This window comes from Orbicella franksi, chromosome 14, assembly GCF_964199315.1.
Source record: "Orbicella franksi chromosome 14, jaOrbFran1.1, whole genome shotgun sequence".
Taxonomy (NCBI): Eukaryota; Metazoa; Cnidaria; class Anthozoa; order Scleractinia; family Merulinidae; genus Orbicella; species Orbicella franksi.
This window is the reverse complement of record NC_138158.1, coordinates 14,416,805-14,539,220: the sequence shown is the minus strand read 5'-3', so window position 1 is coordinate 14,539,220 and position 122,416 is coordinate 14,416,805. Positions and strand designations below refer to the sequence as shown.

At 40.0% G+C, this 122,416-nt stretch overlaps 5 protein-coding genes across 5 annotated transcripts; 2 read left to right on the top strand and 3 right to left on the bottom strand.

Annotated features, from left to right (window-relative positions):
- Positions 1 to 17,597: 17,597 nt before the first annotated feature.
- Positions 17,598 to 27,180, bottom strand: LOC145467246 (adhesion G protein-coupled receptor L4-like). The gene is made up of 15 exons (XM_081450797.1): positions 27,087 to 27,180; positions 25,679 to 25,786; positions 25,392 to 25,482; positions 24,902 to 24,992; positions 24,751 to 24,803; positions 24,329 to 24,458; positions 23,949 to 24,052; positions 23,053 to 23,155; positions 22,779 to 22,929; positions 22,615 to 22,696; positions 22,372 to 22,438; positions 19,844 to 19,929; positions 18,961 to 19,081; positions 18,548 to 18,595; positions 17,598 to 17,811 (listed from the first exon to the last, which is right to left on the bottom strand). The coding sequence occupies exons 1-15, from the start codon at positions 27,178 to 27,180 to the stop codon at positions 17,623 to 17,625; spliced, it is 1,518 nt and encodes a 505-aa protein (XP_081306923.1). The 3' UTR covers positions 17,598 to 17,622.
- A 934-nt stretch (positions 27,181 to 28,114) lies between these two features.
- LOC145467245 (pancreatic secretory granule membrane major glycoprotein GP2-like) lies at positions 28,115 to 30,844 on the bottom strand. Its single transcript, XM_081450796.1, has 2 exons — positions 30,469 to 30,844; positions 28,115 to 28,537 (listed from the first exon to the last, which is right to left on the bottom strand). The coding sequence occupies exons 1-2, from the start codon at positions 30,842 to 30,844 to the stop codon at positions 28,440 to 28,442; spliced, it is 474 nt and encodes a 157-aa protein (XP_081306922.1). The 3' UTR covers positions 28,115 to 28,439.
- A 216-nt stretch (positions 30,845 to 31,060) lies between these two features.
- Positions 31,061 to 83,254, bottom strand: LOC145467415 (oncoprotein-induced transcript 3 protein-like). The gene is made up of 4 exons (XM_081450972.1): positions 82,336 to 83,254; positions 73,809 to 73,856; positions 72,765 to 73,148; positions 31,061 to 31,856 (listed from the first exon to the last, which is right to left on the bottom strand). The coding sequence occupies exons 1-4, from the start codon at positions 82,370 to 82,372 to the stop codon at positions 31,411 to 31,413; spliced, it is 915 nt and encodes a 304-aa protein (XP_081307098.1). The 5' UTR covers positions 82,373 to 83,254; the 3' UTR covers positions 31,061 to 31,410.
- A 15,159-nt stretch (positions 83,255 to 98,413) lies between these two features.
- LOC145467384 (carbonic anhydrase 2-like) lies at positions 98,414 to 104,161 on the top strand. The gene is made up of 8 exons (XM_081450944.1): positions 98,414 to 98,644; positions 100,010 to 100,086; positions 100,339 to 100,377; positions 100,983 to 101,296; positions 101,804 to 101,896; positions 102,326 to 102,389; positions 102,513 to 102,673; positions 102,830 to 104,161. Exons 2-8 carry the CDS (start codon positions 100,023 to 100,025, stop codon positions 103,193 to 103,195), a joined length of 1,101 nt encoding a protein of 366 aa, XP_081307070.1. The 5' UTR covers positions 98,414 to 98,644; positions 100,010 to 100,022; the 3' UTR covers positions 103,196 to 104,161.
- A 6,365-nt stretch (positions 104,162 to 110,526) lies between these two features.
- On the top strand, positions 110,527 to 118,480 carry LOC145467385 (carbonic anhydrase 2-like). Its single transcript, XM_081450945.1, has 8 exons — positions 110,527 to 110,762; positions 113,326 to 113,402; positions 113,632 to 113,670; positions 114,432 to 114,745; positions 115,284 to 115,376; positions 116,216 to 116,279; positions 116,758 to 116,918; positions 117,093 to 118,480. Exons 2-8 carry the CDS (start codon positions 113,339 to 113,341, stop codon positions 117,456 to 117,458), a joined length of 1,101 nt encoding a protein of 366 aa, XP_081307071.1. The 5' UTR covers positions 110,527 to 110,762; positions 113,326 to 113,338; the 3' UTR covers positions 117,459 to 118,480.
- Positions 118,481 to 122,416: the final 3,936 nt, after the last annotated feature.

The window sequence follows — 122,416 nt, the reverse complement described above, 5'->3', positions numbered from 1 at the left end:
GCACATCGATTCAATTGAATTTCGTACGACTTCAAATGCAGAACATTTAACTCAATTGAAATATAGCTAGTGCTTCTCAGTATAACGACTGCCTGGGTATACGCAGCAAAGCGTCTAGTTACAAAATGCTTCCTAACTATGGAATACTCTGAAGCTTCTTGGGATTGAAGTGAAAAAAATCGTGTGCATCAGTACAAATGCGACCCAAATTGCACGTTATTTTAAATTCGAGGCCATTAAAATAACCATTATTATAATATAAGCCGAGAAATTTTAAAGATCTGATTGGTTGATATTATCACTACTTCCGCGTAATAGTGGTATAACAAGGTTACCATGACACAACTGAACGCGATTACGTTTTTACTTTTGTTTTCAAAAAAAGGCGGCAAGATTCCCGGATATTTCTGGACTGGAAATACAAAAGCTCGCCGAAAAAGCAGTAAACAGAAATACAGTCAAAACTACTAAGAAGTGGATGAATGTTTGGAAGTCGTGGAAAGAAAGCAAGGGTCTTAAGAGCAGCTTCGCCTAAATATCATCTAGACTTGGAAATAGCGAAAAAAAATCTAATTTCTTCAAGCTTGCCCAGAATGAAGCCCTATGGTCACTAGTTACAAAAATACTGTTTTAAGCTCGATGAATCAAAAATTATTTTTTAACGCAATTGTCTCTATTCGCGATCGATCTCCAAATCGGCCACAATCGATCGAAAATGAGAGGCATATTCAGAGGCTCGTAAACTGAAAAGTAAAAATCTTCATTACAAACTGATTGTACGTCGTATTCGTACTTTCTTTCTTGTATATTTAGAGCTAAGTAGATAGCGATTTGATTAGAACTAAAATATTTGATGAACTTTCTAAATTAACGACCCAAGTCAGCTTAACAAGAGGTCTACATTTAGCCTATTTTCAAATGTTGAAAAGGCGTTCTGGTACACGGATTTTCCCAAAACGACTAGTTTGGTCTGAAAGAGCATTGTTTCTTCTTCAAATTAGTGAAATAAAATTTTTGGGTGAATAAAATTGCGAGCGCTGAGGTTGCGAACTAAATGCAGCACTTCTTCTTGAAAACATGACCTTTGACCTAAGCGTAACCAAACCGATCACTGCAAGAAAAGCAAATGCTTCGTTATTTTGAAACATTTTCTAGTGATATCTCTCCGAAACCATTATTGCAAGAAACTATTTCCAAACATGAAATCTTGCAGGGTCAAAGAAGGAGCTGATTATAAAGGGCTCATTTTGCCACAATACCTTCGGTTGTTTGCTGAGAATTGAAGACAATGACGACGGTCCGTTAACGAATTCCAGTGAAATTTGCGAACCTGAAGAATGTTACCCGATACTTATACCTGAATATCTATATTTATAGAAGAATCGTCTTCCTGGATTAACCTTCAAAAGACGCTGGATTCAGATTTGGACACCTCTAAAAGAAGAAATGTTTAATGTTCCGTGACCTGCCAACTGCTATAAATTCCATGCACATGCCAAGCGCATGTTTGTCGTAAAACCAACTGAACTCCGCTAACAGTTTTCATAGGCAGCCCCAAAATAAACAATCCCCAAAAATATAAAGTGAAATTGGTTGTCTTCGTAAACAGTTAGAAGTTAGAGTCAAGCTCCATTACCTATAAAAAGTGGTTGATTTTATTTGTTTGCGTCGACTTTGTTCATTCAGTATTCCTTATTACTGTCATGTTCGAATACCGCGAATCGGTCACGCCACAACACTGCAGACCATGCAGACTACAGACACTTGTTTGCACCTTTAACTTTGACCATGGTTAAGTGTCAAAAGGTTCAATTTAAAAGTGCTGTTCATATAAATTTCATATAGTAATACAGCTGAACAATATCTCTGCCCTCTATTTCTTCACATTGCTGTCATACTTAGTTATACTTGCTTTCATACATGAAGCCTCCTGAATTTTCATGTTTACAGTTCCTTTCCCGACACACAAACCCATTTAGTCCATTAAGTCTAGGTAAACGCTGATATTTAGAAAAAATGAAGCTGGCCGATCGTCCCCACTTTCCATCGACAGAGTTGTGTGGCCCGTGCAACAGAGATTCGCACATCGTAGAGAGTTTCAGAAGTCGAGAAATATAATAGAATAAGTTGTGTACTCGGCAAGCTTCGCGTGCAACCAACAACAGTGTAGAAATCGCGTACATTAGCGATATAAATTTACGATATACCTTCGATTGGTCCGCTGTAAAAATTGATCGACGAATATTCTTCCCTCGCACTCATGTTACAGCTTGCGATTTCCTCGGCTTCGTTGAATCTTTTTCTCGGAAACTCTCCATGCACGAGGATCTTCCCGGGCCACGCAACTACCGCGATCGATGAGGAAAACCGCTTTGTATAAAAATGCGACACAGTCGCCAGGCTACACCTCCTCGCTGATTGGCCAGAAAAATATTTTTCTGGACAATCAGAGGGACGGAATTCGAACACTTCTGGAATTGGTTTGGTCAGAATAAGTGCCCAGGGGCTTGTCTGCTCTTGAGGTAAATTTCTTTGCTGAAATTCGCAAAAGCGATGGCTCGGACTTAGAGCTGGACAGCTTAATTAAGGGTTGTGTTAGCTGCCCTCGACAGACACCTCAAACAAAATGTCAGCAAAATTTCCAAAGCGAAGGACCGAGAATTCGTCAAATGCAGACAGGTCCTGGAGGGAAAACCAAGAGCTCTTCACGAAAAAGGCCACCGAAAACGACCAAACGCAACAAAAGCACTTACCGTTCAAGATGAAGAGCAGCTATGGAAAAATAGTGTACTTGGCGAACAAAATCCAAAGTGACTCCTTCATACTCTGCTCGCCCTTCATTTTGCTCTTCGAGGTTGCCAAGAGCACCATGAAATGTTTGTCGAAGATTCACCTTGAACAAGGACGATCCAGGCACAGGGTACAAAACATTCGAAGAAAACCTAACAAAGACTCGCAAGGCGGACTAGAAAAGAAACGAAGAGTTATCCAGCCAAAAAAGTTTGCCAGTGGAGGTCCCCGTTGTCCAGTCCAGTTCTTCAAAACATATCTTGCCCGCAGACCTGAAGAAATGCGAAACAATAACCTATTGCATTATTGAAAAACCAAAATCCGAAGTGTGATACAAGAAAAAGAGAATGGGTGTTAATAACATCGACTTCTTCGTGAAACATATGGCTTTGGAAGCAGAATTGGATATAGGGGGTAGAAAGTTAACCAACTATTCCGTAAAATACAAAACGCTTGTGAAGAAGCTGAAGGCTTCGAATCAGCCAAGAACAGTAGTGTAGGTGGCTCATCTGGGGCGTAACCAATCAGGAGCCAGGATTTGTACCTTGTGACCAAAAAGAACAATGGGGTTCTATTGTTCTCCAAATCCAAGATGGCCGTCTTAAATTTCAGCCAATCAGAAGCCGAATTAAGAATTCAAGATGGCGGCGCCCACGAAAAGCAGCCATGTTGGAAAACAGCCCACCAGACTAGACAGAGTACTAAGATCGGTCTCTCGGATTTCCATGGCGACACAATCGTTAGGAAATCGATAAAATACTTACAGTGTCCTGTGGCTCTAAACGACAGAAGTATGTCTGGCAAGCGGCCATGATGAAGACTGAGAGACTTGTGTCCGAGGTCTGACTAGAGGGAGGCTATCCCAAGGCATCATGGGACGATGACATCATCGGTATCCAATCAAAGGAAAGAAATCAATATGAATTAAAGTACTCACAGCTAGGATTCCCCAGTCCCCCTCTCTTAAGGAGAGCATTAAATCCTGAGATCTCTGCGTGATGTCATAACGTTCGGGATTATCGCTTACATAAAACAAAATAAATAACATTAATAATAGCTTTCAGGTGACGATAAATTACGCATCTAGCGTTGGCGTTTTCAACAAAGGAGCAGTTAAACGCTGGAAGAAGCTTATCCGTACCTTATCTTAATTTGTGGTGTCACTTCGCCGCTGCAGTGACTGCAGAAACTGCGATTGAAAATAACTTTCATTGAACTTTTTCTTGTTGTTTGGTTTCAATGGTTTGTACTGGTTTCACAAACAACCGTCCATCATTTTTTATTTCATTGACGTAAAAAGATAGTTACGAATGCAGACGCCTGTGTTTCTTTTTTCAACCAAACTCGTGCGTTACCGAAAATTTCTCTTCTTCTATTATTTAACAAACAAAAAAGCCGTGTATAGGTCTTTCCCAATTATGCTAGTAAAACTGGCATTTTATGCTCCTATAAATTTTCGTTTTACGCCAAAAAAAGTGCTCAAATTATGCTCGATTCTCAAAATAATGCTACTTTGGTTCCAGAAAATGCTTCGTTTTATTTCAAGCAAAACGTAGAAACTCAGGCATCATGTGTGTATCAGCAACTGAATAAAGTGAGAAGTGTTTAATTGTTTGTTTACAAAACTTAGCGCTTGTTGTACTGCGACATAACGCTGGCCTGGAATAGTCAACAAGAGCACAATTCTGTTGCTCGTTGAAGGACGCCTTCAGTATTGAAAATACTCTCTGTCGTAGCCGCCTGCGGCTCGTGTTTTCTGCATTTCTCGAGTGTTCTCAAATGTCCGGAGTGTTTCATCACAGTGTAATACACGGCTCAGGCTTCTTCATGTGCGTTATACATGATATAGAGATAATGTGGCGGAAAGCAATAAAACACGCTTTTTCAATATTATATACTCTGATAAAACATGGGTTTTTGATCGATCAGAGCGTGCGCAGGGTCCCATCTATATTATAAAAACAAATAATAGCGTGACCTGTACGTGGTATTTTCAATTATACCGGCTTGTAATATTTCAAAATTCTCCAAATACCACTCACCGCCTGGCGGCTATTGTAATTATTGTCAAATATAATGCCACTACAGGTCATGCTATTACCTATGCAAATACCCTGAAATAATAACAATTCTTGGCTAGGCTTTGATAAGGATATTAAAGATATTAAAGATATTAAAGATCTTTTACCCTTATTCTACAGAAGAACCTTTTCCCTGTTCACATTGTAGAAAAGGTCATCAATAGATACGTCAGTAGAGCTACAATATATCCGCCCATCAGCTACAATCCCAGACAAAAAAACTGGGACAGCAAGCGAGTTCTCCCCTCCCCTCACTTACAATGTTGATAATCGGGTGTTTTTTTCCCTTTTTGTTGGAAAAAACGCGATATTTTCCAACATTGATTAGGGGGGATGGGGGATACGTGATCTAGCTCAAGTGTCCCAACTACTTTTGGCCGGGATTGTAGGTCTCAGGTTCAGCAAGCCGTTTGAGCTTATTATTTTAAGTTACCCAATGTAGGCTCCTTTACTAGAGAAACACAGAAAAGGCTACGCAAACTCGTTCAGCGTACTAAAATCGAAATTAAGTTAGCGTTTTTCTCCTATTAAAGTTAGTAGTATGTTTAGTGTTAAGGATCCTGTTCCTCTCGATCTCCGTTCCCGTGTTGTCTACAAGTTTTCGTGTGGAGGATGCAATGCCTGTTACATCGGCGAGACTAGCCGACATCTCTTGACGCGCGTTCGTGAGCATCTGAGCAGGGACAGGAGCTCACACGTATATTAGCATTTGCAGCAATCCCAGCCATGTCGGTGTTTAGCTAATAACACCTGCTTTTCCATCGAGGATTGTGCACCCATCAAACTACAACTTAGGTTGAAGGAAGCAATGTACATCAAATGGGAGAATCCTACTTTAAGTAAGCAGCTGAAACATGCTGACTTAAAGGAGCTGGGTCACGGTCGCGCATGCGCGTGTGGTCACGAAACAGTTTGAAAGTTTTAGCCTCAAACTTTCAAAATCATCGGCGAGGATGTATTCGTAATTTTATCGGAAAATATCTTTGCCATCCTTGAGTGGTCTATTCTTTTGATAGCGGTTATAAGTCAACTGATTGTTGTAGAGTATTTCCATGTAGATTTTGGTTCGTGTTCGATGTTTTGTGAGTGAATTTTCGTGGATGTTGTAATGCAGTGTGATGTCTTCTCGAGGCGGTCGGCGATCTGCAAGTGGTCGAAAGAGGATTTACACTTCAGTTTCTGAGGGCATAACGTTTTGGTAAAAAGGCCATCGAAGGATTTTGCTAGGCTGCCGCTTTCATTCTTCGTCAGTATCTGCGATGATTTATGGCGAATATCGGAGTGATTCAGCGTTTGCTGGCCACCTTCTTTCCCTGGAACGACGAACGAAGGCATGTACCTTTCTTTTTTCTTTCACGTGCAGTTTGCCACTCTGCTTGTACCGTTTATCTGGTCATTTTACATGTTTCCTATTCTTTTGCTTCTCAAATAAAGGAAAGTAAGTCAGTAGAGGAAAATACGAGACGAGAGAAGATACGGAAAGACAGCTCTTCCGCAAAATGACGGCGCCATATCGAAGGTGAGCTGATATATACAACTGTAAACGATGCAAGTTACCACTCGCAACTTTAACTTTTATTAGAGGAGGAATAACTATGTTAGTCGTTTCGTTTAATTCATTTCGGCATTTTCTTCTTATATGTTTCCTCCGTAGTCAATACAACCTGTTTACTTACTTAATGTAGTCTAACTGGGCATATGAACTAGATTTTTCTACAAGTGAAATTCCCCCTTTCAAAACAAAAATAATTTGCCACTTACATTTAGTATGCCTTGCTATTCTGTATGGTTTACAAGTGTGTTATTTAGTGCATGATCAGGACTATTATTACTATAAACTCTTGGCTCTGTTGTTGTAAGGGTGGATGATCAGTCATGATCATAAAGGCCCTGTCAAGTAACTGATGTTTTTTTCAGTCATCCTGCCCTCCACATGTTACATTTATTATCCAAATATACACAATTCCCTTTGTGCTCTGCATCCTTGTCAGTAATGCTCAAAATTTTATTTGGCGTGACTTTGCATTTATTTTGATAGTTATATATATATATATATATATATGTGTGTGTGTGTGTGTGTGTGTATATATATATTTGTTACTGTTTTGTTTGTTGCATTCAAACATCGACTACATGCGGTTGAGCCGATAAAGTATATGTATGCATGTATGGTTAGTGTGCTCGTCCCTGGAGCGAGCGGTCCAGGTTTGAACCCTGGCCAGGGACACGGTATTATGGTCTTGGGCAAGACACTTAACTCTCACAGTGCCTCTCTCCACCCAGGAGTATAAATGGGTACTGGCGAATTGTTGGGGAAACCTACCAAATTGCGGGGGAGTGACCTGTGATGGACTAGCATCCCGTCCAGGGGTAGTAGAAATACTCCTAGGCGCTTCATGCTACAGAAACCGGGATAAACTCCAGCAGCTAGCGTTATGAGCCATCGGCTCCAAGGCTTCACTTATGCATATATGTATTGAATGTGTTGTGTTCAATGTCTTTGTTGCAGAGAAGATATTGATGTTACAGCGACTTCTACCAATGCTGATATTACAGGCATATCAGCATCTTTTATTGAAACATATAAGGAAGTCCTGTTTACAAGATATGGCCTCTTTTAGAGCATCTCCATGGGAACAGTTGTCTTTCAGTACTGTCAAATAAATTATTTTTCCAATACAGTCTAGATGCTTCAAATCCAAATTGTCCTCAAACATACAAAGTGTTTATTTTTTACAATGTGTACCAATATTCTTTCATTTCAATGACATGATCAAGCTAATTTTTACTTCTACTCCATACTAAAATAAATTGCATCTCCACTAAAGTACATGTATATAGTCAATAAAATTTATTGATTACTATTTGGTGACTGCACTGACCATGACTAGTTATTGAATACAGTATGTCCCAGGGTGTTTGATGAAAACAAAGTCTTTTGGAACTACGGGATATTATGAAACATAGTTAGCAAAAATGGAAAAATTGTATAGGTCAGGTACTAAAACCAGAAACAAAATAACCAAACCAGGGCTGCAAATAATTTTTTTTCTCTTGAAAGGACATATGTCCTATTAAAACACCATCTTGGTCAGACAAAACAAATTGTGGTTGGGCATCACCAAAAAAGTAAGATTTACTCACAGTAGATCTTTATTCACCCTTACTGTAAAGTAATTTACAATAAAAAATTGTCCAGACATTCTCCACCCACAGTTGGGATTTCGGTGGACATGAGCAAATTTGGGTCGGCCAATGACCAATGACCGACTAATTTGCAGCCCTGCAAACAAAATGAAACAACAAGATAGCACTCGGGTTAGCCCTTTAAAACTCTGGTTAGCCTGAATTAAACACTCAGGTTACAGTTGGCTGTTGACAGTTGTGAGGAGTTTCATTTCAGTGGTTTCTTTTTGAGTTTTGTCATTGCCATCAGTGGTAGGGAAATATTTTTAAAATTGCACAAAGCTGCCTTGAGATAGTGGATATCACACCCGACTAGTATGCGGGGGGACGTGGGTTCAAATCCCACTCAGGGCGAATTTTCTTTCAAACATTTATTCAGTTTTATATATATATATATATATATATATATATATATATATATATATATATATAAAAAGTTAAGATGCTTCGAGCCAACAGGGATGCCACGCGCCAGAAGGATCCAAAAGGATTCGTAGTCCAAACCTCGAGTAATGAAATTTGTAGGCAATTGTGGAAAACGAGGACGGACAACTTCGAGCGAAAAAAAAATATATATACGGTAAAAAGTCTAAGAAATCTAAAAAAAAAGTTTAAAAATTTAATAAAAATAAACGTTTCGGTCAAAGACCTTCATCAGTTGCAGTGCCTGATGAAGGTCTTTGACCGAAACGTTTATTTTTATTAAATTTTTAAACTTTTTTTTTTAGATTTCTTAGACTTTTTACCGTATATATATATTTTTTTCGCTCGAAGTTGTCCGTCCTCGTTTTCCTCAATTGCTTATATATATATATATATATATATATATATATATATATATATATATATATGTCTGGCTTTATGAAAACCGTGCTAATTTCAACACAACCACCCTGACACTTTTCCAAGAAAATACACAGGCTTTTTCACTCGATCAACCACAGGCACTCTGTCAACACACAGCCTACTCACCCACCTTGCTTGTGTCTGGCTGGCTGGCTGCCAGCCCCTAAGACTGAAGGGCATTGCCGGCCAAGGCTGTCCTGCAAAGAAAATGAGCAGTTTTAACTGAGGAATGTGCCTCTCTCTGTGACCCACCCCACCCCCCTGGGGTTAGCTCCTGGCAGCCCCGCTTGGTATCAGCGGGTAGCCAGGTCCCAGGGCTATCTTCCCCCACCCTGCTTGACGGAAGCCCCCCTGGCTTTTCAAGCACCGCAAAGGCCTCCCTGCCGGCTATCGCCGGCAGGCAGGCGCGAAAATTTTGCCCCAAATTTGACACGGTTTTCATAAATTCAGACATATATATATATATATATATATATATATATATATATATATATATTTCTATACAAGCAGACCCTCACATCTCTATTTTATTTTATCCTCTCCTGCTCTTCACTTGGCCTGTTGTCAGTCTGGTATAGCTGTGTTCTTCAGCCACAAATGAAGTTGTACTTGCACCAGCCTTGAGTCATGTCAAAGCTGTTGTACTTTGTATATGAAAAATCGAACTCTCCTAGAAACGTTCTCAGCTCAAGGGAAAGACAATTCAAACTACAAAAACTCGAAACTGTTCTATGCTCGGTGAAATGTTTGGCCTAAATGAAAAAAACATGCTGTACACATGACTATGTGTACATATGAAGACTTGAACACAAACAGAACCAAAAATAGCCAGAAATCTAGTTGTTCCATTCACGTGCAGCCTTCAATGCCTACTTGCAAACAATGTTACATCAAAACTAAGTGCATAAACAAGGAATCTCGCCGTGTTTTCGACACGGATTTGCTGTCGAACCACACGTGCACTCACTTCCACATCTTGCAAGGGCAGCCACGATTTGCATTTGTTTTCTGTTTCGTGGAACAAGCGCTTTCGCACGAACGGGAGATGCGATTTTCCTAAAAGGATAAGAACAGAAGAAAGAGAAAATGGACATTGCGTTGGAACATATTCTCAGAAACTACGAACACATTCAAATCTGTCACGTAATGGGGTCGAAGGAAACTCACCATCGTAGCCTTTCTTGCCTCTTATGCGTCCATAATTTTGCCTCTGCGATAAAATAAGTAGATCGACGAGAAGAAATCCAGACGCGCGACAAAAAGACGTAATAATTTTAACCAAGAACGGCTAAATTCGCGCAAAATTTAACAATTCCGATAAATTCAAGATGGCGGATGCATTTGAATCTCGATGAGAACGGAGCCAAATTTCGCACATGCGCGGGTCGTGACGTAGCTCCTTTAACTCTCTCGTTCTGATATTATTCTTTATGTATACACATTTATTTAGTACCGGTTTATTACCCAGGCAGTGAGGCCTGCGTTTAAATTTCGGCTCCGGTTTTTTTTTTTTTTTTTTTCCACGTTCAGCCACAAATCGCCGTCTGGTCTCTAAAGCGCATGCGCCACCTGTGCATGTGTACAGCACATGGAATTTACAGAGGTTGTCGTCGAGAAAAGTTAGCACGGATTCCATGATTTCTAGGGCGATGAAATCACATACAAACGAACACACCGTTCAAGGTAGACCAACACTAAAGGACGTTAAGCGTTTTCGGAGCGGGTCGCTGCAAGCCTTAAGAGAGATCAATTTACGAGCGAACATTTTGAGTGAATCAGGAATCATGTTATACCAAAGGAGCCATCAACCGGGGCTATCAACTCTTCAACTTGATAAAAAGCATCTTCAGAAGCGTCTTCGTATTTTGAGACGTGATCGTGAACCAAGCAGAATCCCAGCACGAGCTCAAGATCGTCTGAGCAACAAGAGCCGAAAGATTAGAAAATTTGTTTACGAATTCATCTGTTCGAGGACACCTAAGTAAAATGCTCTGAGAAACTTCGTAAAGTATAATAAAGATAAAATCTCGAACTAAACGATATTCTCTCGTTATTTGCTTGTAACAGAGTTATGTGTCTTAACAAGAGTGAAACTCATGTAGCGAATTATTGTACATTTAAGCTGAAAGAAACTAATATATGTTGACCCCAGCAAAACAATTCTTGGCTTGCACTGTCGCGCAATCCTAACGCAATAAAAAATTTATTCGAAAACCATTTAGTGGATAAAATCAAGAAATTGGGATGTTATAGGAGATTAATAAAGATGACACTCCTCGAATTTTTAAGTCTGTGCGTTTTCCCAAGCTCAGGTATTCGTCGAAATATTTTGCACAAATTTACAGAGACCAGTATGGAACCGGCATGTTGGTGTACCTCCGCGGTACGCCTACATTGCGGCCGGAAAATATTGTAAACATCTAGAACTTACTTTGGCTATCTAGGCGACTGATTATCTGCACTGAACAAACAAGCATTTACATAAGTACTTTTCCTACTACTTTAACTTCTAAATGGGCTAAAAATCACGAGATAAGTATATGATTTCGACAGCCGCGTTCATAGGTCTATGTCACGCATCGCCATGACTATGAAATTCATAATGTCTCGCTTGCTTGAGAAACGCAAATAACAACTACAAAGGCTAAGGAAAATTGACTGAAACGTTTATAGGTTGATATAAAGACCTTGACGCATCTCACACCCTAAAGACTTGCAAACGAGTAATAAGCTATTAATCGATTCCAAGAAATGCAATCAAAAGCAGAGTAGCTTAAGCACATCAATTCGATTGAATTTCGTACAGCTTCAAATGCAGAACATTTAGCTCAATTGCAATATAGCTAGTGTTTCTCAGTATAACGACTGCCTGGGTACACGCAGCAAAGCGTCTAGTTATATTTTTTTGCTCATAACATTTTGCGTTATAATCATTGTAATTATTTCTATTTTTTAATACTTTCTTCCTTGTATTAAGAGCGTAAATCCGAAAATGTCGAGAGTCGGCCGACAGAAGCGAAGTAACGAATTTTTTTTCTTATTTGGCCAAAAGAACCCATTTGGCTAACTATTTTCGGAAATGACATCAAAAGTTTCGATTTCCTCTTCCTTTCTTCGAAACTTGCAAAACTTGAAAATTCGGTCACAGGGCCTTCAGCGGCGGCCACGAGGCTTGAAATTTGGCACATGTTCAACATGCTCGTATGGACGTACCAAACGTTGTCTTAACATTTCCTTTACACAGTTTGTGGGGCATCTCTTAAACTTTCCTTGGGGATAAATTTTGTTTTAAAACGTTGCTTTTTACAAAATAGTTAACCCTCGGAAGCTGAACCATTTACGGACCTAAAGTGACAAGGCTAATATTAGCAAACTTTGAACTTGTCAAATGCTATCTGTTATATTACAGTCAAGTAAATAAATATAACCAAATAAAAGCGGGTTCTTTATTCTACTTACCTGGAAAAAAATTGCAGGTGACCCGTAAAAACTGTTCCGTTGGGAGAATTTTCCGTAAGGCCGTTTTGACGCATATCTCACTTTTAATTTTTTATTGCGCAATTGCTATTATTTCCGACTTTTTCATTTTATGCATTCCCACTAAATATTTTAAGGTAAAGAATTGAAATAAATCCAAGATAAGAAGTTCAAGCACGTTCTTACAACTCAGCTTATCAATAGACCAATTCAGTCTCTTTAATGGTTTTTCAATAGCACTGGTACTTTATTCTGAGTCACGCAAACTATTTCACACGGTAGCGAACGTGACCAGCTGGTTGAAAAAAAAAAAAGAAAAAGGCAAAAATATACATGGCTAGATTGATCCTTTTTGTCACCGATTTTATGCGGTATGACTAAAGGGTGTGTCTACTTTCCGTCTAGAAAATAACACTGGTGGCCCGTAAAAGTAGTTCCGTTGAGAGAAGTTTTCGGGAAGGCTCCTTGACAGCGCATCATATCAGAGTTCATTTACTTAAATAAATCTCCCAGTTGCGATAATAAAACGGAATTAAAATAAAATTAAACATGGAAAGAACTTAGCTGAAAGGTTTCTGAGGGTAAGTTAGTATTTCCATCTATACTCTGCCTTTAAAGGTTTACTATTAAACGGTTACTGTTTCGCTCGAAGTTGTTTACTTTACTTTACTTTACTTTACAAATATTTGTTTGTCTTTGATCATATTCCCGATCATATTGATCATATAATCGGCTAGTGTGATCTACGTTCTGGTAACACAACGTATTTATTACGGCCTCACAGCTTTACACAGCACTTCGTTTTCACGGCTTTCGACATACATCGTTTTACAACTCTTGCAAAGAAACACGAAGGAACAACGCGAGTCACGTGACGCTACAAGTACTATTGCGGGTACCCAACGGGGTACCATTACAAGTCATGTCGGTTCGGTTTCTTGCTTAGTCTACCCGTGCGGGTGTAACGGGCTGTAAAAACCTAATCTACCCACAATTCAGCAGAAATTACTTATAGGATGTACTTATGTCGTTTCCAGTTTTCCCTTATTAAATTGTCGGCGATACGGAATTACTTTAACATCGCATGGACCTGTACTAGAATGTAAGCATTCGTGTAGATGTTTACTTAGGTCTCTTTATTGGCAGTCGGTAACGCTTAACCGACAACCAAACTTTAACTCGATAAATATTTACTACTTTGAGTGGCGTTCTCAGTTTTAAACTTGATGCGTTCAACCCTGATTTGCTTTTAGTGTGTGTAACACTTCCTTTGCGTACTGCTACTTTTCTACTGAAATTGATGAGCCTATTGTAGATCTAAAACCTACATAAACGACGATTCTCATTTGAAGACGGTTTAGCTTGCTAAGTAAAGTTCTGCATTCTACAAAGCTAATGCAAAAAGGTCAACCTGTATTGTTAACCGTCAAACAGTTTTGCCATTTCAGGGTTGTTACGTGACAATAGACACGCACGTATACTCATCAACGACAGGAGACTAATAAAAGAAAATTTGAAATTGAGACCCACTAAAGCATCACTACCTATCTTATTTCCTTCGTCCTTTCTCCTAGCAAATTTTTGAGGTCACGCAAAGCAAGAGTGCCCTGTAACACAGCACACTATTTTCTCAGTACGGACGCCGTATCCTCACAAAAAACAAATATAGCGGACAGCGGCGGACTGCAGGTTAAAGGAAGGATTGAAAGAACATAAAAAATTGACATCTAATAGAATAGGCCTCTTAATATTTTAAGAGAGGCAATGACATCTCAGGCAAATCAATTGCTGATCACATTGTCACGCAACACAATTTAGGGGCGTGATTGAGGAACAAGTATGTTCACTGGCCACACAATCGTATCTTCATCAAGGTAAACTTTATGAAAAAAGTAGCAATGCGATGAAGATCCAAAGTGACCAGCCTATTGAGAATTCCAAAGCTAGGAATGAATCTGTTAATTTACGTTTTCAACGATTTCAGTTTAATTTAATAATGTCCACTCAGTTTATTCCGAAGCTCGAGTGAAATATTTAATCATAAGGTAAGAAACATAAATAACGTCTTACTAATATATATCGATTCTTGAATATACCATATCTCAACTTTTTCGTAAAAGGAAATTTTGCATATGAAAATAGTACAGCAGAGCAGGCAAGTGTTTACTAGTGGTAGTGATACTGTAAAGTTAACTCCGACGTTCTTTGTTTAATTTAATTATAGTTGTTGTCTATGTTTTAAAGATATCCCTTTGACTTTTCACGAACTTTGTATTTTCATTGCTTGAGTGGCTATCTGTACTCCTTATAACAAAAGTATTAGCTATATTGCATAAGATCCATGTCAAAAAGGATCCATCGAAGCCATAGTCAAGTTCGCTACCATGGGAAATAGTTTGCGTGACTCTTGATAAAGTACTAGTGCTATTGAAAAAACAAACAGATTGGTGTATTGATAAGCTGAGTTGTAAAAACTTGTTTGAACTTCTTTACCTTAGAAGATTTAGTGGAAATGTATAAAATGAAAAAATAGTCGGAACAATAGCAATTGCGCAATAATTAATAATTGAATAATTAAGTCAGATATGCGTCAAAGTGAGCTCACGGAAAATTCTCTCAACGGAACAGTTTTTACGGCCCACCTGTAATTTTTTCCAGGCAAGTAGAATGAAGAACCCGCTTTTATTTGGTTTTATTTGGTTTTATTTATTTACTTGACTGTAATATAACAGATAGCATTTGACAAGTTCAAAGTTTGCTAATATTAACCTTATCATTTTAGGTCCGTAAATGGTTCAGCTTCCGAGGGTTAACTATTTTGTAAAAAGCAACATTTTTAAACAAAATTTAGCCCCGAGGAAAGTTTAAGAGATGCCCCACAAACTGTGTAAAGGAAATGTTAAGACAACGTTTGGTACGTCCATACGAGCATGTTGAACATGTGCCAAATTTCAAGCCTCATGGCCGCCGCTGAAGGCCCTGTGTCCGAATTTTCAAGTTTTGCAAATTTCGAAGAAAGGAAGAGGAAATCGAATTTTTTGATGTCATTTCCGAAAATAGTTAGCCAAATGGGTTCTTTTGGCCAAATAAGAAAAAATTCGTTACTTCGCTTCTGTCGGCCGACTCTCGATATTTTCGGATTTATGCTCTTACGTGTAGTGCTCGCGCAAGTGTTATTCTGTGTCTCGCGCTTCTTAAAATTGTACGCTGATTTTTTCGAAATTTTGAATTGTATCACGTTTTACTTATACGCCATTACTTGTATTAATTCAACCGAACTTGTAAACGAATTCACCACTGAAGATGATCGTTGAACGATCGAAATATGTCTTGTTTTAAACTTAAAGTTGTTGTCCATTTCTTAGAAATAATGATTTAAATAAAATAAACATAAAGACAAAAAAAAATTGTGCACCCCACGTTTACGTTTACCTTAAACTGATAACGTGGTAAAATTTTAGTGGAAACGGTAGCCTTTGTGTCCACAACTTCGTTATTGTAATGTTGACTTTAGAGGCAGAGTGACCCCGCAACTCATCCAACCAGCCAAGAGTTGTAGGCCTAGCTAGCCAGACCGCATCTGTAGAGGTCTAGGGGCTTGTTCCCAAGCAATTTTTTTCAGATAAAAGCCTTTAAGAATGCTATCTTTGCTTTCAAATGATTTTTATTTTTGAAAACCTGACTGTTGTGAGAGAGAAATGTAATGTTTTCTCTATCCAATACAGGCGAGTGTTTCCACAGGATTTCTCGTCACTGCCAAACTTTCACTCGCGTTAATATATTTCTTAAATAATAACTTTTCTTTACCCTCGCTCCATGTTTATAGGACAAAGGATATCGAAAGCGCGCTGAGCAGCTGTAGCGTAAATTAAAAATAAAAAAAGCAAGGACTAACTCGAACTAAAAAACTCTCGACGATCTTAAGCCATATATGTAAGGTAGTTCCCAGTCCGCCAGCTAGTTTAAAACATACATTTCTAGTGAACTATACATGGCTATAAAGAACTGTTTGGAACAATTCAAGAAGTGGTCAATTAAGAATAAGCAATTTTAAAATTTAGAAGGAGTTTTAGAAAAAATATCGACAACTCAGAATATTTTTCAAAGGATGTAAAACCTTAATGTTAATGTAAAAGCCTGAGAAGCGGGGTGGCCTCATGGTTAGTGCCCTCGTCTCCGGATCGAGCGGACCGGGTACGAGCCATTGTGTTGTGTTCTGGGGCAAGACACTTTACTCTCACAGTGCCTCTCTCCACCCGGGTGTATAAATGGGTACTGGCGAACTTAATGCTGGGGGTAACCCTGCGATGGACTAGCATCCCATCCAGAGGGGAGTAGAAATTCACCTAAATGCTTCATGCGACAAAACCGGGATAAGCTCCGGCCTGGCTCGTATGTAGACTTTAATGTAAAAGACACGAAGGGCAACGTCGACCTTAATATGTGGCATTGTGCAGGTGAGTTACAGGTAACTAAGCGGGTTTACCGCTGCAAATGGCCGAACCGTTCAGTAATCAAGCTGATTCACCTTTGAGCATGGCTGATCTAATATACTACGGAACCGTTCAATTATCAAAAGCTTAATCGTAATCTATTAGCTATCAGACTAGCAGCCGCTTAAGATAAAGAGAGAAAAACCCGATTTTTTTAATTTTTTTTTTTTTTTAATTTTTCACGAGCAGCTGAACTTTGTTTCTTGGTATACCCTAGGTTAACTCCTCAGTCATGTTTGTACATATAGCCAACTGATCTGCCTTCCGCCAGTTGGGATTTTTAAGCCTATTTCGTTTACTTGATATATCTGTTTCTTTTTCTTCAGTTAAGTGGCATGTCGTTCAACTAACTAGGTCTAGCTTAGTGCACTGAGCACTAAAAGCAACAAAATTTGAAAATATGAACATTATGAAGAATGCTAGACTAGTTAAACATTCTCAAAGAACGTTGTCGGTACTACTACTATTCGTACTAAACATGGAGAACGTAAGCCGGACAGCTATAAAACTAACGCCCGTTGTAACTAACAGAGAGGGAATCCAAAACAATCTTGTATAATCTCTAAGAACAGCATAAAAGCTAGCTTCAGTTGGGCTACTGTAGCAAAGCGATAAATATATTTTGACATAACTCTACTGCTAGCGCTAGCTACGGTACTTAGGTCTTATTTATCATTTAAGATAACACAGGAAAACTCGTTCATAATCAGTTCCTAGAACAAAGTAGGTTTATTAGTCAAGAGAGAGTTCTAGGGTAACTGAAAGTTTTCTCTTCGCTGCTTCTTCAGCTCAAAAACACCGCTACATGGCTGCAATTCAATTACTTCCGCCGTGCCGACAACACTTGGATTAACCCTTGAAGTTTTCCTGGCAGGGCGTGGATCGTTTACAGCTGGAAAAATCACGCCTAGCTTTCTTTTAAACCGCTCTCTTCTGAACTGCAGATTAAACAACAACAAAAAAGAATTGATTGAGAAAAAATATCTCTTACTTGATTTATTTTTTAGCTGAACCTTTTATACAGAGAGTGGTTAGCTATCCACAAACTAGTTGGATTCGTTCTCAAGTCAAAACTGGTCTTTGACTTGCTAACCCGAGGCGAGTGCGAGTGCGGTTACAGTTGTTCACTTTATTCAGTGGCAATACTTGTGTGGAGGCATCGTGGCCGAGTGCGTAGGGCGCAGGACTTGAAATCCGGAGGTCTCGGGTTCAAGTCCCACTCCGACTACTAAGCTGAAGTTGTTTCTTAGTAGATCCTAGTTCAACTCCTCGGACACGCTTGTGAATAGCCAACTGGGCTGCTCCCAGCCAGTTGGGATTTTTAAGCATGTTATGTTCATTTGCATTATTTGTCTCATCATTTGGTTTCATTGGCGCTGGAAAGACCCCCTGAGGGCGTAATCAATTAAGACATTTATTTTTACATTACTATTATTTTTTCTAACACTGGGTGTTACCGGCGAGAGAACTTTCTTACTGAGTGGAAATAAAATGAAGTTAACTGCTAGTTTTCTCTAACCTACTTTGAGTTGGCACCGTCCAGCTCTTACCACTTCGACACTGCGCCAGAAAATTCTTTTTGATAGCGTTAGGTTCTTACTTGATAACGAATCACAGGAAACGGATTAATCAGAAGAAATTGTTTATTTGTTTCCCTGCTTGTCTTCAAAATACTCTTACCTGGTTGTTTCTTGCACAGTGCAGGAGAAAAATCAAGAATCCCTGTAAAAGAAAGCTGTTAAAAATAAGCAAATTATATACACGCATACACGGTAAGCCAAGATCAAAACCTTTTTAAGTGGTGTAGTTAACAATTTGTGTAAACAATACCTTGTTATACCCGTAATCAATTGTTATTAAATACTGACTGAAACCACTAGATCGTACCGTTATCAAATTTCATTATAATTTCTCATTTAAAAACAGCAAACACCGCATAATTACGCATATAGTTATAATTTAAAAAGATACAGGTATTCAAGTCGGAAAAGTGCTTTTTTCCATAACAAAATCTATATCAAACTATTAATAAAAACCTCTAGAGTGCAAAAGTAATCGAACGGATTGAAAAGGCACAAATAATTCACCTGAGTAGAGTTGAGGATTGTAAAAATGTACATGACAGCTTTGTGCAATGGTGTCAGAAGACCAAACAACCACGTGGTCCCAAGCAAAGGAGTCATTACCAAGCATGCTTTGATGCCAAGTCTGCAAAAAAGATAATAATGGTAATGAATTGATAGCATGTAGACGCTTCACAAATATTCGATATACTGTTATTGAATTGGAGACATAACAATGTACATAAGAACGGAAAAATATTCAAATTATATTCTGCTATATACTGTAAAATCCCTCGTTTAGGCCCCCCAGTTATAACCTCCCCCTCCCCGGTTATAAGCCCTCCAGATATAAGCCCTTCTATTTGCTAACAAAAATATTATCCCAGATATAAGCTCATGCGGATATAAGCCCATCTAATGTATAAGTGCGTTCCTTTTGCCTTTTTTTACGAACATCAAAATTTTTTTTCAGTCGAAAGTTATAGGGTAATAATAGGGTTATATCTGTAAATGTAATGGCATATTAGTTACTTCCTTTCTCGGATACGTTTTGACACTTTTTTTCTCGTTTTTCTCATTTCTCGTTCTGACACATTTTTTATTCCGCTTACATGTCCCGCCTCCCTCAGATATAAGCCCCCTTCCACCCCAACCGGTCATAAGCCCACCCAAAACCCCTTATGAAGTGATATAAGCGCAAGGCTTTGATGCGAGATTTTACGGTAACTCAACCGAGTTACTCTTTCAATAAATTACATCAGTTATTGAAAAAAAAAAACATTTCTAAATGTTTGGTGAATATCAGAGAAAGTTGACAGGAGCATGCATTGTATCAAACGTTGCTGACCTAAATATTGTTGTGAGAGTTTAGCAAACTATTTTCTTTTACGTTAAATGTTCTTCTTACCGTATCTGGTGAATATTATTAGCTCCTACTGTTGGCTGCACTTGGGTGATTTCCTTTATGACCCGAAGTAATATCAACAAGTTGAACTAAAGAAAGAAAACAGGACATCACCTGGGTGCCAGAGGGTCTTTTTTCGTAGCGAAGCTGCGATTGTGAGCAACGAAGCTGCGATCGAGATCCTGGCGAGAGAGAGAAAAAAACCCTCTGGACGCGGCAAATATAAGCCTCACTTCCGTGCGTACTTGTTTTGAATTCGGTCGTTGATTGGTCTTTGTACCTAGTGCCAGATCTTTCCGCGTGATAACGATCTAACACTGGATCTCATTGGTTAAACCACTGCAAAGCACCGCAGGAGCAGTGAAAACCGGTATTTTTGCTCGAAGAAACAATAAACAAGCAATATGGAGGCGGATATATAGTAGTGATGAATTCGAGAGAGCATTTCGAGGCGCATTTCAGTACGCATTAGATACCGGATTTACAGAAATATTGGAGTTAAAACCTGGTCAAGAAGAGGCCTTGCGTTACTTCGTCGAGCGGGAAGGTGTGTTTGCGATGCTGCCGACTGGATGCGGGAAATCTTTAATCTTCCCATTCGTGCTCAAAGTCTGTGAATATTTACACGATCAAGGTTTTGAATATCCCAGAGCTGCCATCTTAGATGTTGTTTGTCCGTTAAGCGCTCCAATTGATTCCCATATTCAAGAGCCTGAAGAAAGAAATGAACCTAAACAGTACATAAACACATGGCATTTACAGAGGTGTCAAACTCTACGAAGCGATACGCAGATAATAGCGGAAACCATGTAGACCTATGACGTATAAAAATTTGCCATAGCACGATCTAACGGCTCAACTCTACTTAAAATTCTTCCTTATTACACAACATGAAGTGCCCTTCATAAACACGAGTGAAGGGAGTTTTAGCTAAAACTGTGGGCCCCAAATAGTTATGTCACACTTAAAATATGTCACACCTTAATAATATTTTTACGCCTGTTTCCTAGACGCATTACCGAGCGGTTTGTATACGCAAATCCGCAGGTGTCGTTTTTTGCGAAATGCAGAATTGTATCTAGGTATATATACAGGTATACTTGATTGTATTGTTAAACTCCCTGAAGAAGTGTGCGCTAGTCACACGAAACGCGTAGGAGAAAATAAAAAAGTTTTACAACTCAAGTAGTTCGCAGACGTGCTGCTCACTGGTTTTACTTTAAAAAATTTTAGCTAAAACTGTGGGCCCCAAATAGTTATGTCACACTTAAAATATGTCACACCTTAATAATATTTTTACGCCTGTTTCCTAGACGCATTACCGAGCGGTTTGTACACGCAAATCCGCAGGTGTCGTTTTTTGCGAAATGCAGAATTGTATCTAGGTATATATACAGGTATACTTGATTGTATTGTTAAACTCCCTGAAGAAGTGTGCGCTAGTCACACGAAACGCGTAGGAGAAAATAAAAAAGTTTTACAACTCAAGTAGTTCGCAGACGTGCTGCTCACTGGTTTTACTTTAAAAAAAAAAAAGGTCGAGTGACCGAACAGAGAACGGCAAATGTTCAAATGTCACGAACTGTAGAAATCGTGTAGGCTGGTCATTTTACATCGACCATATTTCGCACAATTCGTGCTTCGGACTTATTTTCGATCTTTTTCCTGATGCGTTTGGATGGATAAACGAGATTGACCCGTGAGGGAAAAACCCTGCTTACTATTATTCAATGAAGTCCGTGGCTATGTTATTTTCTTTTCCGCGGAGTAAGAACCCGCTTTGAAGCCCGACACGGAAATACGTAAAAGGTGTGAAAAATCCTAGAGCAAAATTTTAGATGAAATCATGTTGTTGCGTCGAAGGAAAAACGCCGACAACAATTAACATATAGATCTTGATTGCACTGGATCGCTAGGTTTTACATACAAGAATTAAGCGATTGTCTTACCTCCATCGAAGACGTGATATTCTTCTTAGGCTTGACAGGGACCACCAAGTCGTCATGAATTTTGAAGCTCAGCTGGCGAGAAATTTTTCTTCTGGCTGATCTCGGGTGCACGCATGAACGGTTGATATTCACTGTTGACTTTTTCCTGGCAGGACTAGTTGAAGTCGGCGAACTTTTATGACGAATTTTAACGTCAATTTTGCGCCGTTTCACGCATCGTTGCGCCACGTGCAGATAAGTCAATTACAAAAACCAACAGAGCCCGCAAAAACCGGTTTGATGAGGTATTTGGTTTCAAAATCGCATGGAAGTAAGGCTTGCAACTGCCGCGTCCAGAGGGTCTTTTTTTTCTCTCTCGTCAGGATCTCGATCGCAGCTTCGCTGCTCACAATCGCAGCTTCGCTACGACAAAAGAAAAAACAAAAAAACCTCTGGCATCCAGGGTAACAGGATATGTGCTTTGAGGCCTAAAGGCATGCCATTAGTTTACGCAGAACTTCATTATCTATTAAACTTTATTGCCATTGATGACTGCATGCCTTTCAAGTCAAGAAGACTGACCGTCGCAGTCGTTTTACTTACCACTTCAATCCCCAACACGACTGTGACAAATATCCAAATTAGATTGTTATGCGAAGACATCCAGCAGCTTAAAGCAAAATCGAAAGTTTAACATAATAATAAAGAATCTCTCATTTCCAAAATTGCTAACTCTCAAAAATTACAAAATGATGGATACATGTACATTGAATCACACGTTCTGAGACCGTGACAAAAGCAGCAAATAAAAGGGAATGGGAAAAGAACCGTTGAGAAAGTGCTTACTATTCCTCATCGACAAAACTCTGTATTCCATCTTTTCCTGCAGCAATACTCAGTGACAGGGCGACAATGGCAGCGGGGAGACCTGCAGTAGAAGCATATAAAAACGCTGATAGCAAGGGTGTACCAGAACAGACACTGAAGCTAAAAGGTGCTCAAGAACTTACCCCATGACATCACGTGATACATGCGCATCTTGTTTTCGATGTTGTAAACCTTTACAACAAGCAAGTAAAGGTAGAATCCCTCGACGAGCATCCAACAGAAAGCTGCCATCAGAAAGTACTGCAGAAGAGCGGCTACTGTAACACAAGCACCCTGTGGAATAACGCAGTAAATTAATGTATAATTGATTAATTACTGATTGAGTCGTCACTTCATCATGTCTACATACTCTTCCAGATAAGCTTCCACACTCCTGATCTTGAAAAGGCTTCTTACCGCGTTTTCTGTGGCTCCAATTCCAGCAAGAAAGCTTATCTGTCCAGCTCCGAGGGATCCGGCAAGACTTATTCTGATTTGAGACAGAGGCTGATGCATATCGCTGATAAAAATAAATAAATAAATAAATAAATAAAGCAAAACAAAATGAAATGCCAATTCTAAATTACTGTTGGACGGTCACCTTGTGCGTGTGACCAAGCGATATATTCCTGTTTTTCTTTCGACACAAATAACCCAACAGGCTCGTGAGTTGGAATGAAGAGCTAACACATCTCTACCACTCTGCGAGTTTCAAATTTCCTCTTTCATCAATGTAAACCATGCTAATTACAATTGTGAAGCTATCACTGACGCCAACAATCATTCTAAAGAAAGACATTTTAAACAAGAGACCATGATCATGATCTCTTGTTTTACGCTATGTAGAAGAAACTCCCGAGTCTCCCACGTTGTTCTGGTATGTTAGATAAGCCATATTAAAGCCAGCTATGCAGGTCATAAAAAGGATTTCGGATCAAACAGGAAAAGTGGTTTATAACTCATAAGGATGCAGGTACCCGGGAGTGTTCCCATGCATAAGCTATGGGTGTATGGTAAGGGTATAGTTTTCAAGCAGTTTAGTCTCAGATAGGGACTAGTAATCAGAGAGTTTAGTATACGGTAAGGATTTCAGTGTCCCAGAGCCACACCCTCGCTCATAGATTTTCAGAGTACCCCCCAGGTGCAGGCACTATGCCATGCAGGCAGCACGAGCGGTTAACTTGTCAGAGCCTGGGTAAATCTACCCAAGTGCCTCAAATATTAAACATGTAATTCATTTTATTTGGAAAGAGACGGTACCTTTTGTAGGGAGGTGCTCTGGAGAAGTATTTTATTAGTAACTTATTACTCACGTGAGAAGTGCATATGATATTATCGTCAGAGTTATTCCTGTTATGGAGAGAGCTAATCCCACATAAGTAAGAATCCTCAATATCTTCTCATCCGCCTTTGTGAGCTGTCCGTGTTAGAAATAGTAGCATAAAACAGACAATACATGAAGGAATGAAAACCATCAATTTCTTTTTCATACGTGGTATTTCGTATGTTTAGACAACTTAAACTTAGACCAATACTGGGATTGCAAGAGGCGAGGAGACCAAAGGGCTTGCTCTTTTGAACGGGATCGAACAGTCCTAGTCAGATTACGCGAAGACTGGTGGAGGTCTCTGAATTGTATTTTGACTCTCTTTTCTCTTATAGTTCCCATATCTACTCTCTACACCCATCTTACCCTACTATTGGCATCGCTATAGTCGAATAAAACAGTGAAGTGAGTCAAATGATTGCAACTACATTCCGTCTCTTCTGCATTGCTCGTCGATTTTACGGTATGGCATCCTTCTCTAGACCATCCGTCAGGACTGCAACGAAAACGGTTAGCAAAAGATTACCAAAACATTTCAGTCCTCCGGAATGATAAAGTAAAGAGAAGAGCTTCTACTTATACTTTGAATCCTACTTAGGGCCAGGGAATAGGTGACCTTGTCGCACATGAGTGAAAACTAAGCTAGCCAGTATTGTTCTGCATCCTATGACGTATCCATCCTTACAATTTCGATAGGACTTTCGGCGGAATCTCGAAGAACGGTGTCGAGCACTAATCTGCCACAAAAGAAATATTTTCTAAAACATGAATTGTTACTTGATCCTCACTTTTTTTCGTCAACGCCACTCCAAAACACACAGAGTTTCTTGCCATCAGTAACCTCCTGAAAACAGAATTGAATCGACTCAATATTTATATATTTTTTTCAATTAAATGAATGTAAAACCGGGACCAGAACATTTTTGTTGTTGTGTTTACCTTTAGGTGCCTGAACTTCAAGCCGATGTTTTCCTTTAATTTTCCCGGCTTTGGATCTATTGCGACCGCCACTATTCTGGTACTGAGTCGCCTACACAATATGAATATGACAATGTAAGTTAATAAGTTACATGTAACTTATCGAGTTCTCATTTTTGTTGAAATAAAAGCAAATAGTTGTTCGCCCTTTCCACATATTGTATCCCAAATTCATTGCGTTAGGAGTCTATGTTGGACTGTAACGAAAGTATTTAGTAGCTGGAAATACAACAACAAAAGTGCATTTCCTGTCATTCTGTATGCGTTTTAGATCTCTAAAATTGATTCCGACCAGTTTTAGCTTTTAGCTTTTAGCTTTCCTCTCATTCCTACGCTCTTTATGAGGGGTTTAAACCAGCCTTTGCTTAAAAAAGTGCTTTAGTATGCGTACAAAGGCAAGGTCTATCATTATTTTTTTAAAGGAAGGAAATAAAGCTTTCTGACTTGTTACCTGGTGTTGTTGTTGTGTCCATTGTTATTGGAGTAATTTCCCACAATTAACTCGTGAAGTTCCTTGTACGTAATTCCAGCTACAACCGTTCCTGATCAAAATAGAGAAAACGTTACATTACAAACATAGCCGAGAATATTGAGAATAAAAATGTCATTTAAGTACCAATAGTTTAAAAAATGTGGCCTTGTAACTAATAAATTTTTGCAAAGTTGTTTTCAGGTAAAGGTAAGAAAAGAAATCAAATACCAGGAGTGGGATTTTTAAGGAAAGTTTTCTACACAAACCATTGTTGTTGAAATTAGATGAGGGAACTTTGATAGAGGCTTGTCTTCCAGCGTCCTCAAGAACAAAGTCGCTAGTACTTTGACGGGAGCCTCGCTGTATAGCCAAAGCTGTGGGGTAAGATGTACAAGAAGTTGTTCAGGGATTTTGACACTACATGCACCATTGATTACGTATAAGTGGCAGTCCTGCTGAGAAAGGTTAGGTCAACTGCGAATCAGAAAAAAGTTAACCTTTATATTTTGTGAAACTAAAGAAATTTGGTGAGTATATAATAAAACCGGAGTGTTTTGTTAAATTACTTGCTTTTCGTTTTTGCTACACGCCAAAATGACCTCAGCCATCTGAGAAAAGGTTTTAAGCCTATAATATACATGTATTTAGCCAAGCCTAAAAGCGGTGCTCCTGGGCCGCGTTGTTCAAAGCCTGATTAAGCAAACCCAAGATAAGTGACAATTTTGATTTGAGTGTTTTTCTTAACTTGGCGGTGAGGCTTTCTGCCTATATTGTTTGGCCTCTTGGTTTGAATAATCTCAAACTACACAAAACATAAGCAGAAAAATTTATACTTTGGATAGCTTTTTTTTTTCCTGGGTTAGCGTTAACCGCCTCAGTTCCGAACAACCCGGCCCGGCCCTGATTGCAGTAAGTTAACCTGGTTTGATCCGCACACTTATGGAAAAGTCGGTACTTAGTGCGCGGTTAATTTAAAATAAAAAGGTGAACTCAATGAGCTGTAAACCAATGCCACACGTACCATTAGTTCAAGTATGGCCGCCATGTTGTGTGACGTCGTCGTCGCTGTCGTCGTGCGTGGGAGTCCACGAGCAATACCGCTAGTCATTTTGACCACGAGAAAAGCGATTCACGGTTTCTATGAGTATGGGGCTCCGCTTGGTCGCCCTTCGGGCAACCGGAGCTCCCCTACTAGATACATGTGTGTTAATTCATGACATTAAACAATTTTTTTTTCTGTAAATCTTGAAATCAATGGATTACTCGATTACTCGATCATGCGATTGCTTGATTGCTTTTTCGCCTGATTGATTGATGTTTGTTCATCAATCGTGGGAGTGGCCACTGTATGCGGAACCATTTGTTTGACTATTTTTTCCTTGCCTGCGTTGCATGTAGCGGCGGTACGTAGCGTCTGCGAGGCGGGTAGTCTTATTATTATCGTTATCGTTATCGTTATCGTTATCGTTATCGTTATTTGTCATTGTCATTGTCATTGTCATTGTTATTATTACTCTTATTATTATTATTATTATTATTATTATTATTATTATTATTATTACTATTTACGTGCTGGTATTTTTCGGGGAACAACAAAAAAAAAAATACAAATAAAACTGTAAAATATCTTTCCAGGCCTGAAAACCGAACAGAAAAATTGACATGTCTACTTACCAAGGCTCTTGAAAACGATTTTTATTTGCGGCGCTGATTTGCTAAGATGGTGATGGCTATAATTAAGCAAAAATCTTTCAAGGCTAACTGTCATCCTTAAGATGGATTCCTTTCGTGTCTTTTTTTGAACTTCCTTCCTATCTATGTTTTTATAAATCTCGGTGATGTCTGTGAACAAACTGACAGCCTCCTGAAAAAAGTAGAAAATTGTTCTGGGGTATTGCTATTCCATATTAGTGGAATTCTACTAGTATAATAATGCAAATGCTGCAATCTGATTGGCTGGGCCATTGCACACTATCAGCCACTAGTGTACAGTGGCTTGATGTGGTCGACAAAATGGTAAAGCTTCCTCGTTTCTCCGAAGTTTTGAAAGAACATTTACAAACAAATGGATAATCAAATTCCTCAGAAGACTAAAAGGAGGGCATTTACGGTTTCTTGAAATAAAAAAAAGCTCGAATTTTTTGAAAAAACTGATAAGCGCGTAAGCAACTGCAAATGCCAAATCGAAAATTAATTCAGTCTGCGCGAGTTCTCTAAAGCATGGAGTTTAATACTTAGACCACAAATAATTGGAATCGTTGGTTGAAGGAAATTTCAGTTAAAATTCTACTAAAACAATTAGGTTATTCGCCCTCGATTTCAATGAGGCGATAGTTGATTCGGGCTTCGGCCTCATCAACTATCACCTCATAGAAATCTCGAGCTCATAAACTGATTGTTAATGAGAAATCATACCAACCACAATTAGCATATGAATGAATTTAATTTCCTGTGGCTGTGTTCCTAGCGCGTATTATACATACGCACTCTAAAACAATTATTTTTGCGTGGGTATCCCACATTATTATCATCGGCTCGTGTCTGTTAATGCAAATGACTTTGTATCCCACACATGTACCCTTTGGGTACCTATTTTTATATGTTGTAGCAAGCCCACGACTTTTTTTTACTTCGCAGATTGTGCGCGCGCTTTCTAGTCCATGTGTGCCATACACGAACAGTTTTTTTTTTCTGTATCGCGTGGCTCGTACATTACACATACTGCGGAAGAGCCTTTTTAGCCTCATATTTAGTTTATCGTCATAGTGTCACGCATCTAGAGCTGTTTGCTTACCTTTAATGAATTCAGTATGTTAGTCAATATGCCAGCAAATCAACGAAAATAATAGATACCTGCAAGGAAGTGTTTTGCCAGACATCTAATTTGTGCAGTGCAGAAATGAATTTCGTTTCCTGGATGAAGGAGATGGAAATTAATTCAGGTTTATGATCTTCTGTGTGAGTTTATGTATGTGAAAAACTAGGAGTGGCGTGGATCTGCTACGTAACCAACTGTCCACGCTAAAATTAACAGCTGCCCTTTATACTTACCAATGTTGCTGTTGTTGCCGCAGTTGTTGATGTTGCTGTTGTTGTTGTTGTTGTTTTTGCTGTTGCTAGTCTTGCTGTCGAGGTAATAATTAAGTCACATTACTGCCCTGTTAGTATGTTACGCAATACCTAACTACCAAAGAGAAAAAACGCAGAAGCATAGAAGAAAAAGAGGCTTGATCACCTCTATAAAACGTAAAATAGGCTGATTTTGGGGTATGAACTTTAATTCAGTCGACAGGAGGTACTGGCAAACGACAACTCAGTGAAATTGATCGTTCCTTGGCGATTTTGTAAAAACCAGGCTTCAGGACGGCGCCTACTAAATACAAAGGTTTTTGCGCTAGGCCAGGACCTGGCGGAAAAAGTAGATCTTTGCAGGGGTTATTGGAATCCACAATGAAAAAAGGGGGTAGCCACGCATTTTTCGAGATAATTAGCCTTTAATCTCAACAAAAATGCTGGCATCAGCCTTTTTTCTGAAAAAAAGAAGGAAAGGATATTTCTTCACAGATTTTCTTAGAATTTGCCTTTACATACAGAAAAGCAAACACATTTATAAGATCTTAATACTACATGGTAAATGGTAACATAAAAACCATTTTTGGTAGGTTTTTAATAACAAAATCGTTGCAACAGCGCTTTTAGTGTCTCTGACAGCCTTCCTCTGGTTCAGTTAAAAGACAGTCTAAATACCTTTTGCTCACAGCCAGAAACTAACCACGTGTTGAATAGGCTTGCCACTTCCATTTCATAACATAAAATATAGGGGTAACCACGCGATTTTTAAAGTTATTGATCTTTTTTAAAAGTTTTTTTACGTGCCCGTTACATTTTTTCCTGTCACCTTCCTAGTAAGTAAAACATTTGCGTATCTCGCACTTGTTTTGCGCGAGCTCCATGCCATCTGCAGGTTCATGATTACAGTTGGATTTCAATACAATTATCGACAGATAACAGCTAGTTTTTCAGCTGGAAGACGTTAACAGTTAGTGGTTAGCGACATGCTTCTAGTCTGGTGTGCCTGGTTTTTAAAGTACAAGTTCATTAAACTTGATTTGGTCACAGGAGGAAATATTTTCTTTCATTTCAGTCGTGTGCTTGGTAGCGTAGTTGATTGCGTCAATGTCAACCCAGTGTGCGCGGCACTTAAACCATGCCGTGCATAATGCGCAGAACGTGTGCGCACAAACAAAAGTAGGCACCGTCTTTAAATTAAGCAGTATTTTCAACTGTACAAGAAGATCTTTAACTTATCATGATGTTTATCATGTTCTTTAATGGGGCATTTTACAGTTGTCTGTTCAATGACCTGGCCCTTGAAGGACAGTGAGGTTTCATGTCACCTTGTTTTCGTAAAGACCTCACTGTTTTTGTTGTGTAAATCAACTGGTGTTCTTATGCCAAATGGTTGGCATGCAAATGAGAAAAGCAGAGAGGTTTGTATCAAAGCAAGGTCACCTCCAGCCTCGCGGAATAATGGCTATATGCAAGTGTATTTTAAACCATTGACAAATTTTATATTCGTCTTCTACAAAATAGCAATTTAAATGACCCTACCAATTAAATTTCGTGTAGTTGCGAGAACGTGAGCCACGACGGCTAATTTTTCGTATTTCTTTTAATTTGGAATTGTTCGCTGGCATCCCATAGTAGCTTTAAATTAGTTCGAGTAGGTTTTTAAACCGATCGGCTTATGGAACAGTGCTAGATAATTGCTAAATTCGAAGTAAGATATAAATCCAGTTTTACGAGGAGGTTTACTTGTCGTCGCTGTTGTCATTGCTAAAGCTTCCCAATGGTAGAGGGCAAAACCTGGTTTTGAGACTATGGTGAAGACGGAGCTCGCTAGTTTTGGCCGGTTGCCATCGATAACCTAGCCCAACCAAACCTAATGTATTCTAGCCTCATATTCTAGCCAAACGTTACTCGTAGCCTCATTACTTGATTCCTGACCAAGATATACAGCGAAGACAACCTGTCAAATAACCAGCATCGACATTACCTGAGTAGCAAAGATGGTATGTAGTGTTCTTGTGTAACTCATACACGTAATAAGAACTACAGTTCTTCACTTTGATTAGGTTCTTCCATGGGCAGCAAGATTTGTTACCACTAAAGCAGACTTGACGAGTCACTGCGCCTTCGGTGACCGTCGGGTGTGAACCACGAAGCCAACCTTGGTACTCAACACCGTAGTGTCCTTTGGAATCACATTTGTCTTTTATCCGATCCGCGACAACTCCTTGGAGACGGTACCAACCAGTTACCAGCTCCGTTCTATCGCATGTCCTGTTACTCTGCGATACGTCTCCTTGAGTGTGGCCTGCTTGACGCAAAACCGTGTAATTTGTACAGCCAGCCACTTTAAATAGAAACATAACATTTAGTATAGGTAATCATACGGTTTCGAGTTCAGTTTGGAATTAATTTGTACGAGTAAGTTTTTCAAAAAGCTGAAATTGCAGGAGCCGCTTCGGCGAGTGCAATTTCAGTTTTTTTTTAAAACTGACAAGAGCTAATTAATTTCAAATTGAACGAGAAAAACCGTATGATTACTTATTATTAACATAAACATGAAAAATTGCGTGGAGGAATTGCCGGAAGATCTTTCTTGAAGCCATTTGTTCTCATTCGAGAAAACTTTTTTCAAAGTTTCTGTACTAAATTTTCGTCATCATTTTATGTGATATCATTGGCTTAGAAAATTTCCTATTTTCTTTCAGCCAATCATAACCTAGAATTACGATGTGTAATTTGCACTGGTGTTACACATTTTGCACTGATGTTACACTTTTTGCACCGGTGTTACACTTGAACTGCACTGCTCTCAGCCAATCCGAATCGAGTAATTTTTTCATGTATATTATTATTTTAGTTAAAACTCTATATTTTTTGTTTGATGTGGATTTTGTTTTCCAAATGAGCTTTTAAAAAAACATGCTTTTTAAAACCTTTTGAAGTTTTGCAAGATATTTTTAAAGTTTACATTTCGCCTCTTATTAAATGAATACAACTTACAAGCACCAGCATTGCCGCAATAACGAAAACTGCAATAAGGCATCCTCTGTAACTCATACACGTAATAACCACTACAGTTCTTCACTTTAACCATGTTACTCCGCCAACAGCAGTTATGTATCCCGCTATAACAGACTTTACGTGTAACCACACCTTCGGTGACAGTCGGGTGTTCACTATTAAGCCAACCTGAATGTTTAGTACCGCAGTGTTCCATGAGAACACATTTGTCCGGCATCCGATCCCCAGCAGCTCCTTCGAAACGGTACCAACCAGTTACCAGGTCCCTATGGCATTTCTGATGGGGCGACGACGTGTTTCCTTGGGCGCGGTCTGCTTCACTTAAGACTGAGTAATTTTTACAACCATCCACTTAAAGAAGAAACATAAAAGGATGGTTAACCATTAATTAACCATTTTGTCGTGTTTTTTTTTTTTTCCTATTTTTATTTACTTTTTATTTAACAATATTTGTCATTACTTTCTCAAGAGCACCTAGGCTTACCAAGGGGGATTACAATGTTGCAATCTTTACTTCATTTATTCAGGCTCACACACAAACTCAAACACAAACAACACACAACAATTGTGCTGAAAACAACGAGTTAAAGTTCAATTTTATCTTAGCCTTATTATGATTCGCACTGTCATACTTATTTTTAGAGTTAAACTAAATATTTAAGCTCATCATATATTTTACATGCAAATCAGTTATACTTCCCTTCTAAGGCTAATGCATTAGTGGAACTTACAAGCTTCGGCACAGCTATACAGGGAAACCTTTATTAAGCGGTTAAGCGGACGCGAGGTCTTGAAAATGCTGCCCGAGGCCCCAGGCCTCGGACAGCATTTTCAAGCCCGAGGTCACAGTTTTTGACTATACGGACCGACCCTAAGCCGGAAAATAACATGTATTTTTCCTGCGGTAAATTGGCTTACAACTGGGTTTGTTTACGAAACTTTGTCATTAAATTGGCGTACATACCGTCTACAAACCATCGTAAAAAATCAAACGAGCGAACGAGCGAGTACCTCAGTTAGTAGACAAAGAAAGATGTATTAAAGAACAGATTAATTTCGAACTACTTTACGTTATTTGCATCTAGTTCACCAGTTAAGTTCTCCAAAATTGTTTTTCCGGCGTGAAGTTTCGTGCAAAGTTTGAAGTTGTACTGCAAAAAACAATTTCTAACAGTCGTTACGACTCAGTCGAAATCAGAATTTTCTACCGTAAATTGAGTGGCAGAAAGCAAGGAAATCCGTTAAGTGTATTCCACAGAAATTCTCTTAAATACAGCAACGATCAGAGAGGTAAATTCGACTGCAATTAACCTTTGTTTTGCTTAAAACTGATTCTAAAGATTAATGCAGCCAATCAGGAACACGAACGACAAAATTTCCCAGTGAAAAAATATCGTTCGTCCAATCAGCAACGCAAACGACGAAATTTCACTCATGATAAATGAACTTATTATATCTCTCAGTTAGTACGCGCGCTGTGATTGGTCAATTTAGCGGGCCGTGGTCTACTGTACGGCCCGCTAAAATTTAAAGCTGTTTTTGCTGCCAAAATGTTTCGTGATTTATCGCCAAGAGTTCTTAAGAGTGCCTGCCTGTCAAAAATTAGACAAATTCTTAATTTCGCGGCAAGAGTCGAAAATTCGATTTCGCTCATATTCCTATGGTAGACAGGCTAGGGCATGACAAAAACTACTGGATAGTTTTTTTTTTTTTTTTTTTGACAAAATATCCTCATATCTCAAAGAAATATGCAAATTACCAAATTCCGTTAAAATCGTCATTTGACGCACCATTTTATTAAGCAAGTTTGAAAGCCTCGCATGCAAAACCACATCATTCTTTCGTCTTTAAAACACTCAAATATTTTTGTGCAATGTTTAATTGTGTACTGGGTTGATTTTAGGGAATGTTGCGGTTTTGCTGGGTGCAAAATAATTAAATTTCGAATACATGTATTTGATTCACTTAAAAGTATTTTGTAAATATAATTGATTTTCACCATGTGCGAAACCTTCAAATGGATTAAGCTTCTGGTGATTGAATCGCAGAAGGATGGTCTACAGATTCCTGTAAAAGTTTCTTTGGGCAAATGATTGTGAGCGACGCGAGAGCTTTTCAAAATACGTTAAAAATGCAGATATTTGACCATCCGTCGTCAAATTTCAATTTACGGGTTAGACATATATTTTAGTATGCGCCACATGTCTTGAGCTATATTAAGTTGAAACAGACACAGAGCTGATAATTTCGAAATGTTCTAACCTTATTTGCTGTAAAAGGCGGGTCCAAAAGCCGATTTGACGTGTTTCTGTCACCATTCGTCGCACATAAAGCAGAAGTTTGCTTTTGTTTACACAACGTCTGATGTACATCGCTAACTGTCAACTTATTTAATGTTCGAATAACATGAATCTATGACCCTCTTTCGACACATATGATCACCACTGCATCTAAGTCAAAAACGGCTAAGTGATTTGTAGATTGTTGCTTGCTTGCACTACGCCAAAATATTACGTTTGATCATCGTTTGATCTATTGCTGCTTGAATCCTTGCTTGCAGCGGTTCCTTGTTTGTTCGTCACGCAATGCTGTCACCCCATGTTAGGGGGTAGGGGTAGGACAATTTCTATCCTAATACGTAAGGGTCCGTAACCACAGGAAGCACACAATCTTGTTGAGTAGGAAGAAATTAAATTAAGCACTGAAAAGAATGAATAGTTAACCATTGCCCGTGTTGTTTTCTTTTACTAGACCACCGCTACCTACACGCCTTGCGTAAATACTGTAACGCTAAACTCGTACCTACGTCTTTTCGCGCTGTGCAATTATTGTTGGTTTACATATAATACAGCGGGCCACCCTCGGGGAAATGGGAGGTGGCTGCTCAATAGGGGTTGGTCGCTTAATAGTGGTTGGTGTACCTTGAATATTTTTTCACTATCGGGTTGTAAATTTAGCTAAATTTCTTAGTAAACATGGTGTCAATTCAAGACAATCATTATAGACATCATCCTCGGAGGCCAGGGTCAGTTATTGGGAGCGGGCAAAAGTCTAAACGGGTGAGAGAAAAGTTCGGGCGAAGACCCTTTTAGACTTTTTGCCCGCCCCCAGTAACTGCCCCTGGGTCTCCGAGAATGCCGTCTATCATGATTGTCTTGAATTGACTCCATGTTTACTAAGAAATTTAGCTAAATTTACAACCCGATAATGGAAAAATATTCAAGGTACACCAACCACTATTAAGCGACCAACCCCTATTGAGCAGCCACCTCCCATTTCCCCGAGGGTAGCCCGCTGTATTATATGTAAACCAACAATAATTGCACAGCGCGAAAAGACCTAAGTACGAGTTTAGAGTTACAGTATTTACGCAGGGCGTGTAGGTAGCGGTGACACACATAGAGAGTACTGGTTCTGGGCCAGATGTGAACACATAACTGTTTTCAGCTGTTGAAACGACTCCCACCGTTAAAACCTCGCTTAGCAGCTTCGGATTTAACGGTGGGAGTCGTTTCAACAGCTGAAAACAGTTGTGTTCACATGCTGTGCCCAGAACCAGAGTAGTATATAGGGAGTTTAGCAAATAACGTGTTGTATCAATTAGCCTCTTTTTGCCATTTTAAGCCCCCCACCACCCTAACAACCTCACAAGCTCGGTTGTTAGGTCGCTGGGAGGGCTTAAAATGGCAAAAAGAGGCTAATTGATACAAAACATTATTTGTTAAACTCCCTATATACTACTGATACACTGCTAGAGATGGGTTTCACAATTAGACACAACGACACCAGCGTTATATCGTTCGAGCGGCGGCCATGGTTCGTGGAACAAGCAACTGTCAACTTACCGATGCCATTCAAAACCTCCCTCCAGAGCTTCGTGAGAAAATCCTGGAGGCGTATATCGCCACAAAACGTAGGCAGCGAGAGGCTTTGGACTGGGACAAGGTGCACGAGCATATTTCAAAACTGCCTTTCTGTCAATTCATGCAGCGGATTGTACCAACGATAATTTGCCTTGAATATGCGAACTGCCGTTTCGAGGGATTTTGTTTTCCCTGTTACGAAAGTGGAACTCTTCATAAAGTGTCGCTAAGCCCGCCGATGGAGTCAATACCTCTCATAGAAAACAAAATTGAGTACAATAATTTTTTAAAAATATGTTCCTGGGATGGTTATGATTGGCATGAGTGGTTCCTTTTTGGCGGTGAGCGTTAGCGAAAAAAGGCGGGCATCAAAAGGAATTCGCTTCAAACATATCCTAAACGACCTCGCGCGTAATATCGCGAGCATCTTTTTGCCACTGAGGTGTGAAATATTCGTGGGCGAGAAACGCAATCAAGTGGAAGAAGACGAGCATGTTTTTATAATATGAAAATAAAACCGTCTGTTTCTAAAAATCAGTTCAAAGTGGGGGGGCCTGTTATTTTTTTTTTATCAGTTCAGCTTCAAGTCTGCCGCGGATGTCTTTCTCCAGTTTCCGAACATCAACATCGGCAAGCTTTCTCTTTGATGGTTGGCGAAGCATCTTTGCTCGGACTTGTTCCTTCAGTGAGTTATACTGTTGAAACTCGGAAAGGATGGTGTCAAACTCGTGGGAAGACACTTCGTTGTTATTCGAAGCTTTGGAGAGCAATCTGTTGATTGTATCCCGCTTGGCAACGGCGAGCGTGGTAATTTCTTGATGTTTTTTTTATTTTCGAATCAAGTTTTTTGCTGGCGATTATTAGCCCCGAGGAAACGAGAGCGAAACACCCCCCAACGCCGCCTAAAGGAACTGTTGCCGGCAGGCCAACCACAGACAGAGCGGCGCCAAAACTAGCTCTGGAAAACGCTGCCGAGAGAACACTGGAGCCGGCAGCACTCCAATTAACGAATTTTCTTGCCCGTTTGTATTTTTTAGCAAATTTAACTCTAATTCAAAAAGAAGCGGGAAGCCCTTGAAGTCAAAGAGTTCGCCAATTTCATCTTTGACGCTAATAGTGATGCTATTTATAAAATTGTGTGTAAAGCAGTCACGCAAAACCTGTTGGGGAGAACCCTGGTAGCTTACCTTTTCAAAAGGCTTCCCTTTTATATCGAGCAGGGCTAAGACATCCGACTTTTTGCTATTGAACAGATTCTTTTCTGGGTCGATCAAATCACAATGGATAAAATATGTAGTTGGAGATGTAAGCCTTTTTACGAATGTTATAGGCGTCAACTTTCGCCCAATACCAAGCAAATTGGCTAAATCACGATCAAGTTCTATAGGTTTCAACCCAAAATTTTTGATTACAAGCTGGCCAACAGGTTGATTTATTGCTGTTTCCAACTTATAGTTATATTTTGCGAACAGCCCGTCTATTTCTTTCGCCATTCTTTCTAAACTATAATGCCCTGGGAGTAATTTAGTGATTGATAAAGCTTTGTCTTCGTCTTTATCTCCCAAGGTGGCTGAACCTTCCTTTTTCAAAGTGTCCCAGCTGTTGAATAAACTACAAGATATGAGTTTCATGAAATGTACTTTCGGTATCGCGTTTTCAAAATAGATAGTCCCTCCGTTCTCTTGGGTGACAATAGTGAGAACAACCATTTTATATTTAACAAACAAAATTGTGTTCAAATAAAATGGCGAATATGTGGAAAGATCCTGAGTTTTTGAAAAAAGCGGCAATCGCAAAGGAAAAGGGGTGGACAAATTTTTTAAACCACTTTCCAAAGGCGGATAAAAGCCGGTTCGTTTCACAAGAGAGCATCGACGAGAAAAATAACGCAACCGCAGAGGTGTTTTTCAAAGAAAGCGAAGACTCGTTACAAAGCGTCTTCGGCTCAGACAGGCGGTATTGGAGCGCGGAAATGAAACAAGCGCTTGGTTTGGGAGACAGCGGAGGTTTTCCCTACCAATTGTCGCCGATTGGTTCAAAAGTTTCCTTGCCCATCCCCGCGGAACCTTTCGACGGAAAAGCGCCAAGCTTGAAGAAAATATTCAACGCCGAAATCAAAATCTACGTCACGCCTGACCAATATTTCACGACAAAATTCAGAGAAATATTTCAAAAAACCAAACTCAGGCACACTTCTGGAGCCGAATCAAAACACTGGTTAGGAGGGCTTGACATGAAATATTGGCTGCAACAGCTCAACTTCGCCGTTTTCTGCGCGACACAGGGGTGTGGAATTTCTCGCGAAATCTTTGACAACGGAATAAATCTGCCGCCGCAGATAAGAGCTTTTTATATCTTCCACGTGTATTTCACGGTCAGGCGCATTTTGTACCAGCTGGGAGGTATTCAGAGCATGAGCGCTTTACCCGGAGATCCTCCTTTCAACCAATTCAATAATCATTATGACGTTGCTTCGTACAAAAGCTATGCAGCGAGTTCGGCATAGACCCCTCGAGCGATTTTCGCTTCACCCACGGAGCAAACCACGGTCTGGGAAGCGTTTACGTCTATGCGAGCGGCGCGTCGAAAACTGACTACCTCTACCCGGGATGGAACAAATTCAGCGATGAAGGTGGGAAAGCCATTCAAAGAAACCTGATCTATTACATCGAGCCGGGTGTCGCTTCTGATACCCAATCGGACTGGTTCGCGCCAAACACAGCATCCGGTTTGACGCAGGCGGGCTTGTCGAGAATAAATCAGTCAATCGAAGCCCTTGTTTACTGCATTCTGGGAACGCAAGTCAACGTCCGCAGCAGCATTCTCGGTTCTGGTGGCCGGGCGAAAGAAGCCCAGAGCGAGTTTCTTGTTCTCGTGGAAGACGCGATCAGACAGTCCGACCTGGCCGAGAGCGTGCAAAGGTACCAGCTCGCGGTGGATCAAGCGAAGGTTAGGCTCAATCTTGTCGTAGCCCCCATGGTCTGGCTTATGCCCGCGCAAATGATAATCAACACCGAAAGCACAGTCGGTTACAACAACAGGCTGAAACAGGCGGTATCCGGGATGAAACTAGGGGTCAACAACGAGGTAAACCCGGAGACAAAAAAAGCTGCGCTCAAACTGATGGCAGGCGGCCCGTCAAAAATTAACCCTCCCAACAGCCATCCTTCCAACCCGATACACAAAGCCGCAACAGCCGAATCAAAAAAATCAGCTTCGACCGAAATTCATCAAGCACATCCAACGGCGCCCAAGGCTCCAGATAAACCACCGCAACATGAAATAAACAAAACGTCGGTAATTGTCGGTGTAGTAGGATTAGCGGCTTTGCTGTTCATGGCCTGGCGGTAAGCTAGCGCTGCTTCTTAAAATATTTTTCGAACAAAAAGGACAGCGCGGCAAGAATGAGCAGCCAGGTGTGCTCGGCCAGAAACCCGACGACTTGGCCCGCAGCTTTGAATAGAAAATTCACAATCGATCCAATCAGCCCCGGCAGAAGAGAAGCAAGTTTCGCGCCAATATCTTTTAGGCCTTTCCCCAAAGCTTTGCCGGTGGTTTTCAAAGCGTTTGTGATTGAACCGACGACAGCCCCTATTGTGACCCCCGCGACGAGAAGAATAGCAGTGGCCGTCACTCCATATTTTTTGAAGATGTCTTTGACCCTTTCCGAGAGAGGCCGCGCCCTTTCCCTTTCCGCAATCTGAGTTTGCAAACGCGCGAGCTCCTCGTTTCTTTCTTCCACCCTCTCTCTCGCGGCTTCTATGTCGGAGGGGGAGGCGTTCTCATCTTGGATGGTAGCCTGGTCTTCCTCGTTTTGGCGCTGCAGCTCGCTTTCCCGCTCTTTTAGAGCATCCAAAGGCTTTGTGCTGTTGAGCCTTTCTTCAATAGAATTTGTGTCTTTTTTCTCTTCTGCAATACTTGCTTCAAGGCGGGCATTATTTTCATCTTGATCTTCCAGTTTTTTAAATCTTTTTTGACGTTCTTTTCTTTCTTTTATTGCGTCTTTTTAAAGTTTTTTGTAAATTTTTTGTCAGTTGTTCCTTCCTTTTAATTTCTTCTTCATATTCTGGTAGATCTTTGAGTTGAGCAATCTTGGAATTTTCTTTATTTAACCGCTCATTAATAGACAGAACCAATTCATTCTGTTTACTCAATCTTTGTTCTGCTTCTGCCTTTTTCTTTCTTAATTCCTCAAATTCTTTTTGATTTTTTAGAATAAAAGCAGTGTTTCTGCTGACAATTTCTTCAGCAGGAGCTCCCAGAGCTTTTTTGACGAAGGTTTTGTTTAAGAAGTCTTTCTGGAAACCGCTGCTATTTTCCAAACAATTTTTGTCTTCCCCAGTTTCGGACCAATGACCACCACACCCCTTTCACCTTTTTCTTCGGAGAATTCAATTCTAAGCTCATTTGGCCCCAAACCAAATTTGGCTTCCGGGTACCGAGCTTTGATAAAATTTTTGACTCTTTCGATTTCTTTTTGTTGTAAGCCGGGGGACAAATTCTTGATGCCTTCATCATTCAAGAGACCCGTGTCCCAGTCTCTCAAAGCATCCAGCCTTCTTTGAAGCTCTTCGTCTGTAACTTTTCTATATGTTCCCGCATAAGAAGTTTCAGGTAGACCTGTATGCTCGTGTTGCCACGTTTGCATTTCTATCGTCTCCCCGCCGTCGTGGTAAGGAGTGGACGCCGCGCCTGGCTGAAAAGGCTGGGTTCTTTCAGCCTCTTGTTCGTCGTCGTCTCGATCATCTATATGACCCATGAGAGTATCTTTTTTTTGACCGTAACCAAATTCGCCGCCGCCTTCCGCCATAGCAATATATTCCAATTATGTTATTTTTAAATTAGAAAAATAATCGCCGCGGTATTATACGAAATGTCAGGGCCAGAGAACCTTCGCCCAAGTTACAACGAAAAGACATTACACGCCATGAAGGCCGATCGCGAGGTCAATCGAATCACCTTTTCCCGCACTGAAGCCAACCCCGGCGATAAGCTGTATGTTACCGTGCCCAAGCTGAACGAGAACGAGGTTCTGGTGCCGGGCTCGCTAGCGCTTGTCTTTGACATCGACCTTTCTGGAGGGCACGCCAACAATTACCTTGTCCAGAACGTCACGCGGGCGCTCGTTGACAGGCTGCTCGTAAAGTTTTCAGGCGAAATCCTGCAAGACACGATTGGGTATGAGCGAGGATCTATGCAAGATCCGCTCAGACGCGGGAGACAAGAAAACCTCAGACGTCGACGCTGAAGAAAAGCTGAAAGAGGTCTACGGAAGCAAGTACCGGATCAGGCTAGACTATCAGATCATAGCTAATCACGGCGTTTTCTACCCCCAGGCCCTTTACAACGACCTCACGTTCGATGTAAAACTTGCACATGCTAAACATGTTGTCAGAGGCTCCGATACAACCAATCTGAAATACAAGCTGACCAACATCTAGCTCGAGTACGAAATGATCCGCAGCAAGACTCTGGCATACGAGACGCGCAGCGTTTACTCCAGCGGCAAAGAGTTCGCTTATGACCACGTGTTGCATGACAAAGAAGTGTCTTTCAAAAAAGACACTGACACGAAGATCAACGTCAAAGTCAACGCCCAGAGAAGGTCACTAAAAACAATCCTACTACTGTTCATTGAGCCGTATGTTTGGGGCGCCAGAGATTCAGAAAAATTTATCTTCCCGGATCTGACGAAAGTCAGCGTCACAGTCAACGGCGCGCCCAACATGCTTTACAACAACGGCATCGAAGATAAGGACATGTGGGAAGAGGCCCGCAGCTTATTTGTGAAAGAAAAAAATAAAACTGAGCACATGAATATGACAAAATTTTACACCGATGATAAGTTCGGGCTTGTGATTGATATGCGCTCCATGGCGGATCAGTCGATGCACGGCAGCGGCACGCGCATTCTGAACAGTACAGACGGTATCCAGCTGGAAATCGAGCGGAAAGCCGAAGGCTCAGGCAACGTGAAATGCCATGTATTCGTCATCTCCGACTACCAGTTCAACATTATGGACAGACAGCTTGAATCTTTGGAGTATTAATATGAACATGGACCCAAGCAAGATACCCTTCAACGCTCTCATTGTGGGGCCGACGAATTCAGGCGAATCAAGGTTTGCGGTGGACCAGATCTACGGCACTTTCCGCTTCAAGTTCGACTACATCGTGCTCATCTGCCCGACATTCGCGCACAACAAGACCTACTACCGAATTAGTGAAAATGATCCAAGAATGAATGTGATAATATGCGAGCAGCACGAGGTGGAAATGTGGTTGAAGCTCGTGAGATGGCTTTTCGTGGGAACCAACACGCTCATAATCCTCGATGACTGCGCAGCCTCCAAAGATGTGAAAGGGCGCACAGGCGAGCTGGTGAATCTCGCCTTTTCTGCTCGACATATGGGAATCAGCGTTTGGGTGCTGACTCAGAAGATGACCGGCATAACAGCTTCCTTCCGGGAGAACGTGGTGGCGATCGTTCTCTTTTACACCCCCTCGGCCAAGACCACGAAAGCCATCTTCGATGATTACGCCGGCGAACTCTCTCAAGATGAGTACAAAGGGCTGATTTCAAAGCTGAAAGAGCAAAAGTTCTCTTATCTTGTGTTCTCGCTTCGCCACTCCTACGGGTTAAGACATTTTGAATAAAAAATGAAAGCTGTATATATTGTTGCGCAATGGCTGGAGAAGAGAACGTCGTGACAGAAGATGTTTTAAAACTATTGGAAGCCGAGCTGTCGAGTGGGCCGGCTGGTGGTATTGTGCCAACCGCCTCCGGACCTGACATACCTGCTCTTCGTGAGCAGCTGGCCGTGCTGGAATCCACAGGCAAAGCCAAAGAGGTCATCGGAGTGCAGTTAACCCACGAGCGGGTGAAGCGCCTGAGCGACAAAGATGTCGAGAAATACAGCAAACGCTACGAGACATACGTGGGCTCAAAGACAACAGAAAGCCTGATCGACAGCTTTATTTTTCTTGCAACCAAAGCGGTCGGAATGAAACTTAAAATCAAAGACATCGACGCTTATCAAAAAGACCTCAGGAACGACTACATCTTAAACACAGAGCTCTCCAATCTGGCCGGTAACCTTGCTTTGAAGTGCGGCCAGTTTCTTGCTGCGGCCAACGCAGCGCTGATCACCGCAAAACATATTGATTTTAACTCACATTTGGAGAGAAAGGCCGAAGTAAAATTGGAAGAGCAATCCTCAACAACCGCTGAGCGATTGCAGACAAATCCTGAGTGAATTTGTAAGCATTATTATATTTGCTCAGCATGTCTACCGAACAATCCGAGAGCGCATCGTAGGGCGATACCCAGACATCACCTGCCGTCGATATCCCACAGCAAGCGACAACTCCAACTGAAACAACGACAACACAGCGCGTAAAAAATCCCAAGCGTGTGGCTGCTGGAAAAATGGTTGCCGAAAGAACGCGGCTGGCCCGAGAACAACAGAAAAAAGCAGCTGAGGTTTATATCGCAAACAACAAGGCGAAAGCCCCCACATCGCCCCCCCCCCCCTCCCCGCCCTGAGCCAGCCCCGACTACAGAAGGCGAAAGCCCAAAGAGCAGCCTCAGCACCACCCAATGGCTTGCTGTTGCCAGCATAGTCGTTTCACTGGTCGGGATTTATTACAAACGTAAAGAGCTCAAGGCCGCATTCGTCCAAAAAACGCCTGAGCCCGCACCTCAGGCCGCGCGTGTTGAGCCAGATGCCGTTCGCGCGACACAGCCAAAAGGTTTTTAAAAAATGATTTAAACTTTTCCAGTGGAATATATTTCAATATGCTTAAAGCTAACGTTCCCCAGATTCTCATCTCTTCAGCCGCAATTTTTGGTATCTCGTTGGTATGGGGGGACTTCAACGTAAAGGTTTTTCATACAGTCCGCGATCTTTTGAGTGCAGCATTTATTGATAAGGCCGGAGAAGAAAGAAGAATACTAGAAGAAGAAATACGAAGAATAGAAGAAGAAGAAATAAGAAGAATAGACTTAGAGGAAGAAAAAGACGATGGCGAGATACCCACGCCGAGCCCAAGGTCTCAGAATTCCATCAGCCAAGCGTGACATCATGCCCTTTGGAACCTCCCCTGCTCCATTGAACTCGCAAGACAGATCAGAATTTTGTTTTGAACTTTTGTTTTTTCCATAATAGCAAACGCGACTATGTCAGACAACAAGCTTGTTAAGACCATCACGGACGCCGCTACTATCACTGGCTTAGCCGCTGGCATCGGCTGGGCCGCAAAAAAGGTTTTGAAAGAGAATTTTACTGCTGATCCCAGCAGCAGTGCGATGAATTACGTGAAGTTCACCGCCGTCGTGGCGGGTAGCATTGCGCTCAAACAGTACCTCGAGGACCAAAAAATCCTTCCCACCAGCGTTTCAAATTAATGATTTAAAAATAAAGACTCTGATATATAACACCATGGCAAGCATCGCTCTTATGGTTGGCGGGGCTGTGTTGAACGCCAAGGCTTTTATCGGAGGCAATTATCTGGCGAAGGCGCTTGGCGGGGGCGACAAAGCTGCGCTTGAAGAAAAAAAGCGCCACGATAAAGCCCTCGAGGCGTATCAAGCGGCTTACGCCAAATACACGCGCGACTGCACAAAACTTCTCGACTGGATTGCGACCAACGCGCAAACAAAGGCGGAGACCAAGCAGAACTTCACCAACACTGACTATACCTTCAAACTCTATAACCAGGCGCATCCTGACGAACGAATGATACCCCCCAAAGAGCCCAAGTTCTCAGATTTCTATCAGCCAAGCGAGCAGCAGAAAAACGGTGAACTCATGTTCGTGGGCGCCGGGGCGCTCGCTCTGGGCTACGCAGCCTTCCGGTTCCTTTAAACTTTTTTACACCTTACTTATAGTGTAACGCTATGGACGCCAAACTCGCAAAGATATACTACAGCCCCGGGGGCTACTGGAAAGGTATTGCTGCGATCAAAAAATTAGCCGAAGCCGCCAAGGTACCTGAAGAAACCGCAAAAAAGTGGCTGATCAAGCAAGCGCTCTGGTAGATATTCCTCCCCGCGCCGAGGCGAATTCCTCGGCCGAAATTCGACGTTCCCACACCCAACGCGGTCCACCAGGTGGACCTTCTTTTTCTGCCGCACGACAAACTTCCCCGCGGCCGCAAAGTTCTCAAATACGCGCTGACTGTTGTCGACGTGGCCAGCCGCTACAAAGAGGCGAAACCCCTGACTTCGAAAAATTCTGATGAGGTCGCCCAGGGCTTTCAGAAGATTTACAAGCGCGCGCCTCTGAAATGGCCTCAAATGCTGCAGGTTGATCCCGGGCGCGAATTCATGGGCGCTGTCACAAAAGAGATGGAAAAGCACAAAACATATATCCGGTGCGGGCGCGTTGACATTCACCGCGACCCATCGCGCAGAATGCCGCGACATATCCGGGACTTAAATGTAGAGTGCGCGCGAAATTTAATTATTAATTAGGCTGCCGATGGTTAAACAATAAAGAAAATGACCAGAAAATGGCCGACTACGCATACTTGTTTAGAGTTTACGTGCTTCATACTTGTGTTTCGTAGTGGTTATCATAGGGCTTTTGTAGATGAGACATTGATGGACTAAAGGAGACATTTTTTGAAATGTTACGAAAAGTGGATTTAGTCGTTTTCTTTTCCTGAATTTGGTCCATTTGAGGGAAAATATTATATGAGGAAATATTTGGAGGGAGAATTTTACTCCTTCAAAGTGCCCTTCTTAACGGTTATCATACGGCTTTGAATGTATGTTGTTGAAGGAAGCTTTATGCCAAGTTTTAACGGAAAATGTTTCAAAGTGGTCGTTTTGCCAACTTTCGAACACTCGTAACGATCTTTCAGCCTTCGTTCGCCTCGGAGACTAGAAGAACAATAGAGCGAAACTCTTTTGAATTTCCCGGCAGAATATTAATACATGCCAAGCTCCGCCTCCACATACAATAGGACACACGCCGACGCTATAAGGCATTGAAATTGAGAGATGATAAAATGTATCACTTAACCATCGTATTTAAAGTAACGCTTTGCGCGAGTTGCAATAAACGAATTTTCAGCATGTCATCTGTGCAAGAAATGCAGCGCGTTGATCGGGAGCTCTTTTTAGAGCTCATTGAATCCCCGGTCAACCCCGGAACGTCGTTTTAACATCACTTTACATGTAATTTCATCAACATAAGAAGTGTTCGGACGGCTCCCATGTGTTTTCAGTTAAAGGATAATTCTTCCACTGAATAAAATACTCTGCCTTGCCCCCTTGGTTTCGTTGAGAGACTATGCGCTCAACTTCATAAATACCATAACAACGAGCTTTTGCTTGGGTCGGTACTTATAACTAAGGCCACGATCATAAACGTCATCAAATAGTGATGCGTAAAAGCCAAGCTGCTGTCTCGTACGCTTTGACATGTTACTCCAAAGAGGATTCTAATAACTGAATACTCGAACCTGGGCCTTTTAAATGTTTTTATCAATTAAAACGGTTCCAATTTTGAATAATTATCTCACACATGCAGTGGACAACAATGCTCACTCAGGCGTAAGACGCGCTGCGTGCCTTTGCTTTTTTGTTCGGCTCTGGATTTCAAACAAAAATGTCATTTATTTTCCTCTTCATCTTTCGAATAGATAAAGACCTGTGTTGTCTTTTAAGTCCTCGATCAACGACAGACTACGTAAACCGATCGAGTAAAAGACTACGTCTGATGAACTGCTTTGACCGGTCGAGTAAAAGATGAGAACGATAAAGTAGAAGAAAGTTTTATGCGCACCGTTCTTTCCATTTGGCAACGCCATGGAAGAAGAATTTTTTGTGGGAGAACTTTTGGCTCCCGCGCTCAAACCATTTCGAGTGTGACATGTCAACAAAAAAAGTGAGAATGTCGCTGCACACGACTTTGTTGACAAAAGTCTTTGTGAAGAGCGCAGGCCGCCTTTAAATTAGAGCGCTTTTGTTAGCTTATTACACCTTGGGATTTACTTCACACATCAGACCGTTTGATTGACAGCCGCCGATTCATTGACGAGAGCAGTCGGAATTCCGACAGCTAATATTTGTAATTATTATTCCGCGCATTGAAAAACTGAGCACTGCAAGTATATGTCGCGAAAGACAATAGAATTCTGCGCGATGCAGGCCATTGTTGAACGTTTCAACCGCACCCTGGCTGAGCGCTTGTTCGGACACCAGTACGCCGTTGAAATGCGACTCCCTGAGCGCCAGCGGTCCACTGCCTGGGTGAAAAGACTTCCAGAAGTTGTTTCGGCTTTGAACAACGAGGTAACAAGCCTTATCGGCAAGAAGCCTGCCGTTGCCATCAAAGAAAAAGCTGTTTATGCAAGGCCATCGACATCTTATTCAAGGCCTGTTGGAAAAAGCGAAAAAATACTCCCCTCTCTTGTCCAAGTTCGTTATCTCTACCAGCCCGGCGAGCTTGAAGGTGGCGTAAAAAGAGCCACAGACCCAATCTGGTCTTTGAAAGTTTACAGCATTGAAAGATCTTTCACCAAACCGGATCAAGCCGTTTTCTACTATTTGCGCGACGGCCCCAAGCGCGGCTTCGTTCGTGAAGAACTGCTGGTTGTCCCTCCAATACCGCTCTTCCTCCGGCTGACGTGAACTAAGTGTGAAATTCGATTGGTTCGGTGTGAATCCCATCGGTCAGCACCCACCGTTTGTCGTAATAAGCGCTCAGCCCCAGCTTCCGCTGCTCGTAAGTGACCATTTGCCCGTCCCGCGCCCTGAAACCTCTGTTGGTTGCCATATCCTTGCCGCCTTTCAACGTTTCAGGATAATCAAGCTTTTCAGGGGTGTCAAACCACTCGTACTGAAACCATGATTTCACGGCCTTGCATCCGTAGGCTTTCACCCATTTCTCGTAGCTGGTCCCCGGGCCAAGGTAGTTGATGATGTCAAGGAAACGGAAACCCCAAGTGAGCAAAAACATGATTTTGTTCCCCTTTTTTGCCACTCTGACTTTGCTTGTTGTGTCAGCAAGTAGGCCCGCGAAGTGGTTTTTGATCAGATTCAGATCGTAACTGCCTGAGTTGAACCCGACGACAGGAACCTGGTCGCACCATTCGTTGATTTTTTGTTTCTGAGCTTTTGGAAGCATGCCCACGCATTCTGGCAAAAACTCCGCCCTAACTTGGTCCCGAATGTTTTTTCCGCGCCTCTCCAGCTCTTCCATAAACTTTCGGACCAACTCCGCGGGGTCTCAATCGGAGATGTGTGTGGGTTTTCTTTCAAGGGTGTCACCAACGCTCACCGAAATTGGCACGTGCGCATTTTCGAGCGTGAGCATGGGTGTGAGCTCCTTCCGTTGATTATTATCTCCATACGCCTCGAAATCGTAAAAGATCACGTGCGGGTAGTTTTTTGTTTCAGCTTTCGGCAGGTCAACATCATCGATTCTCCCAACTTCGCACGCCCAAGCCTCGATGACGCTATAGCCGGCCTTTCGAAGCAATGCCGTGCGTTTCATTGTAGCTTTGAACCGGTCTTCGCGTGTTTGGTTGTTACGGTCAATGACTTTGTCACGATCGTGCGGGAAACATTTTCGGCACCCGTGCCAGTGGCAGCTGTGGTATTGAAAAACGGCCTTTGTTTCATGGTTGTACCCGTCCACAGGGGCGCGCTCAACCCAACGCTCGCCACCATGCCCGCACATTGCTTGGTGAATGTGAATTTTTCGCCGCTTGGCTTCTCGAACAAGCCACACAAGCGAGCCTTTCGAAGCTTGATCTTTTGGATAGAAAGCCTTCATGAAAGCTGTCTGCGGTTTTTCCACACTTTCACTCTGAAGAGCGATTACCGTTTTTCCTTGGCTGCAAGTTTGGGCGTGGCGTTGAAGGTTGCAAGCTTTTGTGAATCTCTGACAGCAATGTCCGCATTCATATGTTTTCGCCAGCTTTGCGATGTCTTTTATGACGAAGGCGTGCCCTTCATAAATTTCGATTGTCAGAATGTTTGTCAGCTTGGCCGGCGGGATTCTTCTGTGAGGCCATACCACTTCTCCGTCTTCTCCGCGCTCACACTCGTAGACACGTATTCCGAGCCAATCTGAGACAGCGGTGCCCTGATTTAGATGCCCTTCAACCTTGTCCAATTCATCTAGAGACGTTTTTGGGAAGTCGGGCGGTACGGCTTTGAGTTTGTAGAAACTCTTGGCGAGACTTCGGGCTTCTTTTGTGCTTCGGTGGGGGAGAGCCCCTTAGTGCACAGCGATACAGCGCCATAGGCACAGGTTGTCTTGATAGGTATCCAACGCCACCATAGACCGGCTATGTGCAAGGTTGCGCAGCCAGTCCGGTAACGGGCCTGTTTCCACCAACGGCTGCCGATCAAGCACAACCTTCACTTCAACGCTGAAAAAGCTTTCAAACACCCACTTTGTATTCGGTCTTTCAACGTTCCCGAGCTCAAGGCGTTTCGTTTCCTGCTCGCTCAGCCATTCTTCTGCCTTAGACAGTTCTTTAAACCAAGGCGATCCGTCGTTTTTGTGGTACAGAATGACAGTGCCATCTTCGATGTTGCGCAACTGATACGAGAAAATGCTTCTCACGAAAAACGACGTGCTGACGTTTTCTCGTATCTTCTCCATGAATTTTGGTGTGAGGGCTTTTTCCAGACCCCTAATGAAGCGCCATCGAATGAAACGCCTCCCTGTACTCTCTTCCCCCTCAAACGTTACCTCACCGTACAGGTCCAGAAGCTGGCTCTGGTAGTCTGCCACATTTCGGATGTTCCCTCGAGGAGGGGCCTCAAACTCTCTCAGAAGTTCTTGCATTTTTCTCGACTTTCTTTGCCTGGGAGGCGGTTTTGACTGGGAAGGTTCAGCTGGTTTAGGAAGTAAAGGTTTTTGTAAACTCTCCGCAGTTTCTCGGGGCATGGGTTCATCCAGAACACTCTGAACAGTCTTTCGAACAGCGGGCGCTTTTTCTGCAAGATATTTCTCAATATTCTGCAACGTTTCTGGATCGATTTTTGCAAACTCTTCTTTCATCAGTTCTTCAAACCTTTGGTCAACGGAAGACATAGTGACTTGTGGATATAACGTAAGGCGTCATTTCTCTAATTGGGTTGTCCTCAGCGCGAGCAAAACAAGTTTAAAAGTTTTCTTTGCTTTTTTGCGCTTGCGGATAAGCCGCTGTTTTAGCGCGCTCCCGCCGCATGGAATACATAGACGGTAATCACACAAAACTCCAATTCCACAGCCGCGACCCGGAGCTGGCATTTTCATTCCTTTCTTTAGTTGGTAGTTGTACTGCTTGCAAAAGACCCCGACACACCCCTTTCCGCAGTTTTCTTGCCGATTCCGCATCAACCACTCGCAGTTGCTTGTTCCACGAACCATGGCCGCCGCTCGAACGATATAACGCGTGTCGTTGTGTCTAATTGTAAAACCCATCTTTAGCAGTGTATCAGTAGTATATAGGGAGTTTAACAAATAATGTTTTGTATCAATTAGCCTCTTTTTGCCCTTTTAAGCCCTCCCAGCGACCTAACAACCGAGCTTGTGAGGTTGTTAGGGTGGTGGGGGGCTTAAAATGGCAAAAAGAGGCTAATTGATACAAAACGTTATTTGTTAAACTCCCTATATACTACTACCAGTACTCTCTATGTGTGTAACACGCAACATGAAAGAAAACAAAGCGCGGATGGAATATGTAGGGTCAAGCAGGGTATTGTTTTGATTCTGAAGAATTGACGTCATGAGATAAGAAGGGTCACACGTGGCCCAGAAATATTTCCTATTGAAGAAGTATCCGGACAAGTATATACGCCGAGATGGCAGCCGCAAGATATTCGTCGGATGTACTGCAAATGTTTTACGGCCGAATACCAATGAGGGAAAACAGAAACCAACGTGAACCATTAGAACCAGAAAAACATCAATTATATGACGGGTTCCAAACATATCAATATAATTCTCCAGATATTCGAACTTGGAGAATGGATGTATCCGAAAGAAATCCAAACAGTAAAGATCTTTTAAGGTTTGCAAAAGAAAATAAAGAAAAGTTCACTGATTTGGCTGAACAAGGAATCCAAAGGTTAAAAAGCGCAAAAGTGAGTTTTGCGTTAGATGTAAAGTTTTCAAGAGAAAGAGACGGAAAAACGCAAGACATAAACCACTTTTTTCGTGATAAAAATAGCCAACCGCACCTTTTCATCAGACCTGATCAGGACCAGATAAAACAAAAATTTGATGAATTTATTGAAAACACAAAAGGAGAAATAGAAAACTGGTCTGAGAAGGGATCAGGATGGGAAATTGAAAGGATAACGATTACGTACGTAGATGTCGAAATCTATCATCCAATTCCTGGAGGAACCTATTTACCTCTTCCAGCTTGGCTGGCAAATAAGAAGGCAATAATCAACGTGAAAAACAGAGACAACGAATGCCTGAAGTGGGCTCTCAGAGCTACTTTATTCCCTCCAAAAGATGGGAAGCACGCGGAAAGAACAAGCAAATATCCGGTTAACGACGGTATTAACTACGAAGGAATCGATTTCCCAACACCGGGGAAACAGATAGACAAGCTTGAGGCTCAAAACAAAAACCTCGCAATAACCTTATTTGGCTATGAAAACAATAATGTGTTCCCACTCAGGCTAAGCGGCAGAAGAGAAGAAAAGAAAGTGATGCAGGTAAACCTGATATTAATTGAGTCAGGGGAAGTACAACACTATTGTTATGTAAAACGGGTGAGCGCTTTGCTCTTTGATAAGTCATTGAATAATAAAACTCACTATTGCTTGATGTGCTTATCTCGTTTCACAAAAGCAAACTCGCTCGAGGACAACAAAAAATATTGTAATGGTGTGAACGGCAGGCCGACAAGGATTGAGATGCCAGAGGAGGGGAAAAACACCCCTTCATTCCAAAATCATAAAAAACAGATGAAGATGCCCTACGTGATATACGCGGACTTAGAGGCTTTAGTCAGAAAGATTCCTGGCTGTGAACGTGGGCCAGAGAACAATCAAAGAAGCTACACAGAGAAGACCGAAAGGCATGAGGCATGCGGATATTCTTACATGGTTGTGAAAAGCGACGGTGAAGTTTCAGGATCAAAGGTTTACAGGGGTGAAAACGCGGTGGGAACGGGTTTAAGTGACATTCTGCAGGAAGAGGAGAAAATAAGAGAGAGTTTGGCCGCACCAAAGCCGATTGTGATGACGGCTGAAGACTTGGAAAAATTCAAAAAAAGCAACTCATTGCCACATTTGTAACAAAAGTTTGATAAAAGACGAATTCTTAGATTCTTTACCTGTTTGGAACATTGAAGAAGCCGGTGAAGAAGGCAGTGAAAAATGCAGTAATTGGGGTCAAGGCCACAAAAAAAATGTTTTTACATAGCACAGAAAGAGAAGCAACGGGGGCTTCAAAGGCTAAAAAGATTGACGGACGATAACATCAACGATTTCAAAAGGCAGCGACCTGCTTTACAAAAAAGGGATATACCCTTACGAGTACATGGACTCATGGGGGAGATTCGGCGAGACAAGGCTTCCGGACAAAGAGAAGTTTTACAGCAAGCTGAACGACGAGCACATAACAGACGAAGAGTACGCACACGCGCAGGCTGTCTGGGAGGCTTTTGAATGCAAAACGCTGGGCGATTATAACGATCTTTACGTGAAAACGGATGTCGCACTTTTGGCGGATGTTTTCGAGAACTTCCGAAACCTGTGCCAAGAGCAGTACGGGTTAGATCCGGCGCATTATTTCACGTCGCCAGGCCTGAGCTGGGACGCGCTCTTGAAAAGGACGGGGGTCGAGCTTGAGTTATTCACAGACTATGAAATGCATCTCTTCGTGGAAAGGGGAATGCGGGGCGGAATCTCCATGGTAAGCAAGAGGTACGCCAAAGCAAACAACCCGCAAGTACCAGACTATGACCCCAGCAAGCCAAAAAAATTCATCATGTATCTCGACGCAAACAACCTTTGCGGATGGGAAATGAGCAAGCCCCTTCCGTAAAGGGATTTCAAATGGAAACGTGTTATGCCCACAGAGGAGCAGATCCTTAAGAAAAAAGAAAACGCAAAGAATGGTTGGATTCTTGAGGTTGATCTTGAATATCCAGCAGAACTGCATGAGGAGCACAACAGCTATCCCCTGGCGCCAGAGAAAAAGGCAGTGAAAAAGGAATGGATGTCGGACTACCAAAAGAGGATGATGGAAGACCTGGAGCTGAATCTCCCGGACAGCAAGAAGCTGCTGCTGACGCTTCAGGACAAAAGGAACTATGTCGTGCATTACAGAAACTTGAAGTTTTATCTGAAGCAGGGCATGAAACTGAAGAACGTGCACAGGGTGTTGGAGTTCGAACAAGAATGCTGGATGGAGCCGTACATCCGGATGAACACAGAATTCAGGAAAAACGCAAAGAGCGACTTTGAAAAGAACTTTTACAAGCTCATGAATAACTCAGTTTTCGGCAAAACCATGGAAAACCTGCGTAACCGTGTTGACATAAAAATAGTGCGCACCAATGAGACGAAGAAAATAAGGAAATTGGTTGCTAGCCCTTTGTTCTCAAGGCACGTTTTCTTTTCAAACGACCTTGGAGGAATCGACATGCGAAAAGGCAAGCTGCTTCTCAACAAGCCAGTCTACACGGGGATGACGCTCCTTGACAACAGCAAGATCCTGATGTACGACTTCTTTTACAACGAGCTAAAAAAAAACAATACGGCTCAAGGTGCGAGCTCTTGTACACAGACACCGACAACCTTCTGCTTGAGATCGAAAGGATGACGTCTACAAAGACATCGAAACAAACAAAAATCTGTATGATACGAGCGACTACCCGAAGGAGCATCCACTCCACTCAAACACCAACAAAAAGGTCTTGGCCAAAATGAAAGACGAATGTGCCGGAACCCCCATAGCAGAGTGTGTGTGTCTGAGACCGAAAATGTACTCTAACTTGAAGGCGGACGAAAAAAATATCAAAAAAGCAAAGGGCGTAAAAAAGAGCGTTGTCAAGAAACAAATAATGCATAAACAGTACAAGGAAACGTTTTTTGGTACGAAGCAGCTAAGGCATGGAATGAACATTCTTCGAAGCGAGGGACACGAGATCTACGGCATGCATCTAAACAAAATTTCGCTTTCACCGTTTGATTCAAAGCGATGGATAGGTGACGATGGTATCCATACAAAAGCTTACGGGTACATCAACATGGATATATTGCCTACATTCACAGATGATGAACTTAGAGAGTTGGAAGCCGAAGTTTCAAAGTTGCTCTGGGGGTAATTGTGTGTTTGGAGGGACAACCAGCAGTTCTTCACGCACGAAGCCGCGCTTGGGACCGTCGTGCAAATAGTAGAGAGCGGGTTGATTCGTTTTGGTAAAAGATCTTTCAATGCTGAAAACCTTCAAAGACCAGATTAGATCTGTGGCTCTTTTTACACCACCTTCAAGCTCTCCGGGTTTGTAGAGATAACGAACTTGGACAAGGGAGGGGAGTATTTTTTCGCTTTTTCCAACAGGCCTTGAATAAGATGTCGATGGCCTTGCATAAACAGCTTTTTCTTTGATGGCAACGGCAGGCTTCTTGCCGATAAGGCTTGTTACCTCGTTGTTCAAAGCCAAAACAACTTCTGGAAGTCTTTTCACCCAGGCAGTGGACCGCTGGCGCTCAGGGAGTCGCATTTCAACGGCGTACTGGTGCCCGAACAAGCGCTCAGCCAGGGTGCGGTTGAAACGTTCAACAATGGCCTGGTCGCAGTGAATGTCAACACGCCCGCGCCGGATATATGTTTTGTGCTTTTAAATCTTTTTTGTGACAGCGCCCATGAATTCGCGCCTTGGGTCAACCTGCAGCATTTGAGGCCATTTCAGAGGCGCGCGCTTGTAAATCTTCTGAAAGGCCTGGGCGACCTCATCAGAATTTTTCGAAGTCAAGGGTTCGGCCTCTTTGTAGCGGCTGGCCACGTCGACAACGGTCAGCGCGTATTTGAAAACTTTGCGCCCGCGGGACAGTTTGTCGTGCGGCAGAAAAAGAAGGTCCGCCTGGTGGACCGCGTTGGGTGTGGGAACGTCGAATTTCGGCCGAGGAATTCGCCTCGGCGCGGGGAGGAATATCTGCCAGAGCGCTTGCTTGATCAGCCACTTTTTTGCGGTTTCTTCAGGTACCTTGGCGGCTTCGGCTAATTTTTTGAACGCAGCAATACCTTTCCAGTAGCCCCCGGGGCTGTAGTATATCTTTGCGAGTTTGTCGTCCATAGCGTTACACTATAAGTAAGGCGTAAAAAAGTTTAAAGGAACCGGAAGGCTGCGTAGCCCAGAGCGAGCGCCCCGGCGCCCACGAACATGAGTTCACCGTTTTTCTGCTGCTCGCTTGGCTGATAGAAATCTGAGAACTTGGGCTCTTTGGGGGGTATCATTCGTTCGTCAGGATGCGCCTGGTTATAGAGTTTGAAGGCATAGTCAGTGTTGGTAAATTTCTGCTTGGCTTCCGCTTTTATTTGCGCGTTAGTCGCAATCCAGTCGAGAAGTTTGGTGCAGTCGCGCGTGTATTTGGCGTAAGCCGCTTGATACGCCTCGAGAGCTTTATCATGGCGCTCTTTTTCTTCAAGTGCAGCTATGTCACCCCCGCCGAGCGCCCTCGCCAGATAATTGCCACCGATAAAAGCCGTGGCGTGCAACACAGCCCCACCAACCATAATAGCGATGCTTGCCATGGTGTTATATATCAGAGTCTTTTTTTAAATCATTAATTTCAGACGCTGGTGGGAAGGATTTTTTGGTTCTTGAGGTACTGTTTGAGCGCAATGCTGCCCGCCACGACGGCGGTGAACTTCACGTAATTCATCGCACTGCTGCTGGGATCAGAAGTAAAATTCTCTTTTACAACCTTTTTTGCGGCTAAGCCAGTGATAGTAGCGGCGTCCATGATGGTCTTAACAAGCTTGTTGTCGGACATAGTAGCGTTTGATAGTATAGAAATAAAAACAAAAGTTTAAAACAAAATTTAATCTGTCTTTTCTGCGCCCTTGTCATACAATGTTGCACTCAAAATATCGCGGACTGTATGAAAAACTTTAACGTTGAAGTCGTACCATATCAGCCCGATACCAAAAATTGCGGAGAAAGAGATAAGAATTTGGGGAACGTCAACTTTCTTCATGTTAATCTATTACATGTGCAAATATTTAATCCATTTGTCTTAAAACTTTTGGCTGTGTCGCGCGAGCAGGTTCTGGCTCAACACGCGCGGGCTCAGGCGTTTTTTTGCCGAATACGGCCTCCAGCTCTTCACGTTTGTAATAAATCCCGACCAGTGAAACGACTAAGCTGCCAACAGCAAGCCATTGGGTGGTGCTGAGGCTGCTATTTTTTCCTCCGCTGCTCTTTGGGCTTTCGCCTTCTGTAGGCGGGGCTGGCTCAGGGGCCGCTGTGGTGGCTTTCGCCTTGTTGTTTGCGATATAAGCCTCAGCTGCTTTTTTCTGTTGTTCCCGGGCCAGCCGCGTTCTGTCAGCAACCATTTTTCCAGCAGCTACAAGTTTGGGATTTTTTACGCGCTGCGTTGTCGTTGTTGCAGTTGGAGTTGTCGCTTGCTGTGTGATATCGACCTGCGAGTTGGCCGTGACGGCAGGTGCTGTATGGGTCTCACCCTGAGAATGCGCCGTGACGGCAGGTGCGCTCTCGGATTGTTCGGTAGACATTCTGAAAACAAATGTTTATGTTGAGCAAATATAATAATGCTTAGAAATTCACTCAGAATTTGTCTGCATGCAATCCCTCAGCAGTTGTTGAGGATTGCGGAATTTCTTCCAATTTTGCTTCGTCCTGTCTCTCTAAAATGCGAGTTAAAATCAATATGTTTTGTGGTGATCAGCGCCGCGTTGGCCGCAGCAAGAAACCGGCCGCACTTCAAAGCAAGGTTGCCGGCCAGATTGGAGAGCTCTTTGTTTATGATGTAGTCGTTTCTGAGATCTTTTTGATAAGCGTCGATGTCTTTGATGTTAACGGACATTCCGACCACTTTGGATACAAGAAAAATGAAGTTGTCGATCAAACTTTCTGTTGTCTTTGAGCCCACGTATGTCTCGTACCTTTTGGTGAATTTCTCGACATCTTTGTCGCTCAGGCGCTTTACCTGCTCATGTGTTAACTGCACTCCGATGGCCTCTTTGGCTTTGCCTGTTGATACCAGCACGGCCAGCTGCTCACGAAGAACAGGAATGTCAGGTCTGGGGGCGGTTAAGTCTGGCACTATACCACCAGCTGGGTCACTCGACAGCTCGGCTTGCAGTTAGTTCATAAAAAATTCTTCTAACGTGACCTCATCTTCAACCATTGTACAACAATATATGCAATATATACAACTTTCATTTTTTTATTCAATATAACTTAACTCCGTAGGGGTGGCGAAGCGAGAACACAAGATAAGAGAAATTTCGCTCTTTCAGCTTTGAAACCAGACCTTTGTACTCATCCAGGGAGAGTTCGCCAGCGTAATCATCAAAAATGGCTTTCGTGGTCTTGGTCGAGGGGGTGTAAAAGAGAACGATCGCCACCACGTTCTCCCGGAAGGAAGCTGTTATGCCGGTCATCTTCTGAGTCAGCACCCAAACGCTGATGCCCATGTGTCGAGCAGAAAAGGCGAGATTTACCAGCTGGCCTGTGCGCCCGTTAACATCTTTCGAGGCTGCGCAGTCATCGAGGATTATGAGCGTGTTGGTGCCCTCGAAAAGCCATCTCACTATCTTCAACCATTTTTCCACATCGTGCTGCTCGCATATTATCACATTCATTCTTGGATCATTTTCACCGATTCGGTAGTAGGTCTTGTTGTGCGCGAATGTGGGGCAGATGAGCACGATGTAGTCGAACTTGAAGCGGAAAGGGCCGTAGATCTGGTCAACCACAAACCTCGATTTGCCTGAATTCGTCGGCCCCACAATGAGAGCGTTGAAGGGTATCTTGCTTGGGTCCATGTTCATATTCAATACTGCACAGATTCTAGCTGTCTGTCCATAATGTTGAACTGGGAGTCGGAGATTACGAATATGTGGCATATCAATCACAAGCCCGAACTTATCACCGGTGTAAAAATTTGCCAAATTCATGTACTCGGTTTTATTTTTTTCTTTCACAAAGAGCCGGTGGGCATCTTCCCACATGTCCTTGCCTTCGATGCCATTGTTGTAAAGCCTGTTGGGCGAGCCGTTGATAGTGACGCTGACTTTCGTCAGATCCGGGAAGATGTATTTTTCTGAATCTCTGGGGCCCCCACCATACGGCTCCATGAACATTAGTAGGATGCCTTTTAGTGACCTTCTCTGGGCGTTGACTTTGATGTTGATCCTAGTGTCAGTGTCTTTTTTGAAGGTCACCACTTCGGAACGCATCACGTGGTCATAAGTTAACTCTTTGCCGCTGGAGTAAATGCTGTGTGCCTCGTCTGCCAGAGTCTTGCTGCGGATCATTTCGTACTCGAGCTGGATGTTGGTCAGTGTATATTTCAGCTCTGTTTGTTCAGAGCCTCTGACCACCTGTGAAGCTGGTGCAAGGGTTACTTCGAACATGAGGTCGTTGCAAAGGGCCTAGGGGTATAAAACGCCGTGGTTGGTTATGATCTGATGGTCTAGCCTGATCCGGTACTTGCTTCCGTATATCTCGTTCAGCTTGTTTTCAGCGTCGACGCCCGAGGTTTTCTTGTCTCCCGCGCCTGAGCGGATCTTGCATAGATCCTCGCTCTAAATCCCTTCGAGAATCATGCCGTCTCGCTTTTCCTGCGAAAGGAAAAGGTCATCAAAGATTTTGTAGATGTCATATCCAACCGTGTCTTGCAGGATAGCGCCTGCAAACTTCGCGACCAGCTGATCAACGAGCGCCCGCGTGACGTTCTGGACAAGGAAGTTGTTGGCGTGCCCTCCAGAAAGGTCGATGTCAAAGACAAGCGCTAGCGAGCCCGGCACCAGAACCTCGTTCTCGTTCAGCTTGGGTACTGAAACATACAGCGTCTCGCCGGGGCTGGCTTCAGAGCGGACAAAGGTGATTCGCTTGACCGCGCGCTCGGCCTTCATGGCGTTTAATGTCTTTTCGTTGTACGTTGGGCGTTGGGCGATGGTTCTCTGGCACTGACATTGTATAATACACCGGCGATTATTTTTTAATTCAAAATAACAGGTTGAAATATATTGCTATGGCGGAAGGCGGCGGCGAATTTGGTTACGAAGACCGGGACCTTGACAATCAGCTTGACCACGATGATGATGATGATGATCAACATGAGGTTAACAGAACCGAACATTTTGAGCCATACGCGTTTTCCACTCCCAGTAGCGGTGAGACAATAGAAATGCAAACGTGGCAACACGAGCAGACAGGGATGTCTTCTTATGATGAAACCCCTTTGTTGGGCGACTGGTTGGTTCCAGAAGAAAAAGAATCAAGGCTTGAAATAGCCAAGGATTTTATCAGAAAAAAGTTCCCGAAAGTGGACTTCAGTAAATTGGGCGCAATAGGTTTCGGCAAATAAAAAGGGTAATGAAACTTCTATTGTTTCGTTTGGCCCAAGAGGTGGTGAGACCAAAATTTTCAAGAGTGGCGACTCAGATTTTCTAAAAGAATTCACAGACAAAAAATCATCAGCACTGGGGCCAAGAGCTGATGACATCATAGCTGAAGACCGCGACACCATCCGAGAACAAAGAGAAAGAGAAAAAGAAGCTGAAAAACAATTAAAACAGGCAAAGGCTCTCGCTGCAGAAAGGGAACAAGAAGAACAAGCTATTCAAGAGATTCAACAAAAAATCGAGAGAACTCAGGCCCAGATTAATGCAATTAAAGATGATCAGGGGTCCAATCTTGAAAGTGAAGCAGACCTGAGAATGCTGAGGCAGCTGAAAAAGAATTTACAAACCGATTTTGAAAACGAGAAAAAAAAATTGACCTCGGTTACAAAACAAACAAGAAACATTGAAAAAGAACAAACCAAGGTCGACAGACTCAGGGCCAGCATCGCAGCAAAAGAAAGTGAAACAAACACCATGGAAGAAAGGCTCAACCAAACAAAACCGTTGGACGACCTGAAAGAGCGCGAAAGCGAGCTACGGCGCCAAAACGAGGAAGACCAGACGATCATCCAAGATGAGAATGCCTCGCCCTCCGACATAGAAGCCGCAAGAGAGAGTGGAAGAAAGAAACGAAGAGCTCGCACGTTTGCAAACTCAGATTGCGGAAAGGGAAAGGACGCGGCCTCTCTTGGAAAGAATCAAAGAGATCTTCAAAAAATATGGTGTGACATTGACCGCTATTCTTCTCGCCGCGGGGTCACAATAGGGGCTGTCGTCGGTTCAATCACTAATGCTTTGAAAGCCACCGGCAAAGCTTTGGGAAAAGGCCTAAAAGATATAGGCGCGAAACTTGGTTCTCTGCTGCCCGGGCTGATTGGATCGATTGTGAATTTTCTATTCAAAGCTGCGGGCCAAGCCATCGGGTTTCTGGCCGAGCACACCTGGCTGCTTATTCTTGCCGCGGTGGCCTTTTTGTTCGAAAAATATATTAAGAAGCGGCGTTAACCTTTCCGCCAAGCCATGAACAGCAAAGACGAGAATCCTACTAAACCAATAATGACAGCTGTTTTGTTAATTTCGTGTTGCGGTGTTTTTTCTGAAATCGTGGGATCTATTTTTTGCGCCGTTGATTGTGCTTGCTGAGTTTCGGTCGAAGCCGATTTTTTTGATTCGGCTGTTGCGGCTTTGTGTATCGGGTTGGAAGGATGGTTGTTAGCTTGGTTAATTTTTGACGGGCCGCCTGCCATTAGTTTGAGCGTGGCTTTTTTTGTCTCCGGGTTTACCTCGTTGTTTACCCCAAGTTTCATCCCAGAGACCGCCTGTTTCAGCTTGTTGTTGTACCCGACTGTGCTTTCGGTAATGATTATCATTTGCGCGGGCATAAGCCAGGCCATGGGGGCTACAGCAAGATTGAGCCTAACCTTCGCTTGATCCACCGCGAGCTGGTACCTTTGCACGCTCTCGGCCAGGTCGGGCTGTCTGATCGCGTCTTCCACCAAAACAAGAAACTCGCTTTGCGCTTCTTTTGCTCGGCCGCCAGAGCCGAGAATGCTACTTCTCACGTTCACCTGTGCGCCCAGGATGCAGTAAACAAAGGCCTCGATTGACTGATTTATTTTCGACAAGCCCGCCTTCGTCAAACCAGATGCTGTGTTTGGCGCGAACCAGTCCGATTGGGTATCAGAAGGGGCACCCGGCTCGATGTAATAAATCAGGTTTCCTTGAATAGCTTCCCCACCTTCATCACTGAATTTGTTCCATCCCGGGTATAGATAGTCAGTTTTCGACGCGCCGCCCGCATAGACGTAAACACTTCCAAGCCCGTGGTTTGCCCCGTGCGTGAAGCGAAAATCGCTCGAGGGATCTATGCCGAACTCGTTGCATAGCCTTTTGTACGAAGCAACGTCATAATGATTATTGAATTGGTTGAAAGGCGGATCTCCGGGCAAAGCGCTCATGCTATGAATACCTCCTAGCTGGTACAAAATGCGCCTGACCGTGAAATACACGTGGAAGATATAAAAAGCTCTTATCTCCGGGGGCAGATTTATTCCGTTGTCAAAGGTGTCGCGAGAAATTCCACACCCTTGTGTCGCGCGGAAAACAGCGAAGTTGAGCTGTTGCGGCCAATATTTCTTGTCAAGCCCTCCTAACATGTGTTTTGATTCGGCTCCAGAAGTATGTCTGAGTTTGGTTTTTTGAAATATTTTTCGGAATTTTGTCGTGAAATATTGGTCAGGCGTGACGTGGATTTTGATTTCGGCGTTGAATATTTTCTTCAAGCTTGGCGCTTTTCCGTCGAAAGGTTCCGCAGGGATGGGTAAAGAAACTTTTGAACCAAGTGGCGACAATTGATAAGGAAAACCTCCTCTGTCTCCCAAACCTAGCGCTTGTTTCATTTCCGCACTCCAATACCGCCTGTCTGAACCGAAGACGCTTTGTAACGAGCCTTCGCTTTCTTTGAAAAACACCTCTGCGGTTGCGTTATTTTTCTCGTCGATGCTTTCTTGTGAAACGAACCGGCTTTTTTCCGCTTTTGGAAAGTGGTTTAAAAAATTTGTCCACGCCTTTTCCTTTGCGATTGCTGCTTTTTTCATAAACTCAGGATCTTCCCACATATTCGCCATTGTATTTGAACACAATTTTGTTTGTTAAATATATAAATGGTTGTTCTCACTATTGTCACACAAGAGAACGGAGAGACTATCTATTTTCAAGACCCGATACCGAAAGTACATTTCATGAAACTCATATCTTGTAGTTTATTCAACAGCTGGGACACTTTGAAAAACGAAGGTTCAGCCTCCCTGGGAGATAAAAACAAAGATAAAGCTTTATCAATTAGTAAATTACCCCCAGGGCATTACAATTTAGAAAGCTTGGCAAAAAAAATAGACGGTCTGTTCGACAAATATGGCTATAAACAGTTGGAAACAGAAATAAATCAACCTGTTGGCCAGCTTGTAATCAAAAATTTTGGGGCAAAACCGATTGAACTTGATCGCGATTTAGCCAATTTGCTTGGTATTGGACGAAAGTTGAATCTGATAACATTCGTAAAAAGGCTTACATATCCAACTACATATTTTATTCATTGTGATTTGATCGACAAAGAAAAGAATCTTTTTAATAGCAAAAAGTCAGATGTCTTAGCCCTGTTTGATATAAAAGGGAAGCCTTTTGAAAAGGTAAGCTACCATGGTTATTCGCAACAGGTTTTGCGTGACTGCTCTACACACAAGTTTATAAATAGCATCACTATTAGCGTCAAAGATGGAAATGGCGAACTCTTTGATTTCAAGGGCTTCCCGCTTCTTTTTGAATTAGAGTTAAATTAGATTTCTTTTTATATATACAATGTCTTCAGCAGATGTATTACCAAGCGCGCCGCCTGCCGAGATTGAAAATAAACAAATCTATCCAAACCTTCTGGCAACGACAAACGCCGAGAATTTCCGGCTAACTGAAATAAGTTAAATTGAAAAAGAAATATCTGTTGAGGTTGAGCATTACAGGCTCGTGTTGAAAAACTAGAAAAAAGTCCGGAAAGCGATTCACTATTCCGTGGTTGGCCTTGGCGCCGTCACGGCAGCTCTGTCTTCTGGGGCTGTTGCAACATCACTTACTGTTGTTGGAATTGTTATCGGCGCGCCTGTTGCCGCGATAGCAGCTTTATCTGGCGCAGCTTCCACTGGCCTGTCCGTTGTCAACAAGAAGTTTGAACGCAAAGTTAATAAACACTCGAGAATCCATCCTCTGGCTATTGCAAAACATGACTCGATAAACAGCTCTGTCTCACAAGCTCTGAATGATAATCGTGTTTCTGACACGGAGTTTCAACTGATCACACGTGAAATGCAGAAATATCGCCAACTTAAAGAGACTTTACGTTCAAACCTTGCGCAAAAACAAACAAATTCACGCCAGCCAGATCTTGAAAAAATAAAAAACCAGATTCGGCAAGAATTTATAAAAAAACTTGCGGAGTCCAGCACAAATTTGAACTAAATTTTGAGCGAAAAAACACAAAACTTTCTTCAAGTCTTATTAAAAACAGATGATTGTGTTACACCACGTTACCTTCACGCGTGACGTTGCGTGACTGGGTTACGTTACTGTCTAGCGTGACGTTGCGTGACAGGTCACACAAAAGGGCAAAAGCCCTATCAGGGGGTGCTCGTTGGCTGTTCATGCCTAGAACCGGCTAGGACTTTCCCGCCGCTGACAAGGCGGCTGTCGATTCCCATTTTACCTCTGGGAACGAAGTTTGATATCCCGAGGGATCTCTGAGCACCCCCCAGTCTCCACTGGGCCGGGGCGGGTTCACCCGGGGTTATCGCCGTGGACGGCCTCACCCCATTCCCCTAACAAGCGCCTGTACGTATTAGGAATCAGAGGTGGCCAACCTCACATCCAAAAGCACCTTCATTTGCTTGCTAATAAAAAGAATGCTGCAAGCTATATATATTGATCCATTTGCCTCTCCTATCACTTGTGGTGTAGCTTATCTGCCCTTTGCCTAAATTTCGCAGTATATACACATACGCATGCGCTTTTGGGAGGCGAGATGATGTCATACTTGAGTTATAATTAGAGATTGGCTGAATAAATTATATCCCAACAGTACTTCTGAAGGCCAAAATGCTTGTGCTTTTCCACGCGATTTGCTTTATTTTCATGAAACTTTCTACACCCGTTTGGCAGAAAGAGGCCAGAGAGATAACATATCAAGTCGTTGAAGCCATGCGAGAAGCAGAGAAAACTTAAACGGGCTCGATTGAGTCCCTTGTTCAAGGAATATCACATGTTACGATCGATCGAACGCTGGGATCAAATCTTGTTATTTTCTCGTTTTCTCCTGCTCGATTCACTTCGACATCTTCTGTGGTGAAAAAAAATAACTTACAGCGCGTTGACTGAGCGTATTTTTTTTGTAAATTCTGTTCTGGTTCGTTTTTCGGCCCAAACAAAAAAATTCTTGAGTTGTCCTCCATGTTTTCAGTACTGCTCGTCCAAGGGCCTGGGGAATATTTATATTTGGTTCGAGTCCTTCTGAGAAAAATGTCACGCAACTCACAGATTTCAAAACAAAACTTTTGCTTCGAACGAAGGTTAATGGCGTCGCCGCTCAGTAAAATTTCTGAAAGAATTCGGCGTAGTCGTTCCCGTCATATATGGAGTAGCCGAGATAGTGTTTTACTCCACTTTTATAACACTCGTAACAGAGTCCTTTTAGGCGACAGGAGTTGCATTTACGGCAAAACATGACCTTTACAATTCTTGATCGTTTTTCGCAGAAGGGTGCCTCTTCAATATCATAATGTACCTTATCCCAACCCATTTCCTTTTTTTCCCTTCTTTTTATTGCGAGATACTCCTTGTAAATTATCTCACGAAGCTCTGGAGGGAGGTTTTGAATGGCCTCGGAAAGTTGACAGTTGCTTGTTTGCAGAACATCCGACGAATATCTTGCGGCTGCCATCTCGGCGTATATACTTGTGCGGATGCTTCTTCAATAGGAAATATTTCTGGGCCACGCGTGACCGTTCTTATCTCATGACGTCAATTCTTCGGAATCAAAACAATACCCTGCTTGACCCTACATATCCGATCCGCGCTTTGTTTTCTTTCATGTTGCGTGTTACACACATAGAGAGTACTGGTTCTGGGCACAGCATGTGAACACATAACTGTTTTTCAAACGACTCCCACCGTTAAATCCGAAGCTGCTAAGCGAGGTTTTAACGGTGGGAGTCGTTTCAACAGCTGAAAACAGTTATGTGTTCACATCTGGCTCAGAACCAGTACTCTCTATGTGTGTCGGTGGTCTAGTAAAAGAAAACAACACGGGCAATGGTTAACTATTCATTCTTTTCAGTGCTTAATTTAATCTCTTCCTACTCAACAAGATTGTGTGCTTCCTGTGGTTACGGACCCTTACGTATTAGGATAGAAATTGTCCTACCCCTGCCCCCTAACATGGGATGACAGCATTGCGTGACGAACAAACAAGGAACCGCTTCAAGCAAGGATTCAAGCAGCAATAGATCAAACGATGATCAAACGTAATATTTTGGCGTAGTGCAAGCAAGCAACAATCTACAAATCACTTAGCCGTTTTTGACTTAGATGCAGTGGTGATCGTATGTGTCGAAAGAGGGTCATAGATTCATGGTATTCGAACATTAAATAAGTTGACAGTTAGCGATGTACATCGGACGTTGTGTAAACAAAAGTAAACTTCTGCTTTATGTGCGACGAATAGTGACAGAAACACGTCAAATATAAATCGGCTTTTGGACCTGCAAATAAGGTTAGAACATTTCGAAATTATCAGCTCTGTGTCTGTTTCAACTTAATATAGCTCAAGACATGTGGCGCATGCTAAAATATATGTCTAACCCGTAAATTGAAATTTGACGACGGATGGCCAAATATCTGCATTTTTAACGTATTTTGAAAAGCTCTCGCGTCGCTCATAATCATTTGCCCAATGAAACTTTTACAGGAATCTGTAGACCATCCTTCTGCGATTCAACCATCAGAAGCTTAATCCATTTGAAGGTTTCGCACATGGTGAAAATCAATTATATTTACAAAGTACTTTTAAGTGAATCAAATACATGTCTTCGAAATTTAATTATTTTGCACCCAGCAAAAACCACAACATTCCCTAAAATCAACCCAGTACACAATTAAACATTGCGCAAAAATATTTGAGTGTTTTAAAGACAGAAGAATGATGTGGTTTTGCATGCGAGACTCTCAAACATGTTTAATAAAATGGTGCGTCAAATGACGATTTTAACGGAATTTGGTAATTTGCAGATTTCTTTGAAATAAAAGGATATTTTGCCAAAGAAACTATCCAGTAGTTTTTGTCATGCCCTAGCCTATCTACCGTAATAATATGAGCGAAATCGAATTTTCAACCCTTGCCGAGTTATTTTCCATATTTATGGACAGGGACCCTTAACTTTTTTAGCAATTAAAAGTTTAAAACTTTCTTTTACTTCTGAAATTGTGATTAAAACCTGCTAACGACTTAAGAGTCACTTAAAAACGATTTCAAATTGAGTCATTTTGCTTTCGAAGTGCGTCATAAATCTGAAGCCGTTCGGCGTGAATAGAAATCGTTCCCGAGCCCGTCAGACACACAGGAGAGATATAATAAATATCTTACTAACCTCGCCTTCTCGGTCCGTATTGTAAGTTATGGATCCTCGTTCTTCCCCATCGATTTATGGCCCAAGCGCGAAGCGCGCGGGCCATAACTTACTCGGTGCGTAACTTACAGCACGGCCCTCGAACTCGGTTAGTAAGAGGTATGTACTGAAGCGAACGTCATCCGAGAGCCGTTGCACAAAACCCCCACTGAACGAGACGTAAGATTGCTTGAAAGATTTTTGAAAACGAAGGACGTTGACAGGAAAATTGAAGAAATTTCAGCCGTTGAGCTGAAGGAATACATTAGCCAATTTATCATCTCCTTCCGCACTAAAGATGGCACCGAGGACGAGCCAACTTGACTTGGTCTTTGATAAAGCCAGAAAAGTTCTTCAATCCAAGCAAAAACAGCTAAAGAAGCAAGAAAAAGGGAATGAACCCGACACATCGGTAGCGAAGAGTTAAAGGTATTGTACGACAAAGGTTTGCTCGGTATGTGTAGTCCCGAGGCACTAGTCTTTTAAACAGACTGGCTAAACAACACTCTTTACTTTGGACTCCGTGGGTGCAAAGGACATCGTGATATGTGCTGGGGAGATGTAAAGTTACACAAAACGGCAAATGGAGTGGAGTACTTGGAGTTTAACGAAAGACAGACAAAAACTAGAACTGAACCAGACTACAGTGATGTCACGGCTGTAACATCGAAAATGTTTGCGACCGACGGAACTGAAAGAGATCCTGTCGCGGTTAATTTTGTTTACAATTTTTTTTCAAGGTGGTAATTTTTCCATTCACATCAATACAGTAAATCAGTCTCCGACACTTGCCACAAATCCGTCTAATCCCGAAGCGGTGAGATGGAGACGTTTGAATTAATTAAGCCTTTAGAACAGGAAAGTGACTCTGAGGATAACTAAATACCGACTAATTTTCATAACATTACGCAGTTTATTGGCATGGCTTCCTTTAATAAAAGGCATTTGACTTTATCGATATATGATGAACACAGCAAATGTTGTAAATTTTATAAGCTTTCATTAACTTAGTTGTTGTTGAGCGATTTTAACTTTAAACTATCTTTTATGCTTTTCATCGCCCCATTTTTGCAACTTGTCTACCAAACATTACACGAAAAAACTCAGTACCTATGAAATAAACACATTACAGCATGGAAAATGCTTTGTACGATTTTTATTGACTTCGTTGATATATGTATCAACTCACTCATTCGCTGCGCTCACTCGTTCGTTTTCTAATACTACTCAGCTCGGGAATAAAAATCGTACACTCGCATTTTCCATGAATAAATCTCTATCACTCTACTGACGATTGCTTACATATAGATACATACATACACACACACACACACACATACACACATACATACACACATACATGCATACATATATACATACATACATCACTTTATTTACCCTCGGATTTCAGAGTAGCTTATACAGCTAATATCTCCGAGCATTTAACCATCAGATGAGAGATAGACCACCACACCGGGAACTACGTCCCCTACTCTTTTCGATTAGTGTGTGGGTTCTTTGCCGATTGCAACTGATTCCCAGATACTAGCTGGTTGGTTCCCGTTTCCGACTTTAAATGAAGGTCACACGATGGCACACAAGCTGTCAGGTTAGTGGTACGAACCGTCTTTCTAGCTTTCTTACTTCGGCGAAAAACATTCTTAATACATGAGTTAATAAAGATGGTGAATTTTAAGCTCGGTAATGAAATGTGAAGGTGAATTAATCAACATGACACGAGCGTGGGACAAAGAAAAATTCTGAGTCCCCGACAGGAATCGAACCCATGACCTCCCGAACATTGAGCTACGAGAACTCACCTATCATATATGGACTCAGTTAAATGACCTTGCTCTCCATGAGTTCTCGTAGCTCAGTGGAAAGAGCGCCCGCCCGGTGTTCGGGAGGTCATGGGTTCGATTCCTGTCGGGGACTCAGAAGTTTTCCTTGTCCCACGCTCGTGTCATGTTGATTAATTCACCTTCACATTCTTAATACATGTTTCACATTTAGTTGATTCGCGTCGAAGGTCATAATTAAGGAGTTTACGCAAACTATGACGATGACCTGAAAATCACTAAACAAACCGTACGCTTAAACAGAAAATGGAATGGTACATTTGTTACCAGTCCAGTCTCCAAGATAAACACATGCAATGACCAAATCCTGTGTTTTCGATTCTGGAAAACGTTAGCCTGTGAACGTAATTAAACGTATTTCCGGTTGTCGTTACGAGAACGTGAACCACGATGGCGAAGGTCTCCGACTACGACGATTATTAAGAGGCTGTCTCTGTAAGAACCGACCACTGATTTTACTTCGAAAATTCGATTTTTCTCATAAGCTGGGATTTCAAAGCCCTTACCTAGTCAATCACTAAAATGAGTTTTGTTTCATTAAAAATTCCAATTGAAGTTTTCTAGGATTGATTGAAGTTCGGTCCGCTCGACACAAGTTTCATGCCCGCCGAAACTGGAAAAATAGCACATATTGCCGGCGCTCTAAAAAAAAATAATATTCGCACAAAAGTCCCAATTCTTTTTTTCAACTATAGATATATCATAGCAGTTTGTTTAGCCATGTTGCAATTACAATTCAATGTTGTTCCTTCAACGGTTAAAAGAAGATTTTTTACCCGTTAAATCGAGTTTTGAACCAAACGCGAAAATAGCTCTACTTGGAAGGCACGTTTTAAAAATGTGGCACCTGTTTGAAACTGCTGAACTACATGAATAGAAAGTATAAGTGGCCCTTAATTTAAAACAATAATAAAATTTTTCTGCCCACTATGTTTTCAAAACTAACGACCGCTTAAAGTTCAGGAAATTTTGAAAATATTCCAGTGAGTAACTAACACACTCGCCTTCGTAAAGTGCTCCGATAAATTCCCGTAAATTTCTTACCTGGCTTCAAGGTTAAAGTTTTGGTCTTTTGCAGCGATCCTTGAAACCTAGGTAGCATTAAAACTGCCACCTTTTTCTTCCAACCGTAGGTTTGTATATAAAGTAGATTTATGCATTCCTCATCTGTGTCGAGCGTGACCGTCACACACTTCGATGTTCTTTGTATTACTGACCATTGTTTTCCTCGAAGCCGGTTTAATCATGTAGACTGCTCTTGAAAGGTTTGTAGAAGCACTCTTTTGGACAACTCTCGGCACACATAAATACTCACGAGAAGATTGGGAACTAAATCTGTAAACACAAAATGGCCGTGGCATTTATCAATCCTTCCTTGGCTTCCCGAACTTCAATCAATCCTAGAAAACTTCAATTGGAATTTTTAATGAAACAAAACTCATTTTAGTGATTGACTAGGTAAGAGCTTCGAAATCCCAGCTTATGAGAAAAATCGAATTTTCGAAGTAAAATCAGTGGTCGGTTCTTATAGAGACAGCCTCTTAACATTGCTATCAAGCTGAGAAAAGCTCGGCAACGACAGACACACTGAAGAGATCTACAGACGTGAAATTAGTTTTCGATAGGAAAATAAATTGAAAAGGGCTGGTCTGATCTCACATAAAAGCAGAAACGAAAGATGGACTTGTTATGTAGGAACTCTACTTTGTTACTCTCGGTGTAAGGTCAGATGCTCCAGAATCTCCGAATTCTATCGGCCGTTCCACACGCGATGTTTTTTGGGCTTCAGACTTTGCAGCGACCGCGTAATTAAAATTTAAAATGACAGCCAACGACCTAAGAGACGTGCGTTGTCTTTCATATTCTTTCTTTAACTTAATGTGAGTGCCTTCTGTGAATGGAGATCAAAACAGCTTTGAAAATCGCTTTTAAAAGGTCTAAACCTGACTCAATCCAGATTTAATTCGAAATCCTGACTCGAAGATCAGCAATCCTTATTGATAACCACTGCAACTTAGTAAAACAACACAGTATTTGCTGAATGGAAGAGTAAACATATCTCTATTCGTGATAAATTCAGTACTGTCTATTCTCACTCTCGTCCGCGCTGGTCCCTCAGTCAGATTCCATGTGATTTACAAAGAAAATAACAGGTCTCACAACGGAAAACTGTAAACGGAGTTCATTTTATTTATTTATTTATTTTTGTTTGTTTGTTTTACGGTTAGCTTTTTCACAAATCGATAAGCGATGAAACAGAAGTTGCATTTCGTTTTTCCCTTTTTCGTGTTACTTCGCAGATAAAACGAAAAAGGATGAAGCTGACAAATTTCCAAAGTTGATTTTCGTTTTGTTGTTCTAGATTGTGCGTAAACCGAAAAAAGAAAAACGAAAATAAAAACGGAAGCTCTATTTCATTTTCGGTGTAAGGGAATATTTAACTATGAAACATTCAAGAAAAAAAGGCGATTGGACCCTTTCAGTACTTGGAAACGAAAGAGTAAATAAAAATATAGAGTGGACGAACCGTGGAACCAAAACACAGTCCATCTAAGGATGAATGAATTTTTGACTCTCTACCCCATTATTTTCCTCTTCGGTGCCTCCTTGTCAGCCTCCTTTATTTTCTACGCCACCAAAATTATTGATATTGCATGGTGAAGCGAAATCTTCTAGCTTTACTTTAAGGTATCAGCCCATGAACCCAAAATTGACTGTTTTGCATAATTTTGGATTTTTATATGATTCGATAAATCTTAGGAATAGCTTTCGTTAAAAAAAAAAAAAATCCACAAAAAAATGTTATTCGAACGGGAAGTTATTAAGCGAAAACAATTTTGCCATCTTAATTATTCTAATTAGCCGCTGACAACTCTTGTCATGGCGTTGTCAAATAAGGAGAGGTACGTGACGGCTAAGCACAAGTGTGTTTGTGTTTCACAAAACACACGCGATTCGCCATCTTGGAAGCTCTCAAAGTTGTCGTCTTGAGAAATCTATGAATGTCTTCGAAAAAGAAAAAAAGATCGTGTCCCTTTTCTTCGTCAAAGCCAAGACCAAAGAAAGGGAAGAAAGCAATAAGCTGTGAATCGGCAGCAGACCTCACTTCGAGCGACAAAGGTTCTTTCTTCAACCAAGACGAATGGCTTCAAGAAATCGAAGAACATGAACGGAGACCGGATACAAGTGAAAAGCAGTCGGTTGAAATGAGCGCAAGCCGTTCTAAAATTCGGTTAGAAGAAGCCGAAGAAGAACAAGAAGATGTTGGATCGTGGGAAAAGTTGAATGGTCGAACCATTGTCTCTGGAGAAAACCTGCAAGAAAAGCTTCATGAGTCAGTTTCATGTCGATTCTGTCACGGGGACGTTGAACTGCAGGAGAATGTGCCTTTGTCTGTTTCCTGTTACCTGTCAAACTACTATTGTTCAAGAAAACTGATACTTTCTTTTATCGATCAACACTTTATTTGCTTGACGCCTAGGTGTCGCTAATCTCATTGCGGTCGAAATTCTAGTTTTCCTTGTTTCTCGATATGAAAATTTGGGCGAATTGTGCATGCATTTTGAACTCCAAGTCGGCAGCCCCTGGACCAATTTGGCTGAAATTCGGCCAAATTGTTTTCAGATAGCTTACCTACAAAGCCGTGGCTGCGAATTTTAATTCATTTTTTTTTTTTTATTTCATAGTTATAGCCTATTTTCCACTGGTGGTGGCAATAATTTCTCATCCCCGAATATATTTGCTTGTAAAAATAAAACGAACGCACATTCCAGAAATCTGAGACACGGTTTTTTAGGCAAACGTGTGAACAAACGAAAGCCGTGTTAATCGTTTTCTTCCGTTTGTTTTTGGTGAGCTCCTCATTTTTTTAGCGCATTAAAGTTTTATACCTTTTAAAGGGAATTAGCTGTAATCATGATTATTCAGCTTTCAAAAAATATACGGTTTATAGGGGTTTGTGTTGAAACAAGAGCGCTAGAACGATCCGCGCGCAGACGGCCCCGGTAGGCTGGCTGATACCTTAAGTTGTGTTCTTGAAAGTATGTTTAATTATCTTTAGTAGTTTCATAGTGATTTCTTTGATTTCGACACGCTCTTAATAAAATATAATAGCTTAACTCTCGCAGGTAAACAGAAACAAAGGTGTGGCTGACTAGAACCCTTTAAACTCGTGTTAGTGTGATATAGCAAATTATGTTGGCTTAATCAAATAAACTCTAACCCAGAAAGCAAACAAGAAAGTTTCCATTTAGTGCAACTGTCGCAGTTACGTAACGCGTTGTCCTGTAAATATCAAACAAGCAAAAACCAGCATTGCGTTGTTGGTGCAGATCAAACACAAATATTCTGTACGTTTAGAACACAGACGGGGAAAGTCTTCTGAACTCTTCGACCAAAAATTATTGCAGACATCAAGTGGTAATTTTAAAAAAACTAAGTTGCTGCAAAATGTAAAGTTGAGTCTTCTTGTGCTGTCTGTGTTGTCTGGTAAACTTGTTTAATCCTTGACATTGCGGGTTGAAGAAAAATTAACCCCAAGAACAATTGTCTACGAATTCAGTTCTGCCACCGTTTATATAATAATGCTGATTTGCGACATTTCCTTAGGAAAATCACAACTTTCGTTAATTCCTTGTATTGTTGTGGAGACGCCAATATCATTACGGAAAACCACGAGAAGAAAAAGAACCTTTAAGGAGATGATAGGCTAACGAAATAACTCAGAGTTAGCTAATAACAACTTATCAATGCAACTTACCATCATCGGCGTTACCGCAATACCTGAGGTGACGCCTTGCACTAATCTGAGACGTGTTCATTAACCTATACACGTAATATCTACTACAGTTCTTCACTGTAATGTTGTGACTCCAGTTACAGCAAAAATTTCGCTGGGTAAAACAGACTTTACGTTTCACCACACCTTCGGCGACAGTTGGGTGTGTACCATTGAGCCAACCTGGATGTCTAGTACCGCAGCTCCATAAAAGAACACATTTGTCCGGCATCCGATCACCAGCAGCTCCTTGGAAACGATACCAACCAGTTACCAGGTTGTTATCGGATCTTGAATGCGGTGACGATGTACTTCCTTGAGCGCGGTCTGTTTCATTTAGAACTGTGTAATTTGTACAGCCATCAACTTTAAATAGAAACATACCTATCAGTTATAATCATATCAAAATCACACTTTTTTATCGTTTGGCACATGTATCCTATGTGTTCGGGTTGGCATTTCAGCTTTTTCTTTGGTGAAACCCCGGCGTTGCGTCTTTAACATCTCTTCACTGAAATACTTCGCTACTACCTTAATCAAGTACATGAATTTCTATCAGTGTGGTGTAGCATTAAAGTTTCAATTTGAAATCTGTACTGTTTTTTGTGATCACGCAAACGTAGTTGCCTCTACTATTTTGACTAGAAAATAAACATCCAGCCCTTCCCTATATAGCAAGCCACTGAAAATCTACAAAAAATAAAATAAAATAACGATTCTTATTTTGCCCTGTGGCTCTTTTTTATCAATCTTGCATCGTTGCATCGCTTGCGTAAGATTTTAGAACTTTATCCTTAACAGAGTAGTGCATTTTTCTCGGCGCTATCGCCGCATACTTTTCTAGATATTACAGTTACCTGCATGTGACTTGGTACAATGCATCAATTGCATAATATTTGTTCCTCAATACCGTGTCTTGAATGCTTGTCTCTTCTACGCAATCGCAAGTAGAACTTTATTCTTAGCAGGGTAGTAATATTATTTCTCGGCGCTACTGCCACATAATATTCTAGATATTATAATTACCTGCATGTGATATGATACCGGTGCTTCGCAGTAGCAAGGTGATAGATGCTGTAATATTTTATAAAAGTTAGATTACATCAGTTACAGTAAGAAAGCCTACAACTAAGTGTTATCGTCATTATTTCTGACACCACTGCTAATTATCAGAAATACAACAGTAAAATAGTTATTGGCCGTATACGATTGAAAAAGGTCGATCTTTTTGCTGCTAGACAACAGTCTTTGCAGTCGACGTTGTTTTACGGTGACCAGGTTGCCGGCTCTTCATTTCCCATTTGACAGAAAATTATTTCGCGAGAAATATTCGTTCTCCAAAGAAGAGAAATAGATTTGTCCAATAACATCAATACAGATTCCGTGAAGCCCTGTCTTCACACTGACGTGATCATGATTAAGATTGTCTAGTAGTAACGAATAACCTAGATTAAGAATTACAATATTTTAAACCTAAGCTGACTTAAGTGTCATCGTCTGAGAAAGTGTTGCAAGGGTCAAAAGTTGTGGTCAACCTATTTGGCTGAAACTTTGCACAGAAGTTGGGTGTAATGAGATATTTCAAAAGCCAATTTGGCTCACTTCTCTGACTTTTAGTTTTGGAGTTTCAAGAGGAGTCCCATTTTTTGCCCTTTGAGCACCAAAACCTAGTCTTCCAGGGGACATTTTGAAAGTGCCATAAAGCTCAATTGGTAAATTGTGCTTCCAAATGAATTTGACCATGAACTCTACTATAATAGAGCTTTCATTTCATACATGTAACTTTGTCCTTGAGGTACTGGACAGAGAGGAGCCTGGGGCTAGAGTTTGGCAAAAACTGATGTCAAAATTACGACCCAAAATTGCCATTTTTCAAAAAATCAGTATATCTACCTGCCTTCTTGCATAACTTCCGTACCTATACCATTATTTACTTTAGTGACCCAGCTATCAAAATCAGTTGAGAAAAATTTGGCTTATCAAAGTTTGTTGAATTTTTGCCACACTCCATGCCCCTCTAAGGCTATTAAAAATGGAATTTTGAGCATAATTCATGCCATAAACAAACCAAACTGTTGACATGAAGCCCTTATTCTGTATTTGGTAAAAGGAAATGAATTGTTAAAGCCAAATCAGTTTGACTGTTTAGAATTACCCCGACCCTTACAGTGCAATTGCTCTTAAGGTTACAGTATACCTTCGGGTCGGCAATTTTCTTCAAATTTGGATTTTTGGGTCAAAATAGTGGTCGAAGAATAATCTCTAATTTCTGAAAAAAATTTTGAAAAAGGCTAAATATTGGCGGAGAAATAGCGGTTTTACGTTTTCACCGGACGTAAAAGTTTACCTCTTGATTGACAGCCCTATGGCGCGTATGCAATCAACCGAGACGATTTTCGCGGAAATTACCTATATGGATGTCACGAATTGACTACTCAGTTGATCAGCATTGTTGTTCTGACCACCCAGCATTTTTGGTATTAGGTGTGTCTCTATTAAGTTATAAGCAAACATAGACCACGTTTTAACCATGGACCAGTTCGAACAAAGCGAAAACAGCGAAGAACGAATGAAAACTCATCAATGAGTGAACAGGCGAAAGTTTGCCACGCGGATGAAGCTATAGTTATCGTATAAGGCGGGCAAATATTCGTGGTAAGAGAAAAGAAAGGTTCTGTAAAACTTTCGGAACTTGACAGCAATAACAGGGATCCTGACAGAGACTCTTCTGATGAGTCCGATATCGACGAATCGTCGGACTCATTGAGACCATTTGAAATATTATCCATGCACAGTTGCCCACACACAATTGCTCTCCGCGCTTTCTTTTGTTTGTTTCCTTCGCTCAGCCACTCTAGCGTTCGTATCCTTTTCAGTCTTCCCCATTTTACCAGACCAGCTTCAAGAAAAATCGAGCTACAGAAAAATTATCTCTCTGCCTTCGGCTCCTTGAGCGCATTGCGAAACACAAGAGTTTTTTAGAGATTCGCGCGTAAATTTCACCAGGAGGTTAACGGTACTAAACTTTCCCTGCACTGATTGGCTTAGTTATCTGAGAACCCAGTTGAAGGCGTTTGTGGGCGGAGTTTGTTTGCGAAGCAGAAAAGTTTTCTTAGCGCTGTTTTCTCGAATAAATTTTTTCACTTGAAGCAGACACTTTAAAGAGTTATAACTCAAAGGGAATTTGTTCAATTGCTCTTAAATTTGGACAGTGGCTAGTTTAACATATAAACTACAAAAAGTGTCTGGGAATTGTTAATTTCGAAATACTTTATCTTCGAGAGCGATTTTTGTACGATCACTCCACATTTTTTTAATCCTATTTCGAAAATGTTCTGTAACTTTTTACTGCAATTGAATATGCCAAAACGCAGACACCTTTTTTAAGCGCTTTGGGCCCTGAAACCGAGGGAAAAATTAAATTGGCGAAAAACAAAATTCGCTTTGGCTTGTAGCTTTCGAAAGGTGATTCGGGCGCTCGCATTTAGTGGTCGTGAAAAATTCGACAACTCATTCTCTTTCAAAATTGTTGGTATAGTTTGATAGCCAGCGCTATAAGCTTTAGTTTGATATAGGGGTTTAGGTATCTACAGCTTAAACTGCACGCGCTACATCGCTTGCGCGCGAGACACCCCTGAAGGTATACTGTAACCTTAAAAGGCCCTTGATTGAACGAAAAAAGGATGAATTTTTTCTTTGAAAACCTAGTACAGTCGACTCTGTCATAGAGACCGCTTCTCGTAAGCGACTACCCTGCATGATCACGTATGACTATAAGAAAACCATTGCTCAAATATCACAAAAGTTCAGCTCAATGAAAAATTCAAGCATCGTTTAAAAGGATCGTTATATCTAGGTAAGCCCTTCATCATTTGTGCTGTTTGATGGGTACTAAGTTTTGAAAGAATACATTAACCCTTGTTTTGCTAAATCAGGGTGTTTGTTGTGCTAATCAAAGCCTTTTAAGAGCAATTGTAAGATAAGAATCACAGTATTTCTGAACAATGAAACTGATTTGGCTTTAACAATTCATTTTCACTCACCAGATACAGAATAAGGGCTTCATGTCAGCAATTTGGTTTGTTTATGGCATGAATTATGCTCAAAATTCCATTTTGAGTGGCCTTAGAGGGGCATGGAGTGTTTGTGGCAAAAATTCAACAAACTTTGATAAGCCAAATTTTACTCAACTGATTTTGATAGCTGGGCCACTGAAGTAAATAATGGTATAGGTACGGAAGTTATGCAAGAAGGCAGGTAGATACACTGATTTTTTGAAAAATGGCAATTTTGGGTCGTAATTTTGACATCAATTTTTGCCGAACTCTAGCCCCAGGCTCCTCTCTGTCCAATACCTCAATGACAAAGTTACATGCATGGAATGAAAGCTCTATTATAGTAGAGTTCATGGTCAAATTCATTTGGAAGCACAATTTACCAATTGGGCTTTATGGCACTTTCAAAATGTCCCCTAGAAGGCTAGGTTTTTGGTGCTCAGGGGGCAAAAAATGAGAACCCCCCCCCCCTTTAAACTCCTAAACAGAAAGACAGAGAAGTGAGCCAAATTGGCTTTTGAAATATTTCATTGCACCCAACTTCTGTGCAAAGCTTCAGCCAAATCGGCTGACCTCAACTTTTGGCCCATGGAACACTTTCTCAGACAATGACACTTAACTTGTTACTTCAGAATCAGGCGGTGTGGACACGGTTCACGTGACAGTATTCGACCAATTATATGTCGTCTCAGCCGGAGCAATGGCGGACACATTTTTCTTTCCGAATGGAGAGTAGTTGTCGTTTCTCGACCGATTTCTGCACTCATCATGAGAATCAAACGAACCTTTTCTAGGAGCTGCTAGTGTAATATCTAGACCAGTTATTTGCCAAGCCTCAAGTGCAGGTAAGCTATTTTTGCATCAGAACTAGTCAATGGAAATCATGCTATGTTGAAAACGTTTGTTTACCACAGGCGCTTGACATGGATATTCTTTTGGTCGCTTGCAGGGTAACAGGGATCAGTATTGTGAATTCTTTTTGCGTGAAACTTTAGTTCGAGAGTTGAACTTCAAGAAAAGTCCGGCGGTCCCAGGCGGGCCCCGCCATTTTAACGGTCAAAATCGGACTTGAAGTTGGGGTATTTTCCTTGATTTGTCAGATGTTCGCGGTATCTCGCGGGAGTGATTGTGTGATTTCTACCCTTGTTATTTTGTGGCTCGGGTTGTTCCCTTTACATCTTAATGTTTTCTTGTTATGTTTTTTTTTTTTTTTTTTTGTAGTGCGTATGCCATCCGTTTGTTTGGCCGATGTTCAAGATTTTGGATCCTGCTTTGGATGCTGGTCCATTAAAGATATCATCTCATTTACAGTGAATTTTCACTATCATGATCACTGCCTGTCTTGAATTGTTATCTCTAACAGAAATTTACTACTCTTGGATCGGATGTTATCGTTCAGTCGTCTATGGCTGATTATGTTTGATCTCCCACTTCTTTATGTTTGTTTTCCTTTGAATGTTGGTAGTAGTGGGAGACTATACATCAATAAATAATAAGTGTTTCATGTGTATAGTTACGCATAATTGTCAACCCACCTGGAGCAGAACCAGCCAATGTGTTTGAATCAAATGCTGAATTACCCGCCGGGATTTTAAAAGACTATGGGCTTGGAATTAACTTTGCTATACTTCCCAAGAACTAAATTTATCCACCTCCCCTCAAATGATCTAACAAGGAAAGCTACGGCATGCTGCTGTTTAGGATATCAAATTTAGAATGGAATAGACCAAAACAGAATACATCATGACATAATGCAAGTGACTACTTAGAAAGCTGCATGGCAATCCCAAGTTTTAAGAGCCACTGAAAGTGTCCAATATAGTGCATCTGCTTGTATTTGAAAAGGTTGTTACAATTTAGTTATCTGAGTCAAAACATCTTACTATAGATGATCTAGGATACAGCTACATGCTAGATTATTCTGAATTCAGTTGGTCACAGTCTTACGAGGCAACATGAGGAAGTGCTGTGGAGACTGTTTTTGGCAAAATATTTAACAGCCAATTTAGGAAATGTTAATATCGGTACATGATCACTGTGTTGTTGACCACAGGACTTGCAGTAAATAATAAATTTTAAACTGATAGATATCCCTTTAAGCCCCGGAGAAAAGCCTTATTTTTCTAAAATTATAACAGTAGATCGAAAGACCACAAGTAATATATCAGTTGAAAGGTATTGTTTGGGGTATGTCCTAAATCACTACAACAGACGTACAAGATGTCACAAATGGAATTGAGGAGTCTACAAAGTAAAAAAAATGAAAACGTTCAAAAATATTATTCCTTGTATGTACTGGGTATACCCCTAAACAATAGCTTAATTTGCAGCTCTGGGTGACTGTGCAGATTTTTATCAGATATTCACTTGACCATAAAATTGTAAAGCGTAAAAGTTTCAAAAACTTGAGGGGTAGTTAATCAAGTCTGATTCAGGAGGGGGAGGTATGATTTTATGCTTTCAATGTGAAGATCTCTCAAAGATCCTCTTGGCCTCCAAATTTGAAACGAATTGGCCAAATATTAAGCTTATTATAACATTTTGTGTCATATGGCACTATCGGGACTTAAAGGGATATTTCAAATGACCTGCATAGCAATGTTCTGGGTAAGGAGCTCCCGTCAGTTTACACAAGTTACATTGAACCTTTAACTTCAGCAAAGTTGTGCTATGAGGACTTGCAATGAAGGCACAGGACCATGAGCAATTCAGTAATTGCTAATTGACCGTGCCTATCACTCACATTCTTCCTGTTTACTAATTTATAAGTGAACTTAATATTGGCTGCTGTTTCCAGAACATGGCTTTTGTGCTATTTTGCTGGTTTTTTGTTGTGCTCGTCAGTACTTTGCAAATATTCAGTTAAAATAGCATACTTTGGAATTGAATTATTATTTGCTAGTAAATGTAAGTCAGTTTTTTTTTTTTCACATCTCCCATCTGCAATTTTAGTTGCAACCACTTTAAATAGCACGAGGTATATTATTTGTCCAAAGCATTCATTTCATGTAACTCAACCAAGCCTTCTTTCTATTGAGCCTGATTTCCCTTTTACATGGCCTCACATGTAATGAGAACCCAGGAATGGACACTTGGAGCAGATACAAGTTACATCCAACACCTAAGCACTAGGCGAAGAGAAATCTCAAACTCTCATCAGTTTGAACATTGATATTGCCAGTGGCAATGCCTGAGGCAAAGTCATTTGTAGACCTTTTACTTTAAACACATTCAATGAAGTTGAACAAGACCAAAATCGTGTTATCCCATTGTCTACAAAATAGATCCACACAGTATATATTTAATCTTGGATTTCTAAGTTGAACAAGAATTTGCTGGAAGTGTGACCTGCATGGTACAGGGGACGAATACAATATTATTATTTTTTACCACTTACATTGAAGCAAAACATACCCTACTTCTCCCGTTAAGCTTCTATTTTTTTAATTCCATTTATTGCAAAATTATTTTTGTTATTTTGGAAAAGCCATAGCTCATTCGCAAGTTGTTTATGATTCATTTTGGTTAATAAGGAGATACAGCGGGGCGAAACTCGATTAATCAAGCTTTACACAAGTTTTGAAGGACAAAACATTGCTTTGATTTCGAATTATTCAACCCTTTTCTTCGTAGGTTTTACTTCTCGGCTCTCGTATCGTCGAACGAAAACATAATATCTGTCAACAACCATGTTATTGGCCAGCGATACACTGATACACTTCACACACAAGTCGAGATATCTAAGAAGGAAAGTGCCGAAGGTAGGTTCAATTCCGGCAAGTTAAGATCGAATTCGAAGAGATCAGAAACGGAAATAATTTATCTTTCAACCGTAGAGATTTGACGAACCGCGAAGCTTCGATTCCTAAAATCATCTGTTTAGCACTGAAAATGGTGGCTTTGTAAATCAAGCAGAAGTCATCTACAGCTATTACTTGGCGCGCGGAACATTTCATATGGATGTCATTCCAGATTTCTATCAGCATCGGATGCGAACGAACCTCCTATAAGTCATATTTCCACATCACCATCAGCGCGTGGAGATGTTTGCCGTTCAGCGATCAGATGAAAATGAGCTCCAGGGAAATTTTCTCCCGTCATGCTTTGCGAGTCGTGTCCAACACCGCCTGGTTCAGAATAGTAAACTAATTTCCATCGTGCCAGCTTCCATTTAACTACTTTTTCTTTGGTGTTGTTGACGATAAAATGCCAACACACAACAAATCTGATCTAAAAATCTAAGGCAGCTCGGCATTATTAACTGGTTTAAGGATTTCAATTTTAACCAAGCGTTTTGGAAACAATGGCTTAGTTAAACTTAGTTCTTGATACGATCCATTCTTCACACTAATTTCTCGTAAAAAATTCAAAATATCAAAACCAGTAAGACATAAGATCAATTTATTTTTTTTTAAAAGCAATGTTTAGTTAAAAAAGATGAACGTAATGTCTCGGAACTATTTTCTGGTTATTTCTTAAGCTATAAAAAAGGAAGTTTTGTATGGAGAAAACTTTGTCACCCGCCCGGTAACTGCCAAATAATACTTGACGATCTTTTAGTTTTCTCAAATTCAAACGAAGGTTGAAAAAAGTTTTCCTGCAGACAAAAACTGATAAAAGATTTCATTTTATACAATCTATGTGAAAAAAAAAAAAAAAAAAAAATTGACAAAAAACCAAGCGAACGCGCAATAAAGCTGCATGTTGAAAAATAATGGTATAGCATTTTCCTTTAGTCTCGCTAGAATAAACATAAACCATACATGTATTCACACAGGAACTTTGAAACAACGAGGAAGTGCGATTAAATTTCAATGAAAGATAGACATGTGAGCGCTGAACGATTGAAGTTAAAGATATGATAGCATATTACCCTCGCATACATTACTATGTCGATATTTGCCGATATGATCGAAAGTGAACTTGCGGTCGAGTAAAACATCTCTTATTTTTGGTTCTTTTTGTCACTCAAGTCGACTTGCGCAAATTGCTGTAAATGCAGAAACCCAAAAACTTTATCAAACGATGTCAGTGGGCGAAAAAATACCTATTTTGGCTACAAAGAGAAATCTAACAAAACATTTTAATCCATTGCCCAATTTTAGATATTCAGTATACATTTTGTTGTTTGGTGACAACAAAGTAGAAATCTCGAGAAACAGACAGAAACCCAACTGTCAAAAAATCTGTCAATAGGATGTCAAAAATTAATCAAAAATTCTGACGAGCCAGCAACGTGCAGTGCTGGGTGATCCTCATTAAAAAGTTTACTTCTTGACCAGGTGAAAAAAAAAAAAAAAAAAAAAAAAATAGCTCTATTAGTTGCCGTTTTCATCTGGCTCGCTATTCAGGCTCGCTATTTTTTGAATTCAAAAACCAGGCAATCAATTTAATAAATACTCAGTTTCAAGTAGAAAAAAAAAAAAAATAAATAAATTGGCCGCTTTGAACAGCACTAGAGTGTCCTAAACATTATCGAAAATATGGTATATACTTACACAGCAGAATGATCGCTAAGAGAGGTCCGGTCGACATTGAAAGGTTGTTTGTAATTTTAGCTGAATAAAGTTCCTCTCAGAAGAGCGAACGTTATATATCAACTCGCAGTTAGTCCATAGTTTTCTCCTGTATAATCGTAGTTTGCTCCACTTTTGACATTCGCATATGACTCTGCGCGAAGATACTCGCAATAAGCTGCACTTTTTATATCGAGGTGATCGGCTGTCATGTTATGTCTCCGTTAAGCGTTTTCCAATAAAGGTAGTGCGACGTCAACAAAACTTAAAACTGCGGAGGAAAAGGAAGATTGTCCCTGCATTAGCATCTAATGAAGGCGTGACTTGTCATTCTAGAGAACATATGCTGGAGCTCAAGCGACTCAAATGATATGCTCAGACAAATGAAGTGTTTTAAAACACCATGAATTAATGTTTCAGACTATATCTAGGCATAAACGGGTTTTTGAGGAAAACATTATTCCATAAACTAGTAGTCGTAACGACAAGTCTAAACAACACTGTTAAAGCAGCGAAGAATATGACAGACTAAATAAACAGGATGTGTTAAGGACGGTGCCTACTTTTGTTAATGGGCACACGTTCTCCGCATCAAATAAGGCATGGTAAACGCCACGGACGCGCTGGGGTTGACATTTGACGCAATCAACTACTCTACCAGGTACACGACTCAAATGAAAGCAAAAATTCTCCTACGGTGACCAAATCAAGTTTAATGAACCTGTACGTAAACCAAGAACACCAAAATAGCAGGATATCGCCAACCACTAACTGTTAACGTCTTCCAGCTGCAAAGCTATCCATTATCTGTCGAAAATTATACTGAAACCCAACTATAAAGATGTATCTGCAAATGGCGTAGTGCACGCGCAAAACAAGTGCGAGATACGCAAACGTTTTACTTGCTGTTTAGGTGACAGGAAAAGATGTAACGGGTTCAAAAATAGATTAATAACTTTAAAAAGCGCGTGGTTACCCCTACACTTTATGTTATGAAATGGAAGTGGCATGCCTATTGATCACTTGATTAGTTTCTGGTAGTGTGCAAAGCGTATTTGCACTGTATTTTAGCTGAACCAGACGAAGGCTGTAAGAGACGCTAAAAGCGCTGTTGAAACGATTTTGTCATCAAAAACATTCCAAAAATGGTTTTTATGTTACCATTTACCATGTAGTTTTAAGATCTGTGTAAATGTGGTTGCTTTTCTGTATGTAAAGACGAATTCTAAGGAAATCTGTGAATAAATATCCTTTCCTTCTTTTTTCAGAAAAATGCTGATGCCAGCATTTTTGTCGAGATTCAAGGTTAATTATCTCGAAAAAATGCTTGGCTATCCCAATTTTTCTTTGTGGATTCCAATAACCCTTGCAAAGATATAATTTTCCCGCGTGGTCCTAGCCTGGCGCAAAAACCTTTGTATTTAGTAGGCATCGTCCTTAATTAACACCCAATATTTGTTATCCCGGCTTAGCCACAGTCTATTTTATTCCAGAATTGAAGTCGATGGGATTGTTGTCAGTCGCTTCGAATTCAGGGTTTTTACATATTTGCTTGAAGGGACACCATTAACATTCAAAGCAGGGTTCGAGTTTTTACAGGAATCCTTTCTTGATGAATCCATATAGCCAACTTAGACTGCACATAATGCTCATGCTCACACCTGTCGTATGTTTAAAATGCTCAATCTCGTTCCCAGAGCCCACGTGTCTTTTGGTCATCGCCACCCAAAAACCACGTGGGCTCTGTGAACGAGATTGCCATGTTTTAAGCCAAGGAACGGATGTGGCGTGAAACCGGAACTCCTAAAATCTTGGAGTCTGGATATTGATTATTCCAGAGCTACGTGTCTTGGCGCTGACCAAAAGACACGTGGGCTCTGGGAACGAGATTGTAATATGCTTAACTGTTAATGACAAGAACTGCTTCCTAACTATGCAAAAAGGTGAAGCTTCTTGAGATTAAAGTCGTGTGCATCAGTAGAAATGCCACCTTAAGTGTATGTTATTTAAAAGTCGAGACCGTTGTAAAGAAGAAACCTGTTATATTATCAGAATTGATTAAAATGGGGTTAGAGATAGACCTTTGTTTTGTTTTTGTAAACATATCATATTATGACATATCAATAAAAACCAATAAAATACAAGAAATAACAATAGATAAAATAAAGATAAAGACAATAAAAAACTGCAGTGCACCTCACGTTTACGGCTAAATTGTCAACGTGGTAGAATTTTAGTGAAAACGATAGTCTCTTTGTCCACAGCTTTGTTATTGTAACATTGACATTTCTTGACAGCTGGCACAGTGCGAAACACGCTTTTTTGAAGTTTAAGGACTTAGTAAATATTTAATGTCAGAATTTAACTACTTTTTCCACAGCAAAAAGAAAGCAATAAACTTGATCGGTTATTTTTTTTTAACGCACCGTCACAATTACTGCAGGCAGCTGGTTATAACACAAAGCGAGACTGCATGTAATGGCGTGACCGCTTGGCTCATCCAGCCACGCGCGTAGCCAGCCAAGAGATGTAGGCCTGGCCAACCAGACCGCATCTCTGGAGGTCTAGAGGCTTGTTCCCAAGCAAATTTTTCAGATAAAAGCCCCTAAAAATGCTATCTTTGCTTTATCATTTATTTTATTTTCGAAAACCTGACTGTTTTGAAAGAGAAATGTAATGTTTTCTCTATGTAATACAGGCGAGTGTTTCCACAGCATTTCTCGGTCTCTCAAACTTCCACTCGTGTTCCTATATTTCTTACTCTCGCTCCATGTTTACAGGACAAAGGATAGCGCTGAGAAACTGTAACGTAAATTTAAAATAGCAAAAGCGAGGACGAACTCGCATCTACAGCGAAACAGTCCCGAGAAGGGGAGCAGGGGGAGTACTCCTTATATGGGCTATACAGGTATGTGCGGCCCCAAAGGGTAGGGGTTTTCAGCCGTTTTGTTCATAAATAGGGTGTCGATTTTGACCATTTTGTTCTTAAATAGGGTATGGTTTTAGCTCTCTAGTCTTTAACTGGGTGTGTTTCTTATAAGAAGCTACTTTTTTATCATTATCAATAAGATCGTCAACAAAAGCCCTTCATAACTTATGTTTAGGGCAACTGTGCCAGCCGCAATGGTAGCAATGGTAGCAACAATCGCAGATTTTGGTCGTAAATAGGTTAAGGGTTTTGGGAAGTGGGCGGCACACCCCCAGTCAACTTTTCTGGGGGTAACCCCGCCGGAGAAACAGCTCCCGGGTCCAACTGATCATGAGCGGATAGCATTGCAAAATTTATGCCGTCAGAGTGTGGACTGTTTTCAAGGAACCTGTTGAGATATCATAGGCTCAGGCAGCTTTCTAATATTTTGTTTCATTTAATTCATTGTAGTATTTAAAGGAGGCAATATGTGGCAACTTTACCTGGATTAGACAGGTTAGAAATTTGACGGGGATATAACAGGAAGGCCTCCTTGAAAAAAAAATAAAACACTTTCATACCCGCGTATCGTGGGCTTCTCCTAAGCTACGATTTGGACCGATTGTGAATTTCTTTTCCTCAAATGTAATATTCGTTATTTAATCTAACATTGCTTTAGGGAATTTAGAAAACTTTTAATTTAACTTTTTAACAATCATAGCAGGCTTCGCTTTAACGTTACCTCTAGAGTTCGGACTCCCTCATGCGCCAATTACTTGTGAATGATATTACTCTAAAACGGTGCACGAAAAAGGTTCAACTAACGTGTATACTCTGAGATAAAACTAGCAGTTGCTAATGGCAAGTGAAGTGCTGCGAGGTGATGTATGAAAAACATAAGGATTAAAGCTATATATAATTGTAATAAGAACCTTCCCAGAATCGTTTATAGCTGAAAAATGTTGAACGTCGTCATTTTGAAAAAAAGAACTATACTACACCATAGGAAAAAGTAGAAAACACACTTTACATAAAATATCTCTGATAAGCTTCTCAGATATCAAACTTAGTATGGCTACAACATTAGTGACGTTAAATTCATCCTCGGAGACCCATCCTCGTTTCGACCGATCAAAGGTAATGTAAAATAGTGGCTTGTTTATTGGCGAGTCGATTTCAGCTTTCTTTCATTTCTTGGGTTAATTGAAAGTTTCCCGCACTACGTCCATTTACTTTTGTACACGAGCAACAAACCTTACCGAGGAGAATTCCATCGTATTATGCAGTTGAAGTGAATTGTCAATTGATTGTAGGCTGCGAGGCCAGTTGAGGATATATCGATATTACATATTGACATTGCCTCTCCAAATGCTATCGCCTTGGAATCTCAAACAAGGAAAATTATCGTATTATTTAGTACCGACAGGGTAATGTGTTTGTGTTTAATAAACGTTTATCACTGACATGAAAACAGATTATGGTCTCTTCAGGGGCAGCTAATGAGGCAATTTGTTAACATTCACCTGAGTTAAAAGCAACACATCAACACCACATTGTAAAGCATTACTTTCACTTGCTGCCAGTAAAATTTCTGCTCAGCACTCTCAGGAGAAACATTGAGGGGCTTTAATTTCCAGCAAGGTTTCAAAACTCGCCCAGCCAGGAAAAAGGCAACTCCGTTAATCACCATGGCCAATAAAATGGTATCGTGGTCATGGCAGGGCATCCAAATTAAGGCAATTAAAAAAACAGCTGTTAAATACAGACACCAAAGGGGCAGAGCTGAAGGTCTGTTTTATGGAAAGTGCTTGCATTATTTAGGTAGTGATTGTTTGAGTTATGGTTTCTCTTGGACCAAGACCAAGTGAATTGCCCATTAAGAGAGCATCTGGGGATGACAGGTGCAGTGGGCAAAAATTACACCTTCAGTAAGAAAATGTATTGGGTACTCCACATGGGTGGTGAACTAATGAACTCAATTTAAAGGTGCTCATTACAAAATCCCAACAGCTTAACAACCATTCAATGTCTTCCCAACTCATCTTTCCCAGCGGAAGAAACCTTTGCCGAACACCTCCACTGGAAATTCCTGAATGTTCAGGTTTCCGAGGTCTCATGGCTTGAAATTTGAAACACGTTTATTTCACTTGAACTGATGCTAAATATATAGTGGCTTAGGAGTAAATAAGGGCTAGTACATTGGATTATTAGCTCAGTGATTCAGACCTGGTAGATATGTCTAATCCTTTTGCACAGCGTTTGCCCTGGGAGTCAAACAGTTTTTTTTTTTTTTTTTTATGAAAGCACAGGGACCCATTACAAGAATACAATCAAAAACCACACAAAGGTCTACATGTATAAAAGCTATTTATTGCAATTCACAACGACAGTGAGAATCAAGGCAAATATACTGTAGGTAATGCTACATGTAATTTTTCTTTTTTTCTTGCTTAGTTTGAGAAGACCACAAAAGGAAAACATTGAAAGAAATTCAGATGTGAGAAAACACTGTTAAAGATTGCATTAAAGTTCTGAAAGTTGCAGGCATCAGGAAAAAAAAATTGCAATATAAGTTCAGTTTTGACTCTAAGTTGTTTTCATTGCTGCGTGTAATCTGATGAGAACGTTTGCAAAAGAATATTGAGCAAAATAAGAAGATTTGGAATTTTTGAACAGAGTAAGCCAAAACATCAGCAATTTATAATAAAACAAAAAATCAGAGAGTGATGTAACGCCTGTTTACAAAAATAAATGGACCTAGTGCGTGAAAGTTTCAATTAACCCAAGAAATGAAAGAAAGCTGAATTCGACTCGCCAATAAACAAGCCACTATTTAATAATAATAATAATAATAATAATAATAATAAAATATTTATATAGCGCCAATCCACTATTTGTCCATGGCGCTTTACATTAAATAAAAAAATATTTAAAAAGCTAAAAAAGGGAAGGGGAAAAAAATTAAAAAATCATCTAAAAATTAAAAGAGTTAAAAAGCTTGTTTAAAAAGATATGTTTTAAATGCCGTTTAAAAATGTCAATCGAACTACTGGATCTTAGTTCAAGTGGGATCGAGTTCCATAGTCTCGGTGCCGCCACAGCAAATGCTCTCTCTCCATATGTTTTCAGTCTAGCTTTCGGGGTCGCCAGAAGGTGTTGAGAGGACGATCTTAATTTCCGTTGAGAGGTGTTGTATTTCACGATACCTTTGATCGGTCGAAGCGAAAAATTTCCCGACGAAACGTAGAGTTTCTTTCTGATAACATTCGAAATGATTTCCCTAATTTCTATGGCTCTCTGAAGTAAATTAAAATGAACGTTTCCCTCGCAAATATGATCAAGAGAAGTGTGGCCGATGAAACAATGTTCGTGTAAGAACACAGCAAAGTACCTCAGAAGCTCCTGTTCGCCGATTGGGCAGAACAATACAAAGACTTTTTCTGCCCAATTAGGAGGCAGCATTAGCAGAGCCGTTTGGAAATGGTCTGGTAAGAGTCGGTTCCCAGGGGCTCTTCCAGCCTTACTTGTAAACCTACGACGCTCATTTTTTTGCCCGATTTATTTCCTCCCGCCCCAACTAACTGCCCCTAGGTCTCCAAGGATGCGTTAAGTTTAGATCTATTTAAATATACACCAATAAGGCATAATCACTACCATCAAGACCCTACAGTATCATATTAAATTAAAGTGCTACTATGGCGAAAATCGCATCCTTCAAACCTGAGCTATTTTAGACATAAACAAGTAGTCTGTACAAGAGTAAAAATGCTGCTTACTGTTTTCTAATGCCTCTTTTCGTTCCAGCGATGTTCAAATAATTGTGACAGTTTTAGTATTATAAGGACATTAGAAAAAGAGTCGAAAAAGCAAGCGGGAGGGAACGGTAGTCGACCATAGGATTTTCAAATCAAACTATGTCGCAAACTTCATATTTTAGGAAGATATAAACACTGAAAAAACGCGGACAATGTATACTAAGATAAACTCAATTCTTAAAGTTCTTAAACTAGCTTGTTCGGTAACGCTGAAACTGTACAATTGTCACCCTTCTCACATCTGTGAGTGATATTCTCTTTAAAACTCGGTCGAAGCAACCAAACAGATGACACATTTCGTATAGCCTATAGAGTTTAATCTTTTGCTGGGGTATTTTATATCGATATCGTAAGAATGCCACAACATATAGCTCTGAAAATATTTGAAAGAAACGTCCCAAGTGCTTCTTTTTGCCGAATCTATACTCTAAACTGTTAGGGAAATGCTTAACTATATATTTCTTGTTGATTTCGAGTTAGAAACTGTAAAATTAATTCACAGTCTAGGATTACCTCAGAGAATGTAACTTATGCAGCTTCATCTGGTAGTTGCAGGAGAAAGGAAAAGATATAACAATAATGTGCTGTTGTTGCTTTCATAAGATTTCATGTCAGTCACTGACATGAAATCTTAAGCAAAAACAGCACACAGTAGAAGTTCTACCGATTGTAGCCCTTCTCACATACGAGTCATCTGATGTACCGAGTCATCCGAGGTGATACTGAAGTGGGCGATGATTTCAATCTTGAATTGCGTTATACTGAAGCCTGTGGAATGCGGTATTTTGCAGCGTTCAGCAGCCCCCAATTAGTTCTCCTCAGTTTAAAGGGCTGATCAATGTTAAAAAAATAGAATTTTGCTTTAATTTTAATTGCGGTCAGCCAAACAGAAGTTGCCTTGTTAAGCAAATTAATTTGACCTGGCCAGCTCAATCGTTGTTGCTGCTATATCGTTGATATGCTTTGTAAGCACTGGAAGGATAGAGTAAATAGAGAGTTTAAGCATGACTTTACGGCAGACGGCAAACGGCAAAGATTGATCACCTTTGAATTTGTGTTCGATTCTTTTTAGAAGGTTTTGCTGATCACACCACCAGGAAATAACCTTCCAAACGTTCACTAGTTTCCACCTGGCACATTACAAATGCCCAGAACGACACTTTCACAACGAAATACTAGAAATTGACATATCGATACCAGACACACTGATCTCCGCCATTTTGATTCTCCCAATAACCCTTGCGCCGCTAACTGGTTTCCATGCTTCAAAGAGACGAGGTATCTGTGCCACGAAAATTCGAGTTCTCTTGCTAAGTGTTCGGGAGATTTCAAATCACCCGATAATAAATTATTGTCTTCAAATATTTCGGAGAGTATTAGTTTGGCGTTTTGTTTTCTTTCTTGTCTTTTGTGAACGTCTGTCGGAGTAATCATACTCGCGTGAGAGCGAGTAGGTCGCGGGAGCTCGTGTACTTAGTCACGGGGCCAAACTAAGTCACGTGTTCCAAACATTCGCCTGGCGACCATGTTTACTGAGAGTTGATCACAGAGAATTTCCTGTACCTTTCGATAGTAACAGTAGCGCAGTCCACGTAAAGTGTATAAGATGATGTGAATACCTGGCTTCATCATGTGTACGAAAAGGATAGATAAACATTATGCTGCAAGTTGGTTCGTTCAATTACGAAATTCAAACGTTTACAGTTGGTCGAATGTAGAAGTAAAATACAAACAATGATTTTAGCCGGAGAAATGGCCCACTTTTGTCACTCTTTACACTGGGTAAGTAAAGTATTTAAACTGTAGACTCAATTCGGTTTAAATGACTTTGGATGACCATATTTTTACTGCTCAGTGTAAAAGTGACTAGAAAGAATTGAGCCTTAACCTAGAAATATCTTTCTGTTTTGTTTTGTTTTTTTCTTTTCGTCTTGATGATCTGAAACACCTCTCACTGTTGTTGTTTATTAACCATACACTGTAGGTCTTCGGAAGATTTGATTCAGAAATATCGTACAAAAATTAATAAGCTTAAATGAAGTTATTGCAGTATAGTCATTTGTTATATCCTTCCACATTTAATATATTTCCTGATGATAACACAGTGTCATCTTAATTATTAACTCTTTTACAATGAAATACAAGAAAAAAAATAAAACTTAATAGGAATAAAAAGCCATCTGTGAGAGAGTATACATCAGATTGTCATTCCTATTTAAGTATTATCCACATGTAGAAATTATTCCTTCTAACATGGGGGCTAGAGAGGTGCAGGACTATAATAATATTAGGGTTTTTTATGTATAAGGGAGCCACGGCCTTGAGACATAACAGTAATTGTCGGGTCCTCAGCTTCTTAAAGGACCCTCGTCAACCTCTGCTGTTTTCGATGCCATCAAAATTATTGATATTGCATGGTGAGGCAAAGTCTTGTTGCTTTATTGTAAGTTTTGTTCCTGAAAGTATGTCCCTTTATCTTTAGTAGCTTCACAGTGATTTTCTTTGCTTTGACATGCTCCGAATAAAGCATAAAAGCCAACCTCTTGTATATAAACAAAAGCAAAGGTGTGGCTGACCAGGGCCCTTTAAGGGGGGGTTTAGATGACCCCAATGCATTGGGAACGATTGTTAAATAAATTAAAAGCACAACTATCAAGGTTACATGTACCTCTGCTGCACCCTGACCCCCCCCCCCTCCCCCCCCCCCCCGTTACGTATCCAGTACCCATTTATACATCTGGGTGAGGAGAGGCACTATGAGAGTATGAACACAATGCAATGATGCACAATAGGGGTCCATTGCACCAACCATTGGGTCATTGTGCTTCCTCCTCCATAGGGTTAGAGTGGAGTTTACCCTAGCATGACAGTTACAAGTCTAATAACCTTCTACAGAGGCAATATGAGTGTGCTGAAACCTTGTTAACATTGCGTAACCGATAGCAACTTAAGGCGACTTTAGGCGACTTAAGGTCCCAGAGTAGGCCTGTTTCGGAACTTTTTAGCCCACAGACTGGTGTGTTGAACGACGGGTTATGATTCGGAGGCTACATCACTTACAGTTACAAAACACAACAACAGAAAATGAAAAGGACTGATAGAGTACTCAGTCATGTTATGTGGCATTAAAACAATGTTTTACCAATCAGCTCATGTTTTTGTCTTACAAGCATTCAAGGCTTTTAAAAACTTCCTCCAATATGTTAAACCCATTATGATTAAGTCCATCGCGAGGAACTATTATTTATTTTTCAGCACCCTAACCATACGTATTGCTCGATCAGCATTCTTTGACACAGTAGCTCTGTTTTGCATTTTCACTTTTCCTTGACATGCCCACCTGTGTGATCATTTCACGTACATACGCACGTGAGGGCACACAATTTTTGGCCCTTCATCATACGAGCACTACACCTCTCGTGAGATCCAGTTATCCAGTGCAATATTTACTGTGTTTTGACGAGATCATAGATAGATATTAATACCATGGTCAGAAACACTGATACTAATCTGTGAATTCATCCTTCAACACCAATCTGCCTCACTTGAATTCCTTCAATTTATAACTGAAAACTCCAGGTTTTCATCAATGATGTTGTAAAGGCTCGATCTCACTAGCTACTGATTATTGTAAACGGCTGTTGTTGTTGTTATTGTTGTTGTTGTTTCTTCTTTTTTACTTTTCCTTGCACTTTGGAGATTGACTGCGTGTATTGCCGTAGATCCATGTAAAGATCTCTTTTTTCGATGAAATGATTATCTTCAAAACCATAACCATGGAAGTGTATGGAGATGCAGAAATGGCATGGAACATGGCAATCATTCAGCTGACAAAGTACTACCTTCTCTAACACGTGAACCAATAATCCAGCATCGTATCACTCAAAGTGTGGCTAATGGCTTTGAAAACCTTTACGTGAACAATTTGCGTGACTTAATCCAAGAAGATTCCTTCTTTTCCCAGTCAGTAATAAATAGTGATCATTGTATATTTCCAGAAACGTCTTATGCAATACAGTACTCTGGAAGTATATATTTATATTACAAACTGCATGAAACTTATGCATATGAAATACAATGTAAAGAGAATCTTTAACACCACGACGTCTTTGTTTGGTAACTTGAATATATGTAAGTTTTTTTTTTAAACTTTGCGAAAGTTTGGGAAAAAAAATCGTTGCTAATTTGCTTAAAGGTTATGTTACATGACGCCGATTTTTAACGCCGATATTTTTACTTCATGTTACACGAAACAACTTTTGACGCAACTTTGTTGCGGCAACGGTATATTACACGAGACGATTATTTTTTTTACATTCAAGCAACAATGTTGCAGGTTTTTTAATCACTTTCAAAAAGCTGCAACATGTTGCCGCAACGGAATGTTGCGTCAGAAGTCGCCCTCTGCGCCAAGTTACACGATATCCATTTTAACACAACAATGTCGCGTTAAAAATCGGCGTTGAAATCGGCTTGTGTGACATCAACTTAAGAGCATGTCCATTAGGAAACCAGGCAGGAGGTGCCGATACAACTCAATTAATTACCGATTTCGCTCAAACTTGACACAAATGTTGGGTAGGGTGAGTGAATGATTATGGCAAAAAAAGAAGTTTAAAATATTTTGTTCCCTTCAAGTAAGGGAGACTACTTGACACTAATTTATGCGTATTTAAACAACAAGGAAAGCAATGTGAAAATGAAATCCACTTCTTGGTTCCATCTTAAGTAAGGTGCATATTTCGTAGTGTTGTAAATCGTCTTTAATTGATGGCAAATATCTGCATGGAGAAACAGCACAAACACATCATTTTAACATGAATAGTGAGAACAATCAATAAAGTTCTTAAAAACGCCATAAAATGTTTTGTAACTTCAACATTTTTTTCTGTACTAGCGTACCGTTTACATGTGACTGGACGATTTATGGCCGTTTCGTTAGCATCATTTAAAAAACACAAAAATGAAATCCACTAGCTGGATCTTGTCTTACAATTATCATACTCAAGGGGCAGTAATTCAGTCAAACTTGGCAATCTGATTTCTCTTCTTGGCTCCATCTTAAATAAGGTGCATATTTCAAAGTGTTGTAAATAGTCTTTAATTGATGGCAAATATCTGCAATTAGAAACAGCAAAAACTCATTATTTTAACATGAATAGTGAGAACAATTAGTAAAGTTCTCAAAAACGCCATAAAATATCTTGTAACTTCAACATTTTTTTCTGTGCTGGCGTACTGTTTACATGTGACTTATCGATTTATGGCCATTTCATGAACATCATTTAAAAAACACAAATATTTTCAGAGCTATATTTTTTTGCATTCACAAGATATCGATACAAATACAGGGGCAGAAGATTTAACACACAAGTTTTCTCAATTTACGCTTTCAGGTGTAAAAGGCGGTGTAAAATAGAATGGAAGCAGAAAAAAATATATAACCACAACATAAATGTTACTTAGAGGGGATTTTGCGCTTTCTTTGATTCTTGGATTTTGATGTCCTTTCAGACTCAGTGTCCAGTTTTTTGTCATTTTTTCCGTTTCCGATCCACGTAAAAAGTGATATCCATCACAGTCCCACTTTCATCATCAGAGGTATCAACAGGTTGTCGAGAAAGCTACTAAAATGGCCGTTCAAAATCCACAGACATGCATCTATCACTGCTGCTATAACATTTTCATTATTGCTGTTATTATTATCATTATTTTATTATGCTTTTTTTTTTTTTTTGCTATAACTTAAAGATTGCTCTCAAAACCCACAACATTCCGCCATCTTTTAACGATGCCATGCGAAAACAATTTGTATCACAATGCATGACGTCCCTACCAAATGAAAGGAAAATAACTGCTCACTTTTAAATGGTGGCTCAACGTCGTCAAGGGTGGCGGGGTCTTTTGTGGTGGTTTTTGAAAGAAATCTGTAGGATACAGCAGCAGTGATGGCTGTCTGTCGATTTTGAACGGCCTTTTGAGTAGCGATGTTGACAAGCTGTTAATATCTGTGTTGACGAGAACATGCAGGATGGCTATGGATATTCTCTTTAAAACTCGGTCGAGGCAACCGAACAGATGACACGTTTCGTATAGCGTATAGAGTTTAATCTTCTTATGGAGTATTTATATCGATATCGAGAGAATGCCACAAAATATAGCTGTGAAAATATTTGAAGGAAATGTCTCAAGAGCTACTTTTCGCCGAACCTATACTCGAAAATGATAGGAAAATACGTAGCTATACTTTTCTCGTTGGTTTCGAGTTAGATTAACGCAAAAAAAAAAAAAAAAAGAAAAAAGAAAGAAAAACGGCTTTGGTGTTTTAAATGGGTTTACGTTCATGAAATTGTCATAAATCGTAGTCTTATGTAAACAATGCTATGAAATATGCACGTAACTTAAGATGGAGCCATGGAGAGAAATCCGATTTCCTATAATTAAATAGATCGTTACACTTTGAGTCTGATAATTGAAGAACATGATCCAGGGGATTTCATTTTCACATGGCTAAACCCTAGACCAAAGACAGCTAATTAAATATACATAAACTAAAAATATTTTGACCTTCTTTTTTGCCATAATCATTTACTCACCAAACTTAACATTTGTGCCAAGTTCGAGCGAAATCCGTGATTTGAACTGTATCGCCTCCTGGCTGGTTTTCCCAGGTACACGTTTTTAAAACTCAAGGAATTATAATTATAATAGTTTAATGATTTCAGATCGAATTTTCTATTAATACTTTAATTTATTAAGCAGAAAAGACACTGCTTCTGTAATCAAGTGTATGTATAGCACATATTGCCTTAACTTACACAATATTTAATTCTTTATTAGGCAGCACGACACAGCTCAGACTTATGGTTTTATATAGGTAGCGTTTTGCGAATTTACAGGCCTTTTTGTTCGACTGGAAAAAAGAAGGTTTGTAGCTGGACAAAAACAAGTTATCGATGATATCTTTCGCACATTACAGAAGAGTCAATAAATAAATCTGTAAAATTACCAATGTATATGGTGTAAGGGGCTGGGCGGGGGAAAGCTGTCTTCCACCGAATTGTTCGTTTAAAGATCCTAAAACCTTTCAAGCAGACTCGCAGTTCAGTCTCATCTCCCTAAACCTTCTCAACATTCTTCAGGCCAAAGTTTAGAACTGCATCTAGTGACTCCTATCACTACATCGCAGTCTGCAACTGAGAATCCGTGAGTTTGATTCATAACCTAGCGTTTCACAAAAACTGGCTCAGGTTATTATACACCTCTAGCGGTTTATACCCTCTGTAGAGAGGCGAGCATTTACCTCAGCTGAAAACGCATATTATAGATGTCCAATTCATGGCTACATTGAAAAGGGTGTAAATTTTATTTTAAATACTTTGACCTGACAGACTAAAAATTGACAATTGTGAATTTTGAATTGTTGCATGATATAAGCATTAAGTGCGGTTTCACCAAATCGTGCTAGTAAGGTTGACTAATATTCAGAATTATGGTATTCACGCATATGTGGTCCATTCACGTGCATATCCACCCACGTGCATAGGCACGTGAGGGCACACATTTTTGGGCCGTCATTGCAGAAACACTCCAGCTCTCGTGAGTTCTAAGCATCAAGTGCAATATTTTCAGTGTGTTGACGAGATCATAGATAAATATTAATGCCAGGAACACCGATATTAATCCGTAAATTCATCCCTCATCACCAACCTGCCTTGCTTGAGTTCCTTCAATCTTCAATTGAAATCTCCAGGTTTTGTCACCGGTAATGATGTGAAGGTTCGATCTCACACCTAGCTGATTCTTGCAAAATTGCAGTTTTTGTTTTCTTTTCCTTGATTGTGCATTTTAGATAACGGTTCTGTCGTTAATTGCACATATGTTAAGATCCTCTTATCTCGAGCAATGATTCTCTTGAAAAATACAGCCATGGAAATGCATGAAGAAGCAAAATGCAGTCAGTCACTTGACAAACTACCACGTTTCAACCACGTGAATATCTCGTGCAGTAAATAATCCAGTATCGTATCACTTAATTATGCAAAGTGTACATTGTGTGCCTATGTTTGGCTTTTTCTTGCTTGTTTTTACCATTTTAAAAATGGTTTTGAACATCTTTACTTGTACAATTTACATGACTTAATCCTAAGGAGACTCCCACTTTCCCTAATCATTAATAATAAATGTCCATTGTGCACATCAAAACTCTTGCAAACGTCTTATGTAACACAGTACTCAGGGGGGTATATATTTAATAGGATTTTAAGTGTTCTACTTTAGACTGAACGGACTTAATTGGTCTAAATATACCTATGACAGTCAAGATTTATATTTACAAACTGTATTATACCAATGCATATGAGATACAATATAAATAAAAATCTCCATGACTTTTTTCCTTGGTAACTTGATCATTTGTAAGTACATTTTGACTAGTAAATCTTTTTTTCTAAATTTTGAGAGAGAAACCTCGTTACTTTGTTTTGAAACCAAACCATCAATGATAACGGAAGTAATTTCTAGTGAGATTTTGTTACTCAGAAAAGACACCGGTTTGTCTTATTGTCTTAACTTACACAATATTATTAAATTCTTTAGATCATCACGAACGTAAATAGCGTCCGGGGGTGGGCGTGGGAAAGGCTGTGTCCAACCGAATTGTAACCTTCTAACTTACTAAAACCTGGCCAAGTTTGACTGTTCTGATGACCTTTGCCAAGTGAATCTCATCTTCCTGAACCTTCTCGACATCCTTCACTTCGTTTGAAGTGATTACACACCTTAAGGGACTCACACCCTCTGTAGCGAGGTGAGTATTTACCCCTCCTGAAAAATTATATTATAGAGAGCCATTTTGCGTCTACAGTTAAGAGGGTGTTGAGTGTATTTTGAATATTTTGTCATAACAGACTTAGAGTTAACAGTTGTATATTTTACATTGTTTAGCAATATCGCAGTTTCTACGTAATTGTGCCAGTATAAGGTTTGCCAATATTTCGAATTTGATATTTTCTTTCGGCTTCTTTTACCTTTTTTCATTCAACAAGTAACCCTTTTTGCGGATTATTTCTTCAAAATCACAACGCTAATGGTTTATTTGTTTGTCAGTAAGAATTTTTAGGTGTTTTAAAAATTGTACGGGTTGCAAGTAGTGGAAAAGGAAAAGTTGTTGTTGTCAAAACAAACCAAAATATGTTGAGAAATATTCCCAAATGACAGTCAAAGTGAACTATAAATATCAAAATATTCCTTTCTTGGAATATTGGAATATTTGAAACTATTTTGATTATAATTAGCTTTTCTTGAAGGTATAAAGGGACATGAAATCTGACTTCTTTTCAGTGTTAATCTCGATCGCTTCGACCGCTGATTAAGACGTGGAATTTATCATTCGTTCAGTGATCGACGCGATCGCGGCACTCATAATAGCCTTGTTTTTTCTTCTACGATCTCTTTTTTTTAAATTTATCTTGAAACATTTGGCTGGTTTTCTAGTCATTTCCTGACCTGATTCAAGCAGCAAGAACTTTTTGTCATCCAGAAAGACTAACCTTACCTCATCTTCAAGGTAAAGTATAAATTTAGTTTCGTTTTCATTAATGGGGTATCTGATTAACTGCATAGTGATGTTGTAAGCAAGCCACAGACGATAGGTGGTGTTTATTATTTGCGTACAGGTTTTAAGTGATCGATCTCAAAAATATAGGGAGTAGTGATTGCGAGAAGGATAAATTAAATAAGTATGTAAACATTTGCGGGTGAGTCGCGTAAACGAAATTTGTAACCAAAAATAGTCTTTTCTAGGTTTACTTTGCCTTTGAAGCGCTTGCAGAAAGCATAATTCCTATGAACGATCTACTTACTTGAAGGTTAATAACTAAAAATCTTAAATTCCGAAATCCCTTGGATGACGCGCACAAAATTGATGAGAATTGAACAGTCTCAGTGGCTTTTTCTTTTTCGCCAGTTTCAACTCAAAACGCGCTCAACTGAACAACGCGGTCCTTCCATCAAAGGACACAACAAGGAAAGATTTATCTGGACATTGCAAAGGAAATTAAAGTGAACCAGTACGTAACTTGTGCATTGTAATAGCTTCTTTTTCCGTCTCATTTTTTTCTTAAATCTTGGTTGCAAAAAAAAAAAAATGCCGTCTTCAATTACAGAAAAAATATATATTACAGAAATCTTTCTCGTGTTATCATTACATGTATATACATTTACACAACATGTACGGCTCATCAAATTATTTTTTTGTAAAAGAAAGCAATTGTCCGTGTGCCAAATACTCGTCACCGCAAGAGGTTGGTTTTTATTTCATTCTTCTTTTGTTGACGTCGTGTTTAAAGCGTTGGTTTATCTTTAAAAGTGGATGACGCACCAGGGGGCCGCAACTTTCATTCTGACCGAGCTGATATAAGAACCTAAAAAACCTGTCGTCAGGACCCCAAACTATTCTTGCCTAAAAAAGCTTGATAATATTCGAGTTAGCTCAGAGCTCTCCTTAGTAATCATAAAGGGAACTGACTTCTGAGTCGCTGTTAGGTTATTGCTACTTTTACTAATTTGATTAGCTGTTGATCTCGCCTTACCTATAATATTGCTTTGAAATCGTGAAAATAATACTTCTTAGTACTTGGACAAACGTTCATGAATATATTCTTAGTTGTGTGATGTCAGTAATTTCAATTGCTACGATTATTAATTTTACTGATTTGAATTTAAGACTTTTTGAAAAATATGCTCTACTATATTCAGTTTCTAGTCCATTCTGGAAATAAACGCTTTATAAATAACCATTAAAGATAGATCCTGAAAAAAGGGGAAACCTATATTTATATTCGTACATGTACTCTAAAAAATGGTGCAATATTAGTCATCTTTGACGTAATTTACATCTTATTTTTGTTTTTTTTCCTTTTTATTTTTACAGCAATAAAGTTATTATGGATCGATTTCTTTTAATCGCATTTCTTTGTGTCAACTGGTCACATCTTGCCTTCAGCCAGGGTAAGTACGCAGTGGTGTTATTTACAATATTGATCTTAAAGTCGGAAGGTTAAAAAGGTTACATAAGTGAGCAGAAAGGTTTATCAAAATAATGGTTTGAAGTTTCACTCAGTAAGGTTCGAGCTTTTTGCAATACACATACAGAAATTTAAATAAGCTAGCAGAATTAGGAGGGTGTATTAGACTTATGATAGCCAGGCTGAATTAAGACATGAATTATAGTCCTGATTATTATATGTTATTATCTTTTAGCTGCTTTACCATGGACCTATATTCCAAATGCTTTACTAGGTAAGAATTTACTTGATATATAAGGCTATATATCCAAAATGATTTGTAGATATTTAAAAGGGATTTAACGCAAGCTCCCCTTTCCGACATATCTTCAATTTCTACACTATAGTCTGAGGTTTGGTTTTTACACTTAAATGTCAAGATAGGAATCTGTTGGTTTTTCAAATATGGATCATTACTTTGCTTAATGAGAAACTCTCGACGAGTGACCTCTTGTAAAATGTTTCAGCAATTAACTATCTGTGCACCACTTTAAATGCCCTAACTAAGCAGTGCACCATGGTGGGTCTCTATTTATCTTCACCTTTCTTAACTCACCCTCCATTCAAATACTCTTTGAGGAAGGTTTCAGAATGTCCTGTTGTTTATTGGCGTTGCGTAGGCTCTTCTTGGTTATGTATCGTGTTGTGGTGTGTGTATTAATGTTAAGTTTTTTTGCAATCTTTTGTATTACGTCATTTGGTCAAGGCACCAATCCGTAACACGCTAGAAACCATCGAATACCATACGAAACTTCAAGTTTTGTCGAAAAATTCATGTTTCTTACAGCTGTTTCTGTTCTGGCTTTAACCAAATAGTCCATTCTTTTCATTTTGTTTTAGGTCCTGCTAACTGGGCAGGTATATGCAGCACAGGAAAAAGGCAATCACCAATTGACATTAAAAGCTCCGAGACAACTCTTGACAAAGGCTTAGGTGCGTTCACACTGAAAAACTACGACAGGAAACTTAACAAAACCTTTACTGGCTCAAACAATGGCCACTCCTTGGGAATGTCATTCCCTGCAGGAGTGTACAATGTTAGTGGAGGAGGTCTGAACGATGTTTACACCACTGTTCAGTTTCACTTTCACTATGGACCAAACAACACGGTGGGATCGGAACACATTGTGGATGGAGAACATTATGCCGCTGAGGTGAGTGCGCGGGCAAACAAAATAATGTTATTGTCATAAAAAAAATCCAACGAGATTGTTTATGTATAGGCGGTTATTTATTCAGTAAATAAAAACAATATCCACTGGTATGTCTAAAAGTTTAATGAGTGCTTTTAGATCGCAATTTGAATTGTGCACCTTCTACCGCTAAGCATTTTAGTTCTCTCCAGTGCTTCTGTATACAGCCCTACTCCTATTTGCGCTTTCTTACGAAATCTCAAGAAATAAAAGGCTCATCATTGTTGAGCTTGTCAATGCAAGGGAAATGAAACTGAAAAAAAAAAAAAAGATCTATCTTGTCAACAGCTCAAGGGTGAAAATGATGATGGTGATGATCATGACCATAAGAGATCTTCCCTTGCAATCCTTGTTGTCATAATGGAACCATCTGCAAACGATAGAAACAACAGCAAAATGCTTACTTTACTTTGTACTCTTTAATATTCTCACCAAATGCTTAACGGTATTCTGTTTTTACCTTGACAGTTGCATTTTGTTAGCTACAATACCAAATATGCCGACCTTATGGACGCACTCAACCATGAAGATGGCCTCGCTGTTCTTGGTCTCTTCATACAGGTAACTCAGATTAAAAGGTTTATTCATACTAAGTAATTCGAAAACAACTGTAACTAAGCAAACTCTTTATCAGCAGTTCAAGCTTTTGACTGCACATATTACAAACTAAATATACTGCTCGCAAATGAAAGTATGTGGCGTACATGAAACAGCCCTCCATCTGATAACATTTTACTCACAAAAACATAAACATAAAGAAGAATGCAGTAAAGTTTTTATTCTTAAATACTTTTTTAGAATTTGGACGACCATTCTCTCCGTTTTTGACATCAAAATAAAGTTCGCATCTATCTACGCTTATCCGTGTTAGCATGCGATTTCTTTAGCTTTCTGCGCATGCTCTACTTGGACGATTGGTATCATTGGTGCGATCCTTTTTAGGAAAAGTAAATTAACATATATTGTTTTCTTTTACTCATACCTTTTCAGGTCGGAGGCAGAAATAACACAGCATTTTCATTTTTGGAAAGTGCCCGAAACTTGACTTCGAGTTGTAAGTGATGTTTTCTGGATATTATAAGATATATATATTTTTTTTCATACTGTTTTACATATTATAATATTTAGTCCATGTAGTTATTTTAATACATCGGCTGGTTTGTCTTATTTTCTACAGACACCTCTATCAGTGACATTCCAGCTTTCAGATTTGACAGAATATTGCCAGCAAATAAGACCAAGTACTTCCGGTACAGTGGTTCACTAACTACTCCCTCATGTAAAGAAAGTGTCACGTGGACTGTGTTTAGGGACGCTGTCAACATATCGCAGTATCAGGTACACTATTGACCTGTTAACGTGTCTTTTAAAAGCTTCTTAGGACCGTTGTGTTTTGAATCCATTTGCCATAAACACGAGCCAGGTTTCTGGTAAACATAGCGATTGCCTAGTTCGATGGGTGCTTGTCACTAATGTGGGGTTTGTTTTTCTCAGATGAACCTTCTGCGTCAACTCAGGAAGACTTACACCACGACAAGTGTCGGCAATTTCCGTCCCGTACAACCACTTTACGACCGAATCATCAGAGCTAGTTTCCAAGTTGCAGAGATGACGAACACCACTTCTGCTAAGATCGACACCACTGTCACTAGCAATGGGGCGGAAACTACTACTCCCACCATAACTGACCAAAACGGTACCTCTTCAATCTCTTCTACTGGTGTTGCTACTACAACTGCGGAGGAATCACCCCCAGCCCCAACTGTCGAATTTGACCTTGGATCATCAGCAGTTGGGATGACCACCGGCCTGTTTTTGTCGATGTTGTTTGCTTCCATGTCAGCTTTAATTGTGCATTAGAACCAAGTCATGTTGATCCAATTGTAGTTTCCTATCTAATTGTCTTGCATCTGAGTTATTTATGAAATGACATTTCAAGACCAGTCCAAAGTAAGAGTGATTACTGCGTCAGTAACTTCTTGCAAATTGCAAGGAATCTGTAACCTGTAGTCAGGCTATATTTTCGTTTCACCTTAAACTTCACCTTGTCATTAGGTCCACTTGATCAGAGTCCTCAGTATTCCTCTCGGATTGGGTCCCTTGGCAAGTGGTTTGGTCGGTATACTATGTCCTTTGATGGCAGTTTTCGACTACTCGCAAACTCGTAACCTTCATTTTCACCCTTCTCCCAGTGATTCAAGGTCTTCCTATTTCTCCTTTTTTTTTTTTTTTTTTTTTTTCACGTAGATGGGGGTTACCCCATTCCCGTTTTCTAAACTTAACTGTAGGATTGCGGCCTAACTCTCTGACCAGCCCTGCAGGATTAAGTTCATAGCTCTAGGATAAATGAGGCTTTCCCAAAACATTCACCACAACAACAAGATGAATATCCCTAGGTAACGAATTTTCTGTTCTAGTTTAGGAAATAGGCCAGCTAGAATGGCCAGCAAAACATTTTAGCAAACGACCCTAGAATTTGCAGAGTTACAGGTTACAGGTTCTTACGTCCGACCAATGGCAAGAACGCATGTTTTGCTGCTACTCGGCCGATCAGAAGCAAAATAAAACTAACAGGCTTTGGTGCGTGCGTTTTCCCGCGCATGATGGAGGCTGCAATTGGGGTTTTATTGCGAGTTCTGGTGCGTTTAGCGGAGTTGGTGGAAGAAAAAGCCCAATACCACAAAAAAATGTAAAAGAAAAAAAGAGAGAAAAAACACAAACATAACACCCAAACGATTCACCTTTAAATTAAGTAGTATCGGCATAAGCACCTCATTTTATATATTATCTGTATCAAAGGAAAGAAATAAAGAAGCTTAAAAGAAATACCAACTGTCTTCCTCAATTGTAGTTATATGTAAGTGAATGGTTGTAGTGCATCACTAAAGGCTAGGTCAAGCTAATTTAGACAATTTCAGCAGTTACCAGACACTCACAGAATCGACTAAAACTTCAAAATAATTGCTTCAAACTGCAGAGGAACACGAAAATGCCAGACTCAATCACGGATGGGCCAAGCTGAAGAGATTTAAAAGGATTGCATTCAGGTAAACTTGAAAATCAGATCGAGACCCGCATTTTTTTTCAACTTTGCATCAACTTGTAGCGAGGTGTGACTAAGAATGTTCGGAAATCATCTACATTTGTTACTGGCGATGATTTTGTCTGTAATAGGCCTTTCTATGGCATTATCTAAGAAAATCGGTAACCCATCAAAACTGGTTGTCACGTGACTGTCCGGAGAACCGTACGTACGCAGGTACATCACTTGCACCGGCAAATTTACAAGCTTTCAAGGTCTTGTTTTCGTTCATAACACAGAAAATTACCTCTATTGGCCTTTTTAAAAAAATAGAAAGATCAGAAGAAACACCAAACAATGTTTAACAAGCACAGAAGAGGAAAATCATGACAACGATGAATCATTTAAAACCTTCCTGGCGAAGAATAAGTGGATAATGTTTTCCTCTCGATGGCCGCAAATTAAAGACAGATTGTTGAATTAAATGCGGCGTCTAGGACTTGAGAAAACAACATGGTAATGTAGAGTATTGCTTCGAAGTTAGATAAGAATTTTTAAAGGACTGGTGAAGCTACGGCCGATAAAATAACTGCCGACGGAAAAAGAAAGATTCAAATCAAGCTTTAGCGTGAATAATTTAGAGCTTGTCCATAATGAAACCTGGCAGGAGGTGATACAGGTCAAATCACCTATCTCGCTCAAATTAAACTTGCCGCAAATGTTGGGTTTGGTGAGTGAAAGATCATGGCAAAAATGTAGGTCAAAATATTTTGTTCCCTTCAAGTTAGGGGGACCCTTCAAGAAAATGACTATTTGACACCAATTTAAGATATTTAATTAGCTCTTTTTCGTTTAGTATTTCTACAACAAGAAAGGCTATGTGAAAATGATGAAATCCACTGGATCACGTTCTACAATTATCTGTGAGTCTTAAAGCACAGATATTCATTTGAACTAGGCAATTTTATCCCTTTCCATTGCTCCATCAAAAGTAAAGTAGATCTTTCGTAGTGTTGTGAATAGCCTTTAATTGATGGCAAATATCTACAATGAGTAAAACCAAACACACATTTTTGTGTAGGATTTCCCACACTTTGTCAACGCCAGCGAAATTTATTTATTTATTTATTTATTTATTTATTTATTTATTTATTTATTTATTTATTTATTTGTCCACGACAGGAAAGCGTTCGTCACGTAGTTTCTACCTGGCGTGTAGACTGCGTTCAACTAGCAAAAGGTTGAATGTTTTTGTGCGGCGGCCATTAGTGTGATTACTCTTACCGGGTGTTGTTTTTTGGCGAATTTTGACTTGTTTTTGAGATTCTGAGGGAGTCTTAGGCCTTAAGTCTTAGTGTTTTTTAGCCACTCGCTGCCGTATTTATTTTTGACGGGCCATTTATTATAAGGTGGGTAAACATTCGCTTTCTCTATACGCGCGAAATTCTTGGATGAATAAGGAACAATTAAACAATCATACAACAATCATACAAAGTTCCAGTTCTCGGACAGAACTTTCTGCCATTTCATATTTAAATTATGTCACATTGAAATTCCTTCGATCAGCTGAAAATCCCGACAATTTCTGCGGAAAATGAATTGTAGTAAACATTGTGCATGTCGCGCCGCGCAGTCTGCAACTGTCGAAAGAAAATTTACACTTGATTGATTTCATTACTTTCAACTCCCGTCTATTACTAAAATCAGCATATTTATATCAACAACCGCAGTCTTACGGACAGATATAACATAATGACAAAGCCCAGTATTTTCCTGTGTATTTATGGTTACCAAGTTGAGGTCCTCTCGACTGACAAACCATGATTTCTTGATACGTTGCGTGACGGTGCTGTTTCCGTAGACTCACAAGTTTAAAAGGACTAAATATTTGCATTTGCCTTCAAACTTCACGCTAAACATTTTCACATTTACTGGTCATGTTTAACCACAAAAGCTAATTTCTAAAAGTATAATTTACATACAGCTTTCGCAGCTGAAAGCACGAATATTAGCTGACATTTCCAAGCGGAGCTGATTTGTCGTAAACAAGCTCCGTGCAACCAGCGACCGATTCTAAAATTTCCGCTGATGAATAAAAGTAGACAGCATTTCTATTACCGTTCCTTGGTTCAGGCTTACTCTTATGGCTTTAGAGTACTTCTCCGAATAATTTCGACTGAATACAGACTGAACTTTTCATGAGGGGGGGGGGGGGGGGGAGGAAGCGTTTGCTAAGGCTAACTGAACTATTTGTCTCCACTGGAACTAATCAACAAATTCCAGGACAAATGTAGCCAGTGAAATAAAGCTGTTCCCAAAGTAAACATCCCCAAGCCAACGCGATTCAAAAGTTGTGTTCGGGAACATTAATTGTCCCAGTTATGTAGCACGTCATCTGACATCCCGACGAAACAGGCCACGTTATCGTTTATTGCACGGTCCAGAATCACAACCTAAACCTAAACCGTCTCGACTGCACTTGCTTTTCGATGATGTCTTTTGTTTTCGCCCCCGCTGCGAAAAACAAGCCTAACCTGCAAAATGTGTTTACTTCAATGACTCTTTCAATAAAACTCCCCCCCCCCCCCCCCACTCCCCGCCCAATAACTTGTGTGTGTTTTTTGTTTCTTTTTTTTTTGCTGGGTTTTAGTATACGTTGTGAAACAACGGTTACACGGGATTTTGCCAAGGTAACAAAAATGGCACACGGAGGAAAACCTTTTTTCCTTTTCGGTTACATACTAATGCCAAACGTACGGAGAAATGTGATTTGCTCGTAATACCTTGGCCATTAAAACACCAATGCAACTTACCACATTATGTTAAGGGCGCTGCATGTGATATTTTTATGTATCCATGGGTATTAACCACGGGAAATTTAGCTCCGGAAATATTGGTCATACTAAATGCAGTTTCCCGTGGTAAAAGGCTCATTTACCACGGTAAAGAGTTCCATGTAACCGAACCCTAAGGGAACGAATTTCCTAGAAACTAAAGTCCAAACACGTTTCTCCTGTAACCGTTTTTTCGTCTGCAGCTTGGGATCTTATAACCAGGGGTACTTACCATTTACATGGGAAAACCGGAAATTCCAGTTGGAAAATCAAATGGTTTGCGCCATTCCGTTTGGGAAGCTTCTGAAAATATGGGTTATGATTTGAGGTGATGCTATTTTTCTGCTCTTTTAAGTCTCTCGAACTGATGTGGATATACTTTATAGCGATTCCTTCTCTGGCAACATGGTATTCAACTGTTTAATGTTTTTGCCTGAAATTTCCAACCGGATGGTTTCTGTAAATGGTAAGCACCCCAGGACTCTACGGTATCTTTAATCGGCGGTCATCACTACAACACGACAAAATGTATAAATATTTACTGTAAAGCTACCATTTCTCTGATTTATCCATAGCACATCAACTTTTATTTGACAGAAATCCCACACAAGTTCGCATTGCGGACCTATTTTTCTAACATGGACAGTGAGAGTAATCACCAACGTTCTCAAAAATTAAAAGCCATGCGATGTTTGAGAACTTCAATACTATTTCTGTGCAGGTGTACTGTTTACACAGGACTTAACGATATAGAGCAATTTCATGAAACACAAAAGTCGTTATAAATTTTCTGTTTTAACCTAACTCGAAATAACTAACTGAGCATTTTCCGATTGATTACGAGTAAAAATGTGAAGAAAAGAAGCACTTCAGACACGCATGATATCGATAAAAAACACTGCAGAAGAAGATGAAATTCACAAGTTGACATATGTAACATGTAACATATGTAAAAGTTCTGCCTGGTTTTCTCATGAACACGCTCTTAATAACGCCCTGAATGCAAACCCACACGTCTTTGAAGTTTGTGACGTCTTTCTCCTTCTAAATGCATTTCTTGGCTTTATCTTGAATGATAATCAATTTTAAGTGCAGTTCTTTGACATTTCTTTCATTCAGCCATCTATCACTAGATCACTGTTTGTCACTGGGAATGTGCGAGTTCCACTTATAAGCTTTAAAACTCGCTTGGAGCTCACATCATCCGTAGAGGGTTTTTACCCCCTGCTTAAAATGTGTATCATAGACGTCTATTTCATGCCTCAGTTAAGAGGGTGCAAAGTGTATTTTAATAACTTGCCCTAACAGAATAAAACTTGACAGATGTGTATTTTGCATTGTTTAGCATTACAGCGGTTTTACGTAATCGTGCCCGTAATAAGGTTTGCCAATACTATGACTTCTGATATTCACATATGTGTGGTACGTTCACGTATATATCCATTCACGTGCTTAGCATCCACGTGCATTTGCACGTGAGGTCAACGTTTTTCGAACCTTTATCATACGATCTTTCCAGTCTCGTGAGATCTACACATCAAGTGTAATATCTCTCGAGTGTTGACGAGATATTCACACATACATGCGTATCCATTCACGTGCCTATCCATTCACGTGCATATCCATTCACGTGCATATCCATTCACGTTAGGGCAACAATTTTTTTAATCTTCATCATACGATTACTCCAGTCTTGTGAGATCTTAGCATCGAATGTGTTGACGAGATCATAGATAAATATTAATGTCACGGTCAGAAACAAAGATAGTAATCTGTAAATCTTAGATTGATTGTGATTCCCTTCACAAAACACAGCCATGCAAGTGTATGGAGAAGCAAAATGGTATTAACCTTGACAATCGGTCACCTAACAAAATGTCACGTATCAACCACGTGAATATCTCGTCCAGTGAGTAATCCGGTATCGTAGGTGTATCACTTAAACTACACATTGCATACCTACGTTTGAATTTTGCATGCTTGTTTTTAGTACTATTAAAAAAAAATCTCTTTAAAAAAACTCTGCCATGTACAATTTATATCACTTTATCCCAAGGAGAGTTCCGCTTTTCCTAATCATAAATAAATAATGTCCATTTTGTATATCAAAACTCCTTATGTAACACAGTACTCAGGGGGGGGGGGGATATATTTAATAGGGTTTTAAGTGCTCAGCTTTAGACTGAATGGACTTAATTAGTCTAAATATACCCATGACAGTCAAGATTATATTTACAAACTGCATTATACCAAAGCATACGGGATGCAACATAAATATAAAAGTACCCATGCCTTCTTTGCTTCGTAACTTGAACATCTGCAAGAACATTTTGGCTGTTGAATCTTCTTTTCTAAATTTGGCGAAAGAAATCTCGTTATAAAGTTGATTTGAAACCAGGCCATCAATGAAAATGATTGTGTGGTTTCAAAAAGTAATTTCTACTGAAATTTTTTGCTCAGAAAAGACACCAATTCTGTAATCAAGCGTGTTTACAACGTATATTGCTTTAGCTTACACAATATATTTGAAAATTCTTTATCTAATCAAAAATGTATATGGCGTCTGTAGGTGGGGGGGGGGGGGGGGGGGTGGAGGAGGGGCCTGTCTTCAACCGAATTGTACGTTCCAACTCCTAAAGCCTCGCCAAGCTTGACTGTTCTTATAATCTTTGTCTCAGTAAATCTCATTTTCCTAAACCTTCTCTCAGTCTAAATAGACCAAATTTTAGAACTGCATCTCGCGACTTAATAGCCAGTTATAACCATATACAATTTATCACTAGATCATATTTTGTTACTGAGAATGGATGAGTTTGATTTGTAGCCTCTCTAGTGTTCACACCCTCAGTGTAGAGGTGAGTATTTACCCCTCCTGAAAAAGTATATTATAGACGGCCATTTTGTGTCTACAGTTAAGAGAGAGTAAAGTGTAGTTTGAATGATTTGTCACAGCAGACTTAAGTTGACGTTTGTGTATTTTGCATTGTTTTTCAATATCGCAAGGTTTGCCAATATTTTGATTTCTGATATTTGCTTTCGGCTTCTTGAACTTTTTTTCATTCAACAAGTCACCCTTTTTGTGGATTATTCCTTCAAAATCGTAATGGTGGCGAATGTGTTTGTCAATATAAAGAATCTTTGGGCATATTAAACTGATTGGACGAATTACAAGTAATAAAAAAGGGAAAGGAGATCCTATCAAAACGAACCAAGAATATTTGAAAAATATTCCAAAATGACATTCCAAGTGAACTATAAATATAAAGATATTCATTTCTTGCAATATAGGAATATTTTAAATATATGAATTTTAATAAGCTTTTTTTAGAAGGTATAAAAGGACATCGAATCTGACTTCTTTTCAGTGTTAATCTCGATCGCTTCGACCGCTGATTAAGACGTGGAATTTATCATTCGTTCAGGGATCGACGCGATCGCAGCACTCATAACAGGCTTATTTTTTTCCTCTACGATCTATTTTTTTTTAAATTTATCTGGTCGTTTCCTAACCTGACTCAAGCATCAAGAACTTTTGTCATTCAGAAGGACTAACCATACCTCATTTTTCAAGGTAAAGTATAAATTTAGTTCCATTTTCAATAAAAGGGTATCTGATTGACTGTATAATGATGGTGCAAGCAAGCCACAGACGGGAGGTGGTATTTTATTATTTGCGTACAGGTTTTAAGTGATTGATCTCAAAAATATAGGGAGTAGTTATTGCGGATAGAATAAATTCAATAGGCCTGTAACCATTTAAGGGTGGATCGTGAAAACGCAATTTGTAACCAAAACTAGTTAAAACTAAAATTCACAAAATCTTAAATCCCCAAACGTCTAGGATAACGCCCACAAAATTGATGATAATTTAACAGCCTTAGTGGCTTTCGTGTTTTCTTCAGTATTAACTCAAAACGCTCAGGTTTTAGAAAGAGCTTTTACATACATACATACATACATTTTACATACATACATACATTTTATTTGTTATGAAATTAAAATTACAATTGTAACATGCCCGCGGATAGCTGAGCTAATCTAGGCGGGTCATGTTTGGACGAGCTCATGGGTCGGTATGCTAAATATATTCGTTCTAATATATAGCTGCTTCTTTTTCACCCCAGTCAGCACAAGATTGCCTCTTTTGGACTTTGAACTCATCGCAAGAGTCGGTATGGCTCTTTAATACATTCTGCTCAGAACTTATTGGAAGACCTTGCTTGAAAAAATGCTCTCCTCCGTTAGAGTTTGTTGATAGATACTACATTGGGTATGAAAAGAAACGGCTAGCAATCCTTCTCAGCGTATCATTATATATATTTATACAAAATGTACTGCTTGCCAAGTTAGAATGGAGCTATTTCTTTCTTTCTCGTTCGTCTTAAGCTTCGAAACATTTCGCGTTACTAAACAGTGTTTCTTGTTTAAATTTTGATGAACACAGTCGTGTTTTTATCAATCATATATTCTTTCGTGTGCCAGATATTGGCCACCGTAAGAGATTCGTTTTTATTTCACTCTTCTCGTGTTGACGTCTTGTTTACAGCATTGGTTTATTTTTAAGAGTAGATGGCGAACCATGAAACCGCAACTTTCATTGACCGAACTGAAAGAACTAATTCCCAGCAAAAAGAAAACGTTTCGTGCGGCCCCTAAAGCTATTTTTGCCCAAAAAAGCTTGACATTCAAGTCAGTTTAGAGCTCTTCTTGCTAATCATAAAGGGAATTGAGGAACAAAATACAACCAATTGAACAGTTTAACCAAAAAGGGAGTATTTGATAAAAAAATGTCGAGTATCAGACAATTACTTATCTCTCATTCGGAGCCGCAATCAACCGTTTAGGCTCTCTAATCAACATACATAATCAGAAAATAATTCTAAGAAATAGAGAGCGAATTATGGTTTGCTATGAGTCACAACATAATCCGATGTACCATGCACATCCGGGAGTCGTGTTGGGTACAAATTAAGTATCTCGTACAAGTTAACTACAAGACAACGCCGCATTTATTGCTTACAAGGAAACTTGAACGAGTTGTAACTTTGGCTCCCGGTATTTTTCTTTCTTTCTACAAAGATTTTATTATATTTGTCAACCATGTAATACTTTCCTACAAGACGAGGCACATTGGTTTCCGGTTGCAAGATTAGTTGTATGTTAAAAGCAGCTTATATTGAAAGGCGCCTTAAGTTACATAAAAGCAACAGATTAAGGCCCTCAATTACTTTGTATCTGGCTAGAAACATGCAGCTCTGTAGTGTTTTTGAGGTTGGGGGCTTAGGCCAGAAAAAAAAACAAGACAAATTCTAAATTCGCCTGGTTGCCTCACCCTTTTCACTGAATTTAGGTGAAAAACGCGCACATGCTCCCTCACGTGCGAGGATGGTCACCAAACTGTATCGTAAGACAAATATCATTAATGAAAATTAACTTGGAACGTGCACCTTCTGCCCTCGTGTTGTTTCTTCGATATTTGTTTATCAGCAAGAAATTTTTCCCTTTAGTGTTGGATTTTGTTTAAATATTAGGTTGGTTCTTTTTTTTGAAAGAGATCATATCTATATATTTTCTGCCTATTACCGTAGTAGAGACTGAAACCTTTCCACGAATAGTCAATGAAACAAAACGAAGCCAGATTTGTGTATATTTTCATCTAACACCTGGTATGAACAGTTTGCGAATGTATAACGAATGATTGTTTTCCTAACATCTCGCTTTTTTACTACTTTTGCTTTTTTTATTCACTTGTGATGTAGCTATTGATCGTGCTATGTACCGAATATTACTTTGAAATCGTGAAAATAATACTTGATAGAACTTGGACAACACCTTCACGAAAATATTCTTGTGTGCTGTCAGTCGTTTCAATTGCTAAGATTATTTCACCGGTTTAAAATTAAGATCTTTTGAAGCATATTCTATACTATATTCAGCGTCTAGTCAGCTTTAGAAATAAACGCCTTATAAATAACCATTAAAAAGAGCCTGAAAAAAAGGAAACATATATTTATATTTTCGTAAGTACTCTGCAAAAACTGGTGCAATATTAATCATCTTTGACGTAATTTAAATCTTATGCTTGTATAAAAAAATAAAATAATGGCATCTCTTTTCTTTATTAATTTTTACAGGAATAAAGTTATTATGGATCGATTTCTTTTAATTGCATTTCTTTGTGTCAACTGGTCACATCTTGCCTTCAACCAGGGTAGGTATAATTTGATGTTATTTACAATATTGGTCTTAAAGTCGGATGGAAGTGATTCAGCAATAGCTGAAATAAGTGAGCCCAGAACAAACTCATAGATCAGAGTTTGACTCAGTAAGGTGCAAGCCGAGTTAGCTTAGTAGGGTGTATCAATTAAACTTACGATAGTCAGGTTGAAAGTATGAATAATAATCCTAATTATTATATATTATTATCTTTTTTTTTTTAGCTGCCTTACCATGGACCTATATTCCAAATGCCTTACTAGGTAAGAATTTACATGACATATAAAGGTGTGTGTATTCTTAAGTTCCTGTCAATCTTTTGTATTACCTCATTTGGTGACCGCAACACACTAGAAACTACCGAACTCTCTAAATAATGATTCCTGAATCCTTCAGTGTAAAAGACGTCTTTGCCACCAATCTTATATCAAGTCTATATCAAAAATAGATTCCAGTACATTAACGACAATGAGGTCTCCCTCATCAAGCTTAAGTGAAAAAAATTAATAGTATTGGACTGAATAAAACTCTTCAACGTTGGGGATTTCACAAAAAGCCCCCCAAAAACATAGTTCTGGGACTGAAAAGGTGATTATATTACATGTCCCGTGGTAAAGGTAGTTAACTAAACTAAAACAACAAGCTATAATAATTAATATGATTAATGAGTAAATGTCAGGCAAATGTATTATTTCGTTTTCTCTTTATCCAGCCCTTCTCCAAAAATCTTAAATTTCGTTACTGGAACCCTGCAGCTCTGCGCTAAACGTTAACACTGCTATGTTAAGTAAAAATCTTTCACAGCGGACCGATTTATTCCCATTTCAAAGGGTTTTGTGATTAGTTACCGGAGCCCCGTTTCTGCTCTAGTATTGCCCATCTCCTTTCTTATTCTGCCCATTAATTTTTGAACATCGATGTTGAGTAGCACACGGAGCTTAACGTTTGCTCGAAAAATTCATGTTTCTTACGACTGTTTGTGTTCTGATTTTGATCAAATACTTCATTTTTCATTTTATTTTAGGTCCTGCTAACTGGGCAGGTATCTGCAGCACAGGAAAAAGGCAATCACCAATTGACATTAAAAGCTCCGAGACAACTCTTGACAAAGGCTTAGGTGTGTTCACACTGAAAAACTACGACAGGAAACTCAACAAAACATTTACTGGCTCAAACAATGGCCACTCCTTGGGAATGTCATTCCCTGCAGGAGTGTACAATGTTAGTGGAGGAGGTCTGAACGATGTTTACACCACTGTTCAGTTTCACTTTCACTATGGACCAAACAACACGGTGGGATCGGAACACATTGTGGACGGAGAACATTATGCCGCCGAGGTGAGTGAGTGAGTGAGAAAGCAAAGAAGTTCTGCTTTAAAGGAACGATGTAATGAAAAAAAAAATCCAAAGAAATTGTTTATTTTAGTGAATATTCGCTCAGTAAATAGAATAGAAACCCAATGGTCTTGCTTTAAGTTAAAGGAATGCTTTTAGATCGTAATTTCTACACTTTCTTTCGCTAAGCATTTTAGTTCTCTCCAGTGCAGCTGTAGGCAGCCTTTCTTCTATTTGCGCCTTCTTAAGAGGTCTCAAGAAGTGCTGGCTCCTTTTAGTTTATGAGTGCAAGGAAAACGGAACTGTTGCCAGACAGAATGACTTTTATCTCGTCAATAGCTTAATGACGATGACGATGGTAGTGAGATATTTTTCTTCCCAATCTTTGGCCGGGATTTTGGTAAATTGCTGTCATAATTGGACCATCTGAAAAAGAGCAAATCAAAAAAAAAAAAACAAATGCTCAACTCGATGTGTAGTGTTCAATATTCTCACCAAATGCTTAACGTCGTTCTTTCTTTTTCTTTTCTTACTTTGACAGTTACACTTTGTTAGCTACAATACTAAATATGCCGACCTTATGGACGCACTCAACCACGAAGATGGTCTCGCTGTTCTTGGCCTCTTCATACAGGTAACTCGGATTACAAGATTAATTGATGCTGAGTAATTCGAAAACCACTAAAACTAAGCAAACGCTTTTTTACAATAACTGTTTTCTCGCGCGCTAATTTGCTCATTTTTATCATCAATAAGAGTGAAGACGGATAAAATTTTAATTTACGCAAGCTGTCAAGTTCAACCTTCAGCTGTCAACTGTCAACTTTTTAACCAATGAGGTTTTATGGACTTTTCTAAGTAGCCAATCAAAAAGCGAGAAAAGCTATTTACAATACCCTCATCATTTTGAATAAAATTCACTTATCCTTGTTTACAGCAAGTTTACGGCGTCTTTTCCCCTCATTTATTCCCGGCACTTGACCATTTTGGTTTCTTGTTATTGTAAAAAAAACAAATTGACGTCAGTTTTTTATACTTTTGTCCTCCTATTGATAATAAATTTCGTCATAACATTGTCAAAGTTTACCGCAGAACCACTTCCACAGTCACTTTGACAATGTTATGACGCAATTCATCATCAATAAGAGGACAGACACATAAAAAAACTGACGTCAATTTGTTAAATCGACTGCACATGTTACGATCTACTGTTTGCAAAATTCAAAGTATGTGGCGCACAATAACCAGCAACTGATAAAAACTTACTCACAAGACCGTAAACGTAAATTAAACTGCAATGGAGCTAACTTATTTTCAAACAGTTTAGTCGTGACCCCGGGCGAGGGAATTTAGACCACCACTTCCTCTTTTTCTGACATTGCATAAATCATGTTATCTTTCTTTTGTTATCTTAGCATGCGATCCTTCTTAGGAAAAGTTCATTTATACTCTTTTTACTCTTACTTTTTTCAGGTCGGAGGCAAAAATAACACAGCATTTTCATTTTTGGAAAGTGCCCGAAACTTGACTTCGAGTTGTAAGTGATGTTTTCTGTGTATTATAATTTTATTTTATTTTATTTTATTTTTGTTTTTTCTGTTCAGAACATGACAAATTATACCTTGATAGAAAAATATTAACTTATCATTACTAACTAATTATTAAACGAATGTGAGGTCTTTACGGGAAAATCTCAGACCGAGACCTTGCCGTACTGACCAAGGGATAGCGAGGTCAATGCGGCAAGGTCGAGGTTTGAGATTTTCCCGTCACGACCAAACGTTCGAGGTTTAAAAGTAGTTTATTATGTGGCTTTTTGCTTTGTTTTTGTAAGCCCGTAATCAGCCGGTGGGCATTACGAGAGAATAATGTCCTACAATTAGCCAATCAGAGCGCGCGTTATATCGGCTACAAGAACAACCTATATGTAACAGATATTATTATTATTATATATCACACTATTTAGTTCATGCAGTTATATTAATACATCGGTTGGTTTTTATCGTTCTTTACAGACACTTCTATCAATGATATTCCAGCCTTCAGATTTGACAGAATATTGCCTGCCAATAAGACCAAGTACTTCCGGTACAGTGGTTCACTAACCACCCCTTCTTGCAAAGAGAGTGTCACGTGGACGGTTTTTAGGGACGCTGTAAACATATCGCAGTATCAGGTATACTATAGACTTCTTAATATGTGTCATACGCTTCTTCTGACCGTTTTTTTTTCCTTTTTTTTTTTTGAATTTATTTGCCACAACCTTGTTTGTTACATCAATAAGCTAGTTTAGTGGTTAAAATAATGATTGTCTCGTCAGCTTTTCTAACTTTGGGTTTCGTTTTCCCAGATGAACCTTCTGCGTCAACTCAGAAAGACTTACACCACGACAAGTGTCGGCAATTTCCGTCCCGTACAGCCACTTTACGACCGAACCATCAGAGCTAGTTTCCAAGTTGCAGAAATGACAAACACCACTTCCACTAAGATCAACACCACTGTCACTAGCAATGGGGCGGAAACTACCACTCCCACCATAGCTGACCAAAACGGTGCCTCTTCAGTCTCTTCTGCTGGTGTGGCTACTACAACTGCGGAGGAATCACCCCCAGCTCCAACTGTCGAATTTGACCTTGGATCGTCAGCAGTTGGCATGACCACCGGCCTGTTTTTGTCGATGTTGTTTGCTTCCATGTCAACTCTAATTGTGCATTAGTACCAAGTCATGTTGACCCAATTGTAGTTTCCTATCTAATTGTCTTGTATCAGAGTCATTTATGAAATGACATTTCAAGACCAGTCCAAAGTAAGAGCGATAACTGCGTCAGTAACTTCTTGCAAATTGGAAGGAATCTGTAACCTGTAGTCAGGCTATGTTTTCGTTTCATCTTGAACTTCACCTTGTCATTAGGTGCACTTGATCAGAGGCCTCAGCTGTCCACTCGGAGTGGGTCCGAGTGGTTTTGTCGGTATACTCTGCCCCTGGATAGCAGTTTAGACGTATCCTTGTCCTCCTAGCATCCTTCGCGTACGCACAAACACGTAACCTTCATTTCCACCGTTCTCCCTGTCACTCAAGGTCTTCCTAGTTCCCCCCTTTTTTGACGTAGATGGGTGGTTACTCCACTCCCATCTCTAAACTTAGCTGTAGCATTGGAGGCTCACTCTTTGACCAGCCCTGCAGGATATTAAATTTGTAGCTGTTAGGACAAATGAGTCTTTCCCAAAAAAAATCACCACAGCAACAAAATGACTATCCCTAGGTAACGAATTTTCCGTTTTAGTTTCGACAAGAGATAGTTCTACTGGAATCGCCAACAAAACATTTTAGCAAATGACCCTAGAAAAAATAACGCTGCTAAACTTCGCAGAGTTACAGGTTACAGGTTCTCACATCCAAACAATGGCAAAAAACGCATGTGTTGCAGCTACTCGGCCAATCAGAAGCAATGAAAACTAACAGGCTTTGATGCGTGCGTTTTCCCGCGCATGATGGAGGCTGCAATGAAGGTTTTATTGCGAGCTCTGGTGGCGTTTTAGTTCATTTATGCGTTTAGTGGAGTTTGTGGAAGAATAAAAAGCCGAATACCACAAAAAAATGTAAAAGAAAAAAAGAGAGAAAAAACACAAACATAACACCCAATCGATTTACCTTTAAGTTAATTAGTATCGGCATAAGCACCCCATTTCATGTATTATATATATCAAAGAAAAGAAATAAAGAAGCTTAAGAGACAATCAATCGTAGTTATCTGTAAGTCAATCGTTGTAGTGCTTCACTTTAAAGGAGCTCTAGGTCAAGCTTATGTCGAAAATTTCAGCACTTACCAAACAATCACAAAATCAACTAAAATTTCAGAATAGTTCCTTCAAACTGTAAAAGAGCACAAAAAAAAAAAAAAAAAGCCAAACACGAACACGGATGGGCCAAATTGAAGAGATTTAAAAGGACTGCATTCAGGTAAACTTTTTCAACTTTGCCTCAACTTGTAGCGAGGTGTGACTAAGAATGTTAGGAAATCATCTATATTTGTTACTGGCGGTGATTTTGTCTGTAGATAGGCCTTTCTATAGCTTTATCTAAGAAAATCGGTAACCAATCAAAACTGGTTGTCACGTGATTGTCCGCAGAACCGTAATTACACAGGTACACTGGTTGCACAAATTTACCGGCTTTCAAGGTCTTGTTTTCGTTCATAACACAGAAAATTACCTCTTTTAGTCTTTTAAAAATGGAAAGATCAGAAGAAACACCAAACAATGTTTAAGAGACACCAAAGAGAAAAATCATGGCGATAAGAATCATTCAAAACTTTGCAGGTGAAGAATAAGTGCATAATTTTTCCTCTCGATGACCGCAAATTAAAGACAGATTGCTGAATTAAATGCGGCTTCTAAGACTTGAGAAAACAACTTGATAATGTAGAGTATTGCTTCGAAGTTAGATAAGAATTTTTATAGGACTTGTGAAGCTACGGCCGATAAAATAACTGCCGTCGGAAAAAACTAATATTCAAATCAGGCTTTAGCGTGAATAATTAAGAGCGAGTCCATGAGAAAACCAGGCAGGAGGCTATAAAGCTCAAATCACCGATTTCGCTCAAACTTGCTACAAATAATGGATTTGGTGAGTGAAAGATTATAACAAAAACGTAGGTCAAAATATTTTGTTCCCTTCAAGTTAGGGGGACCCCTTGAGAAGATTGCTATTTGACACTAATTTATGATATTTAATTAGCTCTTTTTCGTGTAGTATTTCTACATTAAGAAAGGCCGCGTGAAACTACTGAAATCCACTTGATCAGGTTCTACAATATCAGTTTTAAATCACAGATATTCATTGGAACTAGGCAATTTGATTCCTCTCCCTTGCTGCATCAAAAGTAAATTACATCTTTCGTATGTTATGAATAACATTTTATTGATGGCAAATATCTTAATTAGTAAAACCAAATACACATTATTCTAACTTGGATAGTGCGAGTAATCACTAAAGCTCGCAAAATTAAAAGCCATAAAATGTTTGAGAACTTCAATATTATTTCTGTGCAGGCGTACTGTTTACAAAGGACTTTACGATATATGGCAATTCCATGAACATCTGCAAAGTTGTCTTGAATTTTCTGTTTTAAACTAACTCGAAATCGACACGAAACAACTAGCTGAGCATTTTGTAAACGATTACCAGTAAAAAAAAGAAGCACTTGAGACACTTCCTATACTTTTAAAAAATATAATGAGGATCAAAGTATTTTCAGAGCTTTATTTTGTATTTCTCACGATATCGACACAAACAGAGCAGAAGAAGATTAAATTCATAAGTTGACATATGTGAAAGTCCTGCCTGGTTTTCTCGTGGACACTCTCTTAATAACGCTCTGAATGCAAACCGCACGTCTTTCTTTTTTCTTCTTCTTCTTTTCTTGGCTTCATCTTGAATGATAATCAATCTTAAACATTTCTTTCATTCAGCCATCTTTGGCCATACTATCACTAGATCGGCGTTTGTCGCTGAGAATGTTCGAGTTCCACTTATAAGCTCGCATTTCACAAACAAAAAATACTGGCTGAAGTGATCACACATATCGAGGGGTTCACATCCTCCGTAGAACGTATTTATCCCCGGCCTGCTTAAAATGTGTCTTATAGACGTCCATTTTATGCCTTAGTTAAGAGGGTGCAAAGTGTATTTTAATAACTTGCCCTAACAACTAAAAATTAACAGTTGCGTATTTTGCATTGTTTAGCATTACCGCGGTTTTACGTAATCGTGCCCGTGAGGATCAGGCTTGACAATACTATGATTTCCGATATTCACACATGTGTGGTACATTCACGTATATATCCATTTACGTGCATACAATCCACGTCCATATGCACGAGACGTCAACATTTTTCGAACCTTCATGATACGATCATTCCAGTCTCGTGAGATCTAGGCATCACATGTAATATCTCTTGTGTGCTGACGAGCTATCCACACATACATTCATTCACGTGCGTATCCATTCACGTGCATATGCACGTGAGGGCAACAATTTTCGAACTCCAGTCTCGTGAGATCTAGGCTTCGCATGGCTTGACGAGATCATAGATAATGCCATAGTCAGAAACACAGGTATTAATCAGTAAATCTATTCCTCGTCAACAACCTGCAATGGCTATCTTGAGCTCCTTCAATCTACGACTAAAAACTCGAGGTTTTTATCGGTAATGATATGAAGGTTCAATCTTACTACTGATTCGTGTTAACAGCAATTCTTTTTCTTTTCCTTGATCCATGACAAGAACCTCTTTTCATGACAAAATGATTCACTTCAAAAAGACAGCCATGCAAATGTATGAAGAAGAATAATGATAGTAGCCTTGGCAATCAGTCGCCTAACAAACTACCACGTGTCAACCACGTGAACATCTCTTCCAGTGAGTAATCCAGTACCGTACGTGCATCACTTAAAGTGCACCTTGCATGCTTAAGTTTGAATTTTGCATGCTTGTTTTCAGTACTATTTTAAAAACCGTTACCATTTTCTTTCAGAATTTTACATGTTCAATTTACATGACTTATCACAAGGAGAGTCCCTCTTTTCCTAATCATAAATAAACAATGTCCATTTTGCATATCAAAACTCCTGCACTAACGTCTTACGTAACACAGTACTCAGGGGGTATATATTTAATAGGGTTTTAAGTGCTCTACTTTAGAGTGAACGGACTTAATTGGTCTAAATATACCCATGACAGTCAAGATTTATATTTACAAACTGTATTATACCAATGCATATGAGATGCAATATAAATAAAAATCTCCATGAATTCTTTGCTTGATAACTTGAGGATCTGTGAGAATAGTTTGGCTGTTGAATCTTCTTTTCCAGATATGGCAAAAGAAATTTCGTTATAAATTTGATTTCAAACCAGGCCATCAATGAAAATGATTGTGTGGTTTCAGAAAGAAACATTTCTAATGAATTTTTTTTTTTTTTGCTCCGAAAAGACACCCGTTTTGTAATCAAGTATGTTTACAACGTATAATGCTTTAGCTTACACAATATTTTTTAAAATTATTTATCTAATTACGAATGTATATGGCGTATGGAGGCGGGTGGGGGAGGGGGGGGGGGGAGAGAGAGACCTGTCTTCAACCGAATTGTAACGTTCCAACTCCTAAAGCCTCGCCAAGCTTGACTGTTCCTATAATCTTTGTCTATGTAAATCTCATTTTCCTAACCTTCTCTCAATCTAAATAACCAAATTTAAGATTATTTTTGTGTTACTGAGTGTGGATTAGTTCGATTTACGACCTTATTACCTCGAATCAACCCCTCCTGAAAAAGTATATTACAGACGGCCATTTTGCGTCTACAGTTAAGAGGGAGTAAAGTGTATTTTGAATGATTTGTCACAGCAGTTGACAGATGTGTATTTCGCACTGTTTTTGCAATATCGCAAGGTTTGCTAATATTTTGATTTCTGATATTTGCTTTCGGCTTCTATTACTTTTTTTTCATTCAACAAGTCACCCTTTTTGTGGATTATTCCTTCAAAATTGCAATGGTGGCATATGTGTTTGTCAATATAAAGAATCTTTGGGTATATTAAACTAATTCCTCGAATTGCAAGTAATGGAAAATAAAAAAGAGATGTTGTCAAAACAAACCAAGAATATTTGAC

Coding starts and splice junctions, on each gene's coding strand:
- LOC145467246 (XM_081450797.1), bottom strand. CDS start 27,180: ATGACAGTTAGCCTTGAAAGATTTTTGCTTAATTATAGCCATCACCAT. Junction 25,483..25,678: donor ATCTAATTTCAACAACAATG/GTTTGTGTAGAA, acceptor TATTTTGATCAG/GAACGGTTGTAGCTGGAATT. Junction 22,697..22,778: donor GTATCACGTGATGTCATGGG/GTAAGTTCTTGA, acceptor CTTCTACTGCAG/GTCTCCCCGCTGCCATTGTC.
- LOC145467245 (XM_081450796.1), bottom strand. CDS start 30,844: ATGTTTCTATTTAAAGTGGCTGGCTGTACAAATTACACGGTTTTGCGT. Junction 28,538..30,468: donor ATACCATCTTTGCTACTCAG/GTAATGTCGATG, acceptor TTACCTCGACAG/CAAGACTAGCAACAGCAAAA.
- LOC145467415 (XM_081450972.1), bottom strand. CDS start 82,372: ATGTCGACCGGACCTCTCTTAGCGATCATTCTGCTGT. Junction 73,857..82,335: donor CTTAGCGATCATTCTGCTGT/GTAAGTATATAC, acceptor AAAATATTACAG/CATCTATCACCTTGCTACTG. Junction 31,857..72,764: donor TTGCGGTAACGCCGATGATG/GTAAGTTGCATT, acceptor TTCTTCTTTAAG/TGGATGGTTGTAAAAATTAC.
- LOC145467384 (XM_081450944.1), top strand. CDS start 100,023: ATGGATCGATTTCTTTTAATCGCATTTCTTTGTGTCAACTGGTCACAT. Junction 101,897..102,325: donor TTCTTGGTCTCTTCATACAG/GTAACTCAGATT, acceptor ATACCTTTTCAG/GTCGGAGGCAGAAATAACAC. Junction 102,674..102,829: donor TCAACATATCGCAGTATCAG/GTACACTATTGA, acceptor TGTTTTTCTCAG/ATGAACCTTCTGCGTCAACT.
- LOC145467385 (XM_081450945.1), top strand. CDS start 113,339: ATGGATCGATTTCTTTTAATTGCATTTCTTTGTGTCAACTGGTCACAT. Junction 113,671..114,431: donor TATTCCAAATGCCTTACTAG/GTAAGAATTTAC, acceptor ATTTTATTTTAG/GTCCTGCTAACTGGGCAGGT. Junction 114,746..115,283: donor GAGAACATTATGCCGCCGAG/GTGAGTGAGTGA, acceptor TTACTTTGACAG/TTACACTTTGTTAGCTACAA.